This window comes from Juglans microcarpa x Juglans regia, chromosome 3D (genome assembly GCF_004785595.1).
Source record: "Juglans microcarpa x Juglans regia isolate MS1-56 chromosome 3D, Jm3101_v1.0, whole genome shotgun sequence".
In the NCBI taxonomy this organism is placed as follows: domain Eukaryota; kingdom Viridiplantae; phylum Streptophyta; class Magnoliopsida; order Fagales; family Juglandaceae; genus Juglans; species Juglans microcarpa x Juglans regia.
The window spans coordinates 8566657-8710835 of record NC_054598.1 but is presented as its reverse complement, the minus strand read 5'-3'; the positions used below and the strand labels follow the sequence as shown (position 1 = coordinate 8710835).

The 144179-nt window shown below is 34.9% G+C and overlaps 9 protein-coding genes, 2 long non-coding RNA genes and 1 other non-coding gene across 23 annotated transcripts in view; 4 read left to right on the top strand and 8 right to left on the bottom strand.

The window, feature by feature from the left end:
* Positions 1–23580: 23580 nt before the first annotated feature.
* On the top strand, positions 23581–31007 carry LOC121254046 (histidine kinase 3). The gene is made up of 11 exons (XM_041154010.1): positions 23581–24991; positions 25424–25705; positions 25948–26117; positions 26446–26658; positions 27189–27375; positions 27466–27517; positions 27626–27855; positions 27955–28053; positions 28465–29600; positions 29946–30300; positions 30442–31007. Exons 1-10 carry the CDS (start codon positions 24506–24508, stop codon positions 30184–30186), a joined length of 3096 nt encoding a protein of 1031 aa, XP_041009944.1. The 5' UTR covers positions 23581–24505; the 3' UTR covers positions 30187–30300; positions 30442–31007.
* A 1024-nt stretch (positions 31008–32031) lies between these two features.
* On the bottom strand, positions 32032–32113 carry TRNAS-UGA. Its single transcript has one exon. It is a non-coding gene; the product is annotated as a tRNA-Ser (tRNA).
* Positions 32114–32957: 844 nt separating this feature from the next.
* LOC121255715 (nuclear transport factor 2B-like) lies at positions 32958–36128 on the top strand. Its single transcript, XM_041156201.1, has 3 exons — positions 32958–32976; positions 33025–33420; positions 35805–36128. Exons 2-3 carry the CDS (start codon positions 33124–33126, stop codon positions 35877–35879), a joined length of 372 nt encoding a protein of 123 aa, XP_041012135.1. The 5' UTR covers positions 32958–32976; positions 33025–33123; the 3' UTR covers positions 35880–36128.
* Positions 36129–36744: 616 nt separating this feature from the next.
* On the bottom strand, positions 36745–38660 carry LOC121254631. The gene is made up of 2 exons (XM_041154753.1): positions 38215–38660; positions 36745–37410 (listed from the first exon to the last, which is right to left on the bottom strand). Exons 1-2 carry the CDS (start codon positions 38362–38364, stop codon positions 36961–36963), a joined length of 600 nt encoding a protein of 199 aa, XP_041010687.1. The 5' UTR covers positions 38365–38660; the 3' UTR covers positions 36745–36960.
* Positions 38661–39023: 363 nt separating this feature from the next.
* On the bottom strand, positions 39024–48296 carry LOC121254630 (calmodulin-binding transcription activator 4-like). The gene is made up of 13 exons (XM_041154752.1): positions 48046–48296; positions 47499–47624; positions 47257–47372; positions 46635–46723; positions 46336–46381; positions 45128–45623; positions 43932–44035; positions 43595–43682; positions 43280–43503; positions 41870–42552; positions 40339–40903; positions 39766–40059; positions 39024–39280 (listed from the first exon to the last, which is right to left on the bottom strand). Exons 1-13 carry the CDS (start codon positions 48056–48058, stop codon positions 39194–39196), a joined length of 2931 nt encoding a protein of 976 aa, XP_041010686.1. The 5' UTR covers positions 48059–48296; the 3' UTR covers positions 39024–39193.
* A 7284-nt stretch (positions 48297–55580) lies between these two features.
* LOC121254132 lies at positions 55581–62497 on the top strand. The gene is made up of 3 exons (XR_005938582.1): positions 55581–55874; positions 60275–60281; positions 62488–62497. It is a non-coding gene; the product is annotated as an uncharacterized LOC121254132 (long non-coding RNA).
* On the top strand, positions 60968–61662 carry LOC121254131. Its single transcript, XM_041154097.1, has one exon. The coding sequence runs from the start codon at positions 61175–61177 to the stop codon at positions 61382–61384; it is 210 nt and encodes a 69-aa protein (XP_041010031.1). The 5' UTR covers positions 60968–61174; the 3' UTR covers positions 61385–61662.
* Positions 62498–64734: 2237 nt separating the features above from the next.
* On the bottom strand, positions 64735–67611 carry LOC121255951. 2 transcript variants are annotated; one of them, XR_005938892.1, is made up of 3 exons: positions 66729–67605; positions 65599–65677; positions 64735–65207 (listed from the first exon to the last, which is right to left on the bottom strand). XR_005938892.1 is itself a non-coding variant. In XM_041156519.1 (2 exons), exons 1-2 carry the CDS (start codon positions 67123–67125, stop codon positions 65191–65193), a joined length of 414 nt encoding a protein of 137 aa, XP_041012453.1. In that variant the 5' UTR covers positions 67126–67611; the 3' UTR covers positions 64735–65190. The 2 variants fall into 2 exon arrangements, 1 of the variants encoding a protein (XP_041012453.1); XM_041156519.1 differs by lacking the exon at positions 65599–65677 and having other exon boundaries at positions 66729–67611.
* Positions 67612–80611: 13000 nt separating this feature from the next.
* LOC121256384 (agamous-like MADS-box protein MADS4) lies at positions 80612–89517 on the bottom strand. Its single transcript, XM_041157165.1, has 8 exons — positions 89130–89517; positions 87503–87587; positions 82983–83050; positions 82614–82713; positions 82044–82085; positions 81895–81936; positions 81388–81524; positions 80612–80983 (listed from the first exon to the last, which is right to left on the bottom strand). The coding sequence occupies exons 1-8, from the start codon at positions 89312–89314 to the stop codon at positions 80905–80907; spliced, it is 738 nt and encodes a 245-aa protein (XP_041013099.1). The 5' UTR covers positions 89315–89517; the 3' UTR covers positions 80612–80904.
* Positions 89518–120387: 30870 nt separating this feature from the next.
* Positions 120388–125522, bottom strand: LOC121256206 (squamosa promoter-binding-like protein 18). Of its 10 annotated transcripts, none has more exons than XM_041156883.1 (4): positions 124976–125522; positions 122661–122916; positions 121325–121461; positions 120388–121206 (listed from the first exon to the last, which is right to left on the bottom strand). In XM_041156883.1, exons 2-4 carry the CDS (start codon positions 122870–122872, stop codon positions 120599–120601), a joined length of 957 nt encoding a protein of 318 aa, XP_041012817.1. In that variant the 5' UTR covers positions 122873–122916; positions 124976–125522; the 3' UTR covers positions 120388–120598. The 10 variants fall into 10 exon arrangements, with proteins under 10 accessions (XP_041012817.1, XP_041012818.1, XP_041012811.1 ...); XM_041156884.1 differs by having other exon boundaries at positions 122661–122911; XM_041156877.1 differs by having other exon boundaries at positions 122661–123013; positions 124983–125522.
* Positions 125523–136118: 10596 nt separating this feature from the next.
* Positions 136119–141247, bottom strand: LOC121255866. The gene is made up of 2 exons (XR_005938869.1): positions 141191–141247; positions 136119–136384 (listed from the first exon to the last, which is right to left on the bottom strand). It is a non-coding gene; the product is annotated as an uncharacterized LOC121255866 (long non-coding RNA).
* A 139-nt stretch (positions 141248–141386) lies between these two features.
* Positions 141387–144179, bottom strand: part of LOC121255865 — a 9862-nt gene continuing 7069 nt past the window's right edge. Inside the window, exons 8-14 of one of the 2 annotated variants that reach the window (XM_041156406.1) lie at positions 144178–144179; positions 144012–144044; positions 143803–143883; positions 143074–143130; positions 142827–142889; positions 142165–142236; positions 141387–142025 (exon numbers count right to left, since the gene is read on the bottom strand). The exon at positions 144178–144179 is cut by the window's right edge and continues 73 nt beyond it. In XM_041156406.1, the coding sequence (XP_041012340.1) occupies positions 141813–142025; positions 142165–142236; positions 142827–142889; positions 143074–143130; positions 143803–143883; positions 144012–144044; positions 144178–144179 (521 nt within the window). In that variant the 3' untranslated portion in view covers positions 141387–141812. The remainder of the gene's footprint in view (positions 142026–142164; positions 142237–142826; positions 142890–143073; positions 143131–143802; positions 143884–144011; positions 144045–144177) is intronic. The other variant, XM_041156407.1, reaches the window with a different exon arrangement.

Sequence of the window (144179 nt, the reverse complement as noted above, 5' to 3'; positions counted from 1 at the left end):
AATCAGATTAATTTGTAAAATTTGTTTAGTCTTTTTCTTTTCTCAACAAAAGGAAAAGTGGAGACGACCAGCCTAACAATTCTCATTGAGCGTGATCATAAAAGTTTCTTCCAATTGTAGAATGTCCACTTGAACCATAGCTACAACTTCAAGAGTGAATCTATCACCATATCACTCTCAGTATCCAGCTGATCTAAAGTCCATCTTATAGCCCAAATATCAGACTTTATTATCATAAGTGATTTCAAGTTATGTCTTTTCAAATTCCTGATTTTAAAATCATGAAATATCAGCTCATACTAACTGAATTACCACCGTAGCGGTAAAATTTGTTTAGTCTATATGAACCAAACATTTATCTTTTGTGTGTATGTTTTCAACCTTGTGAGTGAATGCTCAAACAGGCATGATATCGAAGATATTAGTGTTGAAGAAGCTGTGAAAGAAAAATATACATTTCTATGTTATATATGTCAAGTGAACACTCCGAAGTGAAGTCCATTGATCTTTTCTATTTGTTCTCAAATTACCTAATCCTGTTTGGTTGGAGAATGGAGATGGCTGCTGCTTTGAGACACCCGCTTGATGATTCCAGCACCTTGATCGTCGGGTCATTGTCTGAGTTGAAAAGAATATGGCAGGAAACATGGTTCATGCTGCACGCTGGGACACAGATTTTTCTTCGCCACAACATTTTTGGCAGTTATAATAGTTACAGTAGGAGATTTATTATTCGACCATTTGATTTAAGTAGGAAAACAGTGAGGGAAAAGATAGACAGACAGAGACAGAGACTGACTGAATCATAATTGAAATCAAATTCAATCTAATCTAAGGGGGTTCACGGGAGTTATTAAACTGTAATCAATGCGCTCCAGGTTCTATTATTATCCCACGCCACAGGATTTCCAATCAAAGGTCCTGAAGTTCACAATCAATGCCAAAATTAAAGGGTGGGGGGGCTCCTCATGTTGTACTGCATTTTTATACTATTCATGGAGTTTATCCTGTACGTGGATTTATTAGTAGCATCCGAGTCATTCAAAGCTCCCCTCTAGAATAATAAATTAAGTCCTTCATTGTTAATTCTCATCCTTCTATCGTTTTTTTTGTTTCAGCTTTTAAGTTATGATGTATTTATTAAGCACCAATGATCTTCTCATTTCTTACCACTTTTAATTTGGTTCAAATGGCCTCTATGCCAGTGGAAAATATACCTAACTAGTCTATTTGAATTTAAATTAATTATTGTCACATCATCTTTAATTATTTCATCACACCTACAATTTGTTTGATCGAAACTTTTAGAGATTGAGGATTTTATGAATAGTGAAATGATTTGAATTATAATATTTATTGAATTTTAAAAAATAAGAGAGAAAAAATTGAATAAAAATATTATAAAGTTAAAATATTATTTAAATATAAATTTTTATTATTTCTTTAAATTTGAAAAAATGGTATATTTTATATTTTATTTAAAAATTTGAAAAAATTATACTGATTAAGTAATAATTAGATAAAAAAAATTGAAAACTTAAAATTAAAAATTATTATATGTTTGAGTGAGATTTGAAAAGAAAATTATAAAAAATTTTGAAAGGATATGATATCAGATTTCATCTAATTTAAGTGCCCAAACATAACCTTAATCTAGCTTGTTTGTTGCGGTGCATGTCAAGTTTTCATGATGTTTTTTTTCCTTCACTTATGGATCCATCCCACCATCTTCATCACTCTCTTCCTCCCCTTCTATTAGCCGATCGAAAACAATATTTTTATTTTTCTTCCTTGTAATTATCATTACCTCGTTTACTCAATGGGTATGGTTCTACTTGTACAAGTGTAAATAAAGTAATCGGAAAGTCATTTCCCCTTTCAAAGTTAGATTAGTAGTGCCTTATCATTGGTTTGATTACTGCGGTATGAGTCACCTAGCTAGGAGCTGTATAAGCAACCGAACACAATGATTTGAGGATGCATGCGGCGCTTTGTTAGGCATGTTTATAATGGCATGTTCCTTTTCAGCTACTTAAAATTATAGTTGATACAGAGAGATATAGACCACATGATATTCTTATTATATTTGTCGTATAATTAAAATTATTCATATAAATATTAATTTTTAATAATTATCATCTTATGATAGAATAAAAATGCTATTTATCAATATTTTGTTGAACTAGTTAATAATTACTCATATTAGACAAAATACTCAATTTAATTGATGAATTCTCCAGTACCTAGGATCATCATGTCATGTGGAGGCATCGCTATCGCACAAACACATAATGGGCTTCTTGGTCCACCATGGAAATGTTCTTTGTTCAGGTACAAATTTTTTAAAAAAAGTAAAATTCAATTATTTTTATTTTATTAACCCCACTGAATATAACCAACCAGTTGAATTGTTTAAAGAGGCTGATCCCCTCATGTTGCATTACATCCTCCCACGTACGCAGCCGTTGATCGGCTCCGCAGACGCCACGCGTGGGGCCATGACAGTGCCTTTGGGGTCAGCCGGCATCCAAACACGGCCTGCAAGACCAAAAACCCAAAAAAGATTAATTATAAGATAACCAGTGTGATTAAAGAAAGAGAAGGCTACTTTTGTTTTGGTAAAGAAAAAAAAAAAAAAAAAAAAAGAAATGAAATGCTTTATTCTCTTTGTTGATGACAGCATCCGGTCATCCGTTTTCGTCGGGGGTTGGTGAAACGCCGTAATCTCTGACGTCTACTTTGTTTGTTAATGAAACGGGGGTAGATCAGCTTGTGATTGTGACCCGAGTGTGCTTTTATTTATTTCGATATTAAAACATACATTCATGTGTTGGCAAAGATCCCCATCAATGGCTTTGCTTCCTCGTGTAGACAAAAGTTAATAGGTTTATGATAGTATTAAGATTTGTTTATTCTTACATGGAATTGTACAATCCAATTTAAAAAAACATATATCATTAACTATATAAATAACTAGATTTACATATTTATATCTACTTAAATTTTAATATAATTGGCGATTTAATAAATCAGATTTAAAGTCTTGATTTCGAATTATGACTCTACACTTTTTTTATTTATTAAATACTCGAAGTATTGCACTCTACTTATTAAAAAAAAGTAATACTAAATACAATTATGAATTGTGTAAATATCGCATACTCATTTTGAAAAAAGAGAGATATATTATTAAAAAATTAATTTTTTCATATAAATCTTATATTTACTATTTACTTTTTTTAAAAGGAGTGCATCACACTTATGCACTCTATAATTGAAAATATCATTCCTCTTGTAAAAAGTCTAAAATAGACAAGGCGAGTAGTATTAAGAATATATAACATTAAATATATTATTCATTGTATGGGCTTCTTTTTATATTCGTGTTTTGATTTTTCAAGTTAAATTTCCTTGAATGTGATGTATATATTTTGTTATGTATAGAATTACCTAAGCGCCTAAGCAAGCTTCCTGCTTTACATTATTCTACATTAGTACGTTTTCTCCGTAATTTGTCATTACTCTTATGTCTTTCTTGCTTGTAAGTAACTCTCTAAACTCTCAAGTCCTAGCATTGACACGTGCACAAAAGGAAAAATAAAAATATATTTACACCTTTATGGTATAAATAAATGTACGTTGATAGAATAAACATATATTATATGCTATGACATGCTATTTTTCTTCCATTTCCAAATTGTTCGGCATACATTTAACCTAACCCAGAAAAAAATATCCAGTTGAGATCTGACTATCTGAACCAGCCGACACGTAATCAACACATAAAAACGAAAAAAAAAAAAAAATCTTAGTGAAGGGAATAAAAATACCTCAACCGTACGTACACATAGTCTGAACTGGACTAATTCTATTCGAACCATTAATATTTTTACTTTAGTTGGACAGTTGCCGTCGACTTGTCTAGACAAACAACTTTTATAGTTTATGTAAGACAGCTATCACGATATACAACTTCCCATTTTCCGTAATTAGAATTTAAAATACTCACTTGTCGGAAATTAGTCATGATAATTTATTTAGGGAGTGTTTCGTTCCAACTTCGGATTCGTCTTTTTGTATTTTGATCTTTTCAATATATATACCCTCTACTTAGGTCAGCTTATTTAGAAAATGAAAAACGCTAAAGTCAGTCGGCATGCATAGTCGCTGTGAAATCGTTGCATAAGTAAAAAATAATACGCGTCGTTTTGTATCTCCTCCCGCCCCCCCTCCCCCTCCCCCTCTCGAATCCCAACCCTAGGTGGTGCAATGCCTCAAGAGCCAACATCACGTTGATGTCCGAGGGGAAAAAAGAATGCAAACAGAATCTTTACCTTTATAAAATCTCTTCATTCTCAAATTCAACATCATCCTTGAAAATTCGGCAACTCCTTTTCATTTCTATCTTTCTCATATTTAAAGGATTACATGTGCTATAAATCAGGAAATAAACTAGGAAGGGGTTGCCAATATAGCAACCGAGTCTTTCAGGAATAAATTAAGAAAGAATTAATCAACTTAGCAACAAAAATTTGAAATAAAAAGATAAGAATGGATAAAGATTCTAGCAACTGAACAATTCTCCATCTCCCATGATTTAAGGAGTAGTTTCCGCCTGGGAGCTGTGCTCTCTATTTGCATCACTAGGCCACTCTTTCCCTCCCAACTCTTCCCTTCCTTTCCTTCGAACCCCCTCCCCCTCCCCCCCCCCCCCCCCCCCCCTTCCTTCAAACTCTCCCTCCCTTCGAAGACGTAGTCCCAACTCTCCTCTCCATGTATCCCTTCGAACCCCAGACCAAACTCTCCCCATCCCTAAATCTCTTCGTACTCCCCCTCCCTTCGTAAATATTTTTTCATATTTTAGATGCTATGCATGTATTCAAACTCAACAATAAAGATACTCCGGTCTCTGTGAACTGTGCGTATATATTTATTTTCCAAGTAAACAAACACGTTTTGCCATTCAAATGGTCTTCTTTCTTGAATAAGAAGTGGGAGGCGCCGCCGACTATTTATTCTGTCTCGCATATTCCTCTCGCATTCTGTCATTGTCAATTTTACTCTCCTCCTTCCTTCTCATTCTTCATTCTTCCACAAGCTCTGCTTTTTGGAACCGCTTTGCAGCTTGTTATCAAAGTTCTTTTTTATCTCTTTGCTTGATTTATCCTCTCAAGTTTTTGGTTGCATTTCTATTTTCCTTTTTCAATTTCTCCTACTACCAAACACGCACAATAACAACGAAATATTAACTCCTATAAAATACTTTTTTTTTTTTTTTTTTTTATCTTTTATCTTTTATATGATTTGTTGGTTCTTTTGTTAACGGCTTGATTGAATGATGGTCTTGAAGACCACGAAGTCGAAGACGAGCTCGAGAAGAAGACCACTGAAGAGAGAGCACCAATGCCAAACCCAGTTCCATGCGAAGAGAAAAGCGTGGCTCTGGTATTTCTATTTTCACTATTTTTTTTATATAGCGACTGACGTGGCATAGCCGACTGCTCTGCGGTTACATCTGACGACTGTACCTAGAAGAACTGTTAGAAAATAGCTCACCTTGGTATCCCTCCGACATAGGTCCGTTTGGATTTAGAGATGAGATGAGTTGATATTGTTTATGAACAGTAATGAGATTTGTAAGTTGAGATGAGTGGAGATGATTTTTTAAAATTTTGGATGGTTACATCCGGCGACTGTACCCAGAATAACTGTTAGAAAATAGCTCACCTTGGTATCCCTCTGACATAGGTCCGTTTGGATTTAGAGATGAGATGAGTTGATATTGTTTATGAATAGTAATGAGATTTGTAAGTTGAGATGAGTGGAGATGGTTTTTTAAAATTTTGGATGTTTGGATTGGAAGTGAGATAATATGGTTTTAAATTGTTGGAGAATTGATAAATGTGAGTCTCACAAATGATTGCATAGTATTTGTAATGATTTTGTTTTATTTATAAATATATTTATAACTAAGTAATAATAATTTTTTAAATTACATACCCAATTTTTTTGTTTACAATATAATTCATAATAATATTCTAAGATGACAATATTTTTATAAAATCAAATTATATAAAAAATATCAAATAAAAATATATTTTATTTACAACATTTTTAACTAATTATGAAATATTTATAAAATCAGTTTATTTTATATTTTTATTATTATAAAAAAGCTAAATGGAATCAATTCTTTCTGAAAAGGAGTGACTGTTTGCCCTTGTTTGTCGTCTTCTGAAAGTAATTTAAAATCTAATGAGAAAACTTGTTTTGATCGTTTGGTTAAGAGATGAGTTGTCCATATGCATGGGATGAAATGATCTTTCTATCTAGCTACCACTATTGATTATAGTTCAAGACTATATATAATTTGTACAAAAAAGATATAAATATGTTTTATTGAGGGATGGTAGCTAACTCTTCATTCTAAATGCTGTCATTTTTAGTTACAAATGATTATGTATCATATTTTAAATGGTTTCTTCTATCAACTACTTAAGTGAGACTCACTTGAAACCTGCCACATTACCATGTGTGATGATCACTTGTGGATAACATGCAAGGTCGATTAGCATGAAAAATGATATGACTGTATTTTCTTTCCTTCATTGGGATAACAAATAATCTATTCATTTTCATTTTGGAAATTATAAACATTTCCATTTTTTGCTTAGTTTCCTTTTGGATAATTAATATCTAATTAGTATAATTAGAATTTGAACTTTTTATATGCACTGATAGGTTTTTTATTAGTACTATTACTTTCTGCTCTATCTCATAAACTATCTTTTGAGAAAAAATTGTTAGGTGCTCCTGAAATACGAATGATAAAGTATTCTTATAATTTTATCAAAGCATATCATGTAATTTTTTTTTTTTTTTATACACCAGGGGTGGGGAGTTTTGAACTCAAATTTTCCATTTTGAAAACCGAGTTATATGTCATCAAGCCATCAGATTTTTGACATATATCATGTAATTAAAATTGCTAATATAAGTTCAATTTTAATGAATATGGCATCTTCAAATAGGATAAAAGTATTGCATATTTGTATTTTTAGAAGTACCTAATAATTACTATCTTTCGAGATGGTTAAGAGTTTAGAATAATAAAATTCGATCAAATGATAACTGAGAGTTACAAAAGGAATCGTTTCTCGACAGGTAATATCGGATGTATATAAAGTTTTTGTTATTATTGTGAAGTTGTAGATTTAGGTATGCACGCAGTAAAGGAGGCATCAACCGACGGCATCATTTTATATTTTCAAGACCTACAACCTAGTGTTGAATAATGAAGTATAAATAGAAATGAAATTTGATGATATAGTGACACTCCCATAAGGGTATTTGTCTTATAAGGTGGTGATGAACAAAGAGAATTGAGTGATATGATTTGTGCACCAATGATCCATATTTATAGGCCACCATGCATCGGTTGGTAAATGACACAACCATTGATAACTTAATGGTTGGCAAATGACACAACCTTAATAAGTGACACAAAATGTTGTGTCATTTGACACTTCACTAGTCACACACAACCTTTAATGATACAACTTTTTGACTAAATCAAAAGGTTGTATCTCTTGATACTTCCTTAACCATCACCCCTCATGGGAACTATCACCATGTAAAGGGTGTTATTCCAAGGGGTACACCGTTTGGTGATCACACATCTTATAATTACATCTCCCACTTGATCACACAAAACGGTGATGATCTAGTTGAGTATTTTACCTTGGTATCAATATGAGTTTTCCACTACTCAACTCTCATATGCTACTTTTGCAGATCGGCGCCAGAGTATGACAAGCCTCTACGTGCACACGTTTTTTGTCATTATCTTATCTGACCGCACCCTTTACCATATGTGCTCCCACTGATCACATATTAAGGGTGACTTCATTTCACAAAAAAAAAAAAAAAAAAATAGTGAATGACATCAATTCTTCGTGACTGGATCAATAATTTATATCCTGTGATTGGATCAAGTATCCATACTCCTGTCACAATTGACGACTTCAGCCGAATACATAACACATGTATCAAGTTGTATTGAATTTTCATTAAGTACTTCCTCTAAAGGCTATTCCTGAGGTTTTTCCTAATCACCTTATCAACGACTTTGTAAATGATTAACCGTTTACTTAGGTAATCAAATCATATTTCACTAAAACTTTAGTGAATGACACTGAATTTTCATTAAGTACTTCCTCTCCTAAGTCTTTCCTTAATCACCTTATCAGCGACTTTATCATGATTAACCTTTTACTTGGTTAATCAATCTGCACTGAAATTTCATCAAGTACTCACTCTAAGGCTATTACTGAAGTTTTTCTTGATCACCTTATCAGTGACTTTACAAATGACCAAAATTTTCATTTGGAAGTCATCATAACTCTAATTTTCTAAGCGTCACTAGAATTTACTGAGTTATGCATGTCGACTAAGAGATTGCTTCCCTAGGTTTCTCTCAATCTCATTCTAATCACATGTTCTCTGAATTTCTTTAGAGATAAACTTCTGGTCATCGGATCTGCTACCATATCGGTCGAGAAAATATAATTAACATTGACCTCACCTTTTGGTCATCGGATCTACATGACAAATATTAGGTCTGGTACTTGTCATTGCATACATGAGACTTCCCACAACTTGAGTATAGGGAACTTTAAACATTTTACTTATTTCCTCCTCATCTTTTGGGCACATATTTTTATTTAAAGTATGATCTTTGCAAACTAGCGTACTTAAAGATTTACAATTTTCCATACCAAATCTTTTAAACACTTTTTCTAGATATTTTTCTTGATCTAAATACAATAGATTTAAATTTTTTTCTTTAGAAATTTTTATACCAAGAACATAGACAGTTTAACCCATGTCTTTCATTTCAAATTTAGATTTCAAGAATTCTTTTAAGTCATGCATCATATCTAGACAATTACCTGCCAGTAATATATCAACATACAATGATAATACTGTTAATTTATTATCATTTTTCCATATGTATACACAATAATCTAGTAGACTCATTTCATATCTCATTTCTAAAATGGCTTGGTAAAATTTCAAGTACCATTGTCTTGAAGATTACTTAAGTCTATACAGTGTCCTTAAACTGTAGACTTTCTCTTCATGCCCTTTAATTTGAAATCCTCATGGTTGAATCATAAATATATCTTCTTTTAATTCACCATTGAGAAAAGTTATTTTTACATCTAACTGATGTAATTCCAAATTCATCCTGTCAACAATAGACATGATGATCCTTTTGGATGTGAACTTCGTCACAGGCAAATACGTATACACAAAGTCTACACCTGGTTGTTAAGTATATCCCTTGGTCACTAACCTTGCTTTGTACCTTTCCAAACTACCATCAACTTTAAATTTTCTTCTGAGAACTCATTTACAACTAATAGTTTTTCTATATTTTGGAAGAGCTTTTAACTCCCAAACATTATTTTTGTTTATTGATTCTATTTAATCTTTCATGACCTACAGCCATTTATTTGAATCAATACTCTTGATTGCTGCAGAAAAATTTTGAGGATCATTATCTAAATTTTCCAAACTGGTATTTAGTGCATAATGATCTTGAAATAATATTGATGGTCTTCTGGATCTTTTACTCTCACTGTCTCCAACATCAATACCTGAAGATTGATTTTCATCTGACTTTTTTTTATTTTTATTATTCTGTATTTGAATAATATCAGAATTTTCATTGTCAAACTCTGTGGAAATTCGTTAATTCTCTAAATCATTTAATAAATCTATCTGATCAACAAGAGTAATAAGGTTCGTATTTTATAAGAAAATGGCATCCCTACTTTCTATCAATCATCTTTTAAAATGATAAAATCTGTAACCACTTCCGTTTTCTCCATACCCAATAAAACTGCATTCCCAGATTTTACTTTTTAATTTATCCCTTAGTAGCTTTGGGATAAGCACTTGTGCCTTACAACCTCACACTTGAGTTTGTTTAAGTCTGGTTTATGTTCCATCCATAATTCGTAAGGTGTAAGAGATTTTACTTTGGTTTCAACTCTATTTAATATATATATATATATATATAGCAGTCGATAATGCTTCATCCCAAAAATATATTGGTAGATTAGCATATGCCATAATCGATCGCACCATATCCAATAGAGTTCTATTTCCCCTTCTGCAATGTCATTTTGTTGAGATTTATATGACATAGTATAAATGTGTCTTATATCATTCAATTTGCAGAAATTATCCAAAGTTTCAATTTCTCCTCCTCTATTACTATTCAAATTTTTAATGGACCTACCCAACTGGGTTCTACTTCTAATTTAAATTCTTTAAATTTTTCAATTGCCTCAGATTTATGTTTGAGTAAGTAGATATACCCATATCTTGAATAATCATTAGTGAATGTAATAAAGTACTTCATTCCTCTATGGGTTTTTGTTTTAAAATGTCCACAAACATCAGAATGTATAATTTCTAGTAAATCTGTGGATTTCTAACTTTTTTAAAAAGATTTACTACTAATTTTTCCTTTAATACATTGTTCACATATATCAAAACTATTTGAATTTATTTGTGGTATTAATCCACTTTTACACGTTCTGATCATCTTGTTTTTATTTATATGGTCTAATCTTAAATACCATAAATATGCACAATCTGTAGACATATTCAAATAATCAAATAGGTACTTTATTAATATCAATATTTAGTACATACATATTGTGATCTTTCACGCATTTCACCAACACATTACCCTTACTTATTACAACAGTTCTAGACTTAAACTCAACTGTGAAGCCTTTCTGATATAGTACAGACACTGATACTAAATTTCTACGAATACTAGATACATATAAAATATCACTAAGTAAAATAACCGAACCATTTCTTTAAATTTAAATGCACCTTGCCCCAAGACATCGCAATATGTATTGTTGCCCATATACACTTTGTGTTCTCCTGTTTGTTTATCTTGAATTTTGACAAACATATCTTTGTTCTTGCATATGTCTTGTTGCTGCAGAGTCAATCCATCATGAATATGACGCTGGTTTCACTAGCATTACTTCTGAGACTGTCATCATAATTCCCTTACTTTCTTCTGCTTTTATCTTATTAGGACATTGCGATTTGTAATACTCATTCTTTCCACACTTAAAACAGTTACCAGTAAATGGTTTATTCTGTTTCCTTTTTAACCATTTCTTTTTTTTTTAAATTGTTTTGACTTCATCTTATTCTGTGTAGAAAGCTTGTCTTGAGCCATCAATAAATTGGATGATTCACTATTTTTATTCATTCTCTTCATCATTTTTCCTTCAAGTACTAAAAGTACTTGAAGCGATATCATTGTTACTTTATTTCCACTATGTATTAAAGAAGTAACAATGTGATCCCAAGATGATTGAAGGCTATTTAGTATGGTTGTAACTTGTATTTTAGCAGTTAATTCTTTTGCAATTAACTCCATTTGAAGTACATGATTGCCAATATCATCATTTTCTTTCATACAAGTCCGGTTATACTAATCCAATAATAACTGTATATAAGTATCCGATCTTAAACTATATTTTACTTCAAACTGCATCCATAATTCTTTTAGCAGTTTCATAGTCTTCAAATAGAGGAATAATGTGATCATTCATATAATGCAAAATTAAAGTTTTTGCCCATGCATTATATTCTTCCCATTTATCTTTATTTGAAACGCTGCTCCCACTTTCACTTGCACCATTTTCTACAATTTCTTCTCATGGCTTTGGTGTTGTTAATGTATATAAAGTCTTTTTATGGGTTAGAAGAAAAGTGATATGTCTTTTCCAGGCTTGAAAATTTCTTCCATTCAGTTTTTCTATCTCCGATGGATCAATACTTTTATTTGGTACCATAAATAATAAACTTTAAAAATTAATTAACAAGAAGAATGTAAAAATAATAAATGTGTACTATTTAAATATAATAGTTCAACTGTAAAAAAATTAAAACTATTACAAACTTAATAGTAATAATAACTCTTGGATTTAATCCAAGGTGGTAGTTTTGAAATTCTCCTATTATATTTTAAAGAAGGAGAATAATGAAAATGACACCCCGATCGAGAATATCAACGACCTTTCCTTGATGTTCCACCTCTTTCGAAGAATTTCTGACCATAATTTCAACCAACATGTGCTTTGTAATGTTTTGGCGCGAAATTTGGAACACAACGACTTTTGAACGGACCAAATCTGGCTTGAAATGATCTCGAACGGTCCAATTGAACAAATCTATCACAAACCGGTTCGAGAAACCGAGTAAACCGATTCAGCCAGTTCAATCCGGGTTCAGGAGAAAACCAGCTATTAGCGGCTCGGTCAACGGCTCTATTCACGGCTCGACTAAGAGAACAACTTAAATCTCGGCTTGGTGGCTTGGCTCAGCTTGATGTCTTGGCTTGATGGCTGGGCTTCAAATTTTCGTGGGCAAAATAACAATATCGTTTTTGCCCTTTTTATCCTCCCTTGGCTAAGAGGAATTTGAAAACTTGTTACCATGGGAAGAAACGGTCCATCTTCTTCTTCCTCGCACTGGGCTTCTTCCGAAATAAAAAAAACTTGGATCCTCATTTCCGTCCGACGAAATGGTCACCAGTGTTGAGGATTCTGACGTGCTCCTGAGGTCCACGAAGTCCGGCAGCGGTGATGAACTCCGGCGACCTCCCGGAACAATGACAGTGGGTGATGAAAAATTGAAAAATGCACTATATTTTTGTGTAAAAATATTCCAATGATTTTTTTTAAATAATAACAACTTACAAGATTTTGAACATTCCCAGTGTACTCTAATCCTCCCGCTATGATTTGAAAAAGTTTCTATCTTGAATTTTCAAGCCTTTGAAGATGATTATAATATGCAAGTGTGGTTCTCAAACCAAGCACTTGCCTATTTATCGTCTTCACAATGCGCGAAAGAATTCCCTCTGACATGACTTGGGCTCTTGATACCACTGTTGAATTATGAAGAACAAATAGAAAAATAATTTGGCAATATGCATGGTGACACTCCCGTGAGGATATTTATCTCACAAGTTGGCACCAATGACCCCTATTTATAGGCATTCATGCATCGGTTGATAAATGATACAACTATTGGTAACCTAATGGTTGACAAATGACACAATAATTGGTAACTTTAAATCAAAAGGATGTATCTTTTAACACTTTTTTAACCATCACCCCTCATGAAAACCATCACCATATAGAGAGTGTTATTCTAAGAGGTACACAGTTTGGTAATCACGGAATTACACCTAGCTTTTTGATGGAGACCATACCTCGTAAAAGAATGATGCCTCGACGATGATACTACTAACATATGACGTATATATATATATAAGCCTGGGAATGATGGGTACGTACCTGCATGGGGACCCAGATCATGCAGTAGTACTTACTACTCTTATGTTTCTAATTAATCACGACATCATGGAATATCATTCCAAGGCCGATTCCCTTAAGAATTCAGTTTTACCGATCCCCTTGGCCTTGGATATCATGGACTATTTTGTGGGGTAAATTATTTAGACATGATCATGTAAATTAACTTATAAGCCATTAATTTTCGAAACGAAGGACTGGCCGTTTCTTGCACAGATCATCATAGTCGTTACTGATCATGATCATCACGTCTTTATTAATTATCCATGCATGTGCATTTATATATATATATATATATTTATATCCTCATAAATTATATTGCTACAACTTTACACTACGCAATAAACAACTGCTCTCAATAATCATTTGGATTTGTTCATGTTGGTATTTATTTAATGATGCCAATAAATGGTCATGTCCCCAATATAGTGCCAGTAGTGCTTGTTGCTCGGCAAATATTTGCAATATATGTGAACATGTATCTGGATGTTCTGAAGTTTCCAGTTCAATACTGTCGATGATATTACTTGGCCAATTCCCAATAGGTGGCCGCACGCATACTCTCTCGTGTGCGCGCATTCCTGTCCGAATTATCAACAGTTCTGAACAAAAAATTTTAAGAAGGGTGCGGCTACTATGTCGTCCGCATATCGCCCAGCGTAAAATTATTATTATTATTATTATTATTATTATTTTTCATATTTTTTTAACATATTTAAATACATTTAAAAAAAATATATGCCAATACATTTAAAATTACTTCCTTAATCATTAAGTAAAAAATAAAAAATAAAAAACAAAATTTTGACCAACAGTCAAATGGAGGTGTCAAAAGGAGTGAGCATATTAGTGTTTCTCATATAATATATATAGGTTTTGCTATATATGTGCATGCAAAATTATTTGATTTTTCGACCTCTAATTGAGACGGCTGGAAATGTTGCCATGTTAATGCAGGTTGCCTCAATGGTATCATCGATGGATCTCTTCGAGTACTATAGATCATAGCATGCAGGAGCATTTTCCCCCCAAGGTTAGAGCGTATATATATATATATGGAAATACTTTAGATACAAAAGAGTCATACAAAAATAAACCTATAAACTAATGTGGTTGGATATATTACAGTAAATTGTAAATTTATTTTTATTGTAAAATAGATCTAACGAATCTCATGAAACTACACCAGCTTATAAATTTATTTTGTATATATATATATATATATATATATATTTTGTATATGTACCCGTTCTCATATATATATATATATTTCACAACACAATACTGTGATCGAATGATACACACAACACTTTTTATAATATTTTTTACATATTTTTATAAAGTGGTGTTACTTTTATATGGTATTTTATAATAATATCCCTAATTTTAAAACATAATTGTGAAATATGTTGTGAAAAATATTAATATGTGTTTATCATTTTTCATATATATATATATATATATATATAGTTGAATTTGTACTCGCATGTCATGCCCCGAAAGACGCATGCATGCATGTTTATTTTTTTTAATCAACCCCCACATTAATAAAGATTCAAGATATAATAGAAGGAAGCGGAGAGACAAACAAGATATTTATGTTCAAAAGGCTGCATGATCATCTTCATTTTATGATGATATGGATCATAGTATTCATATAATATTAATGTTTTGATCATTTTATTTACCAATCTCACCACTTTTAGAAACATAATATATAACCAATACTTTGTCTTATATTTTCATTAAACTATCTACCAAATTTCAAGTAGAACGAAGAAAATCCTCTTATCCCATATAGCATGCATGATATTTCAAAAAATTAAGAACAATTATATATCAATAAACTGATTCGGAACTCAAATTCTATGAGTTAAGGAGATCAAATTTTTTGCTTTTAATCCAAACAAATTAGATAATAACTAATTTTTTTTTTTATCTAATATATATGCTTTAACTTCTTTTGAGAGAGATCCATATATAAACCAAAATAATATATATATATATATACATATATAATATCTTTTTGAACATAATAACTTTTCATTTTATCTGTTAGGGACTAAATTGACTAGGTCTAACCCTTTGAAAACCTATCACTAATAATAAGGGAAGAGACAAAGTCAAGAGATAAGGCAAGAAAGTTGGCTCAAACTCCTGAGAATGCTTCACAAGGCAAGTTGAACTCTGTCATTCTAAGGAAGAAAATCGATCTCTATAAAAAGAGGAGATCTCTACAAATGAAGGACGAACCCTCCACAGGCTGGGGATGACTTCTCTATGCCTAGACTAAATTTCTCCATTATATTGAGTGACATGTGAGATCATGAGAGATTGTAAAATCACCAATCATAGTGGGTTTTGCCCCCAAACAACTATTGGACGTAGACTTTTATGTCGAACCACATAAATCTCTGTGTCTCTCTTTATTTATTTATATTTACTTATTTGCTATTTATTTCATGGATAAACGTGAAAAACATCATATTGAAGCCCGAATCACCATCGTTGGCTAGAGATAATTCTTTTCTATGTTCCGGTCTGTTGTGCGAATTTAGGCATTAATAGTTGGCACTGTTTGTGGAATACGACTTTTCATTATTTCTGGAAATGGTAGGAGGATGATTCTCTAGCTCACGATATCTTCTTCAGAAAATATCAGATAAGTTTCTTGACCCTGCACCTGTTATTTTACTTCGGCAATTTTATCGGCACATATCAAATATAATATACATACATATGTATATGTATATATATACAAACATGGAGGGACCTAGGGAAATGGGTGGTGCACTATCAACATGCACCAAGCATTGGGTATGTCCGCGACGTATGCCATGCAAAACCATGTAATGCGCGTCGTGCATAGCCTCGTGGACCTGCACGTCCCCATGCCCTGCATGATGGGCTCGCTGTCCGCCACTAGCTTGACCACTAGGATAGAGCTGACATGGGTTTCCCTGTCAGTATCTCACCGTCAGGAACCCAAACACTACGAGGAAGCCACCCTCTGACTGCCTAAAGACAGTTAAGGCCACCGGTGGCCATGAATAGGCATGCCGGCATTGTCTATTGCTGGTGAGGTGCTCCCCTCCTGGTAGGGGTGTCAAATCGTGTTAACGGGTCGTATTTGTGTCGTGTCAAGGTATGTACATTACACTTAACAGGTCAACGCGAACACAACCCGTTAAGGATTTCGTGTCAAAATTCCAAATCCGAACACGACACGATAAGATAACGGGTTGACACGACACGACCCGTTATGACCCGTTAATGAATAATAAATAAATTGACACGAACTGACAAGACATGACCCGTTCCATTTCAATCCGTTTACGTTAATGGGTTGAACAGACACGATACGACACGACACGACCCGTTTGACTTAATTAGTTTTATATAAATATTTAAATATAAATAATATCTATAAAAAATAAAAAAACTAACTACAAGTCTAAAATTACAATTCAAACAAATATAATCCACACAATTTGTAATAATATTCATTATTAAAATTACATCTCAAATATAATAAACAATACATACAATGTAAATATATTAATGCTACAATTCCAAATATAATAAAAAATTTAAAACATAGATTTAAACAAATTTAGAACTTGAAGAAGGAAGTAGAGCGTCCTCCTTGCCCTTTAGGTCTAAGGGTATAAAGGTAAATTTAATTTTCTTAACGGGTCATAACGGGTTGACCCGTTAGTGACCCGTTAAGTAATCGTGTCTTAACGGGTCAACCCGTTTTGACCCGAATCTGTTAAGGCTAAACCCTAACCCACTTTTATCGTGTTGTGTTCGTATTGGGTTAACGTGCCGTGTCACATATTGACACCCCTACCGCCTGGCAGAGGATTCGTGCGCGATGCACGCTGTGGGAATTTTCACCCTCCAATGACCACCACCGGCCTCTGTCACTAGCATAGTGGTCTTTACCCCCTGTAGCTTTTTCCAGTTGTGGCAGCCCGCAAGCAGTAGATAAGCTCAACTACACCACGCACACTGTCAAAGTCCCAGAAGCCAGGTGTTCATGCTCAGGCAAGACCACCCCTAGTCACCACCTCAGCCGCCGAAAATTTCTATTGCCAGCAAGGAGGTCACCGCCCACAAGGTGTTACTTGCCGATTGTCCCTTGCCGTTCTCACTAGTGCGCACCACAGGAAGCTTGCTCAACTGAAGCTCACCGCAGAGGTCCAGTTGTCGACCACCGTTTAACTCGCTATGATTTTCTATCTCTGGAGTGGTGGTTCCTGACCACAACGAAGTTCCTCGCCACCATCCCTCGCCGTTCGAGAGCCATGTAGGTTGCAACAATGGATGAGGTGCAACTGTTGCGTCTCCACCACACCAGCTCCCTTAGCCACGGTCAAGAATAAATCGCCATTAGAGTAATACTACTCATCATCCCAACTTTTATCATCTTTTCATCATTCTATGATGTAACATTAGGTGATTGGAAATTATTTATTACATTTCACTTGTGAACCTATTATCTAATACTATATCATGGGATGATGAATAAAGTTTTTCATCGCCATTATTGCACTGTTGTGAATATGCCACCACGAGGCTACAGCCCTCGGCACAGTTCCAAAGTGATTCCACGACAATCCCCAGTTTTATGATACCAAAAGCAGAGCACTCCACAGCAACAACATAGTCGCTGCCACGTCCAATCCTGCCTAGCTCCACCGAGCAACTAACTTAGACTGCCATTCATGGTTGTACCGTTGCACTATATAATTTGCTCCATCGAGTTGCCAAGAACAAATTAGTCACCCACAGAGTTTGCCCGCCACAGAGTTTGCCAATGTGTTTCCTCACCACAATCCATGAACGTTTGCTCACCACGGAGTTTGCCAGTGTGTTTCCTCTTTAACAATACTCGCCACCAGAACTCCATTAAGCTCCTTGCCAATGGTTCTCGCCGCTACAAGTTGCTGCCAGTCATATGATTTCTCGCCACAGTGACTTCAGTCCCACATGGTTCATTCGCCCCACACGAGTTTTCAAGAGTATTGCTCGGCGGTTTCTGGCCTACAGAGTGTCACTCATTGGATTGCTCACCACACGGAGTGTCCCTCGCTTACCAGCCCATCTCAAGCACCGCTTGGGCATATTAATTCGTTATCATCAGAATAGACTTTTCAATATTGTGGGCATCCCGTGTCCTCATTGTTGCAAAAGCATGGTTACTAACGGGCATCGCCCATGTGTCACTAGCATTCACCACACTCAAGCAAGATGGCCTAGATTTGTAAACCTCAAATTTGTGATTTGGATTATTTAATCTAACTTGTTTGTTTTTGTTGGTACGATCGAGCTCTAGCTCTCGACACAGAGTGCAATCGCGCTTTGTCTCCTAACACAGAGTTAAGCGGTCGAGACATCCTCCCGCTACACTTGCATCACCAAAGTTACGCAGTTGAGATTACGCGGTGGAAGCATCCTCCCGCTACACCCATCGCCAGAGTTATGCGGTCAATGCATCCTCCCGCTACACTCTCATTGCCAAAGTTACGCGGTCGAGGCATATCCCTACTACACTAGCATCGCCAGGGTTATGTGGTTGAAGCATCCTCCCACTACACCTATTACTAGAGTTATGCAGTCGAAACATCCTTTCGATACACCCATCGCCAGAGTTACGCGGTCGATGCATCCTCCCACTACATTCCTATCGCCGAGGTTACGTAGTCGAAGCATCCTCCCACTACACTCATTGCTAGAGTTACACAGTCGATGCATCATCTCGCTATACTCCTATCGTCAAGGCATCCTTTCGCTACACCCATCGCCAGAGTTACACGGTCGAGGCATCCTCTCGCTACACTCCTATCGCCGATGTTATATAGTCGAGGCATCCTCCTACTACATCCATCGCCAGAGTTACGCTATCGAGACATCCTCTCGCTACGCTCTCATTGCCAGAGTTATGCAATCGAGACATCCCTCCACTACACTAGCAACAACAGGGTTACGTGGTTGATGCATCCTCCCGTTACACTCCTATCGTCGAGATTACGCAATCGACGCATCCTCCCGCTACACCCATCGCCAGAGTTACGTGGTCGATGCATCCTTCTGTTACACTCATATCGCTGAGGTTATGCAGTCGAGACATCCTTCCGCTATAACCATTGCCAGAGTTACGCAGTCGAGGCATTCTTCCATTACACTCATATTGCTGAGGCTATGCGGTCGAGACATCCTCCCATTACACTCATATTGCCGACATTAGGTGGTTGAGGCATCCTCCCGCTACACCCATCACTAGAGTTACGTGGTCAAGGCATCCTCCCGCTACATTCCTATCGTCGAGGTTACATGGTTGAGGCATCCCCCCGCTACACTAGCATCGCTAGGGTTACACGGTCGAAGCATCCTCTAGGCAGAGACTAGAGTTACGCGGTCGAGGCATCCTCTCGCTACACCCATCGCCAGAGTTACGCGGTCGATGCATCCTCCCGCTACACTCCTATCGTCAAGATTATGTAGTCAAGGCATCCTCCCGCTACACCCATCGACAAAATTATGTGGTTGATGCATCCTCTCGCTACACTCATATCGCCGAGGTTACGCAGTCAAGGCATTCTTCCGCTATACCCATCGCCAGGGTTACGCAATCGAGGTATTCTCCCATTACACTCCTATCGCTGAGGTTACGCAGTCGAGGCATCCTCCTGCTACACCCATCGCCAAAGTTACGTAGTCAAGGCATCCTCCAACTACACTTCTATCGTCGAGGTTACACGATTGAGGCATCCCTCCGCTACACTAGCATTGCCAGGTTTACGCGGTTGAAGCATCCTCCTGCTACACCTATTGCCAAAGTTATGCGGTCAAGACATCCTCTCGCTACACCTATTGCCAAAGTTACGCGGTCGATGCATCCTCCTGTTACACTTCTATCGTCGAGCTTACGCGATCGAGACATCTTTTCTCTACACTCATCGCCAGAGTTACGTGGTCGAGATATCTTCCCGTTACACTCCTATCGTCGAGGTTACATGCTTGAGGCATCCTCCCACTACACTCATCGCCAGAGTTACGTAGTCGAGGCATCCTCCCGCTACACTCTTATCGCCGAGGTTACACGGTCAAGGCATCCTCCCGCTACACCCATCGCTAGAGTTATGCGATCGAGGCATCTTTCTGCTACACTCTCATCACCAAAATTACGTAGTCGATGCATCCTCCTGTTACACTCTTATCACCAGAGTTACGCAATCGATGCATCCTCCCGCCACACTCTTATCGCTAGAGTTACGTGATTGAGGCATCCTCCTACTACACTCTTATCGCTAGCTTTACGCGATCGAGGCACCTTCTCGCCAAACGCAAGCCGAGTGTCTCCATTTGCCACAACCACCGCCAACGGGTTACTTTTGGGAATGAGCTTCTGAGCTTTACAACCGCCTTACGCGGGTGTCCTTTAGGAATGAGTCGACGGGCTCAACAATCGCTTAAGATGGATCCAAGGGCTCGACGGGTTCCCTGACTACTTAAGCGCAGGTTACTACAAACAAACTCTTATATCTACATCAAAACAGAAACATTAAACACCAATAGAAAATCGCAACATGAGACAAAATCCACTGATGCCACCGAAAACCAAAAATGATCACCGAGCATGGAAATATGCGCACTTCACTAATCGTCACATATATCATCAGTACACTTAATTATCACGCAAATGTTCTTACAAACAAACTTCACAGAAGCCCATCCTCGAAGGCTCTTACTACAAATTTCACAAATTTTTCTTAAGGACCACTCATGGAGATCACCATTGCATTACATAATAGTAATAAACTATGGACCAGTTCCCAGAATTGCTTTGTTCACAATTTCTTACAGGTTACTCTTGTCACGATTAACCTGAAGATTCTCAAGGCCTTTTTGATAAACGAGTCAACCTTAAGAATCGCGGGCATCCGTTAGAGACTAAATTGACTGGATCCAGCCCTTTGAAAACCTATCACTACTAATAAGGGAAGAGATAAAACCAATAGATAAGGTAAGGAAGTTGGCTCAGACTCCTAAAAAGAAAATGTCTCACAAGGCATATTGGACTCTATCACTCTAAGAAAGAAAACAAATCTCTATAAAAGGAGGATATCTCTACAAATGAAGGATGCACTCTACATAGGCTAGTGATGACTTATCTACGTGTAGACTAAATCTCTTCATTGTATTAAGCGACATGTAAGACCATGAGAGATTGTAAAATCACTAATTATAGTAGATTTTACTCTCCAAATAATCTGTGGACATATACTTTTATACCGAACCACATAAATCTCCGTCTCTCTTTATTCATTTCTATTTGTTTATTTGCTATTTATTTTATGGATAAACACGAAGAGCGCTGTATCAAAATCTGAATCACCATCGTGGATTGATGATAATTCTTTCTTCCGTTTTGGCCTGTTATACAAATTTAGGCACTATCCATTCATTATTTAAAGAATTCAAGACAAAATACGTATCAATTTTTTTTTTGCAATAATTATAAAATTCACTTAGGAAATATATACTTGTGATCTGTTTAAGAATGAGAAAAAATTAAATTATAAGCGATTATGTATATTAATATATGTAATCATTTAATATAATTGATAAAAAATAGATTTTATTAAAAATAATATTAATTTAAATTTAAAATATAAAGATAATAACGTTAATATGGTATGCAAACTTACTTTTAGATATTAAAACTTGTGTTGCTTGACAGCGCAAACTTACAGAGCCGAGAGGCGACAAGCCCGTCCCGCTGTGTACACGTGGGAGGGAGATGCTTTCGATTTTATCCCTTCCCCACAGCTGACACGTAGCAAGGTAAAGCCATTACGGTAACTACACGTGGCGCGAACCGATTGGTCAGAGCCAGAGAGAACCGGTGCGCTGACGTGGGACGTCGCTGTCAGAAAGAGCTCCCCAGACCCCAAAAAAGAAGTGGGTTGTAGTGATGGCCTAATCACTTCGTGACGAGCCTTGATTAAAGTGCCACTTATACCTTTGCCACTGCTTTATTCCCAAATTACTATTTTGTCATTTATTGTCGTCGTCTTAGCCGACCTTTTCCTTGTTCCACTCTCCCTCACCTAAAATGACCATTTTGTCCTCCAACCCCATTTCCTTTTTACAACTCTGCCTCTCGTTACCCCCCTGCCTCCTTGTCCTACTCAAGCTTCTCTTTGTTTCCTATACGGTAAACAAATTGTAAAGAGCCATAAAGGTGCCCAACCTATTCCCCCTTACTGTACTATATATGAAGTTAGGGTTGGGGGTTGGTTACAACCACATTGCTGTACTATATATGAAGTTATTCTTTTATCATTTGGTGGGGCTTTTACTTTCAACTGTGTATATATATATATATATATATATCAGATGAGATGTCAATATCACTGAAAAACCAAAAACTTTTAAACTTCTTCACGTTGAACTGTAAAATTCTTTGATTTGGAGGTAATATATATATATATATATATATTATATAAGTAGATCACATGATTGGAAAGAGAGAAAATATGCAGAATTCTCAACCAGAAAAAAAAAGGAAAGAAAATATGCAGAACCGGGGTGGGTACATGGTGGTTTTATAAAAAGAAAGTTGCCACCAGACATGTTTTTGAAATTTGAGGACAAATTACAAGAAGAACATATACGTTTCTTAAAGGAGCCCATGATGTCTCTCGATCGACTGTCCTTTTATCTTTCCTGCTATGTTTTTCTGGGGGGTTGGTTTGGTTTACAAGGAATTTAGAGCTGTATGCAGCCTATAAGTTGATTCAGACTCCAACACAGTGAAAAAGGATAGTAAACAGACCTTGAGAGGTTGTTATCATGGCTCTGCCTAAAAACTCTTTACCTACTCTTTTGACTCTTGGTCTCTCTGATGGCAAATGCTAATTAGAATAAAAGTATGGGGTATCTAATGCCAAAGGGTAGAGAAGTGAAAATTCTGTTTCCATGGGAGGGTAATTTTGTCGTATAACAAGTACAGCCATGCAAACACAGAGTTAACAACTTAGCGTGTACAAGTTGTCTACTGGTATTGGATAGATAGATAAGGGATGTGAACACGAAGGAAAGTTGAAGAAAAGCAGTGATTTCTACCAAGTGGAAGTATACCTTTTCTGCCTTATAAAAATAAAAGTGTGTATATATATTATATATTATATGTTGTTGAATATATTAAATGTTGAACAAATTGTTTGTTTTTGGGGTCGGATGGTATGGACTATGTGGATAGGGATAATGCCTGTGCTAGCAGACATTTCTACCACCGTATTCTCCTCCAGCCTTTTTTCATGATTTTCTCCCTCAATGTCCATGAATTCACTCTGCTCAGCTTCTTTTCTTCTTCTCTTTTTATTTTTCCCTAGCGCTGCTTCTTCAACAACTACCATTTCTAGCCCTTATTGCGCTGCTTCTATGTATAGGGTCTATTCAGGTTGGATTACTCAAAGAGTCCACCTTTAAAACCCACATGCTTAAATTCCTTCTTGTTTGGTTTCAGGAAGTTGAAAGCCGTAAACCAGATCTCCAGTCAGGTTCTTTATTGGTGGTCGGTTTTCTGATTTTCGTTTTAACTAAATATCAAATCTTCGTTGGCTAGTTTAGCCCATTTCTTGTCCCGGGTTTTGGTTGTTAGTTAACAGATAAAATCAAATTGTTTGGGATTAGAAACTCAGAATCCAGGGATTCGTTGATTCCTTTTCTAGGTCTGTGAAATATTCTTATCTCCCTTAATTTTGGGCTTACTCTTGCATTACCAATTTGAAGCTGTTTGAGTGGGATAAGATAGCATCTCTCCACTTCCACTTCAATCTACCTGCTTTTAGTGAAATCGGAGGCGGGTGAGCTTCATCCTCCATTTCTTCTCCTTAATCAGCTTCTTCCAAGTAATTTTTTTTTCTAACAAGAAAGTTTCTGTGGATTTGATACTGGGTCGCTCTCTCTCTCTCTCTCCCCCTCTCGCGCTGGAAGTATCAAGAAGTCAAACTCACTTCATATTGTTACTGTTTCTTGTTAATTTGTGTTGGTTACTGTTGTTGATGAGTTTTCTTCACGTAGTTGGGTTTGGTCTAAAGGTGGGGCATCTGCTTTTGATGCTATGTTGCTGGATTGTGTCTGTAATTTCCATGAACTGGTTCATAAATAGTGCAATAATGGACACTAAGACTGGTTTGCTTGGGGATAGTGACAAGATGTGGCTCAAATGGTGGGAGAAGATCTCAGGGAAAAGTTGGAAGATTCAGCATCACTACTTCCAGTATATTGGGTCCAAGAGAGTCACGAAAGCATGGTGGAGAAAGCTTTTGATTACATGGGTACTTGGTTGGACCGTAGTGTCTCTGTGGATCTTCTGTTACATGAGGCTACAAGTTACTGAGAAGAGGAAAGAGACCCTTGCTAGTATGTGCGACGAAAGGGCTAGGATGTTACAGGATCAATTTAATGTGAGTATGAATCATATTCAAGCCATGTCCATTATGATCTCAACCTTCCACCATGGCAAGAACCCATCTGCCATTGATCAGGTAAATTCATCTCCTTCATATTTGAGCAATTTAGGATACCAATATTTGGCGAATCCATAACCCTCCAGTATAAGTGCTTAATTGCCTTCCTTCTAACTTGTTTCCTCCATTGATTTCAGTCAAGAATGTTAATTTTGAGGCATATGGCTTAATTCACAACCATACTTCAGCTATTTGTCCAGTGACCTCCTTTAATTTTAACAATTTATAGTAGTTCTTAATCATTTAGCTTTTCATTAATACAACTTCATTGCATAAATCACGTGATCCGTTTTCTTCCTATGGGAGTTTAATTTGAGGTGTTGAATAGAGTAAATTCATAAGAAGTCTGAATTCCGGATGTTAATTTGGTTAATTTAACTATATCTACAGCCAGATCTGAGTTCTTTTGCCTATGTTCACTAGCATCTAGCTAATTTTCTCAATCTATAGAGGACTTTTGCGAGGTACACGGAAAGAACTGCTTTTGAGAGGCCCATCACAAGTGGTGTGGCATATGCTGTACGGGTGCTCCACTCAGAAAGGGAACAATTCGAGAAGCAACAAGGCTGGACTATTAAGAGGATGGATACTCTCGAACAAAACCCCGTTCATGAGGATGATTATGCCCCAGAAGCCTTAGAGCCGTCCCCAGTTCGGGAAGAATATGCTCCTGTCATCTTTGCACAGGATACCATTTCTCACGTGGTTTCACTTGATGTGCTCTCGGGGAAGGTAAATTTCTTTTTTATCTTCTGCATATTCTCTTGTGATTCATTTTTTTTGTTGGTGATTGGCCATATTAAATTATTGTGCTGAAGTTTAAGCCATTTTCCAATAAAACAGAATCTGGTAATGACTCAGAAAGCTCTTCTTTGGAGTCTTAAAATCTTGAACCAATTACCACTGCTTTATGGAATTATTTGATTTATACATGATTTTCAATCAGAAAATTTCATCCGGTTATGTACCAACAGGAAGATCGTGAGAATGTGTTGCGTGCAAGAGCATCAGGAAAGGGGGTTCTAACTGCTCCTTTCAGACTAGTGAAAACAAACCGTCTGGGAGTGATATTGACATTTGCTGTCTACAAGACAGACCTCTCCTCAAATGTTACGCCAAAGGAGAGGATTCAAGCAACTGATGGGTATGTTTCATCTGATAAATGCAAAAGTTGATTTCATTAGGGTTTCTGAATCCCTCAAAATTTCCCCTACCCCCTCTCCTTTCAGAGAAAAAGATGAATAACAGCTGTAAAAGCTGCTTTGTGTGTGTGTGTGTGTGTGTGTGTGTGTGTATACACATATGAAGAGGGAGAGATGGCGTAGTAATACTCAAATTCACTATATACATTGAACTTGTTCTGGTAAGGTTAAGATCCATATTGCTGATGCCATGTGGTGTAAATGGAGGCTGTAAAATAAATTTATAAAAATCAATAAGAAACCTTTTCACCGTTGTCTGCTGCCTAGCAGGTATCTTGGTGGAGTATTTGATATTGAATCACTTGTGGAGAAGTTGCTTCAACAGCTTGCTAGTAAACAGACCATCCTCGTGAATGTGTATGACACTACCAATCACTCACATCCAATCAGCATGTATGGTTCAGACGTATCGGATGATGGTTTGCAGCATGTCAGCACCCTTAATTTTGGAGATCCCATCAGGAAGCATGAGATGCATTGCAGGTAATAATAAACTCTTCTCTGTACTGATTATTCTGGGCTCAGCTTCTGTGTCATGTAGACCTCTTTGGTTAGTTTGTAAACAAGTAAGGTGCCGTTTGAATAGTGAGTTGAGATGAGATGAGATAAGATGAGTTGAGATGAAAGTTGAAAGTTGAATAAAATATTGTTAGAATATTATTTTTTAATATTATTATTATGTTGGGATTTGAAGTTGAATTGTTTATTATATTTTGTGTGGGAATTTGAGAAAGTTGTAATGATGAGATGAGATGAAACACTTCTTGTATCCAAACGGGGCCTAAGTGTCACGTCAAGATTTTGGAAAAGTTACGTCACTTGCATCATAAAAACAGGATGGTGAGTTGCTGTTATCATATGGCTTGTCTGTCTCCAATAAGTTGATGCGACTGTGCTGTTACTGGTTCCCAAAGAACCGGTCTCCTGTAGCTTCTGAGGAAAATGACATCAGTGGTTGAAATTTAGGAGTTGGAGACTAAGTGAGTGCAAAACTATGTTTATTCCTGGTACAGGTTCAAACAAAAACCCCCATGGCCTTGGCTTGCAATAACAACTTCTATTGGCATCCTCGTGATTGCTTTACTTGTTGGATATATATTCCATGCAACTGTGAATCGAATTGCCAAAGTAGAAGATGATTACCATCAGATGATGGAGCTCAAAAAACGAGCTGAGGCTGCTGATGTTGCCAAATCTCAGGTATTTGATGCCTTTAATTACTCCATACAACCTTTTTTAGGGTGCTTTTATCTTGCACATGCGACCTAACCAAATTTCAACCCTCTGTAGTTCCTCGCTACCGTCTCCCATGAGATCAGAACCCCAATGAATGGTGTTCTCGGTGAGTGTTTGACGGTCCTTTGCTAATAGTGAACAATTTATATGTATGCTCCTATGTTCATGATAGAGGTTTTTGAGCCATGACACTGCATTGTTTTTAATTTTTCAGGAATGTTGGATATGCTTATGGACACAGTTCTAGATGTTACTCAACAAGATTACGTCGGAACTGCACAGGCCAGTGGAAAAGCTCTAGTCTCACTCATAAATGAGGTTTTAGACCAGGCAAAGATTCAATCTGGTAGGCTTGAGCTTGAGGCAGTGCGGTTTGATCCACGAGCAATTTTGGATGATGTTCTGTCGCTCTTTTCTGGAAAGTCTCAAGAAAAAGGAGTGGAGGTAATAACTGTTTTTATTTTTGAATTATCTTTCATTAATTACTTCCTACTTTCTAATAAATTGATGGGGTTTGTATGGCCAAACTTGTGGGAAGAGCAGCTGGCAGTTTATATCTCAGATCAAGTTCCTGAAATGCTAATTGGTGATCCAGGAAGGTTTCGTCAAATCATTACCAATCTTATGGGTAACTCAATCAAGGTAAGTACGAAGTAGGTCCTAGAATTTTGTTGAACATAGTGGAAAAACTGTGCTGAAAAAGTAAAAAGGTGTTTTCTGCTATTGTAGAACTGTAGATATATACAGAAGTGGGGGGATGCTTGATCATGAAAATCTATTCAGCTGTTTCTCTATGAACCAAAGTTAGTTTTGATATTTAATAGTTTGCCTTGTGGAGAAAGAGTAAAATGACGAAATTTAGTGGATCTAGAAAAGTAACTTGTCTTGGAAACATTCATGTTTTGAACTGTCCTATAGGCAATAGGCATAATGGTTTTGTCATGGAACTATAGAAAGTCAAAAGGATATTTGTTGAATGAATGTTAAAATTAAGCTATCTTGTGTGCTCTTCGCATAAATGGGCAAAAACTGATCATTTTAATTCTATTACAGTTCACAGAGAAAGGACACATATTTGTCACTGTTCATCTCGTCGAGGAGGTGATTGGTTCAATAGATGTTGAGACAGAATCATCATCAAAGAACACATTGAGTGGATTCCCTGTTGCAGATAGGCGACGCAGCTGGGAAGGATTTAAGACTTTCAGTCGAGAGGGATCCACTTGTCCTCTCTCATTGTCCTCCTCTGACCTTATCAACCTAATTGTATCTGTGGAGGATACAGGAGTAGGGATCCCTCTGGAAGCACATTCTCGTGTTTTCACTCCTTTTATGCAGGTGGGTCCTTCTATCTCCCGAACGCATGGAGGCACGGGTATTGGCCTAAGCATAAGCAAGTGCTTAGTTGGCCTAATGAGTGGGGAAATTGGTTTTGTGAGCATACCAAAGACCGGCTCTACCTTTACATTTACTGCAGTCTTCACAAATGGCTGCTCCAATCCAAATGAGTATAAAAGCCAGCAAATCGACAAGAAATCCAATCCTGCATCCTCCGAACTTCAGGGCATGACGGCATTAGTTGTGGACCACAGACCTGTCCGGGCCAAGGTGTCAAGATATCATATCCAACGCCTTGGAGCTCGTGTTGAAGTAGTTTCTGATTTGAATCAAGTTTTGCCCAACGTAAGCGGCGGCAAAACAGTTACCAATATGATCCTTGTAGAACAGGAGATTTGGGATAGGGATTCAGGCATTTTAGCTCTTTTTACTAATAATTTAAAGAACTTTGATCGTGGAATTCCACCCAAGTTGTTCCTTCTCACTAATTCTATCGGTTCATCCAGAACAAATGCTACAACTTCAAGTGTTTACACACCTCTAATTATCATGAAGCCCCTGAGAACAAGCCAGCTTTCTGCCTCATTACAGCGAGCCATGGGTGTAGGGAACAAGGGGAATCCCCGTAATGGGGAGCTCCCTGGTCTGTCTCTCTGTAATCTTCTTCTTGGTAGAAAAATCCTTATTGTGGATGACAATAATGTGAATCTCAAAGTAGCTGCTGGTGCTTTGAAGAAGTATGGAGCTGATGTGGTCTGTGCAGACAGTGGGAAAAAGGCAATCTCATTGCTTAAACCACCTCACCAATTTGATGCCTGTTTCATGGATGTCCAGATGCCGGAAATGGATGGGTATGTTCTGCTTGATTTCTTGTAAAGTTTCTGATATGAAGTATATTTTGCTAGGGAAAGACTTTCATTAACAATTCATAAATAAATCAATATATATCATTCTAATGATGTCAGGGTAGAATCCATACTTCTAGTTTGCAAGTTAAGCATTTAGATAATTGTAGTCTGCCTTATACGTGATGGGATCTATTACACCTCAAATTTGCAATCAGTTATGAGCAATCGCTCTTCTTGGGCTGCACGTTTCACTCTCTCCATGGATGATCTTATTTGATTTTAATAATTTTTAGATGTTATTGGTAGATCAATTACTATATTTAAGAACCATTAATCTCCCTCCCTCAGGTTTGAAGCTACCAGAAAAATTAGGTACATGGAACACAGTATCAATAATCGGATTCAACATGGGGAACTATCTGTGGAAGGTTATGCTAATATTTCAAATTGGCATGTTCCCATTTTGGCCATGACGGCAGATGTGATCCAGGCTACACATGAGGAATCCCTAAAATGTGGAATGGATGGGTATGTTTCAAAACCATTTGAAGCTCAACAACTTTATAGGGAGGTTTCTCGCTTTTTGTGATCAGCTTCAAATGGGAGAGAACTTCTATTCTAAAGGCTTGCTGCTGAGGCAAGCATGACTAGTGTTCTCGTGTGTGCTTACGAATGCTTAAATGGGTTCAGAGTTCTTCCCAATGTAAGTTCCTCTGGAACTAAAATTTTACTTGTTATTTTATAGTTCTTCCTCTTGAATAGTCATAGTTTCCTCTATAAAAGTCAATGATTTTTTCAGACTTGTACAATTACTAGTCTATTGACTTCTGCTTGTTATATCCAGGGAGACATTAGCTTTTTGGTGGCAGTGTATATTAGAAGCCATGCTTGATTGATTGGGATTGAGTTTTTGTTGATTGTCTTATGAGGCAGATATAGAAGACAGTTCATTTTTCACTTGTAAAGTTCGTCTCATTTCCAAGCTTTTCGTCAAGGATCGGTTGTTTGAGATTTATCTGCTAGTAAAGGCTCTCTGATATACCTCAAATTCAGAAATACTAGTTGAAAATGGTCAACGAAATATCCCCTAGACTTTGATGTATCATAGAACATGTGGGGTTTTCGATCCTTGGAAGAGTTCTCACTTCTTTGCCGGGTGTCAATGCTTGTATTATAGTAATTTATCAGTTGAAGGAATGAGAATATAGCTTCTCAGCAACGGGAGAATGCACCGTGTATATTCAGACTTCAATAAAAGATGGTTGATGTGTACTGATAGGGCATCCTTTTCTTTACATTTTTTTTTTTTTTTTTTTTTTGTGTCTAACAAAGAGAAAAATTTGTTCGACTCAGGATTGATGTAACTACGACATTGTATAAATTCCGAGTAAAGTCACAATTCTTGCCTGATTTGTACATTTCTTTTGATGCACTTGCTTATTCTGATCTTATACTCTGAACCAATGCCAACATATCTTAGTCAGATTAGATACAAGCAGTGGTTGAGTGTTCTGTGCAAAAGCATCTTGCTTGAGTAATGAATTACAAGTTGTAGGACATCTCTTTATTCTTCTTCAATTGTTCTAACAGCAACTTGTATTTTATATATATATATATATATATATATATATATATATATTTCTGGAGAGTTTTCTATAAAGATTGGATTTCTGTGGAAATAGATTTCAAAAGAGGAACTTTTGCACGAACTCAATGAGCTCTGATAAGCTTTTGGCAGGCAGCAAGGTGCTTTATTATCACACCATCCTTGCTTGTAGACATACAAATTTCAAGTGGGTGAGTAAGCAGACCTAATTTCATAGGATTTAGAGTTCTGGACATGACCTACCAACATGTATGACTTACAAGTATTCTTGTTCTTTCTAGCTGTTATCATAGTTTTGTTGAAAACTTCTCCAAGATAACAGTTCCCTTAACTTCACAACCAAGGAAAGCTCAATTCACATCCGGGATCCCATTCACCATCTCCTATACTTAATCCGGATATTACAATCAATGTCTTAATAATCCGGATATTACAATCAATGTCTTAACCTATTGCATATTTTACTCCGAAAATAACTTGGTTTTAATAATTTGGTCAGCTTTTGGGGATCAACCAAATCCGGAATGGGAGAAGCGGAAGTTCAATATTATTAAACTGTTGTTGCCCACACCAAATTAACAATAAATTCAACATATAAAAATAACATTATCTACTCTAATCCTAATCTGTATTAGCTTAAACATATATCCTTCGGAGAGTCAGATATTGATATTCCGAGCCTTCATCTTTTGTTTTTTGTTGGAGTAGGAGAGACATTAAACCGAAAACCAGTTAACTGAAAAAACAACAAGGAAGAAGAAGAAACGGACACAACTACCACGAGAACAGAGAGAGCTTTTAGCTAAAGGAAAATCTAACGAAAAGGAACGTCGACAGCAGGGTTCGAACCTGCGCGGGCGTAGCCCAACAGATTTCAAGTCTGTCTCCTTAACCACTCGGACATATCGACTCTACAGCCAGTGATCTATCGATTTGGTATAAGTAGAATATCCCGTAAATAGAAATATTTTGATTGATTGGAATGTTGCGTTCCATCGTAGATTTTATAGCATTTTATCATTGTCATGTTTTAAGTTCTATTTATTTGAAGAGAAATAAGGTCTTTGAATAGAGTTATTCTTAAATAATTGATATAGATTATTTAAATTATGGGATATCAATTTATGATTGTAATGAGACATTCAAAATAAAGAGTGATATTTTTCTCTCTCTATTTCTAAAACTTGTAAAAAAATTGTTGCGGGATTTAATAATAAAAATTTCTATTTAATAGCTATACACCACATATTTATCGAGAGAAAAGATAAAAATAGAGTATAAGATTATTAAGTAGAAAAACCCTTTAACAACATCATAGGTGCTTTTAGGGCTTTGTTTCAACCCCACAACTCAAGATAACAATGATGAATATGAACAGCATCCACAAATCATATAAATTTAATGTGTTTATTAGTAATTTTTAATGATTAAAATATGGGTTTATTAAACATGTCAATTCCCAAATCATATTTCCAAGGACTTAAAAAGTTATATCAGTCACATCAATCATGTATATGATTCACTTTTTTTTTTTCTATAATTTTTTTAGTTAATTAAAAAACTTATCAGGTCGCTGAAAATAATGTTACGAAAATAATATTGCGAAATAATGTGCTGAAAACAACTATAGCACATTTTGACGTCATTTAAAAAAAAAAAAAAAGGTATTAGGTTGTTTATTCATTATTCTCTTAATTAAATTTTTATATATTGATTTTTTTTTTTTATATATTATTCATTATTCTCAGATTTCCCACTGCGACATAACAATAGTTCTCTGATTAGGGAAAAAAACAAAAAAAAAAAAAAAAAAAACAATAGTTCTCACACTCCAACCTCTCTCTCTCTCTCTCACTCTCTCTCTCTGCGTTGGTAATAAGCGGTGGAGGGGGCAGTGATCGATCATCGGGTGCTGCGGAGATGGATCCAGACCAGTTGGCGAAGGCATTCGTGGAGCACTACTACACGACATTCGATGCGAACCGTGCGGGGCTGGCGAGCCTTTACCAGGACGAGTCGATGCTGACCTTTGAGGGCCAGAAGACCCAAGGCTCCCAGAACATCGTCGCCAAGCTCACCACCCTCCCCTTCCAGCTGTGCCAGCACAGTATCACCACCGTCGATTGCCAGCCCTCCGGCCCCGTTGGCGGGATGCTCGTCTTCGTCAGCGGTAACCTCCAGCTCGCTGGCGAACAGCATGCCCTCAAGTTCAGCCAGGTATCCCCACTGTTATCGTTTCTATCCCTTTTTCGCATTTGATTGCTCCCTGATCCGATTAGGATCGAGATCGCTGGTTCTTCTGGCTTTTGATTATGCTTATTGTGCGTATATTACTTATATCCAAATAAGAGTACTAAGGCTTCCCCGGGTGTGAGTTTTAGATCTACTTTTTCTTTGCAAAATGGAGGATTTTGTTAGGAAATTGGTGTTTATGGCTTTCTCTGGTGATTTAATTTTGTTTCTATTGGCAGATCTACATTTCGTTGTCAAATAACCTTTTATATCTTTGCAGTGTTTCTAATCAGTATTTATTGTCTGATCTAAGCATTGCGTTGTTTTGCTTGTGTTTCTGTAGCATATCTGGATGAATATATCGCTTTCTTGGTATTTGGTACTTATCTTGGCATATAATATAAAGAGAAATGCTACAAATACAAAAAGATTCCATGAAAGTAAATTCAAAAACTGCCATTTTTTGTATAATACCATATATTTACTTTACATAAAAGTAGTTTCACAATCTATCGTACAACATTAAACTACGTCAGATTGTGGGTTTGCTTTTGTGTAATTTTTTTGTGACTAAAACATTTCTCAAATATAAATAGTTTAGCTGCATGTTAACTGACGTTTGTAGTGATGCTTTTACTTGGCAGCGGTATTCCTCTTCCTTTAAATGAATCATTCAAGCGTCTTCCTCAATTCTTTGCCTTGGTGGTTTTCAGAATCGAATTACTTTACTGACAACACAATATATGTGAAGGAAATATGTTGTTGTGTATTTTTCTTCTTGAACTTCTTTTACTTGGTCGTGTATGTAACTAAACTCTCTTGTATATGTCCCGTGTACTTGGACTCTTGTCTACTCTTTTGATTAGGGGTGTTAAAAGAAAAAGGGAAACCGGTTTAACCGACCAAACCACTGGGTTCAGTTCGGTTCGTAACCGTTCCGGTCCTGTATCGGTTCTTAAGAACCAAAACCAGTTCGGTATTGGTTTTCAAAACTGGTTTGAACCGAACCAAACCAGTATATATATATTTTTAATTTTTTATATTATATTATATGCTAAATTGCTAATTAATATAATATGAGCTTTTAATCTTATTATTCAAGAATATTAATCTTATAACATAAAATTAATATAATATTTTATATAAGTTAGACATTACTTATACTATATATAATTAGGCACTAATGAATTAGTAATTGTTAATAATAAATACTAAATTTTAGCAATTAAGTTTAGTGTTTAAAAAATTATAATACTAAACTTATGTAGTGTCACACGTATAAACGGTCAAAACCGAAAAAACTGAAAGTTTAGGGAACTATGATGATGAACCGGTCCGTATCAGTTCTTAAATTTCAGAAACCGGTGTATACTGGTTCGGTTCCAAAATTTTTCCAAAACCGGACCGAACCGGACCAGTTACATCCCTAATTTTGATCAATAAAAATTTGTTTATGGATGAAAAAAATTTATGTTAACTAAAAATTTGTAGATTTTTTTGAATCCCTCTCCGAGTTTTCATTGTAATGAGCAAGAAGCAGACTGACATAGCCACGCACTCTAGATTTCAGAGTGCTTTGCCACTAACAAATTGTCCAAAATATGCCTGGACAAATCAACTACATTTTTTAGATAGAAGAGCCCCTGGTAAGAATTGTCCAACTTCAAATCAAACCATTTGAATGCAGGCTGAGCTCTCATTGTCTGGCTTCTTGAGTATGCTTCTTGTGTTTATGCTAATTTTGTGCATGCATTCATACTAACCTGAAGTTCACGATTATGAGGGCAGCTCTTGGATAAGCTTATCAAGGGAATGTTCAAAGCGTTAATTAAACTTACTGGGTTCTTAAATGTTTCCATCTATTGAATGGTACCAGTCTGCAGCAAGCAGCTGTACCATACTTCTGATTTGATCAAGTGACAAGGATGCAGACAGCTCTTTATACTTTGATTGGTTTAGTGACCGGACCTGTTTATTAGTTAGCCATGCAAGCATTTCATGTTTGGCAGTTCTTGAAACGTTTCAGGGTGCTTTATGCTGCATTAAATATACAAACCCAGGATGATTTCAATCTTTTCATTGAAGCGAGTTTACATGTGCCATATATTGGCATTTATTTTATTATCGCATTTTTTTGGTTCTTGGATATGATGTTGAGAGAGTGATCACAACATGTTATTTGTTTATTTGTGTGACAATGTGATATTGTGAGCTTGCTCAAATGGCTTCTTCTCTTGGGTTGGAGGGTGAGGTCTCGAGTTCAAGATCCACTCAAGTGGATGTGTAAATTATAACGAGAAACATTATTCTTTAATTTTAATGTTTTTTTTTTCTAACTACAGTTTTTTTGTCATGCTTTCGGCACTCAGATGTTCCATTTGATGCCAACGCCACAAGGAAGCTTTTATGTGTTGAATGACATATTCCGTTTGAACTATGCATGAAGACAAGATTAAACTCAAATTCAACAAATGGCGGAAACGTGGCCAAAAGTGCTTGTTTGCTTGTCACCGTTCAATACTGGACATATCAAATGGAAAATGGTCTTTCTTTGGACAGTTATTATGTTTCATTATGCTTTTATGTCTCATATGTCAGAGATTCTTGCTTGTGATTGTTTGGATGAAATATACTTTCATGCACAACTGTTTGAACAAATTGTGTATTAGAGGTTTGAAGACTTTTTACTTCAATCTTCATCTCCAAAAGTTTGGGTAGTCCCAAATGTCGTGTTATTCTCGGAAGAGCCATAGATACATTGGTTCTGATTCAGGTTATTTGTTAGTTAGGTTCAAAATTTTCTTGGCGATAGGTGCTTTGCAGATCCTAATATGGTTGTTGGCTTTGTTTAGGGGAAATGGTGTGTTAACCATTGGCCCCTGCTGCAATCCAGGCTCCCTTTCATCCAGTCTTTCAATCTAAACGAAAGTGGTTGCCAGTGCACTGCAATTACGAGGTAGCAATACTTGATAGTTTCGACTTCCTGATGCATCAGATGGGGTTGATCTCCCATTTGCACAACAAACGTGGACTTTGCTCATATAACTGTCTCTAAAAATTTCCTACTTTTGTTACGGAACATAGTGTTAATAATGTTATCATAAAATTCTAACAGATATCTCTAAAAAAGTTTTCAGAAATTTCAAAAAAATCTTCAGTTCAAACAAATCAATCTAACTCTTGACTACTTCATTATGTCCGTATCTTGTGTTTTTCATGGACTCTTTCCCATTCCCGCCGTGACCTGGCCATACGGGTCTTCCGTAGTGGCAGGGCGTGAAGCAGCTCAAGAAACGCTTTTAGAATTCCAAGACAAAACTTTCATAGTCGAATCAACATATTAACAGTTACACCACAAGCAAAGACATCCCTTACATATCTCGTCTTTCAAACATCTCAACAAATGAAATTAGAGTGAACATGGTTTGTTCTAGAAGCTTTGTTCATACTTCAACCATTGCAGATCAACCAGGCAGTACTGCGCTCAAGTCCTTAACCCTTTTCCCTTCATATCACACCAACCTTTCATTTATATTTTGAACCATTTAAACCTAAATCTGGGAGTGAAAGGGCTTCACTAGGTGGTTTTTTGGCCGGCGAGGACAGTTTTTCTGTGTCTTGACCATTTGTAGCAGGGCCTTTCAGCATCCTTGCGAGTAAACTTCCAACGGATCTAAATGGGTTGCTTAGTCCTTCTTTGACTTTCAAAATTAAGGTGACTTCGGATAATTGCCAAGCAACGGTCAGTATAATCATGGCCGAAAGAAGGCAATGAGTTACAAAATTCTGCCTCTTCACCTTCTTCAGCTCCTTCACTATCTCTTCTGCCCCGATCTCAATGCCACCACGGTCGACCTGACGGGCATTCCCCATATTTACGTCCACAATACCAACTGCTGGAGAAGAATTCACCTCCTCCACCTCAGTTAAAGCTTCAGGTTCCTTAAGTGCATTATCTCCTTTCAATGATTCCAACTGTTCATAGATGTAGAAGGAACATGAGTTTGCTGCCAAATGAATTGCACGTACGAGTACTGATCATTAAACAAGAATGTGATACACTTGATTGTGGTAAATAAGGCCAAAGATCCAGAGTCCCTGTGTGAGAGTGTGAAGAGAAGAAGATATTGATCTTCATGACGTATGTGCATACCCAACATTATTCATCCATAATACACAACAAGGCATTGGAGACTTACGAAGGAAAAGTAGTAAACATAGACATGGATGAGCAATATTGGCGTAGTCAGAATTTTTTTTCCCTCGGGGAGGACAATATTTGAACACCATGTGTACTGTGCACATGCAGGCGATTGAATAGTGATTGAACAACAAATCGTTGAGTTCATTCAATTAAGAAAGAAGATATAAAAACTAGATATAAAAACTAGAACAACTCTTTGCATCAACAACGTATATTAAAAACTTCAATATATTAAAAACTTCAATGATGTTACAAAAAATCATACCCTATATCATAATACATTGACCAACCGTTTTTGTTGTTGTTTCACTTCAGAAATTCTATCCAGATTGTAACGTCAGAGTGATCACTAATAACAATAAATAGATTAAGAAATAAATAACCAAGAGATGTCGTGTGTGAAAAACAGGATCAAGATGTCAACTCCATTTTATTTTTGAATCGGATTGATTGAATAGAATAATAGATAGCGACAGGGAAAGCAGGAAAATAGAAACCCTAGGATCGACTTCTATAGCGATAATGAGGTTCGATTAAAAACTTCATCAATCAATTGAGAAAGAGAGGAAATTAACCTGAGAGAGCAATCTGGAGAGGAGAAGGTGATCATCGAGGTCGTCTTCCACGAGGCCATCGCTGGTACTGCTGATTGGTTTGATCTTCTTCTCCGTTATAACTCTCTGGATCGCGATGTTTATTAGCTCCAGTTTGTTGTTTGAATCCATGACAGAGATGGCAGTGAGGGATTGAACTTCTTGACGACAAAACTAGATAGAACTACGATTCAATATGAGTAGGAAGTCATATCCTTCAGATGATGCACACGTGGCCATTGAGCCTATCGTGGCATATGGGCAGAGAGTCAGAGACTTTGGTGTTTGCGGTTGAAAAAGTAGTGCCCGTGCAACCAGCCCACCCCACACTTCTTATAACAACTGGTACGTGTACTAATTGAGGGGCAATCAACCGACTAATTATTTTATTTTTTTTAAGACAAACCGACTAATTATTGAGTAGTAGTAATTATTGAATACTTTTTGGAGTATATAAATTTATTATTAAAATTGCTATTTATGTAAATAATTTTAATGACACGATGGCATAAAGCTTTCTTAGCAAAGTTTCATTGAATAAAAAAGGAAGGAGATACCATGAAAACCGTATAGTTTATTTATTTTTTTATGCAATCCAATTCAGAGGGATTGTAGTGTTGTGACAGAAATAGCAACGCACTCATCCTTTAGATACTCGAATATGGAAGTATGAATGGAAATAAGATACCTCCAAAGCCTCAGAACTGTGCATGCAACTAATGCAGCAGAGAGGGCACATACCAGGATGGCATGCATCACTTTTGGGAGACGAGCAAATCAATTACAAGCCATTTACAGAAATTGCATTCAGAGCATTTACATATGATAATATAGGCTCATTAATCACTTTACAATTGCTGCGAAATCCGCCCATTAAGCACAAACTAAATCTGGAGATCACTATCAAGCAAAGTAAAAACATGCCAACCTAATATTAGTTAGGATGATTAGCGGATGGCTTCTATGGGAAGTGATACATAACTTCATCTTTCATACGACGTAGAGAAGATGATCCCATTACTTCACTGTCTGTGCTACCAAGTTCAGCCTGCATGAATAGTTGAAGAAATCGTTAACTTACATACACAACCAAGCAAATGGAAATGTGTCAATATGAAGAGACCACAACTTTTACGCTAAAATGTTAAAATGATTATTCACAAATATTTTGGAAATTGAAGTCGTGTTATATTAATCAAGTTCTACACAAGCTGCCTTATGTGCTTTGGGCAAAATAAGAAATTAACTTTCTCAACAGAGCATGGATCTGAGCTGGAAACCAATAGGACGCCAAGTGAACCAGTCGATCATGACCATATAAGATGAAATCAAGACTTGGAACTCATTCATCTTCTACAGCTCATTTAAGTAGTAGTTACACTCCCAAGACTTTGAATTTGAGTTAGAAGAGAAGTGTAGGGATTATGGTCAGAATCTTCTACAGCTATGGACCAAAAACCCTTGGGGACACGTGAATAGGGGTTGATCATAAACACATAATTGAATGCCAATTCAAGATTCTAGCCTACTTACCCTAACTTGCCGGTATCTTTGAAGCACGCGACGATATTGCCAACGGGCCTCTGGAGACTCAACCATGGATATAACCAAAGCAATGGCCTCATCAATAGCCAAATCCACTTTCTTCTTGCGAAACACCCTGAGAATGTCTTCATCTTCAGTTTCATCAATGGTATCTGTCCCACTCAGGAAATCTCGCAAACCAACTCTCTTCCGTCGCCATCGTAGTACAACCTTGTCTAGAATCCCAACAGCCCAACAGATGACCTTGTAACTCTTCCTTATCTGATAACCTCTCACATGAGCCTGCAAAAGCAATAGAAGTTAATAATCCCTCACACTACCTAATTACAAAGGTTTCAGTTAAAAGGATATGAACAAGTCACTGTTATCAAGAAAATAAAAAGAAAGGAAAAAGATACACTTATATATTCCTTTACTCATCAAAAAAGTTAACCACTATGCAAGATGCTAAATGTACAGGAAGAATCTCTACCTTACAAGATCATGGGAAAAAAATCCTAATTTTCAGTATATTATGCAACTACATATTAGAATTAACACATTACATAGAAAATGTGATACCTGTATCTTCACAACTTTCCGACGAAATGCTAAGAAATCCTTTCGACCTTTCCAACCCCGATACTTCTTCTGAATAGATAATGCAGCTGAATTGTATTCACGTGGGTTACGAAATACTAGGTTTGACAAAGCTGAAATGTCATCGGAATTGATGCCATAGTCATCTACACTAACAGCAGATTCTCTCTGAAGTCTTTTCCTGAAAGAATGAGCACGGAAAGCTGCTTGTATTCGTGCAGCAGCCTGAGCTGCATTCCGAACAGCAGCTAATGTATCTTTAAGGGAGAGCTGATCTCCATTATCTGCGAGACTCCCATTTGAGATGCTATTCACAGTCATTTCTGCTTCAACCTCCGCGAAGCCTTTAGAAAGCTCACTTTCTTCCACTGTGAGGGATGACAGATGGCTAGTTAGTGCCGCCTCTGAAAGATAACCTGCAAGTCCCTTGTGCCCACTGGCAGCTGCGATGGATGCTGGGGTTTTGCCTTGTGGATCTTGGGAAGTGGGATCAGTCACAGCCCCAGCTGATGCACCAGAAGCAATAAGTGCAGCAACCATTTTTTCCCTATTACAGAAGAACAATATTTGAATGCTACATCTCTTAAGAAGATAGAGGCATTATAATTAATACCCGATGTAGAGGGTAAAAAACGACACAGAGATCAACAGCCTTAGTCATTATATAGATAAACATCTACTGCATATAAATTCTTGACTCAGTGATCAACCTTAATACTAATGACATACTACAACTCCACTGCTGGCCGAAGTAATCCTATTTGAGGAATGTATTAACTGTGCTGTTCACATTTACTTGGGGGAAAATTCTAAATACTACACCCTCATCTCGCTCTTATCCTATTATGACGAGGTGGCATTGTTTATCAACCTTTGATTTTTCTTTTAAAAAAGGTACAAGAGATGATATGGGGGTGATAAAAATTGCCACATTTACATAGTGAATTCAAAGTGGGATAAGAGTGTAGTATATACCATTAGGTTTTTTTAGGTGATGAAAACTAGCGATATGAACATTGCTGTGACAATATACAAAGTTAATTCCTTCCTGGTTCCGCATAATGAAGCACAATGCTAATCCTTTCTCGCTGGTTCCACAGTGTCCAAATTCTTAGCTACATGATGTATATATTTGACTAGGTATACTGAATATCAACTAAAGTCATAGATTTCTCATGAACAAGTTGGGAAGTTCAAACATCCATAATATTATGTAACAGTTTTAAGGGACTGCCACCCAAATGGGAGAGAATCTCTTATTTACAACCAAATCTTCAAACTGAGACAATTAGAATATGAAATCCAGGGGTGTAAAATACTATGCTTACCTTAAACATACAGTATTTGGTATAATTTAATATACAAAATTCTGTAAATAACATGTATCTTTTTCATTACTGCATTATACTTCCTCAATTTCTTTAAAAGCTACAAATTTTCACTTGGTTGAAATATTAATTCTTTTGAGTCGATCAGGTGACAAGTTCGTTAAGTACACCAGGATGACACTTACCTTCCAAAACGTGCAGCCCAATGAAGAGCAGTCCATCCATTAATGTCACGGAAATTTATATTGATTCCACTACTGAGAATAGGATTTATAGCCCACTCAAAGCCCAACCCGGCAATCATGTGTATTGTTCCTTGCTCTTTCTTGGACAAGGAACAGTCTGTCTGGTCACGTCCTTCCTGGGATCTGGAAGAAAGCCACTGGTGCAACTTGTCTTTAAGAAGCTCTTGAAGAACCCAATCAATGGTACCGGATGAAGTTCCACTCCCAACTAATAAAGCGTCTATGACATGACTCCATGAATCATCATCAGCTTTGACTCTTCTCAATACATCAATTTCAGATTCCACATTGTCTCTTTTATATACCAATGAATCAGACAGAAGTAACTGCACGAATCTAACAAGTAACAACAACTCTTCAGGGCTCTTATTGGCTTCTGTATTAGTTGAAGCGCAGTACGTGCAAGTTCTTGTCTTCATTCGATACTCAAACTCTCTGACTTCACTGCAGGATTCCCGATTACCAGAAGTAATGCAGAGAGTCACCTTTCCAGGAAGGTGACATGGAGCTTTGCAACGGATGACGCCTTCCTGAATGATCTGAACAGGAACTTCGACATCACCGAACATGCAAGCCCAGGTAGATTCCAATGGATCACAGAGGAAAGATCCAATGATGACGACCTGCATTGAGAATTTTGGACATCAGAATTTGAACTTAAACTCCACAAAACAACCTGTATCAACAAACAAAATTATAGCAAAAATATATCCTATGATAGAGAATCCACATGGGGAGTGCATACTGGATCATCAGATCTCAATCAAACCTCATGTAGGTAGATTAAAATCCATTTAGCAAAACATTTGCCATTAGACGCCCAGTTTTAGAAACATTTTCTACCTTTTGAAAAATTTATGAGGCCACTCAAGAATTTCTGGGGTGTACCTGGGTTAAGTCCATGCCACATGCACTAAGCCCATTTTGGTGAAAACAAAATATTAAGGTTGAATTCTCACTAAACCAAGTTATATGTTCAACAGCGTCAGCAGTCTCTTTAAGTTGGACAATTGCTAGCATGGCAGCAAATATGGGAAAATTGGCAGCAACAAGCCATATAGATACCTCAATTTTGATTCTATATCAAAACCAAGTCAAGGATCGAACTGATCATGCTTCATTCAACGTAGGATGAATTGGAAAGGTTTTTGAAGAAATAAGAATATACTGTTGTAGGATTAGGATTCCATTTGACCACTCAACAGATGCAACCTTATTTTAGATGCTACAGAAATTGTAGATCCCTTATACAGACCAAATATTCAGTCATGGAAACAATACCACTGTACTGAGGAAGCATAACAAATCCAAGGAAAAAGCACAAAATACATGGTATGACACGATACACACCGTTGTGGCCTCAGTTTCATAACCCCATTCGGGGGATATTTCCCAAATGGTGAATTTCTGTTTTTCGGCGACAGTCAAACTTGAATTTGCTTCAAGAAGCATTCCTGTTTGGTCTTGTCCAAGCAATGTCGTGTAGTAGTCAGAAGTAATTTCATGAGTTTCTATTGCTGAAGAATATTCGGGAAATTTGAACCTGCCAGCATCTTTATGCGGCAACAAAGAAGCTGGAAACACAATATGGTTGTCAAAGCTTACTAAAATTTCACTAGATGCTAAACCCTGTCAAATTAGTATCAGAAGTAGAGGAAATCATACTGTTTTCAGCATTATCTACATTGAAATTCAGCCAATCACTATGCTCCTCTTCCTTTGGCACATTCCTTGAAAGAGAGAGATTCTTTTCCTGATGTAATAAGAAAAAGTGTAGAAATGAAAAAATTTTGTGCTGATTTGGAAGGATGATTCAGGAAGTACTATAGAGGTAGAGAGGTGGAGAGACAGTATAAAGGCATATTGTAAATGGTATGTGTTCTGGTAAGTGCATAAAAATTAACCACTAATGCAACCAGGAGTTAATCTGAAAATAGATGTATTATGAGAGACATAATAGAAGTGAACTAGGAGTCATCAAGAGATTCTTTGTAGTACTCACGTTTACATCCAATGTATACAAATGCTTCTGCTGGGATTCAACATCTGATGAAGGGTTAAATGACTCAAACACCACTTCCCAAGATGAAGATCCTTTACTTTCATCTGCAAAATCATGTCCAAAGATTGGTTGTAATGTTTCCTATGATTCCATCAGCAGCTCTCTTGGTTTCTTTCCCAGATAATTATATCTTTACAATGGCAAATGAAAGAAGAGAAAGCAAACTAAGATTGACTTGAAAATTTGAGAACATTATGACATTTTTCAAGCTGGAAACTACTGCAAACACACAAACCTTTGGGAAAAGGAGAAAGAAAGAAGGCAGGCAATCCATTATTTGAGGTGACCAAATCATGACGTAAACTGAAGAATCTGACACAGAAAATCTAGAAAGTGGACTTAACAAGTTTAGGGGCATAAACATCATTTTTGACGCAGGAAAGAGGCATGAGATTTCAACAGTTTTTTTTTTCCTTAATATGCCTATAGTATTTTAAAGAAAATAATTAGTCACATGGTGAAAGGATGGATGCCGAATTCGCATTCATTAGTTCTCACATGTCAACCAATCAATTTTGATGTTTCAACACATTAGAATAATGAAAATTTTGGCCCTCGACATACTCTTTGGTAGGGCTTTGCAATCATATGTTGCTTTACATATTCATGTGATTCTCCTCGCAGTACCCTCATGTTTTTAGAGCTTGTGCTCTCACACAGAGTTGGGTACCTAGGAAGGGAGTCATTTTTCTCATGCTAAGCAATACTTGCATGGGAGTTTTTTAAACATTAACACTCCTTGTTTTCAGTAACTTCAACCGCAGCAAGCATATAAAGTATTTGCAAGATTCATATAGAAACCAAGCAACATTTATCTTTTACCATGCTCGAGGTCACACATGGAGTTATTTTCAAAAGCTATATCGCAATGCCAATGTACATTTTTTTGTTTTTGTCCCCCGTCACTTCCCTATGGTATGTCAATCTAGATCTATTTTATATGATGTATATTTTTTAGAGGCTGAAAAGGAGCACATCAAAAGTTATGAGAACTAAAGTATCGAAAACCAACACTTCAGCTCAATAATGATAAAGAATTTGCACATGCTGAATTAAGGCAAACACAAGTTCATCACAACAATTCTAAGCACCAGATGGAAGACGCAAAAAGGAAAAAAAAAAAAAAAAAAAAGAACCTGCATTATGAAGAAGCTCAAGGCTGTTTGAGTTCTGCACTCCAGCATGTGGCCCATAGTACATATCAATATATTCTGGTCCGTGCTGTAAAGCTGCATGTTCATCCTGCTTGGAGTTCTTAATTTCATATTCTGAAATATCTGAATCATTTGAATTTTCATACCGATTGTAGAATAGACTAATATCTTTGAAGCTCTCTTCATCCAAACTTAATTGCTCCTCAAGCCTTCGCAAATCTTGAGTAACCTGAAGCTCATCGGAGTTTTCTTTCTGTCCTGTTCTACCCACCCTCTCCAGGTCATCCACACCATTATTCTTAATGGCTATCTCAGAACTAACTTCTAAGCCTGGGCTAGATGAACTCTTGTAAGGATCAAAGTCGCTAGGTTTGGAGTTAGAGCCTGGATTTTGCGTAATATAAGAGGTAGGACTCTGACTGTAGCTAGAAGAGGATCCTGGGGATAACAATGCAAAAGATCCAGGACTGTGCTTTCCCTGCAACCCATAATGCAAACATTTATGTTAGTTTGAAGCTTGATTTATCTATTGCAAACATTGAAAGTATTAAATAACAGCCAATCAAAGAAATAGAAGTTAATGCTTTGCAAACAAAACAACATCTACAATCCTTATTGGGGCCCAACCATCACCCCCAGCGGTGAGGAGGTCTATTATGCTAGGTTGAGTTTAATTTAGAAAGGACTACATATATTATGTGCAATTTTCAAAATTAATATTGCAGTTAGTGGAGAGTTCAGGACAAAAAGAACTCATACATATTAAGACACACTTAGATCACAATACAAGCGATAGTGAGATGGCTGACATCTGGTACAGAAGCACCCAGAAAAAGAGAAGTTTACAGCATTATCAACACAACCCGGTTCTGTGATGTCACTGTTCTGCTAGAACAGTTGGCAAGCCCTTCATAGGTGCTTATGACCCATAAGAGATGGCAGTTTCAGCCCAGTAGGTCTTAAAACCATGCTTGGGCATGCCACACAGGCCCATCGCAGTGGGATAAAGCAACCAATGGCTGAGAAGCATTGAAAACGAAGCTGAGGAAATGAAGAATATATAACTGGGAAATGCAATTGATTGATCTAAGCCATTATAAACAACTCAGGTGAGGCCAACAAACGTATGGGTATAACTAAAATGAGGACAACCTTGGCTAAAAGCCTAAAACCATGATCCAGAAACTCACCTCAGTTAAGTCTCTGTAATGTACCAGAACAATGTGCTCATATGCCCTGCCAAGGAAAATAGCACGTAAGTAAATATGAATCTCCAATACATTGATCCAATAATTGAATTTTGTTAATTGAAATGGTAAGTTGGCAAAATATATAATATGCACAAGTGCACATTGAAATTTCAAGGCCTGTCTAAACTTTGCATAACAAGAGTCTGTATAAACAATCTTCAGAGTAAAAATTACTATTCATAGCAGGAAACGGAACGGTATTAGAAATATACAGTCCTAATAAATAAATCTCTACTTACGGATCCAGCATCCAATAGCTACGCCTCTGAAATTTGGAGTTCTGCTCTCCATGCGCATAATAACAATTTAATGCTTCAACATTTCCAACCTAGCCATGAAGGTAAACGTCATCCTCCAACCAAATAAACAATATAAAGAACACCATTGACCTCAGAACCAGTTGTGGGTACATCAAGTATGCATTGAAGTCATACAAAACAAGACTTCTATCAATAATGTACTTATTCAACCATCTGCAACCTTCTGAATTAACAGAAAGCAGCCATTATGGAAATTACCCAAATAGAAATATCGTTGAATAAAAAGTGGAATAATATTCACTGCAATATAACAACCATGTTGCGAAGTTAAATATAACTGATCTCCAAAATAAACAAATAGTAAGAAATTTGATGATGCACTGAAATTGATGAGTCAACAGCCCCTTCATGTCCGTCTAACATAATCGTAGACAGACCACGAAACAACTAAAACACATATCAGGGTATATGAACAAGTGATATGCCAAATCAAAAACTAAAACTAAAATAAAAATTGACTCAATCTCTCCCTGAAAATTAGCTGGATCGACAAAAAGTATAAAAAGCATCCATGTACCAAATACTTACACGTGTAACATACCTTAAGGCGTTCATGTGCTTCCCCAACAGTTCTTCCATCCTTCTTTTTCCGCCAATTATGACCATCTCTTCGGAAGAACCTAAGGACTCGCTTATTAAATAAAAATAACGATCCACCTGTCCATGGATCACCAGTCAGGAATATGGACGGCCAAGAGCGCGTAGCAAATTGGAAAACCAAAAAAAAAAAAAAAAAAAATCAGATAGGTAGTTATTTCTTCTAAACAAGGATATGAAGATTACTAGTTGGCTGTCGAGGGGGCTCCTCGGTTAGCTGATACTTCTCATGGTTCTGTAAAATAAAGAGCACTTCTACTGGCTTCAGCCAACGGGTTTGAGCTTCTTGAAAGAGGTCTCTAATATCATATCCTGAGTTTACTCAGAGAATAGCACTCAGAAACGTAAAGGAAAGAATAACAAGAAGGCCAAAACCTTGGTTAATGCAATTTTAGATTTTATTAACACAAAAGCAGAAAGAAAAATATTCAGCAGTGTAAACATTAGCGACATGATTACTTGGTCACTTTTAACGAACTTTTTGAGATCCAAGCCGAGCATAATCAACCAGTACCAACTATAAACAATCTAATACAACTATTTCTTTTAGTATTTTTCTCTTTTTCTTTACCATTGACGCCACCAAATTAGAAAAAAAATGTTATTTAAGACGGCAAATATATTCGGTGACGAATCAAAGCAAAGCTGCAGTAGAAATTTGTAATACAGCATGCTGCTGGAGTGATAAATCGTAGAGTAACTAGAAGAAGAAGAAGAAGCAAACGAGCCTTGCCTAATTGCGTCATACTGAATTTCGAAAACAATCAAAACTGGACAAATTGCAGGAAAAGCGGTTCGGTTGTGATCATCTGAACCGGAGGATATGCAAGACTTGTCCCGTGCTGCACGAACAGAGAAAGTCCAGGCCGGAAGAGGAAGAGAGTATTTCCAGTACCGGATCGCACACGTCCCGGTTCAACCCCGAAATTAATCTCTGGCAGTAAAGCGAAGCGAGAACAGAGAGAGTGGTTGGGGTAAGAGGGACACGGGTACAGAGAGAATTTAACTACCACTGGCGCTTCGGTACGGTTCGGTCATATGAGCTTGGAAAGCTATGGACTATAGTGAGACATTACCTGATGCTGGGGTGTACATAGGGCTTGCATTTCCATTTTTCAGGACGCGGATAGAACTCTATTGGATGAGACAAATTAGAGGTAAGTGAAGTGATATGAGATTATTTTATGATTATTTATTATTAATGAGTTCACTATTATTTATAAATTAATTATTAATTATTATTAATTTATTATTAATCATAAATTATTTGAGATCCATCCAGACGCAGTAAAGGAGAAACTTGAAAATTGAAATGGTCTGGACCGCGGCATGTATTGTTCCTTGGACTCAGTAAGCACTACTGGAGTCTGGAATAACTCTGTCGGGTGTGGTGCTGACCTCTTGAGACTGACTCTAACCTGATGTATCCGCCATTGGATTACTTCGCTCATGGGATATTATGGTTATCTCATCATCCAGCCGTTGTTGACTTAAAACCTCGGCCATCTATCAGAAGTTTGGTAGACACTCGTTGGAGTTTTGATAAATTCTATTTATCAATCATTTTTAACATTATTTTCTCAACCTCTATTGATGTGAAAAAAATTTAATTATAAGCGGTTTTATGTACTAATACGTGTACTCATTCAACATGATTATTGAAAAAGTAGATTTTATTAAAAACAGTGCTAATTTAAATTTAGAATATGAAGACAACAATATTAATATGCAGATTGATACGCAAACTTATTTATACATAGCAAAACTCATTAATGCGACATGAAATAATTTGTCTATAAATAAAATTATAATTAGTTTATAATTATTAAATATTACATCATAAAATAGTAGGATGATCAGAGTATAAAACAAAAAATGGTAGATAGCATAATTCTTAAGCCTAATCGCGAGAGCCATAATTACAATTTGCTAAATGCTCAGTTGACATCTCCATCAAGCAAGATGGATTAATTCACTCTTTTTGTTTAGAATTTTTGTTCTTTTTTTTTTTTTTTTTTTTTTTTGGGGGGGGGGGGTGGTTAGAGTTTCAATTATATTTGATTTTTAATAAGCATTTAAACCGATCAGTCTATATTTTTTTTAAAGACTTTATTATTCAATTTTTTTTAAAAAAATAATATTAAAAAATAATATTTTATTCAACTTTTAATTTTCATCTAACTCACTATCCAAATGACACCTAAAAAATATTATATAATTATGAAAGAGTAATACTAGGTACAAGCTTCAAATAAACAAGTTTCATATAAATCATTTGTAAAAAATTAAATCTCTTTAATAAAGATTAGTTTTTTTACATTTTTTAAATGCAATCCATTTTTTCACCAGGGCTTATCTATTTGAAATTTATACAAATTATTTCTCGTTTTGAAATATACAAACCTTGCGAAAAGTATGTTTTTTATAGAGTCATATTAGAGCATTAGCATTAGAGTAGTCATCCTATTGTTCAAATTTTATCTAATACTTAGCTTTTTCACTTTTAGCTAATAATTCAAAACTTGAAGTCTACATTGAATTAGTCATCACACTCTCTATAATAATAAAATATTATTATTTTTTATTATTTATATTTTTTAATTAATTTTTATTTTATTTTCACAATCTTCAATAATCTCCAACAATCATATTCATTTTTATTTTCACAATCTACCAATCTATAATATAATAATCTTATATGTATATAGATGGTAAAATCTCATATGAATAAAAAATCATATCTATAATATAATAATCTCAAAAAATACTTTTAGACTTACGATAGGTCTTTTCATATTTAAAAAGAAGAATGAATTTACTGTAACTTATATTTTAGATAAAAACAATTTAGCGAATTCAATATAGAGCAAATATGGATAATATTTACAAAATTTAAAGATGAAAAGACATTTGGTTAATCCAATGACAATGCTCTTAAGTACAAGTCATAAATAGATAAATCTCATATAAGTTTTTTTGTAAAAAAAGTGGGTTCCACTAATAAAGAATAATTTTTTTACATTTTTTTAAAATATAATCAACTTTTTTACAAGGACTTGCATGAGACTTATTTATTTAAAATTTATACAAATCATTTTATATATATATATATATATATAAATTCCAAACTTATCTATTTATAAAAAACAAGTACACGAATTTTATTAGTCTTAAAATCACATATATCATTTTATATAAAAATAATAGCACGTGCCGGTGACGACCGCTCATTCTCGATTGAAAGTTGAAACTATTACGTTCGTACATGACTAAAGAAGAATTAGACAGCATAGAAGTCAAGGAAGGAAGCTGCTTTATACGCTAATGATACTTTATATTTCTTTTCTTCTCCACGAGCACTTAAAAATTAAAAAAACATATAAAAAATGGGGGAAAAAAAAAAGAAATAAAAGAAAGTGATGGGGTTCCTTGTGGCGTGGCTTATTAATTTGAAGGAAAAAACGAAGCTTCGGCCTTGGCTTCGTGTATCATATGGTCATTCATGGGTGTTTGATTTTTGTAGCGTGGGGTCGTCTTCCTCCTTATCAACAACATTATCACTTGCCGAGAAAAAAAAGTTGGCCGAAAAAGAAGGCAGCGTTGCTGCGTGCGATCCATCCTATATGAGGTCATGTCATGTCAATTTCCAAACGGGATTGTTTTTGTTTCTCTCTCAAATGGAGCATACATATAGGCTTATAGCATGCTTCATAGAAGAGAAATGCTACAAATAAATTTTACCGACGCTGGTACAACTATCGAGCCTTTCTCCCGACGGTGCATTTTGCACTTTATTTTTTGTTTTTAAAACTCATAAACTTATTAAAAAATATTTCCTTAACTAAAAAAATAATAATAATAATACAAATCGGTAGAAATTGTTTGTAGAAATCCTTGGTGACTTTATCATTATCCAAGTCTTACATCACACACATTTATTTAACTAATATGTGATTTATCATTTTTACATTTTTATTTAAATTAAAATATTATTTAGTCTCATAAAGATAAGGAAATCCGTGGTGTTAATGATCCACTCTAATATTGTGCATGATGTTTTGTTTTGTAGTTAGAAAATTTTATTCCAAGCATTATATGACATTCCAAAGTTGTGAATTTGTTTTGCCTTATATAATTATGTTCATCTTCATCAACAATTTGTCAAGTGTTGTTCACGTTATATATAAGCAAGTTTTTTTTAGTAATGATTTGTACAGATTTAAAATGTATAAATTTGATGCAAATATTTTGTAAAAAAGTGAACCACAATAAAAAAAAAATATACAAAATTATTTTATTACCATTTCCAAACGGACTTACGCTAGACTTGTACACGTACATAACGTTTTTTTTAGTTAAATGAATGTAGGTTCTCATGACTCATTTTTTATTCATGCAACACGTTTGACAAAAAGAAAAAAATATTTAAAACAAATTAAACTATTGGAACTCATGTCAAGGTATTATTTTTTGAATAAATATTCTCATAAGCTAGCTTACATATTCTACACCACATACCTAATGTGACAAACCGGATTCACGAATTAAATATAAAAACACTCAAATTGGCCCTAGATCCTCTCCTCATTCACGCTTTTCCTCTGCTCTTCTCTCTCTAAACCCATGAATCTCCTTTAATCTATCTTCATATCCTCGGCTTAAAGGACCCATTTCCTCTACTCGTGCTTCATCTCCCCGTGCACGAAGTCATCCATTGAAACACTGGCTTTTCTCTCCTTGTCGTGCTTCTCTTTCACTTCCTCCTGTGTTCCTTTGTCTCCTTCTTTACTCTTTTCTATTGTCTCTCCGTGATTATAGGGCAAAGCCATGCATGCTCCTCTCTCTCTCACACACACACACTTCATTCGGTGCTCCTCTCTCTCTCTCTTTACTCCACCTCTTTGTCTCTTTGCAATTCTAGGGCCAACAGTGACATTTATGAGTCATGAGTATTATGCCCAAAAATCCAAATTCCACCAAAATAAAATTTGGACTTGTAGCTTATTCAAAATTTATCGTTAAATCTCAAGTAGCTTCCCACACATATTAATCCCTAAAGAATTTTATAACACACAGATTTAGTCTGTTGGGATTGAGTCTGGGTGTTACATGAACCCCACCTCCGTTGAATGAAACATTCCTAACTCCCTAAGTCCATCCCTTTGCTCGAGACTCCCTTGCCCTCTCTCTAGATGTGGGATGTTGGTGATGAAAACGACTCAGACCATCTTAGATTTGGGTTTTACTGTTTCGAATTGGATTTGAGAACGAAATTTGGGTTTTTGAGCATTTTTTTTGTTTATTTATTCTTGTTTGTAGCTCTTGCAAAATACTTGCAAGTTGAAAAATATAAATGTGGATGTGAGATGTTGTTGATGAAAACAACTCAGTCCATCTCAGATTTGGGTTTTATTGTTACGACTCATATTTGAAAATGAAGTTTGGGTTTTTTTTTTTTTTTTTTAATTCTTGTTTGTAACTCTTGCAAAATACTTGCAAGTTGAAAAATATAAATGTGGATGTGGGATGTTGGTGATCATGAAAACAACTCAGATTTGGGTTTTACTGTTACGACTCATATTTGAGAATGAAGTTTGGGTTTTAAGCTTTTTCTTTTTGTTTATTTATTCTTTTTTTTGTAACTCTTGCAAAATACTTGCAAGTTGAAAAATATAAATGTGGATGTGGGATGTTGGTGATGAAAATGAGAAAAGATACTATGCCGTCCACACTGGACCTACAGTGTACGGCTGAGTAAATTTTTTTTTTACTTAGTAATTAAAGAAGTGATTTTAAATATATTAGTTTATTTTTTATTTTTTAAAAATATTAAAAAATAGAAAAAAATAGAAAAATAAAAATAAAAAAATAACTAACGGTATAAAGGAACGGTGCTGATAAAAATATAAATATAAATGTGAATGTGAGAGGTGAGTTTTACTGAGAGAAACGAAAGAGCTGCGCTGCGGCTTCCAACTTTTGTGTTTGTTTTTTTTTCTTCCTCCTGGAGGACCCCTGGTGATAGCCTTATGCATGTCAGCAGAACTGTTTTTTAAGAAACGTGTTTTTTAAGAAACGGGTTTCTAATGGATATGGAAGACTTGTGTCCAATGGCGTCCACAAACCTAGAAAACTAAGGGATCATTTTATAGAATAAGAGGAGGTGAAAATGACTTTTCCATTATGAGTCAGAGAGCCAGCTCAATCTGAGCGTTAGGTGAAATTCAACATTTTAATTTTTTAATTCACACTTTTTTGTTATTTATTTTTAAAAAATGTAAAAAAAAAATATCAACATATAAATAATTACTTCTTTAATTATTAAATAAAAAATTAAAATACATGAAATGTCAGATAAAATAAATAGATAAAGTAGCATTTTTCTTCCATTATTTTAAGTAAAGGAAAGATTGCTGGAATGACATATGCATCCATTCAAGATATCTGAGGGTGGAATTTTTCGAATCCAATCGCCAAACACGGGTAGATTTGCTTGTGCGATCCAAAAGGTAAATTAAAATGGGAGTAGGTTTCATCAAGAAGGGGATGCCGTAGCGGTCCAATGTAAATGGGCTGGCAAGCAATGATTCCTTCACGGCCATTAAGGTCGGTTTGAATTTAAATATGAGTTAGAGATAATTTTAAATGAGTTGAATAAATTATTATCATGATATTATTTTTAATAATATTATTATTTTGAGATTTAAAAAAATTAAATTATTTATTATATTTTATGTGAGAATTTGAAGAAGTTGTATTGATGAGTTGATGTAAGTTTTGAATCTAAACGGGGCCTAAAACAACGTCTATTTGAGAAATGATTTGTACAAATTTCAAATCAGACTTAAGGTCTTATAAAAAAATAGATCTTACCTTAAAAAAGTGTAAAAGAACTATTATTTATTAGTTAGACGCACTTTTTTTACAAAGAGAAAACCTTCCTACAGGTGTCTCCTATAACCTGCATATATCGGAATCCAATGGCCAGTTGCCACGTATGCGGTACATGAAGACGTGAAGAGATGTGTATTATAGGGAAAACACTCCCTCTCTCTCTCGAACGAAAATGAAAATGAAAATGAAAACCTCTCTCTGCTCTCTCTCTCTCTCTCTCACGAAAATGAAAACACTCCCTCTCTCTCGTCTCTCGCTCTCTCGATCGCGAAAGGCAAAAACCACCATAATAGACGAAAACACTCCCTCTCTTTGTGCTCTCTCTGCTCTCTCGCTCGACGGAACCTCACTCTCTCCGAATATGTGATTTTGAAGTTTATGCTCTGCTCTCTCACTCCATCTCGGTCACTTTCCTTCCCTTTCGTGACCCTGGAATGACCTCGGTGGTAGTGCCGCTACGAAACCTGCAAGAAAGACGTTGAGGTAGTGCTATTTGGATTTGGATTGAAATTTTTCTTCTCCTCACAGTAGATTAGGGTTTTATTTTTTGTATTCCTAATTTTCAGTTGATTATTTTTGTAGGTTTTTTTTACAATCTATTTCCCACAAAACCTTAACCCTCCCTCGACTCCACCAAAGAATGAAGGTAATTTTCTTCACGTTCTGATATGCAACCCAATTCATAGTGTACTAATTTTTATTACGGTTAGTTCTGGAACATTTACCAAAATTGGAGAAGTCAATATGGTAATCATAATCTTACCCTAGAAAAGAGAATGGTAAAAACCTTAGCGTATACTCATTTATGCTCCTCACAATTATTATAATTCAACTGCTCCATCTGTTATGATCTTGAATCAATTAGTGTAAGTTTTATGTTAACCAATTAGTTATGCATTTCTTGGATTTAGTTTGGTTGTTTACAGAATTCTGCCTCTTTAACCATTGATAGTTTTTGCCAAATATGAAAAAAAATTGATGCTACAGTTATATGTAGGCCTGAAATTACACGTAATGGCTTAAGATTTTTTATATCGAATGTGTTCATCCTTTATACGGCCATAATTGAAGCTTTTAAGCATTATCAGGAGTGTTGGCTCGGTCTTGATATCTTTAGTTTTTCAGATATTCACTTTATTATCTTTGGTGTATTTTCTAAAATAAGGGGCTTTATTCATGTTGTTTGTCACTTTATTTGTATATATTTCATGAGAAATTCTAAATGGTATAACGCTTCCTTGTAGAATAACTCATATTTCATGGATGTTTTGTTGTGTCTCACCTCCAAACCACTTAAGCTTTGGCCAGGTGTCCAATCCCACAATTATTCATCTAAATGTTGCTTTTATTCGGTATATGCTACCATAACTGACGTGTAAAATGCAGTATAACAACGATGCTAGCTCTAGTTCAAGTTCTTTGAGTTCAAGAGCAAAAGATAAAGCTGGGTTGGATATACTACTTTGCCACTGTGGAATTCCATCAAAGCTAAGGATTTCTGCCAAAGATACTAGTTTTGGCAGACGATTTTTCAATTGTCCAAAGTATAAGATGGACAAACAGTGCGGATTTTTTCAATGGATTGATTTTGAAATGGAACAAAACAGATGTTGCAAAATTACATTGGAGTTAGCTCAAAGAAGGAACAACAGGATCAATGAAACACGTGTAATGGCTGAAGAAGCAAAATTCAAAGCTACGGAAAAGAAGTACAAGGAAACATTACAAGTTCTATTGTTGTCATGGTTTTGTATTGTTTTGCTTTGTGCTGTAATTTTTGTGATGGTTTGAACAATAGTCATGTATGTCAAGGTTTGAACGATATTCATGTATGTCATGGGTTTGTATTGTTTTGTATCTATTCTTATCCTACGTGTTCTTGGTACATGAATGAAATTTCAATTCCTATTAAAGCTTTACTTGCAACTGTTATGAAATATCAAAACATGATGACTAAGTGACAGTTGCATGAAATTGTTTTTAATCTATTCTAGGGAGTCAAAAATCCCTTCAAATGTCCACTTGGTAATTTGTAATTCGGCCATCTCACTGAAAACGAGCACCATTTTTTCGTCCCTTGAGAGAAGTGAAAGATGAGTAGAGGAAGAAATGAATAAATAAAAAGCACTTCCACTACACCACCCATACAATTCCTGTTTTGATGCTCTTCCTGTTACAAGAGATTTAAAAGGATGGCAAATTAACCCCAGATTAATGGCACCAAGATATCAATGTTTGTTTGATCCTGATTAATGGCACCAAGATATTAATGCCCTTCCTGTAAACGGGATAAACTGGAAAATAAAATTATATACATCTTTTGTAATTCATATGACATATCATCGCTTGTCTCGATGTGTAATTTGGAACTACTAGCCTTGTTTGAATGTGTAATTTGGAGCCTCATACTAGCATTAAAAAACTTTGAAATTAATTTCCCAATACTTAAAAAACATTATATATGGAAACATTGCATAAGGAAACAAATACAAATACAAATATTCAAAATAGCCAAAATACAAATATATTAGATGCTCCAAATACATTAAGCCCAGAAATTCAACATCTCCAAATTATGATCACAGACTCCAAGGAAACAATGCCTTTATCGGAACCAGCCATTTCCTGTAACATTAAAAAAAAATCAAAGAACTTCCCACAATAACACTACCATCAAAATCCATACATAGAACTGCCGAACAAACAAAAGAACAACAACCTCATGTTTTTTCAATACTGATCCACCCTTTGTGACATGTTGTCATTTACATTTCCAACATCTCTACATGAAAGACAAAAAACGCATAAAAATAAAGTTATATGAGTAAAATACAAACAAAAATTTGAATATTTGTACTATACCCCAATAAAGGACAGCTGTTTTTGGTATGACCCTCAATCTTACAAATGCTACAATGCCTTTTCTTCACTGATTGAGTCTCTCTCGGGTTCTTTGCTCTCAAAGATTTTGGTCTTCCTTTCGTTGGCACCAGTTGAAGATCTTGTATAGTTTGTGAGAAATTTGATATTACTTGTGATCTTAACGCAGGGGATTCGTTATGTGACATGTCTCTGCCGTCTAAATTTTGTTCTTCAATACTATCCATGAGAAGCAACTCCTTGTGTACCTTGTCCAAGGCAAGAGAAATGTGGTCCATTTTAAACCTTGATTGTGACCCAAGTTCTGCAATATCGTAAAACTTCATCATTAAATGGCTTTTTCGCATGATCGGATCTTCTTGTGTGGAAACATGCCACTCGGGATTTGGTATTTCACGGATAGCTCGATTCTTAGCGTTGATGGTCCATCGCTCTAGAACATACTGATGTGACAAACTATCTAAATTTGATTTCTTCATGAATACACATATGATATGCCTACAAAGAAAACCCACAAACTCAAACATATGACATATACATATTGCCTTTGCTTCTTTACAGTCCAAAGTCACATAATAGATACGTTTGTCCCTGGCCTTAGGTGCCACCTCATACATTTTACCCTCACCCTCTTGCTGAACCTTTGTTGATTTGTATCGTTGGCAATTGAATAGCTTGTCTTGAAAGATATTGAAGGACTTCCTTGTATATACTTTGGCCGCCTCTTCTTCAATTTCCCAACATGTTTTCAAAACTGCCCTACTCGATTTCGTTCTCACATCTATCTCTTTCTCCTTAAAATAGCGTGCATCTAAGGCTTTCTCGTATTAATGCACAAAATCACTCACCATCATGCTCGATCGCATATAATCCTTGAAGAATTTATTTATGCTCTCGCTCCTTTGGGTGGTTGACATCCCGGCACAAAATGTCGTTTGCAAGTAAGCCAGGACCCACTTCTCTCTTCTGTTGTAAAGATTTTGGAGCCAATCATTACCTACTTAGACCATACTTCACTAGTATTGAAACCCATTCCTCCTCGAACTCATCAGATGTTACAGTATCATGAATATAATGATGGAACTCTTTTTGAAAGTTGAAACTTGTTATAGACATGTGTAAAATGTTCTGGAAATTTTAGTAAAATATGTCACAAGCATAACCGGTGAGTTGTATTTGGGAGTACCTATGCAATGGCTTTGGCCATTACTTTGTCATCATTAGTAATAATGGTTGACGGGACACGCCCAAGCATTGCTTCCTGCCATGTTCTCAGTAACCATATATAGGATTCAACTGTCTCATTCACTAACAACGCACAACCAAACATTATGGTTTGGTGATGATGATTAACTTCTGAGAACGGCACAAATGGCATCTTATAAACATTTGTGAGGTACGTCGCATCAAATATGACAACATCTCTGAAATACTGATATGCAAATCTTGATCTTGCATCTGCCCAAAAATAGCTTCCCATACACCCATTCTCATCGACCTGCATTGAGTACACAAACTCAGGTTCTTTACACTATCGTTCAAGAAAGTATGCATACAACCTTTGTGCATCTCCCTCTCCAAACAATTTTTTTCTATTATTTCCCAAATAATTTTTGACGTCTTTTCCAATACAACCAATATTAAAATCACCACCTACTTCTTTGCTTAATACCGACATTATCTTCCTTGTCGGTACACTAGACTCATTCAAAGTCTGAATGAGGTTTTTTTGCACGCGTGTCACTCCTCTGTGTCCATGGAGCATACTAGTACTTCTTGGTATGAGTAGCTCATGATTGTGTTGAGAGTAAAACTTGCATACTACCCACCTTTCACCATCTTTTTTTATACACATGCTAGCTTTATACCCAATCTTTGTTTTAGCTGGTTCGGGAATTTATCTTTCTTTTTGTTTCAGACTTTCATGCCTAAATCCTTCCCTTATACAAACATAGTGTACTTCAATTAATTTTTTGTCCTCTCTCGATAATTGGGTATGGTTGGTCCTCGTTGTAAAACTTTTTCGTCTTGCATACACCTTGTAAAATACTTGGGCGTCCTCAACTTCATCAAATTCCTTCCCAATGAACGGTTCAAAAAGTCCACTACTAGAAGTGGAAATGACATTGACTCCATCTCCATCTCCCATATTCACTCCATCTCCATCACCATCTCCCAAATTCACGCCATCTCCCATATTCAATCATATTCCCAAATTCACATTACATTGATTATCTACAGTTTCATCCTCAATAGTTTCATACACAACTTGTGGACAGTTTCTAGTCGTTAGTATCTCAATATCATCACTATCCGAACTCCACCCAAAATCCTTCATTCCAACATAAAACAATGTAATCAATATTAAATTAATCCCTTAAAAACTAGAGAGTATAAAACAATGTAATCAATATTAAATCAATCCCTAAAACAATGTAATCAATCAACTTGTGGCCGAGGTGTTACTGGAGTAGTCTAACATGGATAAATACTATATGTCAGTTTAATTTGATGGTTTCTTGGGATGCTTTTCCTGTGTGTGACAAAGTGGTATAGAATATATGCCACCAATGTAAAAAATCACAGACCGATAATGCATTTTCTGTGTGTGACAAAGTGTATACACAGATTTTTCATTCTAGATTACAATTGAAAACTAGAGAAAACTAGAGAATAACAAAACACAAACCATGATTTTGACTGGTTTGTCGTTGTGCAGACAGTGAGAAACCAACACCAAAAACCCTACATCAAAACACACAAAACACAGACCATTAGAAATTAGGGATTACAAAAAATTAGAGAAATTAGGGATTACAAAAAATTAGGGATTACAAAAAATTAGGAATAAGAGAAAATCGGAGATTAGAGAAATTGGTACCTGATTTGAGGTCCTCCGACGGTGAAGTTGCAGGTCAGAGTTTCGGGGTCTTAATTCCAGGTTCTTGATCGAAGTAGAGAGCGAATGAGAGAGAGGGAATGAGAGAGAGAGAGAGAGAGCTTCTGAACTTCGTCTTAGGGTTTTCGTGAGGGAGATCGAAGGGGAGAGAGAGAAGGAGAGAGATTCGAAGATCGGTTTAGGGTTTTCATGAGGGACAAGTCAGATCGAAGGGGGAGAGAGAGAGAGCGAGCTTCTGGAGATCGATTATGGTGTTCGGAGAGGGAAGGAGAGTGATGGAGAGCGAGAGAGGTTCCGTCGAGCGAGAGAGCAGTGAGAGCGAGAGAGCACAGTGAGAGCGAGTGTTTTCGTCGAGTGGGAAGGGAAGAGAGCAGTGATCCCCTGCTATGCGTGTTGAATGGTTTACTGAAGAACACCTACGTGGCAGCTCGTGATTCGTCTCCGATAAATGCCGTTTATAGGTGCCACCTGCCCGAAGATGCTCTGTTTTACAAATGGGTTGTATGAAGATTGTTTATTTAGGGCTTGTACTTAGTATTACTCTTTGAGTTTATTTAGATACAGTCATGAGTTGTATAAGTGTCGTGCATTTATTTTAAAAAAGAATGAGGTCTATCATATATTAAAAAATTAATTTTTTTATATAGATTTTATATTTATTCATTTTTTTTTTCAAAAAAAATGTGAAATGCACTCTCTATATAACTGTAAATATTATTTATCAAAACTATAAAAACGCACCATATGTGAATAGTCTAATCTAGTTCCTCACACACTTAGCTTCCACAATACATATTCTGTACAAAAGAAACACACTTAGCTTCCACAATACATATTCTGTACAAAGGAACTGCAATCACAATGTACTTTTTGTTGAAAGAAGGAATGGGAAGCAATAAGCATGGCCAAGACATTAATCCCCAGCTAGCTATGACGTGCCAAACTAGCTAGCGGTACCACTGGATCTATCATCCAAGTCATCATGACCAACTCCGCCCCACAAACATGGCTCTTTTATCTACTTTCCTTTCCACCAACGTCTCAACTCTCTCTCCCGGCCCTAGATTTCCTTATATATAAACACCTCCCCAGAAACTCCAATTCCTTCAGTACTTACCTCGATCGATCTCTTTTTGCCACTAACCAAGGCACATAATTTAAGATATCATCAAAGTTAGCTCGAAGCTGGATGTCGGACTGGGGTCCAGTGTTTGTGGCTGCGGTGCTGTTTGTGCTTTTAACTCCGGGTCTGCTTTTCCAAGTGCCTGGGCGCCATGGCTGCGTCGCGTTTGGCAACTTTCAGACCAGTGGTGCATCCATACTAATCCACTCCCTCCTCTACTTTGCTCTTACTTGCATCTTTTTGCTGGCCATGAAGGTTCACTTGTACATTTATTAATACCCCCAACCAACAGATAATGGGGGTGTTAATCGCTAGCTAGCTTGTTACATGCATAAGCTAAGTGCGCGCATGGTCTACATGATATCATGTGTTAATTCTTGTTAGCTAGTAATAATGAAGGGTTCTTGATTTGAATCCTCGAATGTGTCTACGTACGTATTTTGTAATATTATAACATGATTAATTTCTCTAGCTATCTTCCTTGTATTATTGATATTCCGCGACGACTTGTGCTCAAGTTGAATCTAAAATCTGCAAATCCAAATTCCATTGAATCCAACCGGATTTCATGCATGTGTTGTTAGGAGCAATAAAATTATCACATTTCGCAACGAGAATGCATAGGGAATCGTCCAACTTGACAAAGTATAGCTTTCGATCAAAGCTGGGTTAAGACTGCAAGATTGGGACGTACATTTATTCTTTGGCATACTTAATTTGCTTGTTTTCATATGTACACCAAGTAGCATTGCTTGCTTTCTTGCTTGGAAAATCTTTTGAATGCCGATCGAAGATTAATTGTAATGATGATGATTTAGGATTGGGTGTTATCTCGTTTCCATATTGTTTTGAGTGAGAAATGAGCATTGCATGTTGAGCAGCTGCATGTTGTTGCTAGCTGGCCTTCAGCAACATCTACGTGGGTGGCTGTATTGACACGGAATAATGCGCCTTATCTACTATTGTTGATTGGCTTAGCTTATGATTGGATTAAATGGTCTTTTCCAATTTGACTCGTGGCTAGGCTGATAGTAGTTCAAAAAAGCATGACCACACAATATATGGACATGCAAACATTGTTAAGATAATACATAAAAGTATGCATTCTCATAAAAAACAAATATTAGTAGAGTAATATTATATGTAGTCGTGGAGTCTGTAAATATTGTGCAGTCATTTTGAAAAGAGTGATGTTTACTATTAAAAAATTATTTTTTTTTATGTAGGTTCTGTATTTATTCACTTTTTTCAAAATGATTATACGGCGCTTGCATACTCACGACTGTAATTATTATTTCTCATATTATTATACGAATTATATTAAAACGTAAGGATGTATATACGTATGCCATCTCCCCAATTAATATACTTTTTCATAGTTGAAGAAAATGTAATTTTTCACCCGCTAACATACTTACATATCATCGGGTGTTAGGTGTATTAAAAATGAGGTTAATTTACTAAATAGATTATTTCTAATTAAAATGATATGTTATGTGCATAAGTACATGCAGATAAGTACTTCAATTCAGTTGTTACATGCCCAAGACTGTAGTTCCAACTGTCGAGGAGGGGTAAAGACTAGGCATCGTTTGGATACTATTCTCAACCCATCTCATCTCATCTATCCTATTTCATTTATAAACATCACTCAAGTACAAATATTTTTTAATTTTTAATTTTCAACTTTTTTATCTAATCATTATAATTTCTACAAACTTTCAAATAAACAAAAAAATCAACTTTTTCAATTTTCAAATCTCAAAATAAAAATAGTATTATAAAATTATTTAAAATTTATAATATTTTTATTCAAATTTTTATCTCATTTTCTAAAATTCAATAAAATATCTTAACTGAAATTATTTTATTACTATTCATAAATAATTTTACTACTATTTACATATATGTCTTCTCATCTCACCATCCCAACATAGTCATGCACGCATCTTCCGGATGGAAAATGATTTATCCATAATATTTTATACAACACATTGTACAACAATATGTTAAATGAGATGTATTTTTATAAAATATCTTATAAAAATAACATAATTTTATAAAAATACCATTCATTTAATATATTATTATATAATATATTGTACAAAATGTTACGAGTATATCATTACTCCTTCCGCATCGCTGTCTTCTCATCTATAACATGGGACCAATTTACCCGCCCATGCCTTAGCCCAATCAGACCTGTAATTCTTAGACCCAAGTTCCTATGATCTTGAATTTTGAGTACTTTATCTCAATCTGGAGTCTTAAAAGTGCTATTTTGCAACCAATCACCAATAGGCAAATGCACTAAAATCTTTTCTCTTTTTTTCTCGCAACGACAGCGTATTTCATTTGAAATAAAAAGAGAGTCCATTCAATACAAAATAAGAATAAAAAAAGACAGTCCAGACTCCAAATCGCTCGGCATAACAAAGATCACAACCTACACCAACAAGGAGGATGTGCATGGTGGGCCCAGAGCCCATCACTAAATTCAAATCTTGAATTGGAATGAAATAAATCCTACTAAAACCAACAAGGAAGATGTACTTGATGGGCCGAGAGCCCATAACTAAATTCAAATACACATCCAAGGCCGAGGCCCACCACACCTTTCTATTGTACGTACTTCTGTCTTTAGTAATATTATCCTGCCGATAAAAAGTACATATCTATAATATTTGAAAAATGTCAAGTTATAATTTTTTTTAACTCTACTTTAAATGAAATACATTTCTATAAAATTAATTTTTTTAATAAAGTAATAAGTTTCTAATAATTGATTTTAAAATAAAAAATAATATTAAATACAGTTTTAACTTGTACAAATACTTGTACAAATTTCACGCTCTCTAAGAATTGATAAAATAATTTATTATTAAAAAATAACTTTTTCCTGTAGATTATATATTTATCTAATTTTTTAAAAGTGGGTGAAACTTTGTAAATATTATTTCTCTAACATAAATTAAAAAAAAAAAAAAAAAAACACAATTTTTTAGCTGCATCACACCCGTCACTACTTAGGTTGCGGAATAATAATAGGAAGAAACCCCCAAAAGAGGAAAAGAGACAAAACTGACAAACTGGCAACTGACCTAATCATTACTTATGGCCTATGGGAGAGAGTTCTATTACTTATGGGACAGGTAAGCAAAGCTTCTGATTGAGAATCAGAGACCTTTGGCAGCAAAGCTTACGCTCTCATCCCCCGGAATTCACAACTAACCAACCGACCTTATCGTTGAAGATGCGTTCTTCAAGCCTGTCTTTTAACATTCACAACCAAACCCACCCTTTGATAATTCTTTTCATTTAATTATTACAGTTTTTTTAAATTAACATATAAAATAAAATAAATAATTCAATTTTTTTAAATCTCAAAATAAAAATAATATTTAAAAAATATATTATAACAATATTTTATTCAACTTTTAACTTTAATCTCAATTCATTTCATCTCATCTGCAAAAACAAAATATATCTATTTTTCTCACGCTTTGTTATTAATACTTGCAGGAAGAGGCACAACCAACTCCCCGGCAAACAAAAATTATGGTCCAATAAGGGAACTAAATAATCCAGAGACGAGAAAAATAATTCGGGCATGATTGACAAGAAAATAAATAAATAATATGTTAAAAAACTCTATTCTTGTCAGGATTTGGAACACTATCACTTTCAGAAAATAAACAAGCAAACATGAGAGACCATTATAATGCCGAATGGCTACAATTGTGTATATATATCCATAACCACGAAAGAAGATTAACCCGTAGTAAAATGAAATATAAATGAAGAAAGAAACTGGGAATAGTTCCTACTACTTCTTACAACTAGGAACTCAGTAGGCAGTACGTGGTACATGAAAATCTTTGACAATTCTCTATATCTATTACTATCCACATATCCAGCAACAGATTAGTCAACAATTATCCACAATACCTGCATCAATAAGAAGCTCAGTGTTCTAATTGTGTCCCTATGGTTGCTAGAAGGAGCATTATACACAAGAACAACGCCGCTACCCAGATCCTTCCCGACATAATTCAATCTTCTGTCATAACCATCTTTTCTCTTCACATAAGTTTCCATGCTGCAGCAATGAGAAGGAAGCCATTGAAGAAGGGAAAAAAAAAGTCAAACAGAAATCTTCCAACACAATTTTTTGGTAAAAGCCTACTTATTCATCAAGCAGGCAACTCCACCCGCACCCCACTTTCCCTTAATTTTTAATGGGAGAAGCGGAGGGTGCCTAATGCACCTAAACCAAGTCAGTCCATGCATGTATATGAAAATTTTCTGTCATTCTCAAGTTAAGCGCAGAGAGTGTATAGAGGCACAGATAACGAGCAGATGTGCAAGACATCTTATGAGGAAAACCAGATATAGCCCTTGGAGAGAAGCAACATAGCTATTTACTCATTAAAACAATGTGTAACACAATGTTCTACAACTAATCATTTTGATGTATCCTAAATACTCACCCAATGTAAAACTTGTCGTTCCCGATCAGCATCATAGTAAAGGAAACACTCTCAGGTATTGGGCCTCATAGCCATAAGTCTTCAAGGTTGGGAAAATAATATAATAAAAAATTAGAGATCACCAATCATGTAGGTTTTGCCTTCGTGCAATTTCATTTATAATTTTTACAACATACTAATGTCTCTGCTAAATGCCTTTTGAATTACGAACTATGCCCGCACAATAAAACACCATCACAAGCAAAAATACAATGGGGGAAAAGAGACAGTTGCTCAGCCTTTTGGTATTACAATGTATAATGAAGACGTTGATGTCCCAATCATCAACAAGCAATAATAAAACACTTAGATGTCCTGATCATTTATCTGGAGATCTGGAATAACATAATCAAGCATGCTAGCATGCATGAATACTTGTATCATCAACTATTATCATGCTCTATACAACAGCTAAAAGCACCAACAAATATGAGGATGAGAATTAAAAAGATAATCCATTCTACAGAGTTGTTAACTACAAACATAATGTATCACACATCACCGACAAAATAAGACGTTCTAAATTCTTCGTAATCAATCTAATCATGAACCAATCTCTGATCAGTTTCTTGATTCTTCCTTTTTCCTCTCCTTTTTCACCCTTCTCCTTCGCTTTTTTTTTTAAAAAAATCCCAGTAGTTCCATATCCAAGAAGAAGAAACCGTGCCGAATTTGCTTGATAAGATATGCATATAGCAGCAAAATATCTAGAATGGGGTTAATGAAGCTGGGCCGATTACTATGGAAACTTTTTGACCTATGAATGGGAAAGAAGGCAGGCAGGTAGGATATAAGAGGCAAAGTAAACAGCACCCCAAAGTGTCATATAATTCTGTCATATAATCCTAGGACTTCAAAATTCCGGTGAAAAGAACAAAGCCATTAGAAAAGCAGCAGAATAAGAAATTCAAATATTAGAGCTTGACTATCAACAAGCAGGATGAAAGAACAAACCAATTCCTGGCAACATTAGCAAGAAACAAAAGCATTGAATTCAATCATACAGACAAAAGAAACAAATCCCCAAAACAAACATTAATTCAGACGAATTCAATACATAAAAAACCTTGAAAATTGATAATATCTCTTACCAGGAACGTCCTTCCGCGGCGTGGGCGGCGCCGTGGCGTAACAGAGAAGGGAGCGACCGAGCATCGAGACGGTCGAGATGATTCCAGCCACGTACAATACCATGACCAGCCCGAGAACCCATGGCATCAATATGAAGCCAATGAAGAAAGTGACCGATCCGCAGAGCATCAGGGCCAGAGAAATCCCCAGCAGCAGCGAAGCGAACCCCGCTGGCGAGATCTGCGCCGCCGAATAAGGCCGCCGGGAGGCTGACGAAGATGATGTCGTCATAGCCGCCGGCGGAGAATTTTCGGAGAACGGAATCGGAGACGGTGGGGATCGGAGGATGTTGAGGACCAGAGCAGAGAGCTCGTAGAAGATCCTAGATTGCTCGTCTTGATGTTGCCTTCTCATCATTCTTTTGCCAGAAAATTCGAGATTTTACGTAAAAATCTTAGAGACCAAACCCAAACAACAGAAAAAATTCTAAGAGGAAGAGGATTAATTATAAACTTTAAAACCAAAAAACCGCTTTCTTTTTATTTTTACCCAGAAAACGAGGCAAGTGGATAGACTCAGAAATTTTATCTACAGCGGTTCTGTTGATTGAAGAGGCTTTAACTTAACTACATGTGGAGAGTTGTTACGGGCAGAGATTTGTTTGCTTCCCAGGAGATTCTTCCTATGAAATCTAGAAGGAAAAAAAAACAGCGAGAGAAAGGGACGCGGCGGTGGTATTCTGATTGCAGAGACAGCTCCGCGATTTTTATTTTCGCTTTTTCTTACGCTTTTTCAAATTGTCTGTTTTTAGTTTGGATAGAGGGAAAATTTTCAGATATATGTGAAGAGAATGTGCGAGCGTGCGTGCGAGCTCGCGCCAAGAGGGTTGAGATGGAGGTCCTTTTTGTGTGGATGAGAGATGTGGCCCGCGCGTAATCATGGAGCGTGTAACACGCGATCCATGCTTGGGGTGGGTGTAAACTGTGGTGATTTGGTAAGACCATCTGACGTGGCACCCTTATCTTCAACGTAATTCTTGACAGCCTTCTTTGTATGCGCGTGCTGTCAGACGTTAATTATCCGATACAAATAAATACATCTGTACTAGTCGGGCTGTATAAATTTGAACTGTTTAAAATACGGAAAATGTAACTTTATCCGTTCTATTTGTCCTCATATTTTGACATTTTATTTATTTTAATTTTTTTACTTAATAATTAAAAAAATAATTGATATATTTTTATATTTTTTAAAAATATTTTAAAATGATAAAAAAAATATTAATAAAAATATTAAATAAAAATAAAATAAAAATTTTGAATTAATAGTAAGGTTAAGCGGTACACTCTAAAAGACAGAGTAGCTACTTAGAGTGCACCGCTCTTAAAATATAAAGAAGAATATTGTTTGGTTTATATCAGTCTCTCTCTAATTACTGAGGTAATTTTAGATAATATAGAAATAATAAAAAAATAATAATAAATAATAGTGAAGTAGTTTACTACTTCTCTAGTCAAACAGAGTCTCAAAATCTAATTCCTTAGATCATCCGTTTGATTTACATACTAAATACAAAGCCTACTATATCAATTTATTTAATAATGAATCTTTATAGTAAATAGTATCATGTTACACCGCTACGCTACGCTTATAAAAAGTATAATTTTAAATCTAAATTTGAAATAATATATAAACACATGAGAATAAGATTTTTGTAAATGTTTAATAATGTTGTCCTGTCCATGAAACTTACACGTGAGATAGTAGATACAATAAAACAACTTCGCGCGCATGGTGCGTGCCCTGACTTTTTAACAAAATTAGGTTAAGTTAAATAAGAGTGGATCGGAGTACTTAATGGGGTTGTCTAAGCAATAACTATATACAGACAGCGAGAGAAAGGTGCACGTGCTTAATGAAATTATTCCTCATGCCGTGAGAGTGCTAAGAGTCATTTTACTGATGTTTATAGAGCATATTTATAACAATACAAAGATGTATTCGACCGTTTGGGTCTCGGAGATGCGACGTTAATACGTGATATTTATGATCAATAAAAGAAAAATGCGTATTTGACTAATATTGATTAATTACTTAACGCAGATATCGGTTGCATGATATATAGGAGGTTGGTTTCCATAGAGAGTGGATATTCATTTGGTAAGCGTTTTGAAAATATATTTGTAGGCATTGATTGATGTTTGATTGGTTCTAATATTAACAAGGATTCTGCAGGAGAAATCACAAGTTCAGCAGCAGCCATTCTCAGGTGGCTTGGTCTCTGAAATTTAGAGCATTCTGGTCCCCATGATCTCATTCTGATCAGTTAGCCTTATCTGAAAGATCTGATGATTTTCTATAGTTTTCCTCATTAAATGCACTTAATTTTCAATTATATCGTGCGGCAAATTATAACTTCCAAGTAGTCATCAACGATTGATCAGTCAGGTTGTAAAATGTTAACACTAATTTTCATTTTTTATTTTATTTTTCCTGATTTGATTTGGATCGTGTTGAAGAAAACGTTTCGCTGTATTTCTATTGATTGTATTGTGGCTATTACAATGATGCCTTTATAGTTTATATACTTGAGCTAAAAGAATTGTTGTACATAATCGAATATTCTAGGCCTAGAGAATGGTTTGTTACAGAGGGTGCACGCTGCTCATGCAGCAGGTGGTTACGTGATACTGCTATGGTCCTTTGGTTGTGATGCTTGTGAACTGGATTTTACTGTAGAGACAATATAAGCCTTAACATCCTCCTCAAGTTAAGCGGCAATTGTTGAAGGTGTAGACTTGAACATAGAGTGGCAAACCGTGCCGTTGAGAGTGGCTTGGTAAGGACGTCGACGAGTTGATCTTTGCCAAAAATGAAGGCCACATTCAGAGACTTATTAAGAACCCGATCACGTACAAAATGGAAATCGATCTCCTCGTACTTCAATTGAGCATGAAAACCGAATTTGAAGAAAGATAAGTTGCACCCATATTGTCACAATAGATCAAAGGAGCACCAGTGAGATGAACACCATGGTCTTGGTAGAGATGTTGGAGCCAAATTACCTCAGCAGTAATGTTGGTAACTGCTTTGAATTTTGCCTCGGTGGGAGAACAGGCAATAGTAGGCTATTTCTTTAAAGACTAGGAGATTAAGTTATCACCAAAGAAGATACAAAAGCCATTGGTTGAAGGCCGATCATAGCGACACCCCACCCAATCGACATCGAAAACTGCAGTGAGATTAAAGGTGGAGGATGGTGAAATTTGTAAGCCAACATTAGAGGTTTGTTTGAGGTATCGCAAGATACGCTTAACTGCTTGTCAGTGAGGTACATGAGGGGATGCATGTATTGACACATCTTGCTAAGGGCAAAAGCTAAATCAGGTTGTGTAAAAAAGAGATATTGGAGTGACCCAATTGTGCTGTGATACAAGGTAGGATCTTTGAAAAGATTGCCCGTGAAATCACTTAACTTTTCTGAGGTAGCCATTGGGGACTTGACAGGCTTTGCAAGCTGCATATTGGTCCTTTTGAGCAGATCAGTTATATACTGTTGTTGTGTTAGGAGCAAGCCTTTTGAAGTTTGGGGTGCTTCAACACCCAGGAAGAAATGTAAATTACCTAGATCAGTAAAAGGAAAATCAGTTCACAAGGTTGTGATGAGCTCATAAATATGGTGATGTGATGAGCCCGTGATCAATAGGTCGTCAACGTAAACTAGAACAAAGGTGGTGCTGGACTCAGTTGTGCGTAAAAACAGTGAGGGATTAGCTGAGGAGATTTTGAACCCAAGGTCTACCAAGCAACAACTGAAATGAGAGTACTATACACAGGGTGATTGTCAAAGTCCATAGATGGCTTTATGCAACCTGCAAACATGAGATGGAAACTGAGGGTGAGAAAATCCGGAAGGTTGAGTCATGAACATGGCTTCATGTAAGGGCCCATGCAAAAATGCATTTTGCACGTCATATTGTCGAATGGGCCACTGATGAGTCACGACAAGAGCAAGAACAAGGTAGACAGTGGTGGCCTTCACAACTAGGCTAAATGTTTCCTCAAAGCCTATACTAGACTATTAAAGAAAGGCTTTAGCGATGAGACAGGCCTTCCACCATTCAATGGAGCCATCTGCGAACCGTTTGGTGCGAAATTTCATTTACACGTGACCATGTTAGATGCTTGTGAGGATGGAACTAGGGACCGAATATGATTGGCAAGAAGAGCATTAAACACCTTGGCCATGGCCTCACGCTATTCGGGATGCTGCTGGGCAATGGTGTAGCTTGAGGGTGTTTTGAGTATTGTGTGAGTGTCACCGATGAGAGCACGAGGAGGTGGCCACTTTATAGTGCCTTCAGTGAATTGGCGAGGTCAAAGACAACTTGTGTGCAATCTTGTCACCATTAGGTGTGCAGGTTGCTGAGAATCATGCAGTGGAGTGCTCTATGTCATTGGTGATGGCAGTAGGGAAGAAGAAGGGGGTGAGCCCAAATAGAAGGAAGAGAAGAATTAGTTACCGTTCGAAGATTTAAATGAAAGAAGGGTAGGGTCAAGTAAGTGGGAGAGGGAGTGAACTTGGGCTTAGGCATGTGGGCGAAAGGGAAGTGGAGTTCATTGAATTGGACGTCCTTGGATGTATATGAACGGCCCGTGGGGATGTGATAACATGTAAAGCCCTTGCGGCATGGACTAAGGCGGAGAAAGACACAGGCCAGTGATCAGTACGATAATTTTTTTGTGTTGTAGGGTGTTGTGAGTGGCCAGCATTCAGAACCAAATACTTTTAAGGATTTATAATCTGGATTTTTTTGGTGAAGAAGGAGATACGGAGAGAAACAATGAAGATACGAAGATGACATAATATTTATTAAGTAAACGACATGAGTGAACGCAAATGGCCAAAAATTAAAAGGAACCGAAGCATGGGCGAGGAGAGCTAAACTTGTGTTTACAATGTGGCAATGTTTTCATTCGATGATGCCATTTTGTGTATGGATATGTGGGCAAGTCACACGGTGAATAATGCCACAGAATAATGCCCTCCCTCCAAATCTGATTGGAATTGTTTTAGTTTTGTTTTAAATTGAAGTTCAACTTGTTCTTTGGACTTAAAAAAAATTTCAAATGCTTAAGATTTTGTTTTGGGAGGAAACAACAAAGTATAACGTGAGTAATCATCTATAAAACTAATATAAAATTTATATCCATCATGAGATACATGTGGGAAAGGTCCCCATAAATCTGAGAAAACAAGTTGGAATGGTTTGGTGGATTTTTGGAGCTGTGTATGAACTAGTTGTCTATGGGATTTTGCCTTAGCACATGCATTACAAAATGATGGAATTATTGAAGGATCATACAAAAGATTGGGTTATTGTAAAATAGAGCAGACTAACTTGATGGAAGGATGTCCAAGTCAAGAGTGCCAAGTTGGAATTGAGAGAGATGTAGTCAAGGCGGATGAAGGTGGTGGTGAAAGTGAGTAGATGCTGTTATTGGTTGTCCCTCGAAGTAGAGGTCTCCTCGAGTTGCATTCCTTAACATAAAAAGAGTCAGAGAAAAATTCAAAGAAAACATTATTATCGATGCAAAATTGACGAACAGAAATAAGATTTTTCTAAAAGGAAGGATCACAAAGAATTGTATTAAGAAGAAAGGTGGAGGTAAGAGAGAAGAATGAGGCTGAACCATAGTGAGAAATAGGCACGGTGAAGCCATCACCAACATGCAACGTGTCCTTGCTGTGATACTCTGCACCCTGCAGGTTTAATTTAGACAAATCACTGGTGATATGGTTCATGGCTGCGGTATCCGGATACCAGCTTGGATTTGAGATGTAGTTGGAGGAGGAAAAGTTCGCAGTTGTTGGTGGAGCAATTGTGTAAGCTTGATTAAACCGATACATGTAGGTGAGAGTATAGTGCCCTTGGCAATTGCAGACCTGGCAAATTAAACGGTTGTCAGTGGGCATGGAAGCACTTATACTAGCGTTACATGCAGGAACACCACGACAACGATTAGAACGACCACGTCCTCGAAAATTGTTGTGGCCCCAACGAGACCCTTGACCACGTTGAGTAGATTGTTGTTTGGCTGTGAAATTAGCAGATGCATTAGTTGAGAAGATGTTTGTGTCGAAGCGATGAAGCATGCGAGCTTCTTGGGCTAGCAAGTGACCGAGCAATTCATCAGGAGAAATGGGCTCAAGGCAAGTGGTCACTGATGAAACAAGAGCATCGTATTCAGATTTGAGTCCAACTACTAAGTATCTGAGTCCAACTAATAGGTATGGAATGAATTCTGCATGAGGCAGAGAGCATCCTGTAGCAGCCAATGTATCAGCTAGTGTTTTGGCTCGATGAAAATACACTGATATGGAATCTGCTCCTTTCTTGAGAGAGGTGAGTTTAAGTCGGGTTTGAATAAGGCCTGCATGTGAAACTGAGGCATAGGGAAACTGAGGCATAGGTGGACTCAAGAGAGAGCCACACACCTTGGACAAAGTTACATCCAACGACTTGAGCTATAAGAGGTTTGGAAAGAGAAGAAATAAGGCCAGACATTACTAATTGATCTTGCTGAATCCAGGCATAATAATCTGGGTTTGGTGTACCTTTGTCGAGCTCAAGTTTTGAGGAAGAGCAGAAGCGATCGATATGCTTATAAAGCCTTTGACCACGAAGGTAAGGAACGAGCTGCACTTTCCATAACATGTAATTTTTTGGTGTGAGTTTGACAAAAATAGTGTGAGAGAAATTAGGGTGAGGGAGGGTGGGAGACGATAGGTTTGAAGAAGAAGCCATGGACGTTAGTCCTTTGAGGCTCTAGATACCATGTTGAAGAAAACTTCTTTGTATTTCTATTGATTGTATTGTGGCTATTACAATGATGTCTTTACATACTTGAGCTAAAAGAATCGTTGTACAGAATCGAATATTCTAGGCCTAGACTGTGGTTTGTTACAGAGGATGCACGCTGCTCATGCAGCTAGGGGTGTATAGGAACCCTTGGAACCGGCCGTGAACTGATCAGACTAACCGCCGGAGCACGGAACCAGCAAAGAACTGGTCGGCGGGCGAGAGGAATTGAGGAAAAATCGATATCGGTGATTCGGCTCTGGTTTGAATCCCTGAGAAACCATTGCACCGGCCGATCCGGTCTATTTATATATATTTTAATACTAGCAGTGAGTGATGTGCAATGCACATTTTCCTAGTGACTAATATCCACAAAATGTAAAAATAATTTTTTTTAAATAAAATTAATTAGTCAATAATTTAATGTACAAGAGTAAAAAAATAAATTTTAACAAGCATCATAATGATAATAAAATGTTACAGTAATATGAGTAATATGAAAATTAAAAGATTTTGAATATTCTAGCAATAGTTTTCTTAACAAAATATATGAATTGTAGAATTTAACCACACTACTCAATGACTAAGGGAGCACTAAAAAAATCATTTTATCTAAATGATTTTAGTTAATTAAGAATATTATGAGATTTAAATTATATTAAAAACTCTAATTATTTATATGATTTTATTCTCTTAAAAATATTTAACAAAACTCTATTTTTTATTTAATGATAAAATATTAGTATTTTATAAATTAAAGTTGAATTTATATTTTAATTATCTATTTTAAGTTTGTTTATTTTTAATTTTTTAATCTTGAATCAATTTTGGAGATTTAAGATGAAGGGTTGAGATGTAAAGTCTCAAATCTTAATTTTTCCAATCATTATTCATTACTGTTGGCTTTTAATGAGGGATTCGTGAACAGGAATCATTGTTCATTACTCGCTTTTAACGTGAACAATAATAACTGTTTATTACTGTTGGCTTTTACCTTGAACAGCAATCACTGCTCATTACACTTTAATGTGAACAGTAATTACTGTTCATATTATACTGACTTTTAAGTATAAGGAGATATGTATATAAAACAGCGTTGTTTCACTTAAACGTTTTAGAGCCTGAAAATTCAAAAAAGTATAATAGAATGGCGCCGTTTAAGCCAAACGACGCCGTTGCAAAATGAATTAATAACCTCTCATCCCTCTTCTTCTTCCCTATGTCATCTCCTTCCTCTCTGCAACTCTCTTATGTTTCCATGGCAGACAATAGCGTGACGCTTCTTCCTTCTTTCTTAATTCTTCCTCCTTCACAGAAGACGTCTACAATAGATAGAAGATCGCATTAACACATGTCGAGACCGATAATATATCTTATCTCATTTTATTTAAATTGCATAACCAGACCTTATTGTTGGGTTAACGCCTTGCCCTTCAACCCTACAAGCTAGGAAGACAAAAAGTATCCTAACCACCTTAATTAAATTCTTATATATCCTTATGAATACGACTTCTCTAATAATTCAAAAAGGGAAATGATAAAGCCATTCAAAAAATAGTGATTATTACTTTTAGCTCTCATGTCTTATTCTCTTTCCTTTCATTTTTTTTTTTTTTCAGATGTCAAATCTATCAATTAATTGCCACGACATGTATAGTACTAGGCTACTATATATATATATATATATATATATATATATATAAGCACCCGTGATCATCATGACTTTAAGCAGAAACTTGGGTATGATTATAATATTCGCGAATTTGGTTGTTGGTTGCATTGAATTTAAAACGTAAGTCTTGTGAAGCTAGCTATACCCCTCGTATATAGGTTTCAACTACTGATTTTGCGTATTAATTTAGGGTTATTATTTTTTATTACTATTTATATAATATCTCTTCAGTTTACTGTACAAACGTAGACACCAAAATATGTAATTGTTGACAAATGGCATCTCCCTTGTTTCTCAAGGCATTGACAAAAAGAAGCAAACTTTGAGATCGAACGTCTTTATTACATATATATATTTAATATATAATCAATAGGTAGATTTTTTAATGCAATATTATTATTATCCATGAGGAAAAGTGCACCTTCACATGATAAAAACTTTCAAACCTCACCAGTAGTTACGCCCACTTGGAAATCTCTTATTATATTAAAAATCATTTACAAACGGTGGGAAACGTAGCCTAATAAACACCACAAAATAAATTAATAATAATAAAAAAAAATAAAAAATAAATAAGTCGAAAAATGATTATAATATATATATATATATATATATATATTTATAAATTAGGTTTAAGTAGGTGTGTGTGTCATAAAGAAGGTGAGCATATAGATGGGACGGTATTCGATACTGGGCCGAGATTATATTGTTAAAAAAAACAACATATAGGCTGAGACAAGCAAAGGGGCGGACTGTAAATTTTATTTTTTAAAAAATTTGTTTACACATATAAAAAAATTTAAAAAATTATTAAAAAATTCTTATTTAACCATTAAACAAAAGTAAGTAAAATCCAATCGATAAGTTTTGTCGTGAATTTTGTAGATCGGACTAGTGTTTTCTTTATATGCCAATCTTTACATTGGGTCAATTAGTTAAGTGCTGGTTTGTTTACATAAACTTTCTCATATTATTTTATTTAATTATTATAAATTTTTAAATAAAATATAATAAACGATTCAATTTTTTTAAATCTTAAAATAAAAATAATATTAAAAATTTATATTCTAACAATATTTTATTCAACTTTCAATTTTTATCTCATTAAACTAACTCTCGTTTGGTTACGTAGATGGGATGAAAGTTAAAAGTTGAAAGTTAAAAGTTGAAAAAAATATTGTTAACATATTATTTTTTAATATTATTATTGTTTTGAGATTTGAAAAAATTGAATTGTTTATTATATTTTATATGAAAATTTGAAAAAGTTATAATGAAAAAATGAGATGAGATATGCTGAGAGTGTTTCTGTATGGCCAAACAGGACTTTAAATCTTTTGTCATCAGATTAGGTTTTATACATCCAATCCTACAAACACATTATATATATATATATATATATATATATATATAAAGTACAAAGATTTCTTCGTAACTAAATGGGATAAAGTTCAGTTTATTAAATTGTTTTGTCTTTTGAAGCCTGTGAGAGGCATATTTTTAATAGGGTAATTATTTACATCAATTTATAGCTGTAGTATACTTCATGTGCTAAGTTAAAAAAAAAAAAAAATATGTGAGGTGTGAGGAGAGTGCGACTTATGTATAGCCGCACTCTTTTTAATAACATCAATGGATTTAGATTAATAAAGAAAAAGATTTAAAATGTAAAGGAGAAAAGAAGTTAAAAAGGTGAATGCAAAAGTACGTTTCATATATACGTTCAAAAGACACGACAATTTAATAGATAGTGCTCGTAAAAACTTTGAAGATTCATACATAAGCTTTATCAAAGAGGCTAAACTAATGGGTTATTACAACAAATTAAATATCTTCTCTCTAAAACTCAAAAGCCAGACCCTCTTTCTCTAAAACTCTCTCATCTGACCGCAGCTGGGGGGAGCGGGAGCTTAGGCTTCCTCTTCCCCTTGCTCTCCTCCCTCTCTATCGTTGTCTCCGACGGATTTTCGTGTTTTTTTACTTTTTCAGGTTTTCGGCCAAATAAGGGGAGGGTAGTCGATCTAAGCGTCTTCGATGACCATCTTCCTACACGCGCACTACCGGGAGATCCCTCACCTGCCGATCTTGCAGCCGTCCGCTTCGGGTACCATTCGGAGCGGCGCATCATACCCACGTGTTGATCTCAGAGAACGCGTGGCACACTCGAGCCACAGCGTATTACACTGTGTCGGTGCCATGTGCGGTAGCTCAGGACCCAGTTCACTGGCACTGCTTCGACCGGCCGATTGGCTCCTTCCCAGAGTGGCGCGTGTCATTGCGTGTCATTCACGTGCTACCATCGTGTCATTCACGCGCCATTATCGATTCCCTTTACTGCTTTTCCGTCTGTGTGTGTTTGGTGGTTGTTTTGTTGTTTCTGTTTCAGTGTTTCCGACTTAATGTCGGTGTGTTTTTTGTTGGTTCTTGTTGGTTTTGTTTGTAGGAAAAATAAAAGTGAAATAGGCTTTTAGACTAATGTCTATAGCAATGTGGGTTCCTCCCTCCTCTGGTTAGGAGGATGAGTGTTATCTATACTTCTCCTTTTTGGAGGATGGAGTTTGGATGTGGGATTTTTTAATCTCTATTTTATATAAAGATTGATACTCTCTTTTGAGAGTTTTATGAAGTTCAGGACAATGCCCGTCACATAATATTTGTGTAAGGGGAAGTTTATAACAGGAGTTTAGTTTGGCTTGTACCTTTAGTCACAGATATAACTTCCTTATGAATGAATGAAATAATGTCTATTTCCTATAAAAAAAAAAATACCTTCTCTAGAGTCTAACTCCAGAATTTCCAATTCTGGTCCTTATAAATGAGTGGGGATTTGGAAACACAAACACAAATCATTTGCCCAAAAGCTTCTCCTAAACATATGTGGACTCTTATAGCTAGCTGGATTAGTTAACTAATACAAAACATTAACTCATTTGAATATTTGATTAGGAATTTTGAAATGATTTCTAATCAATTTAGGAGTTATTAACACTAATCAGATTTTGGTATAATAGATCAAGGTGTAGGGGTGGGCAACGGGGCCCTGCACCCTGCTGCCCCGCCCTCGCATGGGTAGGGCAGACTCTCGTTTGCCAGATGTAGGGGGCGGGTGGCCTAGTTCGCATCTAGTGCCCCCAAGCGGGGGCGGGGGTGGGATGGGCTCAACCCCCGCATATATAAAAATAAATAATATATATAATATATATATATTTATATATATATTATAAATTTATAAAGAAAATATCTCAGTCATCAAAACGACGTCATTTTGATATGGATTGTTAAACTACCCCTGCCCCTGTCCCTTTCCCGCAACCCCCACTTTTCTTTCGGTCTCATCTCTCTAACCTAGAAACCCTCACAGTTGCCTCTCTCTCTCTCTCTCTCTCTCTCTCTCTCACATCCGTCGTACGCCATCAGGACTTAGGCCATTTTTCGTCGCCGTTCATCCGTTGCATGTTAGTCTATCGCTGAAGGTAAGTTCCATGTTCCCAATTCACATGCACTGTCTAATATATGTTTGTTTTTTTTTTTTTTGAGCTATGGAAAATGGGATTAAATTGAGGAGTTAGAGGATGAGATTGTGAATTGTGTGTTGTGGAGAATTGTGCATGTGTTTTTATGATTGTAATTTTTAAATTGTGAATTTGAAATTCTCTAGGGTTTCAGATTGGAACCTTAAATTAGTTTAAGGTTTCAGTCTGAAACCCTTAATTATGTTAGGGGTTTCAATCTTGAAACCCCTAAATTAATTTATGGTTTTCAAATCTTGACACTTAATTAAGCTTCTTGTTGTTATATTTCTTTCACATTATATAGGTTTTGTATTATTAGCACAAGCTCAAATCTGCTACCATTGTAGAGTGTTTAGGAAAATTAAGGAGTTTGGTGGCTTTATAAAGAATAACAGCATAAAGAAATTGAGAACAAGACTTTTGAGATGAAAGTTGAAAGTTGAATAAGATATTATTAGAATATTATTTTTTAATATTATTATTGTTTTGAGACTTGAAAAAGTTCAAATTTTTATTATATTTTGTGTGAAAATTTGAAAAAGTTGTAATGATGAGATGAAACACTTCTTATATTCAAACGAGGCCTAATTGTTTTTTGTATTTATATAATTTTTTGTATCTAATTATTTTGCTTGTATTTTTTTTTAACTTTTATAATCTCAATGTCATACGCCGAATCCTAATCCTAAAGACCCAATGATCTATTCTCATCTTAATCCCAATGACCCAATCTTATCTTAGTTAAGACTTTTAATGTTTGTAATTTTTAAATTTCTAATATATATTTTTAATTTTAATTTTTGTTTCATGTTTATAATTCTAATTTGTTTTTTTTAAAATTAATAAGGTTTAAGCTTTTATGATCTTGATTCTCACAGTCTCACAACAGTCAGCACAACTCATTGACTTTTCTACCTCCATGGTCACCCCAAATTCTGTTGAAATGTTATTCTTTTGTTAATTTAGTTAATTGTAATGTTGCTACAATGATACAATTTGTAATATTTTTAGATGAATTTGTAATTTTGTAATAGTTTTCTCTTAATTTGTATTATTGTAATAGTTTAGTTATGATTATTAGTTAATAGTTACAACTTAAAAGTATATAATTAATAATTTTTATTATTGTAAATTATTTTTTGTTATTTTTAAATTTATATTTTTTTAATAAAATTTTGGATCCAAAATGGTCCAGAAACAAGTTTTGGACCAGTTTTGACCCATTACATTTGTTCTGGGCCACTTTGTTTCTGGACTATTTTGTGCTCTGGGCTAATGACCCATTTATGCAGGTGGGGGCGGACGAATAATGTGTCCACTCCCACACTCCAGGATACCCTATCTCCTATTTGCGGGAGCATGTTTCGAGGGAACCACCAACCCCGCCCATGCTTTCCGCCCATACTTTGGGCCAATGACCTTTTTGTGCGGGCAGGAGAGGGGGCGGAAAGATGAGATGTCCATTCCCGCACCTCGATATTTGGACGGAGTACCATGCCCCCCATTTGCGGGGGCAGGTTTTGTGGAGAAACAACCAACCTCCCCGCCCATGTGGGGCGGGTGGTGGGGGGCGGGTACGTAGCACCCCTATTAGGTGTTCTGAATGGCAGTTTGCCAGTTTCTAGTCATGTTTAGATCTGTTGTATTTATTCTTTTATTTGATCCGAGGCTTCTGACCGCATAGTACTTCAGATTTGAAAGAAAATAAAACATAACATCATGACATAAAACTTCACCCTTTTGCAGGAAGTTGTACTCGATCGTGTGTATAATTCACAAGGTAAATAAATATCGATCCTCCAGTTTAGTCCATTAATATTCCCGCTAATGAATTCTTATCCATGATTAGATATGCATTAATTGAGAATGCAGATACGCACGTACGTACGTAATTAATGTTAACTGGTCCATTCTGCGTGCAGACAACAATTATTCTCATACGTACAGCGTATGCAGCTGCTAAAAAGAAAGAAGCTCGGTACTGCTTCAACACACTTGCAGAGACAACTAAAACATAGTTCAGAACCATTACAAATTAATGTCCGTTTCCATTAAACGACATGAGAACGACCGATATATATTGTACTGATTCTTGTCGAAGGAATCAATGCATGCATACCGTGTCTCACCATTCATGCCTTCTTTATAATCATGGCAACCACCCTGATGGCATATAGTTATTCATGCTTGGGCCTGCTGTGACGACTGGTAAAGGATCATGCTGATATCTGCATTTATTTTCAATATCAGATACCGGTACTATTGCTTGGTTCTTGAATCATGAAGTGAAATATCAGACATTTCACCTAGCTATCAGATACCAGTACATTTCATAATTTTTAACAAGATGATCACATGACTAGCTAGCTATCACCTATATATCCTGTCTGTAATAATAAAATGCATGAGAAAATTAATATCTATTTTTTAGTTTTTTTAAGAATAATTGAAGAAAGCCCCATGGACAGAAAGAATCTCTAAAATATCAGTAGTATTTATTGCATGCCCTGCCTGCACCAGATAGTGCAGGCAAGGGGTTCTAAATAGACATATATAGGATAGAGGCGGCGATAATGGATCGATTTTAAAATCAAATAGTTTCCTTAATATAAGTTCAGGATCGAATGCATACCCAATTTGTAAGGTGGGTTCACACAAGGGATGAAAAAAGCCATCACCCTGAGTTTGATCAGCAGGGTGTCGGCCGTATCCCATATCGTTGTCATTTGGATTCAGTTGCAGTGAATTTATATGGTATCCTTCCACCAGCTGCAAAACAAAAGACAGCTGAAGATATATTCATGTTCCCCCTATTACTGTGGATATATATAACTAAGTATTTTTGTTATGCAATTTTCGCGGTTGCCTAATTAAATTGAATTAAATTGACCATTAAATTTGATTGTTTGCCCAATTCATAGCTCTCTTTTTTTCGGTTTATGTGATTTTTAGAAGGTTTTATGATCAGAAAATTATCATTTGGTTTTGAAACGAATGCAACTGATCATATCAGATACGGAGCTCTTTTTAATAAAGTTGGTATATATTAGAAAAAGAAAAAAAACATTTAATGCCTTCTCTGTGTGTGTGTGTATATAAAAAATGATTTGGCACCAAAACGGTTGGATATGCTGCCTACCCTTTGTTTCAGTGTCTTATTTGCTTCATTGAGCATGTGTTCCTGCAAAAATAAAATTGGAGATTAGTACATATAAATATGCATGGGTGACGATATGTACAACCATGCATGTAAGGAATTCGAAGTTATGAAGTTTCTGATCATCATACCTTATGTTGAAGTTCAGTGAGCTGATCCAGCATGTATTGCGTCTGTTAAAAAGTGAACAGCGGAAGTTATTTATGGTTTTATTCTTTACCATGGTCAGCTTCATACTGCTAGGTTATTTTGAATATATGCTTCAGTGTAGAAGCCAAACTTGATCATTTTGTGGTTATTTTTAATTCACTGCCTTGCATTGGCTGATTGGGTAATGAAAACAAAAGGTACATTAGGTACTCAATTAACTCGACATTAATGACAAGCTTTCTTTTAGCATGGAAGTTCTAGATCAAGTAGTACTGCAATCCCTTTTATATTATATTACAAGTTGCAAGTACTCTGTACTGATCATGATCATTTAAGCAAGCAAGCAACTTTCTTATATATGCTAGAATCGAGTGTCATATAATTCGAACCTCCTCACGGCCTGTAGTTTCAGCATACAAATAAGAGCGTATTCAAGATGATAATCGCACGTGCATATATATATATATATATATATATATATATATACACACACACACATACACACACAGACACATATATATATAAATCTATATGATATGGTAAGGTGGTACCCGTGTTGATCTGATCTGCTTGAGTGACATGTCCAGCTGCCTTTCTAGTGACTCGAGCTCTTTGATGCTTAAAGGGCCAAGATCTTCTCCCAGAAGATGCCTAATAATATAAGAACCAAATGCATATATAACTAGCTAGTGGGAAATGATTTTTCTCATGTTTTGCATATATAACTGACATAGAATTAATAAAAGAAAATGATAAATACACTTCACTTTTCACAACACTTTACCCATCAATATCATGAAAGGGAGTATTTTGTAACGTATCTTATAAAAGTAACGTCATTTGATCAAAATATCCTTATTTTATAATATGAATATATTGCCAAATGTATTGAGTAGATATCATTCTCTCAATCCAAATACCTTTGGGTTCGCTGCAGGGATTCAAAACGTGCTTTAAGCTTCAAGTACTCCTGCTGACTACTCAACTCCTAAGTACAGTAGTAAAAACTTAATGAGAGCAAGGACAGTTTATTATACCAAATACTTTCACATCAAGGACAGTTACTTGTATTACAGTACTACCACAGGTTTTTTTATGTATAATTTTGTGCTAGGAGACAAACATAGTATATGCAAAATGCATCAATATTATTGCCAGTATATATCAATTCGAATAATGATATATCAATGAAAATATATAGTGTGATATTAGCGGTGCGCAATGGAGGTGAAAGTTTTTTTTATTTAAAAAAAAAAAACACTTTATTTGTGTCAAATGGCAACGCGCGACACATGTCATGTTGGATTAACATCATGTGATGTCATGTTATATATATGAGTAATTCTACTCATCTGCCTCCTTCCCACGTACACCACACGAAACAATGATGTGGTTTTTTTTTTTTTTTTTTCAAACGCAAGCGTTTTGGTTTTACACCCTAAATAGCCATGCCCATACCCAAATCAAAGCGTATTATTTCGAATTTTGTTTCCCTTCCCCATGTTCTTCCTCCCCCAGCCTTCACCGTCACCGTCTGGGATCTCTGATGAGACTGCAAAGCTGGCCACCAGCAACAAGGAAAATACTTCTTCACCTCTTCCTGAAGAAATTGGGGTTTGGATAACTAGTTTTGTTTCACTTATGTTGGAAAGCGAGCATGAAGAGTGGGTTAGAGGTTTTCACACGAATGGGGATTACTTCCCTGAAGGAGATATTGAACGGGGCCAATACCTTTGGGGAAGAAAAGGAGTTGACCATGTGAGATGTGATGGTGGAGATCATGTTACTTGCAGCACTTAGGAAAGTGGGTGCTATTGCTTCAGGTGACATCCTTGTGTCTACATTCTCATTGGTTTCAAGCCATCTACTCGAACAAGCTTGGAAAGAGATGGCCCAAACTTTGATAGAGACTAATTTTGGCAGCTAGGGACTAACAGGGAGAGGATGAAATCATCACGGGGGAGAGGGATTTTTCCTTGGGGATTTAGCTGATGGGAGAAGATGAAATAGATTCACTGGAGGGAGAGGGATAGGGATTTTTCCTTAGGATTTAGCAATTGAACCGGACTGTAATTAGACCGGATTTGCAACATCAACTCGTGTTGTGTGTGATTTTAAAATCGGATGAAGAGTAGAATTTTTCTATATATATATAGATGAATAGTAGAATTTTTCTATATATATATATATATATACACGCGCTTGCGCTAGAGTGCTTTGGCTCAGTCATAATTGTCTCTTCGATCCATCAAATGCACTTTATCTGATACTCAAGGATAAAAATAATTTCGAAATTTCCTTTATAACTTCTTGTTTAATTCTACAAATAGTGTACGATATATTAGTAATTGCATGCAGGAAACTTTATATGAAAACTAGGTAAAAGAGTTACATACCTGATACGGCCTTGGCCGTCATTCATATAATTCGAAAAAGGCACCCAATAAAACATCCGACAGATTTTTTAGCATCAATTAAAAAAATAGATTGTAATTATAATCTGCAGTATTTTTCCAAATTAATTGGATGAAAGAAGTCTTTTTAACTTTAATGGCTTGATTATCTCTCTTTCGTATGCCATTTTTATAACATATTTTTCATTTTTCTTAAGATTATATCATTATAATTTCTTTAAATTTTCACACAAAATATAATAAAAAATTTAACTTTTTTAAATCTTAAAATAATAATAATATTAAAAAATAATATTCTATTAATATTTTTTTAAAAATTTTATTTTTTATCTAAAACCATCTCATCTCATCTCTGAATTCAAACCAACCCTACTATCTAATCCGTCGGCTGTTAAAACTATATTATAATGCTTCAACATGTCAATTAATATCTCTCTTTAACTTTTTTTTTTATCGGTTAGTAATAATTATATTAATAAGAACGAGGCATTGTCCAAGTACATGCACAATGTTTTTAATCTCGTACCGTACCGGCCGGTATGGTCGGTATTTGCCGTACCAGCCACTAGGTTGGTACAGGTATCATATATATTTCATACTAGTTCAAATACTGACCGTTCCGGCCTATATTTCGGCCTGTACCGGCCGATATTTTAGCATTTAATTTTTTTTTTCATTTGTTCAAACTACAAGCTTATTTTTTTACTCTCAATTCAAACTAAACTATTTACAATTTATATATATGTATTTATATATAATGTATTCATATATCGACTATCCCGAAACGGTACACGAAACGGTACCGATATCGAAATATTTCGTTCCAGTGCCTTGACCGTTATGGTATTCAAAATATTGTACATGCATGGGACATTTTTTTTTTTATAAGTAAACGGTAGTATTAATAAGAATAGGCATAGCGTAAGTACACAAGATGATATACAAAAGATAAAATCTATCTAGTTTGCTAAAAAAGAAATAAGAAAATCATGTACATTTAGGCCATTAAAATCTACAGCAATAGCCCAAAGAAATAAGGTGCGGAAAAATATAATTCTAAGATCCACTATTGTCCGCTCCTTATCTTCAAAAGTCTACTCGTTACTCTCCCGCCATATGCACCACATGCATGGGACATATTTATATATATATATATATATATATATATATATATATATATATATACACACACACACACACACACAAAAGATTAGCAACATCTAGGCCTAATTGACTAGGGATATATATTATTAGGAATTCATGAACACTCAAGTCATTGAAATTGTTGGTAATGGGTAAATTTCATAACCAAGTAGAGTCCACGTGGGTGGGGAAGTTATGTGTTAACTCCCCACCACTATCACAATTCTAGGGAGGTTATTTAACTTCCACATATTTAGGGAAGTTAATTAACTTCAGGTGAGTAAACTCTTTAAAATAAGAGTACGTACATTATTTTGAGGGGTGAAAAAGAGTCCCAAAAGAAGACAAAAAACTCTCCTCTCTCTCTTCATTTTTTCTAGAGAAATCATCTAGATCTCTTGATCTTGAAGCGTGAAATTTTCTAGGTGATTGTAGTAGCCTCCTAAACGACGTAGACGTGCAAACAATAAAGTGATGTGGGCTGTAAGACGAGCAAAAATCCAACGTTGTGAAAATTCAGATCCTTGAAATAATTCTATTTAACCTTATTTAACAGAAGTCTAATACAATTGATCAAATGGAGTAAAGCACTAAAAAAACTCTATGCACATCCTCTAGATAGCAACTCAAGATCTTCAATACTTTTTTCGTTCTTTTCACTCCAAAGGCACTATCATAGACAAATAGGGACCATCTTCCATATAGGTATAATTTGCGGATTTCCATGAAAATCTCTCCAATATAATAGGAAATCAACTACCTTTCTTGATATCACCCAAGCTAACCCCATTCTAGTAAAGAATTCATTCTATAAGATCATGACCACCTCGCAATGAAAAAGTAAATGGCCAATAGCTTTCTTAATCTTTTTGCATATGAAACACCAATCTACTATGATGATTTGGAGTCTCTGTAGATTATCTAAGGTGAAGACTTTCTCCCAACAAGTTGTTTATACAAAGAAAGTTGCGTTTAGGCCTGAGTTTTCCAAATTCCCGTGAGAATGAGTTGGTATTGCTTGTGATAAGTAACTTATTGAGTGAACGAAAAGAAAACTTTCCTTTCTTCGACGGACTCCAAATGATCCTATCTCCCTCTCCCATCGATCACTCTACCAGATATATATCTATCTCCTTAATTAATTATCACCCTAAATTTTTGGAATCCCTTTATATTTCCTTAAATCTAATCTCCACTTTTCAAATATGAAAATTGATCCTTAATTTTCAGGAAGGGCAGATATTCCTTTGTGATGTCAATTAATAAACCATCAAATTTTAGCAGCAGGAGATTTGAATGATAAATCATGTATTCGATCAACAACAAATTGCATGATAAAGTACTATTTTTGGTTTTGCAACTTGAAGAGCCTTCGGCCTATAATATCTAGAGTAAGGAAACTGATGATCAGTTGGTTTGTGATAACTATTCTGACATGCATTCTGCGTTGTTAAGAATATATATACCACTGGATCGGTAGGTAATTTAGTTATGAAGTTTTTACCTCCAAGTTTAATAAGTAATTTTATGCCCCCCACCAATGTTATGCCAAGATATTGTTAGTACAGTTTACCTAAATCCTTCTCTCATGTTGAAGATAATATAAAATCAATAGTTTGATTTGATATTATCATGTTGATTTGATATTTTTCATAATTATCAAATCACTTTGATTTGATATTATTTTGATTTGATTTTCATAATGTTTATCTTATCTTATCTCAGTATAATTTCCGTATAAATATGAATGTATGCCTTGTATTCAATAACATTGAGAAAGTAAAGATGTAACAACTATGGGTCGAATAGGCATGCTAATTACATGTATATACAAGAAATTTTATACCAAAAAAAAAAAAGGTGTGATAGTAATTAGGTATTACCAAGGCCTCTCTGGCGGATACGTTTGTCTGGTGATCTGGTACCCCATAGTTGCATTTCTGGTACCTCTCTAGTGTCTTGAGCATGCTGATCAATATTAATAAAAAAAAAGGTACATGTAATTCTTCCTCGAATGCCAAGAGGTGCATATGTATAAGATCAAGAATATAAGATCGATGGTGCCATGTTGAATCAAATGAAATGTGGTAAACGATTTTTTTTTTCCTCTCACAAGAATAATTTCATATATATATATATATATATATGTATGTATGTATGTATGTATAATTATCCGGAGGCTAAAAGTGGAGATTGGTGAGTCAAGACTAGTAAATTCCTCATGATTAATTAGCACGAAGGTGGGTTATTATAATCTTAACATAAACTACCTGAGACTCAGTGAACGAACTTATTTTTTTCCTCGATCCATTGCTTGTAGGAATACTTGCACTAAAATAAATTTAATCCACAAAATGTATATCATGTGGATTAAAATATATATACTAGATAGTTACAACGGGAAATTATGGGGAACCCATGGATATTAGGGAGATCACAAGCAAGAAGCTACCTTTAAACCCATCAGACTTCGAAGCATGTCACTCTTCACATGAATTAGGATCTGAAAGGAGAAAATGTTGTGCGTCGGAGAGAGAGAAGGTGGGGGAAGGGCAGGGGTTGGAGAAAGACTGAGAAGCCCTAAACTTTGTAGGGGCTTTGGAAAGATCAAACCCTAAATTTCGGAGGCAGATATATGTAACAAACATCTCTCCATCTTCTCACCTGCGTCCTGATCGTGAAAACACCTGGCATGGAAGAGAGAGATAGAGAGAGAATATTCTGTAAATGGCACAGGAATGGTACATTTACTCGGATGTGGTCGAGACAGTACTTCAACTAATTGGAGCTGATGAGAAGAATCTCAGCAGAACTGAAAGTGAAAGACAAAAGATCTAATCTAGATGATGAGTTACTCCTAGTTAATTTGGTTCTTGGATGAAAATGAGAGGAAAAGAAGGAAAAAAGTTGATGTAAAACCTAGCTAGGCCTTAAAAGCCGCTTAAGAAAAACAAAAATCCACTCAGAAGCTTGAATCACGATGAATTTCTGAATTCTTTCACAGAAACCGAAGCCAGTGCAAGACACACAACACAGTAAATTAAGATCGGCTTCTCAGATCACTCTGAAAAAAACGGAAAAACAAAAAACAAAAAGGGAAAACTTAAGACTCTAAAGTGAGAGCGAAAGAGGGAAAGCCAAGAATATAGAAGGCAGAGACTCTGAAACAAAGAGAAAAACAAAGATAACACGAAATGGAATCAATAAAACAGTATCTTTTGATGGGTTTCCAGTTGCAGATCTAACATGAATACGAACACCGAATCACTCAACCTGCTAAAAACGCCGAGACATTCACAAAAACGGTAAAAAACTCAAACATCCATAAAAAATCAACTTTATTTTCTCTTTCGAAAAATCAGCTCGGAGATCTAAATTAAAGAAAGACTGAGAAGAGAAAAATGAAAGAAAAGATAAGGGAAATATAGTCATGGTTTTTTTTTCCCGGTCTTGCTTTGCCTTTTGTGCTTGGGAGGGTGCAAAAGTAGGTTTTGTTGTTTTGGTGAATACCTTGAACTACTGCTAAACTCGTACAGCTTTCCCCTATTGGAGAAGATGATGAGAGCAACCTCAGCATCGCAAAGGACGGAAAGCTCGTAGGCTTTCTTCAAAAGTCCGTTTCTTCGCTTAGCAAAGGTCACCTGCCTGTTGATCTTGTTCTCGATCCTCTTCAGCTCCACTCTTCCCCTCCCCATTTTCCCACAGGCAAAAATATTTATTCAGCTGCGAAAAATACAGAAATCAAATGCTTCTATGCTGTTGCTCTATTTGTACTGTATCTCAGTCTCAGACTGTTCGTCAAACATAAGAGATTCGCCGAGCGAGCTGAGTCCTAGAAACTTTGATTGGTTTAACAACGATAATACATGCTCTAAACAAAGCGAACAAAAATTAAGGAAAAGCAAGAGTGCCCGCTTCACAAATTAACTTGTACGCGCACGTAAGACTTTAATTGCACTTACACTAATTTACTATGTAGTTATTTTTTTTTTTTTTTGTCATTTTGAAAAATCTTAGGAAATTCTTCTTGCATAATGTATTTGAAAATAAATTAAATCAATCAACGTAATTATATAATTTAGTTAAAAATAAATTCAATTTTATATAAATATCTTCCGTTTTAATAAAAAAATTATAAGTTTGATATTTCCTTTATAATTTACAATATGTATATCACACTTAAGTGCTACGAAAATGGAAATTTTTCTTTCTGATAGTGATTATGAAACTCAAAGAGCAAAATAATGGATATTTTTATAAAATTGAATTTATTTTTAATTAGATCATGTTAGTTGGTTCAATTTATTTATTTTTTAAATTATTTAAGAAGATTATGTTCTGAAATTTTTAATACAGAGTCAAAGAACAAAAGGAAAAAAATAACTAAATAATAAAACATAAATAAATTAGGTGTATGATATCATAATTTAGTCTAGAGGGTTACGGGTGTGCTTGTGTGCAATGGTTATTGAGTCAACGGTGGAGAGGTGAGGAGGAGGTGCACGTGGGAAGCAGGGGATTAGACCGAATACGGAAAAATGGGAAAAACCTTAAAAAGGGCAGGGGTGGCAATGAATGTTAAGGTTCCGGTCAGTGCTACGTGTCGAGATATTAATGCAACCAAGTCCGATCATAATACACCTGACCGATATTACAGTTAAGTACATATAAATCAGTCCAAATATTTATTTAATATTGTATAAAATGTTTAAGTAACAATAATTAATGATATATAATTTATTTAATGTGTCCCTTTTCCGCTGCTCTTAAATTTAAATAAAATTTTTAAACGAATATTTTCCTTTCTAGTTCTAGCAAAGTATATAACATAGCGAAAGAACATGAGGCTCAAAGTGATATAATAGAATCATATATAAACAAAGTGAGTAAAAATATAAGAAAGAATAAAAAATAAATTTTGAAATTCCTTTTCTCCAATAATTTTGAAGATTTTACGCATAAGTTTTTCACACGTTGCAATTAAAAGAAAGAGGCTCAACTTTGAAAATGGGTTATATATAAATTATATATATATATATATAAAGAAATAATTATAAGTGAAGGATAAACTAAGCTTTGGATTTTATAAATAGAAATTCTATTATATTAAATTATAATTACTGGTCCATTTTGTGCTAATCGAGAGAAATCACGAAGGATGAAATCAAAGCCTAATATGAGGAAAACAGCAACGAGAATGCGAGCATTAATTAGTAGTGGCCTAGTTATTTTTTAGTCAAAATTTAACTAAAAAAATTATTTATTTTTAATTTAGCTAATTACTTTTTAACAACTTTAAGTAACAAATTTTCTAAATCTATCATTATTTCATTTAAATATCTATCTGTAATTTTTATTTATTTTAATTCTAATGATAATTGGAATATTTATAAAAATGCACATTAATTTTCTAACATTCATATTATTCCAAAGAATATAATTTTCTAATGGTCTTATTTTTTCAACAGTCTGCGTATTTTTCCAATGGTCTTATTCTTTCAATATTGAATATTTTTTTAACAGCTATATTTCTCCAACAGTTATATTCTTTTACTATAAATACAATATAATTTCATCAACAATTTTATTCATTTCAACTAAAGTTTTTTTGTAAAATCATTTTTTTTTCTCTGAATGGATCGTTTCCTTTTTCAGAAAATGACTCCTAAAATATTATATAAAATATATGGTTCAAAACATAAAATAAAATGTATGATTGAAAACATCAAATAAAAGTCATGGTCCAAAAACATCATGATTTGTCCCGTAATTGTTTGTATAATTTCCATTCCCTTTTCTCTTGCATTCACATTACCCATTTACTGTAGCTCACAAAAAAACAAAAACAAAAGAAATGAAACCCACATCATGTAGAAATCCCTTGCGTTCACATTACCCAGTGAAGCTGGTGCGAAATGAAGAGAGGCGTTTGGCAAATGCTAGCGCCAAAATGAGAGATCAGCGGGAAGAATATATTAACGAGAAAAAAAATATATATATATGGCCCGCCATTTTGGTTGGTTATATTTGGCCAGTCAAAAATCTTAAAGTTAAATTTACAGTAAATTTAGAGAGTTTGCTATTGGTGTATTTTGAGCTCGCTAGCCAAACTTTAATGGAGATTTTATCTCTGGCTAGCTCACTACAAGTGCTCTGAGATGAAGCATAGAACCGAGCTAAAAAATTTATCTGGCAATACTCGTTGATGCTGCTTACTTTGGGTTCCAATTGTATTTAGCTATACGCATACGTTTTTCTTTTCTTTTATTTTCTTGTTGAGGAATCAATGGATGCTTACCAAACAAAAACAACCTAATATGGTAAATTTTGTCAATGAACGTGTATATATATAGAGCAATGAACGTGTAAATTTTGTCAATCCTTATCAAAAAGGTACTTTTTTCTATTTAATGAAGGGTTTGCACAAGTAATCTCTATTTGAGACTGCAAATAATCTATATATATATATATATATATATATATATATATATATATATAGCACATAAGTACTTCAAGATCTGCGTCTTATTTTTTTTTCTTGTACAAGTTATTTTGGTGCCCAAGACCCTATTCTTGTGATCATATTATATGCACTGCATAGCAAGATTGTGGTATTGAATTTTGCAAATATATGTAGCTTGATGTAGACTTAAGCTAGCAAGACTTAGGTCCCGTTTGGATTTAGAAAGTGTTTCATCTCATCTTATCATTACATCTTTCGCAAATTCTCATACAAAATATAATAAACAATTCTATTTTTTCAAATTCAAATTCAAATTCAAATTCTACTTTTTCAAATCCTAAAACAATAATAATATTAAAAAATAATATTCAAACAATATTTTTTTTCATTTTCTCATCTAAAACAATTTCATCTCATCTCAGAATCCAAACCAGTCCCTAATGCTGATTTGGATTTCCAGCTATATCCAGATTCACATCCAAGTTTATAAAATGGTCCGGGTACCCACTCAGGTTAACGCGAGCAGGTTATTAGTTATAAAAACCTGGTCATCCGAGTTGTAACCGAATAATCATATTTGTGAAAAAAAAAAAAAAAAAAACCATTTTAAAGAGGAGTGCAACAAACACAAAACGACGTCATTTCATCTATAAGGCAGTATTTTTATTTTTTATTTTTTAATGTGAAATACACGCCTAGTTAAAACTAGGAAAGAAACCCATTCGACTGAACCCCATTTTCTAGATTCCGGACAGGAAAAAAAACTGGCACAAATTCACAACCCTACTTTTAATCGAATTGTTGTGGATTTGTTCATCACTAGGCCGCTTGCGTGAGACCCACGGATAAGCAAATTGACCAAAATTTGATTATAACAAGTTTCCTAATCCTGACTTGACTCCTACCCCCAAGAAATTAAGGGTGCACGACTCTTTTTGACAGTTTTGGAATTATTTTTAGAAATTTAGATTTGCTTCTTGTGAGAAAAAAACAATTTGTGAGATATCGATCATCTTTAAAATCAAACATCCAGGTTTCTCTCTCCATACGCAAAATACCACCTGTTGACCTTTTGTTAAAGGGTGTTGCAATTACTTAAGTCCCATGATTTTTCCTAATAATAATAAAAAAAAAAGTCCCATGAATTTGCTCATTCAAAGTTACCATTAGTGTAATTACACTTGTTTTTCTTTTTTCTTTCAAACATTCTTTAAAGCTGATCTTTAAAAATTTAAAAAGAAAAAAGAAAATACACAAATTTACTAGTACATAGTCATTTTCTTAACCATTAAGAAAAAATAAATAAAATAAAATATACAAGTAGTTAAAATAAGAGGCTGGTAAAATCATGGAGCCAAATAGAATTATCCTTTGTTTAATTGGTGGGTTTATCATGCACTGTGCTAGTAAGTTTATTCCTGATAGACTCCTAGCTAGTAAATTTATTTATAGGTGAGTACCGAGTAATTCAAAAGGCAATTAAATGATCCCTACGTACTAATCCAATTTACTTGTAGTGCAGTTCTACATCTAGTACTATATAACACATACAATTTACTTTTAAGATTATTCCAACGGCTAGTTAATCAACAGAAATCAGGGATTGAGATTGATAAAAGATGCAAAGCCGAAAGAAAACTCTAAAATTTTGATTAATAAGTGTTTTGAAGAAAAAAAAAATAGCTGATATTGCTTCAATCTAAGGAAGATTTTTTTTTTTTTTTTCTTGTCATATTTGTGTTGATTCACATTATCAAACTAGTTCAACGTCTTTAACATAGAATTTGAATCCGAATATCCCATATCAATTTGAGTTTGCGTCATTTTCTTTAGTTGGAAATGAAGTTAGGCCACTTAGAAGTTACACAAAGAGATCAGGTACTGCACGCAAAACCAGAAAAGAGGCCGTTGGTTAATTTACTTGCGTGGCTTCATTAATTTGACCCGGAAGAGAGAACGTACATGAGACTACGAAAATCGTGGAAAATGCCCTTCAAGGAGAACGTGCATGAGACTATGAAAATCGTGGAAAATGTCCTTCAAGGCAGAAGATAAAAGAAAGACTTTCTCAGAAGCGATGGCATGAGTTGTGTATGTATATACTCAACGTACGTACCGGTGCTGTCAAATTAGGTTTGCGTATCGGATCAGTCTGGCGATGGATTAATACAAAAGTACAAAGACAGAGAATTCATGATACACTTAGAAAGTACAAAAACTGGTGATAAGACAACGCTAATTAATTCTTTGAGAATCAAACTTAATTCCAGACGTTTTATCAAGCTAGATTAATTTGTCCTGCCAAGACCCTTTATTCCCAGACGTTCCCAGGCCCATGCAGCAGATGCATTCCAATATATATACGCGTAAGCATTGCAGTCTCGAAATATCGGATAAATACTAAGTTAATTAGCTAGGTTACATGAATTAACTGCTATAATATATTTGCCTGTTGAAGTATTTTCTTGTTTTAAAATTTGTAAGGTTTGGCAGAAATATATATGCAGTCTGCAACATAAGGTATTGGATCATAAGTATGCATCTTCTAGTAGTTTGTCGAACAAAAAGGTTATGCTTTTAGGTAGGCTTGCAACCCAACCTGAGACAACCGGGTTTGCACCCAATCTGACCTGAATGGGACCATCCAAGGTACCAACGCGAACCAAACCGACCCAAACAAACCAAAATCGGGTCGAGCCTGTGCGACCTGACCTTCACCAAAGCGGGCAAAAAAGAAAAAAAAAAAACAAAAATTTACGTTCTGCACATCCACATCGATTTTCAAAAAATTTCTATCTATATCTCATATCTAATCACAATATCAAATTATCAAGCTTAGATCCTCAAGTGCTAGAAAACATCCCAAAATACAAAAAATGAAAAGTGCAGCTTTGCAGAAAAGTTGCAGTTCTCCTCGTCAACAATCTTCTTTATGAACACGATGCAGTCGGAGATGGATTCACCAAAGAAACAAAAAATAAGGGTAAAATGTCAATAAAAGGTATTTGGGATGAAATATTTTAGTTCAAATAGCTAAAATTAATAAACCCTCTCACCTGATGAAAATGGAATCCATCCCAGAGTTCCCTTGAAATTTTTCTGAAGGATAGTCCTTTATGGTTTACATTTGATCCCGATCTTTGTATGTTTAATATGAAAATCACATGAAATTGACACCTCGTTAATCTAAGTTTAAGAAAGTAGCGCAAGTCTTTCTAGTCAGACATGGGGGTGTAGCACAAGCAGCTGAAACATCGAGCGTCTTCTTCTTACTTTACCAACAAGAGAAAAAGAAAAGAAATTTATTGGAAAACAAACACAGAGAGAGAGAGAGAGAGAGAGAGAGAGAGAGAGAGGGGAAAGGGGGGGAATACGGAACCCATTTCAGCACTTTCTTGCTACAAGGAGAAAAGTCCACCGAGATCCCAACTCTCCGATCACACTCCATCTTCGATCTCGACTAGTGCTTGTCCGAAAGACACAACCCGCAACTTAGAAGGCCGAGAAAGAAGCAATGGCAGCTAGGGCTTGAGTTTGAGAAATTGAGAATTGAAGTCTGAAGATAAGTTGATATTTATATTTGAACGGGTTGAGAGCAACATAAAAAACCTGTTAATAGTCTGGTCTCCAACCCGATCACATAACAACTCAATATAAGTCGATTAGGGTCGGGTCACATTAAGCGGGTCATTCAATTTTACGAGTCATTTGCACAACCCTACTTTTAGGTTAATTACGCTCTACTGTTTATTAGGAAAGTCAAAATTTAACATGATTCATCAGATTCTTATCTGAATTTTCCAAAAGAGAATCCTTTTGATCACTATTCGATCCTATATATAAGTGACATACTTGCATGATCATATCCATGGATAATTATTTTTTAAGTAAAAAAATCTAGAATATTCTGATTCTTAATTTATATATATATATAAGAATTTTGAAGAGGTGATTGTGAAGGCTTTGATTTTATTTAAACCATAATCGCTTCATTAATTTGAAAATTTTCAAGTTAATGGAGTACATAAAATATTACATGTTATATACATAATGAATTGGGCTAATGTTTTGGAAGTGAGATGAGTTAAGAACATCTCATCCTATTTCAAAATTTCTCATAATTTCCTTCCCAAATATCATTCAAACACAAAACACTTTTCAATTTCAAATATTCAACTTTTTCATCTAATCATTATAACTTTTCTAAACTTTCAAACAAAACACAAAGAACAATAAAACTTTTTTAAATTTTAAAACAAAAATTATATTCAAACAATTTTTTTTAATTTTATAATATTTTATTAAACTTTTTCTCTCTCATTTTCTAAAATTCAATAAAACATCTTAAGTCGAACCATTTCACTATTATTCACAAATAATTTCATTACTATTCACGAAAATCTCATCTCATCTCATTATCCAAGTATGCTCTAATCTCGGTCCCCATACATGAAGATAAGTGACCAACTCCACTCTCGTTGGGTAATTTCTTCATTATATTGGTAGGCATAATTTTGTTCCAAAAGTTGTTTATATGATTCTATATATATGGTGGGAATTCACTCTGCTAGCTATATACCTAGCTTATGATACTTTTCATCATCTTCAACAATAATATGTCAAGTACTACTATTAATTGTCAACGTCCTATGCAAGCCGAACTGTGATATATGTACTTTATTCTTAATTCCTTTTTCAATTAGCAATGGAAATGAGTTCTCATATATTTTTGGTTCATGATCTTATGCAAAGTACGGTAGATATATATAGTGTATGGCTATAACTTGGCGACCGAGGGCATGATATGTCGTACTTGTGTTATTTATTACTCAATTTAGATTTCACGGGAATTATATATTGATGATTTAACTTCACGGGAGGAATGCTCAATACTTTCAACATTATATGTACGTACGTAGTAATAAAATTGAAGTACTGGATCATCATGTGACCATGCATTATATTCTCCACCCATCCTCGCTATTATTGATCAGTGAAAAGGATCTTCCTTTTTATAATATCATGTAGATATCAATCCAAATAATACTAAGCTGGAAAAATGCTCTAAAATCCAACTTTAAATTTGGCAGCATTGGTGGGGGACCAATAATAGCACATCAAGTGCATAGAGACAGAATTGAAACCACATGCATGGGTTTCTTTATGTACCCTCTCCGAAAGCTAAGTTTTGAACACATATATGCATGTGTGGTCCAATGTCATCAGTAGTTGAAGTTGGCAACGTCTGAACCATGGGGTTGGAAAAATTGAATGCCAAAGGTCATGTAAACATCATGATGATGTCCAAGCCCTTCATTGTTTTCATCAATAATTTTCATTTGAAAACAATAGTACTAAGTACTACCTTGTCTGGTGGAGGATTGAAATAAATCCTACATCTAAATTACAAGTCACTGAGTAATATTGGCTTCAAGTAAGGGTGTTAAATCGTGTTAATGGATCGTGTTCGTGTCGTGTCAAGATATGTATATTATACTATATGGGTCAACCTTAACCCGACCCGTTAAGCTTATCGTGTCAAAATCTCAAACCCTAACACGACCTATTAACATAACGGGTCGTGTCGTGTCAACTCATTTCGACCCATTTATGTAAATGGGTTGAACATATCCGAAATTAACCTGTTTGACCTAGTTAAGTTTAGCATAATTTTATATAAATGTTAAAATCACAATATCTATAAAAAATATAAAAACTAACTACAAATCTAAAATTACAATTAAAACAATAAAAATATCGAAATTAAAATCTCAACAATTTTATTTTTAGGTATAAGGGTATAATTGTAACTTTAACTTTCTTAACGGGTCATAACGGCCAACGGGTTATAACGGGTCAAAACGGGTTGATCCGTTATCAACCCGTTAAGTAATCATGTCTTAACGGGTCAACCTGTTTTGACCCGAACCCGTTAAAACTAAACCCTAACCCGTTTTTATCGTGTAGTGTTCGTATTGGGTTAACGGGTCATGTCACATATTGCCACCCCTTGCTTCAAGTCCCTTTCCTTCCTTCGATATTATCTCTACGACATTTTTCTATTTATTTGTTCCCATATGTACTTGCACAGACAAGGGTCTCAGTACGTCATTGATTGCCGATCTGTCACTAGCCTTGAATTGATAGAGCAGGCCCAATCCATGCCTCATTTTTTAGCTAGTACTTCCATTATTTATTGGGTGGATCTACAGCCACCACCGCTGGAAATGCACTTTTTTTTCACATATTTTTTTAACACTCTTAAATATATATAAAAATAATTCACAACATTATTAAAAAATACTTTCTTAATTACGAAATAAAACAAAAACCCAACGAGAGCCTAACCCTTTTCATGGAAAATGATAGGGTTACTACCTTCCTACTACATATTTACTACTCTTTTTGTATTTGATTTTTTTTAATTTTTAATTTTACTTAATGGTTAAGGAAGTGAATATTAGTAAAATTATATATTTTTTTAATCTTTTCTTAATGAATAAGGATGCTAAAAAAATACTTACAAGAAAATGATAAAAAATAAATAAATACACTATAAGTAATAAATGGATAGTAAAAGGGTAGTAACCTTATCACTATTATTTCCTTATTTATTTAAGCCATGGCCGAAAACAAAGCAATATATACATTACTATTCTTCTCTCTCAATAGTACTAGAGCAATATGCAGCATCTGCTGCTGTTAAATTTTGACTAGCTAGGACCCCAAAACTTATTGTTGTCCCCCGAAAAAACTCTTCCTGCATATATTATGAAACTTAGAGATGCATGGTTTGTACAAAAAATATGAGACTGATATATATGAAGAATAGTTCACATGACAGAGTAAGGATGATGAATTATGATGTACAAGTTCATGGAGGCTATGGTCTATAAAATCACTACTTGTCTTAAAAACTTAAGTTGATAGAAAATGTAGATTTTATTATTTATTTTATATTTTAACATTTTCCCTCACGTGTGGGTCAGACTCTCCTTCAATGGGTGACCCAACATATAGAATATTTAATTAAATGGGAGTAAAGTGTAGATCAATCAGGGTTTGAATTCGGGACATCTACTCTCATACCATCTGAAATCACCACTTGTCCCAAAAACTTAATCTGATGAGAAAATGTAGATTTTATTATTTATTTTATATCTTAATACTCTTCGTCATATGTGGGTCAGACTCCCCCTCAATCAGTGGCTCAACACTTGAAATATTTAATTAAATGGGGTAGAGTGTAGAGTCAGGGTTCGAACTCAGGACCTCTGTTATAATACTATATAAAAATACCACTTGTCCCAAAAATTTAAGGCAAAATCTTCTAACCGGTCACACTGTTAAGAGGTTAAAAACAGTCTTCAAAGATTTTTTGCCATGTATCCCACCCATGGGACTAACAATGGGACCTCACAGCACACAATCACAAAGACCCATGGAAGGGAAAAAATAATATGGATGATCTCCTTTCACCCAGACCCCTCACCTTTCTCTTCTCTCCCATTTAAACCACCAGCAGACCGTTCCCAAGTGTTTATGAATGCAGAAAATGTGATGCTAGAGAGAGGAAGAAAGAAGAAAAAGGCTAGAGTTGAGAGAGACAAAGAAGGTGATGGCAATTTCGTGAAGCAGTGCGATTTTATGGTGCCAAAACCTTTGGTTTTCTATTGTTCCTTTTTTTTTTAATATTTTGGAGCTCGTGCTTGATTTTTGCGAGAGAAATGAGCTCCAGAGTGATGTGTGAAATTTGTAATGTTTTTTTGGGATTTTCATTTGGCTTTCTTTTTCTGGGTTAGTTTTATTTTTAATTTGTTAAATTAGAAGAAAGAGTGATAATATATAGAGAAGTCATTAGTGAAGATGGGTTTGGAATTGTTGGGAGATTCGTGCACTAATGGGGTTTTCTTTTATTCTTCAAGTGAATGAATGTGATTCATCCAGTATTCTGGTTCAAGGAATTTTTTACAAGTATTTATGATCTTTCTATTTTTTCTGAACAGGATTGGAAGAAAAAGAGAGAAATTTCTCTATTTGAAAGAAATTTCTCTATTTGAATAGGGCATTACTTTACCTATGAGCTGTAAAAGCTATGAAGGCTAGCACGGAGACGCCGTCTAGCGCCGTGAAAAGCAAGAGGAGGGAAAGTACGAATAAAAGGGATTCCGTTCTTCATCGTCGTCTTCTTCTTCTGTTGCTACTGCTCTTGTTGTTATAAATATTTATAGAAGTCGCGTGGAGACAGGACCAAAGTTTTAAATTTCGTACCGTACTGGCCGGTAAGGCTGAAATTTTTCGTTTCGGCCATCCGGCCGGTACAGGTACTATACCTGTTCCGTACCGGCCAAAATACTTGCCGGTACCGGCCGATATTTCGGCCTGTGTTTTTTTTTTTTTTTTTTCAAACTACAAACTTATTTTTTAACCCTCAATTCAGACTAGACTATTTATAATTTATATATATATATGTATTTGTATATAATTTATTTATATATAGACTATTATTTTAGAATATAATTTTTATATATATTTATATATATAATTTATTTATAGATCGACTATCCCGAAACGCTATTTCGAAACGGTACCGGTACTGAAATATTTCGTTCCAGTGCCTTGACTGGTACGCTGTCCTGTACGGTATTCAAAACATTGGACATGACTGCTTTTATTCGTGATTTTGGATTTTTATCTTATGTGATGAGTCTCGTCATATGGAGTGTTGGATTATTGATGTGGTCGATTTTTATTGGGGGCTATTAAAACCCTAGGAACGGACTGATCGTTTCGAAGAGGAACTCTAAATTTAAACTGATGAAAAGAGATAGATTTTATTATTTATTTTATATTTTAACACACTACAAAAAATTTACTTTTTAGGTTGAAAATCTTTTTCTCAAAAAGATTTCGATTTCGACTCTAAAGGGTTTTTGAGATGAAATTTTTTTTGTCTCTAATTTATTTCAAAAACTCTGTCTCAAAATATTTTTTGGGACAAAATTTGTCATTTCCATTCGAAAAGTACTGTTCAATTTTTTTTTTTTTTTGGACCAAAAAAATTCCATCCCTAATAGTTGTTCGAATAGATTTTATTTGGGACGAAAAGAAAATTTCATCCCTAATAATCATAACATAACATATTTTTGTTTTGGAAAACTAGTCGCAAATAGTCATTTGCTACAATTAAACACATCGCAAATAATGACATTTGTCACCAAAAGTGTCAATTGTAGTGAACTGATCTCCCAACAAATACTTTTATGTAAAATTAAAAAAATATATATAAGCATTTGTTGCCTTCACCTAGCAGAAAGAGTCATATAAAATTAGGAAAATTAATATAAAAGCTGTAAAAAACTCTTCTTTACAAAATCTCCTCAAATTCTTAACCATAATAAATTAATTGACAGTATTTACACAACTCATTACATAGCCTTGAACATGCAAAAAAATACAAAATAATGAAATGTACCAAGTTTGAAACTTTAGTTCTTTTGTTCTTTCCAAATCTGTTCAACTTAAGGATATTCAAGCCTTGAACTTTTTATCTTCCCTTATAGTCAAGAACAATCCATAAAATTTCCAAGAACAATAATAATATTAGTCTACAAAATATTTCCAAGAACAAAACCCACAAAATATAAACATCAAGCCTAAGCCAAGCATCCAGAATTCGTAATAAATAATATTATAACAATAAAGAACAGTGTAAGGTACCCAAAAAACAAAAACAACATTTATAGCAAACAACAAGCTTTTATATATTTCAAGAAAATTGAAATCAAGAATAAAATCTATTAAGTATACCTCAAATACAAACCAAAAAAGTGATTTTTGAGCACCAAGCATTCCCTATAAGAACAAAAAAAGAGAAACAACATTAGTAGACCATAGAAAAAAATACATATTCAAACTATAAAAAAGAACTCATTTGTTTGAAAGAAAAAATAACTCTTCTATTCCTTACTTCACAAGAATACTCCCAAGAATTTTTCATCTTTGGTATGGTAGTCTCTCTCTCTCTGAGTTGTAAAATATCCCAAACTTCTTAAAGTCTTGGACGCTTTATATTTTTTAGAACATTGTTGACTGTTCGAACAAGTTAAAAAAGTTTGAACGGTAAAATTTCAAAAAATTAGCACGTTCCAAATCCTGGCCAAATTTCATTGAAATTTAACTATTCAAACTAAAACTATTCTAGTTCGAAAGGACACAATTCTCGTTCGAGCAGACATTATTTTAGTTTGAACAAATTATTACTGTTCGAATGGATTTGGTATTATTCGAACGGAACTAACATAGCTCGAACGTATAGAATAAACCATTTGAATGGTAAAATCTCAAAAAATTAGTCTGTTCCAAATCTCAGCAAACTTTCACTGAAATTTAACCATTTCAACTGAAAATATTTCTGTTCGAACGGATATTACTTCCGTTTGAATGGACACTATTTTCATTCCAACGAACACTATTCTATTTTGAACAAATTATTAGTGTCCAAACGAATTTGATACCATTCAAATAGAATTAACACAGTTGGATTGTTGGAATGGATATGCTAGTCTGTTTGAACCCACAATTAATTTTAAGGTCAAATGATTTCATCCTTACTGTTCGAACGATAAATGACCGTTCAAACGGTAATTACATTTCACCTAACAAAAATTCGTTTCTAGAAGTCATCAATTTGCTGCAGTAACATCGAAGATGTTTGGCTGCATAACCTAGAGTCTAGACAATAATATTCATGATCAACAATAATATAATTTGTCTTATTATCAAAAATAATAATAATAATAATAATATAATTTGAGGATTGAAATGAATACTTCGATTTGAGGGCGACTACTGACCACCACAGCTTGGCTTTAATTTCCAACCTCTGGATCCCATCATTAATCAGAGTGGGCAATGCACTGGATAGATTTCTTTTGTCAATTTCTCAAAAGCACAAGCTATACATTGCAGACGGCAGAGATCAGAGCCAATGGTTCAAACTTCATCGTCCTCGAGGGGCTCAGTACTCATGTACTGTTGAGAGTCAATTCCGAATGATTTCCGTCTTTTTAAACCAAATCAATCTGCTGCTCTCTCCAGCTTGCTTGCTTTGAGCCGGTTTTAATTAATTAATGGTTCTTAAATATTGTTGGCTTTAAGGTATTAAGGTATGCCTTTAATTATGTACGCCTGGCTTCTTAGGTGAAATTAAATAGGGAATATTGTAACACATGACGAGTCATTTATATGGTGCAGGATGATTCAATTTTACAGCTTCTACAGTGCTACCGACATCCTCAAATCTTATCATTTTTCTTGTAAGTCATGGCTAATGAAATTGGCGTTTAATTAAGTTTCATTAAAGCCCTCAAAAAGTTCGTCATCTACCTTACAACAGAAATGATTTTCTAAATTCAAGAACTAGGGAGTCATGTCACGCTGCAAATGTAAGTTCTTGTTTCGATGTTGGCAAATTTATTAAAGCAAAGTAGGTTGTGGGGGTGGGGGACCATGTGAAGTTTTGATGGTATATCCAACGGGTAAAAGTTTAATTTTAATGTTGTTCGAGAGGCCCTCAAGTTACAAAATAGATGTCAGATTTATTGCCATTTGAAGGCGGACAAAGTCAATGTCAATCATTATGACACGTAGACCTCCTTTCCAAATATGGAAAATCTAATTGAGAAAGTCTCGTCTAGTGCCAGGGGTTCTCCTCCCAAGCCAAGCGAAGCCAAGCCCACGTCCTATCACTTTGAGTAACACTGATGACAGAAATTTATTTTACTGTTTTGATTTTGTCTTTGCTGCAGAGGTCACGTTTCTTCTTGTTTTGTTTTCCTCTCATCAATTCAGTTGCACCACTTGCATGCTCAAAGCTCCTTTTAAGTTGTGGTGTTGCGAGTGGCATGGTGGCAAAATACAATTTGGTAAAAGCAATGAAATGGAATGGTCACTACTTTGCATTTTTTTTTTTTATATATTTAAGAAGTGGAGTTACGAAGTCCATACCTCTATTTTAAAAGTTAGAATTATGTCAATCAAATTACGGGCTTTTAACTACTCTGCATCTTTTCAAATTGTGATCTTAGCCTAATGCTGCATTTACACCTATTTTACAACTATGATATCAAGTTGCAACACCTACTACATAATTGCTTTCTTATATATATATATATATATATATATATATATATATATATATGAGCACGAACGAAACTAGAAGTTTAATTTAAGAGCCGAATTTTTTCATGAGTAAGTAGTGGGTTATCATTAGGTGATTACAATATTACTAAAATTTTAAAAACTGCTAAAATTTATTTTTAAAATGTTTTTTATAAGATAAATACAATATATATACATGTATATATGTATAAATACTTTATGATGCATAAGATTTTGTTTGAGATAACTTGACGCAATGGACAGCATTTAAACTGAAATTTGGAAGCATGTTCTCATTTTAATCCCACAATGTCTCCTGAACTTTTATAATGGAAAAGATCATTCCTCTTTATCTGAATAATTATTATCGACACTATACTAACTTCTATTTTATCAATGAAGCTGGCAACGTACGTCTTGAAATGATCACTATTGTTCTATTTTAATAAAATACCTGAAAATTTTTATCAAGAATTTTGTAGGGGCGCTGGCCCCCGTGGGCCGTGTAGCTTCGTCACTGTATATGGATCCTGCTAGTCCATTCTTAATGCTGGACGGGCCACTAGTACTTCATTCACTTCTTTTTTTTTTTTTTTTTTATGGTAAAATATTTTAAAAAAATTTTAAAAAAACACACACAAATTTACTAGTAGTGATTTTTTTAAATATTTAAAAAAAGAAAAGAAAAAAAATGTACTAGCAATCAAGTCCAGGGACAAACTAGCAGTTTCCTCTCTCTCTCTCTCTCTCTCTCTCTCTCTCTCTATATATATATACCCTTTTATAGAGTTTTCTTTTGTAACAAAATAATGTTATTATTATTTCTGAATCTCATCATCATTAATCACATTTACTAACGTGGTATATTTAAAAAAATTTTATATATCAATCGTTTAATTAGAAATAATAAAGTGATAACAATGTTGTTTGAAAACTATTCCCATAGCGCCTAGCGGGAGAATGATCATCTTCAAAATCTATTTTTAGTATTTGAATTGAGAGGTATTCAGATTCCATCCTAAGCTTAAACAATCATTATCACGTAGAAAGAAGAAAAGTTATGATTTTGGGTCTGATTGGATACTTTGAATATCTCATAATATTTGTGAATAGTAGTGAAATAGTTTGAGTTAAGATATATTGGATTTTGAAAAAATAGAGAAAAAATTGAATAAAAGTATTATAAAGTTAAAAAATTCATTGAATATAATTTTTTTAATATAATTTTTGTTTTAAAATTTGAAAAAGTTGTATTGTTTATTGTATTTTATTTGAGAGTTTGGAAAATTTATAATGACTAGGTAATGATTAGATAAAAAAGTTAAAAACTTGAAATTAGCTTTGTTTGCTTCATAAACCCATCTCAACTCATCTCAACTCATCATTACAATTTTTTCAAATTTCAATACAAAATATAATAAATAATTTAACTTTTTCAAATATTAAAATAATAATAATATTAAAAAATAATATTCTAACAATATTTTATCATCTCAACTCAACTCAATTCAACATTCAAACGCAGTCTAAAAATATTTTAATTGTATATTTGAGTAATGTTTGAAAATGAAATATGTGAGAGCACTTGAGAATATATGAGAATACTTATATGTCCAAATTACTCTTATTAAAAGCGGCTCTAACCACAAGTAATATATTATTCTGTTTTATTTATTAAATTATCATTCTTATTTTAATGAAATAGAATAAAAGTAGTAGAGAAATTAAATCACATTTTACTCCTTAAATTATAACTTCTATAACATGATTACTAAATTATAAAATTGTCACTTTGCATTGGAATTTGAAACATAAATGACAATTTATCCTCTAGTTAAGATCTCACCATTACAGAGTTAAAATTGGTGTGTAATTGTGACAAAATTTGTAAAAAGTGGTTGTTTCAGGAAAAATGATTGTAAGAGAGGAATGTTCATTTTAGGGGGCAAAATATGATTTTAACTATGTTTTAAAAAAAAGATGAAAGCAGAAGGATTGGCTTTCAATTATAGCAGCCGGTCTGATATATATGATACGTACGCAACATTGCTTAAACGAAAAATTATGTTATTAATAAGCATTTTGATTTGTCATTAAATTATTGTAAAATATTTACTATTTTTATTTTATTTTTAAGAGAAATGATAGTTACAGTCGTGAGTGCGTAAACGCCACACAATCACTTTAAAAGAAATAAATAAATATAGGACTCACATGAAAAAAATAACTTTTTAATAATGAACTTTACTCTTTTTCAAAATGACTGTATGGAACTTGTATATTTCACGATTATATACAGCATTATTCTATTTTTAATTATTTAATATCACCTAGGAGATGATGAAACAATGATAATTATATATATTAATATTTTTCCAATATGAAAATGGTTTGGGAAGACCCTACTTTTGCATAATTATTTTCGCAAAGCGTATGCCTCCTTTTTTCTGGTTTTTTTTTTTTTGGGGGGGGGGGGAGGAATCAAAGAAAACTCTTACCTTTTTTGAAAAAACTCTATCTTTGGTTTGTTAGGAGCGGTACTAGGACTTATATGAAACCTGTAGAGTCTAACCCACATGTCATGGGTTCAGAAGTGGTGCAGTAAGAAGGTGCAGTGGTGGAAGATGATAAGGGAAGGCCGGAAGGGAGATCAGACTGCAGAAAGAAGCCTGATTTTGTAAAGGATAGTGTGGTAGTTTTGTTAGTTAGGAATTTGTTGATACAATGTCGTTTTTACGTAGTATGGTGTTGTGACTCTTGTGTCGTTTTAATTTAGAATGATTGAGTATTGTAAATAGAACGGCGTCATTAGAAGAGTTAAGTAGAGTGATGTCATTTGAAGACTAAATTAAAAAGACACAAGAGTCACAACACCATACTCGTAAAAACGACATTGTATCAACAAATTTGAAATGTCATCGCAATAAAAAAAGTGAGCAACACTCAAACAAACTGATTGCTAGGGATTCAATCAAATGACAATTTAGTCCAATCTATCATGCAAAAATTACCTCTTCGTTGATGAAACTTGCTTGATAATAAAAAGATCTTGAAGTTATAACTCCATGAATGGCAACATGGTGGAGGGAAGGAGTGGAAACAACTTTTCCTTGAGGGAAGCAACATGTGAATATTGGGAGAGGTAGGTATTATCAAACGTAATCGATGTTTAAGACTCATTTTAATACCAACATCTTGGTGTAAGGCGTTGGTTGTCATCAAGTAAAAAAACCCTATGATAACAAAGAGTTCTAAAAATTTTAGATTCTGCCGTGTCCAAGATAATAGAATTGTAGAGAGGTCTTACATTAATAAAATGTACTGGCACAATGATTGGTGATATAAATCTACAAAGAAAAACCTAGTCTTATTACCTCATCATACATCTCAACAAAACTGAGACAAACAGAGGAAGAAGAAAAAACAGGGTTGGCAATTTTAAATAGTTTAGATTTATACCATTTTGTATCGATTTCAACTACTCCCCTTGGTTGATCACAGCACAAGCAACTGAAACTTCTGATTTTTTATGACATTTCAAAAATCTCGAATGATCAGAGGACTGAGCAATGACGGCTAGGGATAGCATCTCCCGATACTGCCACCAATCGACCAAAAGACCGAAGCCACAAAGTAAGCAACAATCAACATCGTAGGCACCTAACGATTTCGTGGTTGCTAGTTCAAAACAAGATTACGACTGTGAGATCCCTAGATTTTTATGTGTTTTAATTCCCTAGTATTTATTTAATTATGTTATTTTATTTGTGTTATTTGATTTTTAGTGTTTTTATTTTGTTGGGCTTGTGTAGTTAGTAGTAGTATTTTAATTTTTTTTGGGCTTGTGTGTGTGAGTTAGAAACCCAGCCCGTGTAGCATTTGAAGCCCAGCCTTGTGATTAGAGGGCCCAACCAGTGTGGAAGCTTGTAACCCAACCCCTTTAAGTGTTAAACGACACCATTTTGGATAGAATCCTAGGGTTCCATCATGTTCCTCATGCGTCGTTTCTCTCATTCTTCATCTTTTCTGGTTTCTTCTCCTTTCTTCTACCTTCTTTTAGATTTTTTTCTCCATCCACTTGCTGTCGTGAGTCACTACCTCCCACCATCCACCTCCCCATTTCCCTTTCTTCTCCGTGTCGTTCGGCATGAACACTGAAGCCTTGTTGTCGAGCTGCCACTCCTCACGGCCACCACCACCTTCCACCTCCTTCTTCTGTAAGCAGCTCTGTGTCGACCGGTAGTGAGCTCCGAGTTGCGCTGTCGGCCGCCGCGCCACACATTCGCAAGAAATCCCTTCTTTTGACCTCAAAAATATGTGGTTTTCTCTCTCAAAAACTCAAAATCTCAGTTCCCAAATTTTGTGGTTGTTGTCCCGAAAGTGTTAAGCCTTTTTGCCGTGTGCACCACCGTGAACCACCGCACACAGTGTTTTCCCTTTGGTTATTTGACCATCCTCGAGAGCCACCTATGTATATCAACTTGTAATTTAGCCAACCCGTGAGTTGAGAGCCCTTTTTGGTACTGCTCCGCCGTGTGCCGCCGTTGTGCCGTACCTTGAGCAACACTTCCTTTCGCACTATCTTCTAGAAAATTCTCATCTTCGTGTATGTAAGTTTCCAACGCAACCCATGAGTTATTTATAACGTTGTGATAATTGTCTTTTATTTGTAAACTGTTGATTTGTTGGAATTAGGCCTTGGGCCATTGAAATGTTGGGAATTATTGCAGTTAATGTTGGATTTGGGCCTTGGGCCGGATTGGAGGATGGGATTACGCTTGTAGTTGGTTGTGAACTGTATATTCGTAAATTGTTGGATTTTATGTAAATGAGATATTTAATATGTCATCCAATAATTGTTGTCATGCACATTTATCGTCTTAAATAAATTGTGCTATGAAGTCACGTTATCTGTTTTGAAAATTGGGACTAATGGTATTAATCATGTTGGTGCGTGTGTATCACGACCCCAAGTTAAGATGGGGCATTATCTCGGTAGAGCTCCTTTGGTCACTCGGGAGTGTAACAGACTGACATGACGTCCACTGAGTTGTCGCAGGGCGACGACGAGAACGGATGAGACTGTAACGCTCTCGTATCGATTCCGTGACCTTTTGGCTGGAGAGGTTAGATGATACTTGGCCATGTACGCGCTGGGCGTGGAACTGGGCATCGCTCTTTACAAAGTCTCATGCCGGACGTTACTCGTGGTGTGACGATGAGAGCTAGGGTGTGCGGACGATCCATAGGGAAGACCGTGGTGCATGTATAATAAAATAATGTTTATGATTGGGCCAAATGGGATTTTTTGCGTGAGTGATTAAAAGTGTAAATTTTGGAAAAAAGGAAATGCGGGTTTGTTTCCTTCATGTTATCTGTATGATTGTATTAATGTGTTATAAATTTCTTAGATGTTGTTTTGGTTAATTACTTACTGAGATATATAATCTCATTGTGATGTTTTATCCTACGGTTCCGTCTTATGGTGCCGTAGATTCTGACGTAGAGCCCGAGTATGAGCCCGCAGGATCGGCTCCACCAGAGGCTTGACTCGCTGATATGTTGTTTAACGTTTTGAGATTTGTTTCCCTTATGTTATTTGTTTTCTTTAAATTATCTGTCGGATGACTGTATAAATCTTGTAATAATATTTTACTATTTTTTAACAATTCTGGTACTTAATAAAGAAAAAACATTTTTATTTCTCCACTACGAATATTATTTTGTACACTTATTGCATGTTGTACACACTCTAAGCACTGGTTATTGGGGTGCGTGATCCGTGTGGTCATCATCCCTATGTCACGAACTATACAAAAATAATACGTGGGGGTCGAGAGCGCCACAACGACAGTGATGATTCTCGATGTGTGGATAAGAGCAAGAAATTTCTCAGTACCTACTGTGGGTTTTGCCCAAAATGAAAGTATAATAGAGAGACTGATGAGAAGAGATGGGAAAAGTCCCGCGGGTTGCATGCATCATCCTATTTATATAACCCGATTATAACGATGAAAGCTACTCGTCACACAAAGATGTAGTCATCAATATAAAGGGAATGATAGTTGCAGCGGTTGTATGTCGTTATAACACATACAAAACGTGCCTCAAATGACTTCTCATATCAAAATGACTTGCGTCGTTATTTTTTTGCCGATAATAATGAGTATTATCGACAAATTCATCCTCAATTTCTAGAGACTTCAATATTGTGAATAAAGGTATCTATTTGCAGCAAGTTTTTGTCTATGGGAAAAAAAATGGTGGCAAAAGACCCAATATGATGTAGTGCTATACATGGAGCTAGAGAGAATTTTGACAGGAGATCTATGCTGCTTTATATTTGCTTAAACTTTGTTTGAACTAGCCCATGATGATATGCAGTACTTACAGTGAAGAAATACTAATTATTGGCATTCAAGATTTTATAGCTAACATACAACTACGTTGGGTACTCCTCGGCATTCAAAGTTGTGTATGTTTTCTTGTTGAATAAAATAGGGTTGCTAAATGAGAACGAACGGTAATATTATTGGTAAAGGAAGACCGATGATCTCTTCTTAACTTACCTTTTTTGGATTAATGTTGATTTTACAAAAGATTAATAATAAATATGTAATATGAAAAAATCAGGGAGGGGTTGCCAACTCCTATAGGTTAATAAAAGGCTATAGCCATTTTGACTTCCTAAGACGTGCCTGTTTAAAAATATGTATTATATTAATATAATAGTTTATAGATAAACTCACTTCAATCATAATATTATATTCAACATGAGTGATATTGCAAATTGCTTAATCCAAAATAAATACCTAGACACCAATGAGATCCATCATAAAAGTTGAGTGAAAAAAAGTAAAGATTAAAAAAACAACATCTCATAGCCTATATGACACCAATATAAGAAAACATACAAAAAAGAAACTCTCAAAAGAATATTATTATAACATAACATAATAAAGATCTCATACCTGATTGCACCAAAAGATCTTCAATGGGAGAGTTTTTATTTTGAAAATCTCCACTCTAAGTATTACTTTCTAACAATGGAGAAACAACTAAATCCATAGCACACTACACAAATATTACATTACAACCTCTAATTTATTGTACACTCATATTGTATAAGGATTAAAAAACAAACTCTACTAGACAATGCTAATCCGAAGTTATCCGCAGTTGTATCATCTAAGTGGAGTGAACTCATCTTTATGTGAATTCGATATGTTGGGCAGGTGTTGTTGAAGTCACCTTAAATACATATCGAGAGAATAAGCCTTAGTAGATTTGTACCTTATGTTGGGCAAGTGGTGTTTGGATTCATTGTACTTCAATAGTGGAGTTTTAAATAGATTTATAGTTTTAAATATTATTTGGGATGTTGGTCTTGATTTGAAGCTATGAATATTATTTATTGTGTGTGTGGCCATAGTGGTGTACTTTGATTTTGAAAATTATTTGTGGTGGTGGTGATGTCCTGGATCCATGGTGGCGAACTTTGTTGTTTTGAATATATTAATGGCTATGGATTTGTGGCGCTGGTTTTGTGTACGTTTTTTTTTCCTATTTTGTATCATATTTTGATTGGTGTACAATGCAAAGTTGAGTCATCATAAGATTTGACTAAAAGGAAAGAACACATTGTTTTATACCAATATTAGAATATTATTAAATCATAATAGAATAAATAAATTCATATCTCTATGAAACCAATATAAGATCTTCAATGGGGCCTCCCTTTCAAAAAAAGAAAATCATTGACCAACCATTTTCAACACAAAATAAATAAAAACAAATTTCTTTTTTGAAGAAAAATGGCAAAGGAAATGAAGAAACTAGAACATATAATATGAACTCAAATTACAGTATGCCTTACGTTGTCCCAATCTTTTCATACTTGGTTGGGATGAACATAGAGTAAATTCTACTGAATAGAGTTCCCTCATAAAATAATGCTTTCACATATCACAGAAACTCGTATACAATATTTATTATACAACAGAGGGTTTCTAGCATAATTTCAAATTAAAGATGAACTTTTTAACATGTTTATAAGATTTTATCTCATCTTAACATTAATGTCTGGCTGCATAAACAGTAGAGAGAAAGAGAGTCTAGCTCACCCCACTCAACTACTCATAATTCGAACATTGGCCTCTCGTTGATGTTATGTTGAATACTTAGGAATTATTTTTGCATCCACAAGTAAATATTCACCAAACAAAAAAGAGGAATAACATAGAAAATCATCAAGCGTAAAGTTACTATAAAACAAAATCAACGGCACATTTACCATCCTCTTTTTCTTTGAAGTTAAAAAGTACTACCAATGTCGTTGGAGCACTACCTTTTTCTTTGCACACCCCATCAACTGCTACAGTGTCTTTTTTATAGGTTTTCTACAAATTAAAAAGGAAAATATATAGAATCGATGAGACTGCAACTCAAGAATTAAGCGAAGTCAAAATCATTCAAAGAGATTATACCACACTCTTTTATCTTGCTGCTTGTCCATGAGTTGGTTTCCTACAAGACAAGAATATTGTTAGATGAGCAGGTGACTTTGAGAGAGAGCTTGCATGGACATTCTCTTCAAGAATCGAACATCCCAAGTTGGTAAGTAGATAAGTATAGAGCACCATGGCTCATTCGGATGACGCTTTGGTCACAACATTCAACTATAGGTTCCAAACCTTTCTATCTGTAAGTTGTGAGAGATGCATTCATAAAAAGTAGAATGACGACATACACAGTATGTATGTAAGTAATGGTGTGTTCATATAGTTATAAATACCTAAATGAGATTTCTTCCTCAAGAAATTGGAGTTATTGAATTGCACTTTCAATAAGAGAATTTACACAAGAACAAAGAGATTAACCCCACATAAATTTTTACCCAACTAACTAATGTCAAGAAACCATAGAAGACAATCCTTGAATGGACGATAAAATTGAAAATCAAATCAGGAATTTTCCAAAACCATTTACTCAGCTTTAGAAACTATGTACTTTGCAACATCAGCACAACAAGTATGCTTATATGCTTTCTCATCAGGAATAAATGGAAAATTCCTACTCAAAAGCCATAACAAGCTCTACCTATCCAAGTTGTCTAGCCTTAAGTCTTTTTGAAGTATTTCAAGTGAGAAAACATTAATTTTCTTTGATATGGGCTAAATTTTGTGAAGCATGTATCTCAATATAGAATATTATCGAGCAACCAGAATTGTTCAACATAGAAAAGATAATAGCATATACAGTATAATTTGGGATTTGTTGTTTCCGTTAAAGTTTAAGAAGGACAGATAGCACAGTCTATAATAAATTTAGAAGACAACTACAATTACCTTAGAAGCATCGATTTTATCAAATTTCTTAAACAGTTCAAGGACTCGGTCGATTATTTGATCAAGGCTGGTTGTTGTTGATTAGCACATCTTGCGACTCAATTGCTTGAGCACATTCCAATTGTCAGCTAATAACCAACTTTGAACTGATACCTCCACCCTCACATGCTTCAAGATAGAATCTCTTATACTTTGCATTTTTAGAAGAATTGAGAAAGCAGAAAAAACCAAGTCAATACAACTCTGTTTCAATATGAAGCACACATTATATTATAGAAAGGATATGGGTATCTGAACGAAAGCTGGTTAATAAAAAGAGTGGAATGAAGAAAGGAACTCATAAGTTTGAACCAGTTAGGAAGGTTCTCAACATCAAAAGTACTCATTTTATTATTTGTAGTGCATCTACAATGCTCATATTATGCAAGTAAATGATGTTTGTAATTATGACAAACTTGACTTAGCTTGGATTTAATACAAACTGCTTACAAGCCTATAAAAAAAATGCATTATGCTAAGCACATGCATGACATGGCAAAACTATTAGAAATCAGAGAGGGAAATATTCCATATAATTATACAGCTTCTGTATGCTTTATTCAATAGCAAATCCTGGACATTCGATCAAGGAAATCAAAACACCGATGCTACAAATAGAGATGGGTTTAGAACTCAAAAGGTAGTCAGAAACACCTTTGGACTGTTGCAGAGGAACAAGAAAGAACAAAATAGAAACATTAAAAACAAAAATAAAAAGAAAGCCCAACCTGTGAAACAGATTTGCTGTGGGAATAAGGGAGGAGAATAGGGGAGCTTGCACCGTTCTTATGGGTTCTTGAAGTATGTCTTCAACCCTTGAGACTGCACATTTGTCGTGGACGAAGACGATGTCATGCACCATGGACATTGCCGCCGTCGATGCCGACGTCAACACCTCGTTTCCATAGTCTTTGTTCCCGTTGTGCAACATCTATCCTTGTGCAAAATCTTTCACGCTCTAACATTTTCGATCATGTATGTCAAAATTGGTGTGCAAAATCGTCTCTGACATTTTCGTAGCTCTCTCTTTCTGATTTTTTTGATTTGATTTCTTTCAAGTGGCTGTATTTCTTTCTCTCTTTAGAGACGATATTTTTAAATTTGGAGGAGTATATTTATAAGAGTATATACAATAGCTGAATAGACATGAAATGAGGAATCCAACATCTACTCTCTATAGTTAAGTTTTAAATTTTTTAGCCGTTAGCTTTCAGCAATATTAGTAAAATAAGAAGAAAAATGCAAACGGCCATGTAAACTTATATTGGTTTCACTTATTTGGGCCAAGTTTGATTTCTCTTACTATATTTTTGTTCCGGAGAATGAGAAAGATCTAAAGAGAGAATGACCCGTTAACTTATACATATAGGAAAATGTTAGCTTGTCCCTTGGATTTGCAGTTTGACCGCTAGTGTATTTTAATTTATTTATTTTTTACATTTTTAAGCAAGTTATTATTAGTGAATTGTGTATTGCCTTGGTCTTAGTAGTAAGTCTCACATTGCTTGACGATGATTATTGTATTACCTTGACCTCCTATATAAAGGTTAGCCTAAGAAGTCAAGACAATCCAATAACTTGAATACAATTTTAAGTCTTTAATAAATTATATATATCTATATACAATATATTTATTTATATATATATATATATAATTATATATATGGTGCGGAGCGGGGGGCAGGGCGGGGCCCCACTACCCACCCCTATGTAAAACCACATTAGTCATAAAAAACTTTTGTCACGAATTTTTTTTTTCTATGTTAACTAGTTGATATAGTAAGCTTTCACATCAATGTTGTATTAGGAGTTTTGTCAAAAAGCAAGTTCGAGAATAGAGTTTTCTGTATAGATTAGATCTAAATATCTCTCTTCCAATCGTGCTTAACGTGAAATTCTTCTTTAATATGGCTGGAAAAAAAAAACTTGCTAATTATTGGAAATAAAATTCAAAATGATCCTAACGGCACACCACAAGTCAAGGGAACAAGTGTGCCGAGTCAAACCTAAGGATATTTGTTACTAATATTTCGGGTTAGCAGAGTTGTTAACGTTGTGATATTATTTTTTATTTTTCAATAGCTTATGTATAGGAGGAGGTTATGGATAGTTTGTATATAAATATTATACAATGTGTACACTTGAAATCATCCTGAATGAATATGTCTTATTCATGCAATCTCTCTTCTAGTGAATCTTTACATGGTATCATCCGCTAGTAAGACTCACGTCTAACTGATCCTCTTTAAGATGTCTGCCTTCCCAAATTCCTCAACTTCAAATATTTCCAAGGCCAACCTTCCCACCTTCAACCCATCTTCCTCCAGCAACCTCACTAAACTCACATGTCTGAACTACCCAACGTGGAAAGCCACCATGTTACCCTACCTCAAAGGCCAGAAGGTCTTCGGCTATATAGATGGCACCATCTGGCAGCTTGTTAAAACCATCACTACCTCTGATGGCTCTACAACCCCCAACCCATCCCATGATGTTTGAGAAACCTAGGATAATCTTATCCTTAACTACATCAATTTTTCTCTTTTTGATGAAGTACTGGCCCAAGTTGCTCATTGCAGCACCTTCGCTGAAATCTGGACGACCCTAAGTTCTACCTTTGCATCACAGTCTCGTGCTAAAGCAGTACGTGTTCTCTCTCAACTCTCAACTATTAGAAAGGAAGTCAATTTGCGACTGATTACTTCATGACGATCAAACGTCTCGCGGACTAATTGGCCATTGCTAGTCAAGCTCTAAAGTGTGAAGATATTATCACGTATTTGCTTGTTGGGCTCGGTCCAAAATATGACTCTCTTATTTCCATGGTGTCTCACCATGATAATTCTCTCACCTTGGAAGAAGTTTATTACATGCTCCTAATGTGTGAGGTTCGCATTCAGCATAATAATCAAGTTCTATCCTTGCCCAAGCCTTTTTGGGAAGATGCTTTTCTAACTGCAACTTATAGTATTAATCATCTCCCTTCCCAAGTCCTAAATAAAAAATCACCTTTTGAAATGGTTTATAATCAGAAACCTAACTACTTGTTCATACGTGTTTTTGGATGTGCCTATTGGCCAAACTGTCGTGCTTATAACAAACATAAAATTGATTTCCGTTCCAAAACTTGTATTTTTCTTGGTTACAGTCTATCACACCAGGGCTACAAATGTCTTGATTTGGTCACAGGGAAAATATGTCTCACGCCATATCATTTTTTATGGGTCTTTGTTTCCATACCAAAAAGAGCCCTCGGAATCTAATCCTCCCAAACCAGAAATTTTTTCATTACCACCCTCTTTATGTCACCAAAGTACTCACACTAACCATGCAGGTCCACTCATATTTTCAACTGACCAACTGCCAAGTGACCAAGTCAATCCACAAAATCAGGCGCATTCAGATATTCAATCTACTTTGTTATGCTCGGGTGATGCTCAAGTACCAGCAAGGAATCTTGCTCAAACTTCAAATGATATTGTTGGAACTTGTCACCAACCTAATCCTCCAAATTCAAATGATATCCCGAATATCTCTCAAGATATAATCTGATCCGTTGACCAAATGTCACGCCAACAGAACCGCATGCTTACTTATCTCAGACAAAATCCCACAAGCCGAAAGCTCCTTATGTTGGTATAGCCCGATACCCATTACCTCAGTGTTTGCTTACTAATCATGTCTCTTCTCTTACAGAACCTACTTGTTTCTCTGAGGCCTCTAAATTGCACCACTGGCCTGAATCCATGGACATTGAGTTTAATGCTCTTGTAAAAAATGGTACGTGGGATTTTGTCCCACCCAAGCCTAGTAATAATTTTGTTGGAAACAAGTGGGTGTTTAGAATTAAAAGACATGTAGATGGCAGTGTCGAGCACTTTAAAGCGCAACTGGTGGCGAAAGGCTATCATTAGCAACTCGGTGTAGACTTCACGGAGACCTTTAGTCCCGTGGTTAAGCATGGGACTATACAGTTGTTATTATCTTTAGCTATTACACGAGAATGGAGTATTTAGCAAATTGACATCTAGAATGCATTTCTACATGGCCAATTGCAAGAAGAAATTGATATGCAACAGCCTCAAGGGTAAGTTCACCCTGATTTTCCTAATCATGTGTGCTGCTTAAAGAAGAGCTTATACGGCCTTTAATAAGCTCCCAGAGCCTGATTCTCTAGGTTGATCGAAAAATTGCAGCAAATGAGATTCGTCGATTCAAAGGCAAATACCTCTATTTTCATCCTTATATATGTTAATGATATAATCATCACTAGGACCTCTTCAGATGAAATTGATAAGTTTATTAGGCAACTTGGAGCTATTTTTCCTGTGAAAGATTTAGGAAATCTATCCTTTTTTCTCGGTGTAGAGGCTTTGTTCGATAGCCATGATCTTTTTTTTTTTTTTTTTTTTATGCAAAGAAAATATGTAGTCAGCCTATTAAAATGAGTTGACATGCATGAAGCGAAGCCCTGTTTGACCCCTATGAGTACCACTTGTAGTTTATCTAAGTTTGACGGTCATGATTTTTCTGACCCTCAACTTTATAGAAGCACGGTTAATGCATTACATTATTTGGGCTTTACTCGTTCAGATATTGCTTTCGCGGTCCATTGTCTTAGCAAATTCATGCATCAACAAAGGGACGCTCATTGGCAAGCTGTCAAACGAATCCTTTAGTATCTAAAGTTCATGGTGGGCTATGGACTTTGTTTACACAATACATCATATCATTCTTTTCAAGGGTTTAGTGATGCTGACTGGGCTGGCAACAAAGATGATAGACGTAGTGTTGGGGCAGACTGCATTTTTCATGGATCCAATCTGATCAATTGGAGCTGCAAACAACAACAAAATGTTGCTCGTAGCAGCATTGAATCAGAATATAAATCTCTCTCCAACACAGCGGTTGAGTTACATTGGATACAATCAATTTTGCATCATTTGTGACTTCCATTAGTGACAAGTCCAAAATTGTGGTGCGATAATATTGGAGTTACTTATTTGTCCTTTAATGTAGTTTTCCATGCCAGAACTAAACAAATTGAAATTGATTTTCACTATGTTTGGGATCAAGTTTTAGCTAAAAAACTTCAAGTCTCCTTTCTATCCACTAAGGATCAGCTCGCAGATTTATTAACAAAGCCACTTTCATCCGTTCGTTTTCAGCTTCTGCGAGACAACCTTCATGTTCAAGACCTGCCCTTTTGGCTGAGGGGGCGTATTGGAAATAAAATTCAAAATGATCCTAACGGCACACCACAAGCCAAGGGAACAAGTATGCTAAGTCAAACTTTAGGATATTTGTTATTGATATTTCGGGTCAGCATAGTTGTTAACGTTGTGATATTATTTTTTATTTTTGAATAACTTATGTATAGGAGGAGGTTATGAATAGTTTGTATATAAATATTATACGGTGTATACACTTGAAATCATCTTGAATGAAAATGTCTTATTCATGCAATCTCTCTTCTAGTGAATCTTTACACTAATTAACATATTTTTAGAAAACTTAATGCCATATTTCATGATTAATTTTTCTCGTATTTCAAAAGAGTCCCAACCACTGAGCTTGCGAAACATATCAGGTTTTTTTTTTTTTTTTTTTTTTTTTTTTTGGGTTTCAAAGTTGAGTATATATTTGATGCTTTACATGAATTGTTACGTGGCGCACATCCAGATCGACCCAAGATATTCTCTGCCATCAAATCCACCATCAGTACCCCTCAATAATGACCGAAATGTAATTCTTTCTTAACGATAGAATATCATATACAAAAATCTCATCAAACTAGTTTAGAGACATGACCCTCTCATAAACTAATGATCACCTCTCATTCTTTTATATTTCTTTTAGTGATCATTGCATTTTCTTTTCAAACGAAGAGAGAGATGAGGGGCTTTTCCATGGCTATATATTTTATGCACTGAGGGAATACTCATACTCGTAAGCATATTCATACTGAAGTCCTCTTCCATAGATTTCATAGACCGATCACTTACACCAAACATGTTAATCATGTGTATCTCTTCTGCTATTATAGTCCCCATGAAGCTTCTTTTAAAATGCCATTTAGTTTAGAGAATACTTGATTTTCTCGAAAGCGTATCGATCTACATTCTTCTTGGAATCAAATGTTTGGTTTTTCATGTACATTGTACGTGTCATTCGTTTCACATTTATGGGATTCTGCAAAACATTAACCTTGAGGAAAAAAGAACCGCCCGTCCAACCAATTAACCAAAAAGGGGTCGATTTAGGACGCTGCTCTGCTCGGAAAAAGATCAGGTAACCGGCTGTCGATACCGTCCCAACTACTCTCTACCACAAAGAGTTACAGATTTCTGTGTCACTAACCCAATCTTGCAATCTTAATTACTAAGTGGAAGATTAACTTAACGTGTCAATTGCCATTTTTGAAAATTCTATATTTAGATTAAAATTTCAAGAAAAGGATCAGTTAGTCTGATATGATAATTCCTTCTGAAACATTTGATAGTCACTTTAGGTGCCTTAATTATCTTCTTTTTCGAGGAAAGAAAATGTATTTATGTTCTTTGGGTGGACGGACTACTTGAGGAAGCCCTTGTCCTTCACCCTCTATATGGAGTTAGCTCATTCAAGCCCATAGTCTGGCCTACACAGCACACACACTCTTCCATTGTTTTAAACATCACAAGAAATCAAGGAGATAGCAAGCTCATCTTCTAAGAAATGAAGGTATGTGTTTCTCTCCCACAATTTCAATTGCACATGCTATGAAAATAGTCGATTATTGTGATTAAATTCTAACAGCATACATATGCACATATAACGTTATATAATCCCCTATTTTTCAGTGACCATCAATTCTTACAACATAAAAAGCTAACATTTCAGAAACATAGTAGATATCTCATGTCTGATTCACCTGGCTAATAAAAGCTCTACTTCAGCGATCACAAAGGAGGTAGAAATGGGATATACTACTCCCACAAGAAGGAATGTGTCTGGTGCGGTCCGGTTACAGATGATCCATGAGGCACAATCGAAAACATACCCTGGCAATGGACGTTTGCATTGCTGTTGCAGTCATCAACCAAAGCAGAAGAAACAGTCTTACCCTCCATTCCTAAACCATTATAGTGCAGACTGGGGACCAAGGACTGAGCTGAAGGGATCGGGTTGAACTGCACCATTTGGCTCAAACCAACCTGCCGAGTCTCAGCTGGTGATGATGACAGAAGAGAGAGAGCACAGTCAGAGTCAACTACTCGGTTTAATTCATTATGGAACACTTTCTGGCTGCTGCTAGTGTTGCTGGATGCAAAATTAGCACCCGGATGCAGTTGGTACACAGATGCTCCAGGGAAGGAGGAACTAGAGCCTTGTGAAAAGAGAAGCTGTTTTCCTCCTCTGTAATTGTGGCACAAAGAATCCGGAATGGAGCTATCGCGAAAGTTCAACTGCCGATAGCCATTGTAAAGAACAGCAACATCAGTCTCAGCTTTGGCAGCCCCAAGCGAAGTAGAGCTCACTACAGGACCTTGTGGAAATATTTGTGGAGCACCGAACGTTAAGATTCTGGTGCCTGCTACAATGAAGTTTCAAACATAAGCATAGTATCTTAACTATTGCACTAAAGCAGCAAAATAAGAACCTGCCACTGAAGGGAATGGAAGAAAAATTTACAAGCACAGCAGTAAACAAACCTTGGAAGCTGGAGGGGAGCCTTCCTGAATTTAGGGACAGAGACTCTGGTTTAGGCTTCCTACGTCGTCGGTTGTGTCCATCAAGGCGTTTCCTGCAGCTTCGCTTTCCCTCGTCGAACTCCCCCAGGGAATGGAACCTATATAATTCGTTGAAAAGAGACGGCAATAAAACAAATAAAAATGGAGAGGACAAAGCATGTAGTGAGCCAACCCAACCAAAAATACATACAAGGCATTGCAAATTATGAAGAAAGTTCATTGCATATAATTTTTCATTTCATGAAAACATCTAATGGTTACTGCAAGTACTAAAACGAAATGTGTTCTTAAGGGGAATCCTACTAGAGATGGATCCAGATGCTACAAAGATCCCATGCCTAAGATTATTCTTATAATTGGGATCACTATCATATCTCCAGCTCATTGATAACCCTGTATTTACCTTTACAGTATATCAAATCACCAGCTAAACTCTCTCTCTCTCTCTCTCTCTCTCTCTCTCTCTCTCTAAATATATATAAATATCTATATGTATATTGGCCCTTCCTCATCTTACATTCTGACCCCCACAGATACGTAAAAGAACAAGAACTTGAGGAGAATAAAGAATACGGGATATATCACGGGAAAAATAGTTTCTTGCACGTTCAAAAATTCTTTGCCTAAGCAAGAGGTGCATGTTTATATGTAGATATCACTTTTGAACAAGAACAATTTAACCACAACAAAGGAGAAAATGTTCTGCAATGGTAACACCTGGAACAATAGTTCCTACTTCCTAAACTTTGAAGCATATTGAATACTGACTGCAGCTAATGCTGAGCAGCCGAATGGGACTTACTCATGAAGTCAAGAATTAATCCCCATAACACCATGATTGGGGTATGTGTAGTCTGAATGCAATATCCTGTACATTTGCATGCTTTAAGCTACTAGCATGACACCCCAGACAATTTTTTTTAGGAATACCTAATATAAGCTTAGAGAAATTTACTTTGGCTCAAGAACCTTAATACCAAAGACAAATAAAAGGCCTATGAGAGGTGACTATAGACACTGCTTTTAGTAATCATGTAATAGATAAAAAGGTTATAACCACAATGAATGAAGCAATAAAACACGTTAGAATTAGATTAGATTATATCATAAGCAAGACACAAAGGAATAGGAGTACATATAGTTACACAATGAAAAGGTGAACAGAGTATATAAAATCTAATTGGACCTTGTTAAGAATATAATACAAATAATAAAATCTACTTATTCCCATCAGCTTAAGCTTTTGGGACAAGTGGTGATTTCACATACCTATATCTATAGACATTATCAGTCTTACCTGCTGCACTGCTGGCAGAACCGTAGTTCCTGACCCCTGATTGTAACCTTTGAAGTCTTGGAGTGGATTTCACATACTTTATGACGTCGGTGATAATCCCTGCATTTACTAAGGTCTGAATTGCACCCATCAACCAAGCATGAAGGGACTTTGGCTCCATTCTTATCTGCTCGAGCCCTCTTTGTTGATCCTGATGATGATGATGATTCCATCACACAGAGCCCTCGAGTGATTTCTAGTGTTATGCACTTCTGTGCTATCAGAATCAACATCAGAAGCAATGTGAGGAATAACTTCTTGCCTCAACTCAGCCAACTTCATGGATGTCTTTAGGTTATAGCCCACAAAAAGTTCTGTTATTTACATGATCTTTCATAACAGAATTTATCCAAGGAAACTATATATATATATATATATATATATATATATAAAAAAAAAAAAAACTATTTATCCACGAATCAAATAAGAAATTTAAAGCCTATAAATTAGAATTTTGGATGCCTTGCTTCTTTTGTTTGGACATAGAGTTCGAGTATAGAAAAAACAAATTTAGGAGCACCATTAAGATTTTTTTCCCCTGAATTGCATTGAATATCCATCATATAGGTTAAGTGAAATGAAGATATTTCCACTAGTAATTACTTTCTTAAGCAAGGTACTAATTATAATGGCCATTTAGGATATTGGCGATCTAAAAAAAACCCTAAGCGCCTCCTTCTCCCCCCACCCCCTCTCTCTCTCTCTCGTAAAAAAGCCAAGGGCTCCAGATCTAATTTTTGCCAAAAGAGGAGGAGGTCTTGGCTTCCTCCTCCTCCTCCCTCTTCTTCCCTCCTTCCTCCATGCACCCATCTTATCTATCAAGGTTTCTTTTACTTAGCTTTATTTTGCTTTCTTCAAGGCCGAAAAATACAGATCTACAACTTTCCGACAACTCCTAAAAGACACGCATGGCACAAGCTAATTCACAGGTGGAAAATCGTTCGGATGAAAGTTGTGATTTTGCGAAAATCACCATGTGTGGTTCTCATGCGCCACCCCTCCCAACAGCTTTTCTCGACACGCACCTGATCACCGGACTTGCTACTACCAGACCTTTCAAATATGGCGTTTGTGGCTAAAAAGAGACAAGTGGGTTGCCTTCACAAGCCGTCACAAATTCCAAAGTTTACCGGGATTGGTCCAAAATATAATCCGTCATTTTTCGCATCTATCTTACTCATTTTCTTTTTGGTTTACTTATTGTTAATTTTTAAAAAAAAAAAAAAAAAATTGTCTCTCAAACGTTTGTCTATATAGGTTGAGTCCTCTTTTTCTAAGAAGGGTGATATTGAATCTCTGTTTGGGCAGAAAGTGTTATCTCTTGGACGTTTGTTTGTAGAGAATATCAGCAATAATGAAGATCAAACCAATCACAAACAGAAATACTATACTGGTAGAGCTTCAAATGCATTATTTTGATTAATGATGTCATGTTTGATATGTGGACATCCCAGAATGTATCCAATTATGGATGTAAGCTTTTTTTTTATAAATATATGATGCCAGTTTCCCTTAAAAAAAAAGTAAGGTACTAATTATGGGAGCCAGAAAGCAAGCTATTGTTGGAAGCAAATTATTTCAGGAATAAATCGAGAGGAATATGCAATAGAAAGGGCCTTCTTGACGGTATTTTAGTCATATATTTCATGGAAAAATCAAAGTTCCATGCTTATTCAAACGCTTAAAACTAATACATAATAGTAGTCAGCATCCTCATCCAAAGCACATGCAAGCGTTTTCTTTTCTTTTCTTTCTTTTATGTCACCCTTAAAAACTATTTCAACTTCAAGCTCTTAGCTCCATAAACAAGCTTATCTTTGATCTAAATAAAAAAACAATTTCTAACTCCGGAAAAGGTAACAAGTTATCACCATTCTTTTCTAGTAATAAAAATCGAGAATCAAATGCATCTCTACAAATATCATTCTAACAGCATGCCTTCTTCCCGTCAATGATTTGAATTGCAACACCCAAGATAAATAACCCAATACTTACCCACCCAGCTCATAAAATTTTGTACTTTGTACGGATAAGCTTAACAAAGATTTCAACAAATTTTTGCCCTCAAAACCAGGATATAAGAAGAAAGACGGGAATGATTTTTAATGGCAACATAAAGGGTACAGAACCCAATAATTAGAAGAAAGGTTCAAAAAATTGCAAATAGCCAAATATGAGTTTAAAGAATAGTATAATTACTACCACCACTAAAAAAGAAAAAGGAAGACAAAAAAGAGGAATAGATTGTAGGGCGTGAAAGAGCAAAAGTTTAGTACCGGGTACCTCGGAAAACCCAGAAACCAAGCTCTGAAGAGGCAAAAAATCTTGTCTTTGGTAACTTCCAGGCTGTCCAATTGCGGATAATCTCTCAGATGAGGCGGGGGAAATTGCTGGTTGAAAAGTATATTGAAGTAAGAAATTTGGTAAACTAAACAGCTGTGGAAAGAGTTATAAACGCGCAGGGTGAAAGATAAACCAGAAGATGCCTGGGTTGGAGTTCCTAGTTATTTAACTGTCTGACATACAGCTCTACCAAAAAGTCTACGGGGAGAAAGAGCTCTCTTTGTGTGGCTAGAAGCTGGAACAGTGCGAGAGGAGAGAGAGGGAAAGCTGCTAATGTGGGATTATTGGGGGTAAATAACAAAGAGAATAGATAATGTATACAACAGACAGAGAAAAACGAGACGCACGGAGAGAAAGAGAAGAACCTAAAATGGCCAAGAGAGCGACCATGAAAGAGCAGGGATTGTGCTTTCCAAGTCCCTCTCCTTCCTTTTTAGGCTTGTAGTCTTGTAACGAGAGAGAGAAAAAATGAAAACATGTAAAATAACGCAAAAGAAAAATGAGGAAAATAATAAACAAAGGAAAAAGAAAAAAAAAAAAAAACGAGTGGTGTAGAAAGGGACAGGGTGTAGTTGCTTTCAACTTTTTGGAAGTCGGATAAAGAACCAAGTACAAAAAAAGAGTGGAAAGGACAAGCTAGGGATGCTTATCAAAGAGTTTCACATTTCCATGGGATGCCTACACTCAACACTGTTTGATGATGAAAAAAGATTTTCCTGTTCACTTCCTCCGTGGATTTTCGGCTGCATTTCAAACGTGTAGTCACAGTACTCCCATCTTATCCCTTTGATTTGGATTGCTCAAATTTCAAGGTCTGAGCCAACCTTCGTCAATATCCAATCAATGTACTTATGAATGAGAAACTAAACGAACGATTCAACGATCGGCATCCTTCTTTGTTCTCGCAACAGGAATACTGGTTCTTGGACCATTCATTATGACTTTTGTAAAATATAATTTTGTGTAAATCATAAAGCAAATTGTTTAAAAGTCTCCCTCTAATAGCTCACTGCACCTTACACATGATTTTTTTATTTTTTTTTATTAAATATATGATCTATAGATAATAAATAGATGAAATCAATTAATTAATGATGGATATAACAAAATAAAATTTTAAAAAAATAATAAAAAAAAATATAATGTGTAATGCATAAGAATGATAAACAATAAAACTCTTCATTTTTATTTTATAATTTGCTACAATAATCTCGTTATATGTAAATAATACTGTTCATAAGTGTAAAATTTTTTAACTAATTTCTCTCACCTCTGATTTGCTTCTCCCCTCTCTCTCATTTCACATGCTTTTTAATTACTTCCTGTGTTTGGCGCCCAAGAAGCTTCTCAAAAGTTTGTCTTTTCTCTCTAAAGACATTAGTTTGGTAACTAAATATCTATCAACTCATTTCAATTTATCATTATAATTTTTTTCAATTTTAATATAAAATATAATAAATAATTCAAATTTTTTAAATTTTAAAATAATAATAATATTAAAAAATAATATTCTAACAATATTTTATCATCTCAACTCAATTCAATTCAATATCCAAATACAGTCTTTACATGTACTCTCTGAATTCTACTGTGAAATAATATTTTTTTTAGATATGTATCGGATGCCTTTTTATTTTTTGAATCAATTTATATTTTGATTTAATTTATAAATTTGGATTAATTTGAAATAGGACATAATTATATGACATTGTATATAAAAGAGATATTGCAAATGTTAAAAAATATGAAGATATTATTGGTAGTTAGAAAAAATATTTGAAATGAATAAAAAATAAAAAATAAATATAATATATATATGATATAAAGAAAAAAATAGATAAGTTGATGTATTGTATATCGTAAAAGTTAATATGTAAAATAGAAAAAATAAGTTTTAGTAATGTATTTTAAAAGATATGATGAAGGATTACTTATCAACAAAAAAAAAAAAGATGAATGATCTATTGGAAATGCTATTAGAATGTGAAACTTGGTTCAAGAATCTTTGGCCATGACAGGCAGGATTACGAGAAGTTTATTATATAGTAATTGTAGGAGTCAAATCAACAATCTATAATTTAGTTTCGAGATAATGTCGAAAATCAAGTTAAGAGATAGAATAAATTGACTCAGATTCTTAAAAGGAAATAAATTCAAACTCTTAAAAGGAAAGAGATTTAAATGTCTAAAAGAAAATGTTTTACAAGACAAGTTGGACTCAATTACTCCAAGAAAATTGACATCTATATAAGGAGCGGGTCTCCCACAAATCTGACAAGCTCTCTACACAAAATCTCTCCATAGAAACTTCATACACCTAAACTCAATCACACATAGCGACTCCAAAGGATCTCCCCTAAATTCCTCTATTGTATTATGAGATGTGTGAGCTATGAGAGATTGTAAAATCACCTATTATAGTAGATTTTGCCCCCAAACAACCCGTAGACGTAGGCTTTTATACAAAATCGCGTAAATCTCTGTGTCTCTATATTTATTTGTATTTAGCTTATTTATTACGTATTTTATAGATAAACACGAAGAACACCATATCAAAACTCGAATCATCTGGTTTATTGTGCAAATTAAGAAATTAACAGTAATCATACCTTACTTCAATAAATTTACGTAAGAAATAGTCAGTGTCATTTTTTTAACACTAATATCCGTATGAAATCCTTTTTATTTTCGAAATATAAGCCACCTAGGGGACAATATGAAGATGTTCTATGGACATTTTCATAGTAATGTACCTACGGTTTGACATATCTAGTAGTTTGAAAAGAGAATGGTTCTAAATGTAAAGTTTATGGGACAATCTAGCTGATCTTACAACAAACTCTAATTAACCTAAAAAAAACAATATTAATATTGTTCCAAACTAAATTGATTTGGTTCAGCCCTTTGAAAACTTATCACTAACAATAAAGGAAGAGATAAAACCAAGAGATAATGCAAGGAATAGATAAGATAAGAAATAGATAAACTAAAAGAAGTTGACTCAAACTCCTAAAAGGAAAAGATTTCACAGGATAAGTTAGATTCTATCACTCCAAGAAAGAAAACAGATCTCTATAAAATGAAAAAATCTCTACAAATGAAAAACGGACTCTCCACAGGCTCAGGATGACTTCTCTATGTTATACTAAATTTATCCATTGTATCTAACGATATGTAAGACCATGAGAGATTATAAAATTATCAATCATAGTAAGTTTTGCCCCCAAACAATCCGTGAACGTAAGCTTTTATGTTGAACTACGTAAATCTTCATTTCTCTTTATTTATTTCTATTTGTTTATTTGTTATTTATTTCATGGATGAATGCGAAGAGTACTATATCGAAACTCAATTCACCATCGTGGCCCGTCTGTGGGATTTGAATTTTCATTATTTCCTATAATGGTAGGAGGGTCATTTTCTGGCTCACGAGATCTTCTCCAGAAAATATCATATTAGTGGAAGGAACCAGGAAAGGGAGTGCAATACTGTGAATGTGCACCAAACACTAGGTACATCCGCAACGTATGCCATGCATGAGCACGTACGTCCGCGATGCCCTTTGCTAGGATCACCATGCATGTGTGGTGCAGCCCAGGTTTAGTGTTCCATCTGACCAACTAGACAAAGCATTGATGGGAGCTTCTTGTCGTTTTCCTGCTACTGAAAGCCGAGAAATGAACGGAGTGGAGCCACTAGAAGATCGGGAGCTAAGAAGGGTAGCCGACGACCGCCACCTGACCATTTGGCATTTTCTGTCACCAGCAAGGAGGTCTTCTACCACATAAGTCCCAGCTGCCGGAAAGGATGACAGCTCGCCATACACACCTCCGTAGTGTCACAAGCTGGAGGCCAACGTGCTCGGTGTTTGGTCCGTCGAAGTTTTCTGCAGCAACCATGGCGTCCCCAATCCCTATGAGCTTGAAATTATCGCACCTAACCTCTAAGACCAACCTCCTTCGCAGTAGCTCCAAATCAAAATCATTAATCGTGCAGCTCCGCCGCAGCCAACACCTTCACTAGTGCTCCTCGCCACCCTCGTGGCAAGCTACACCTCGCTAGCCTCATTCAAGTAGCTCACATGACCTTTGGCAATCAACCACAGAAACTCCACTTGCTAAAAACTTCCCGTCCACAGGTTGAGAAACTGAACGCCACAGGAGCTCCTCACCACCAAAGTTCCAGCGCTCGCCTTTGATGTTCCTCGCCACTAGTGCTCGCTACTGAAGTTCCAGTGCTTGCCACTGAAGTTCCTCGCCACCAGTGCTCGCTAGTGGAAGCTCCCTCACCCACGGAGACAACCCCAAGTGGTTCACACGGCGAGCAAAGTTGCATAGGGGGCAACTAATTACAGCAATGTCCCTTGGCAAGCACCTCTCAACCGAACAACCAGTCTAACACCTCCACCGTGAAGTACACAACTTGAACCCCCACACCCAACTCCACCATGAGCAACGCGTTTGTGTAGAATGTTTATAAATCAAATAATTCGATGTCGAGACAAAGGCTAGAAATGCGAAGGCATAATAGTTGATTAACAGTACACCTTGATCGCATATCAACCAGAAGTCTCGATTAAAAAAAAAATTTAAAAAATAAATAAAGAGTCTTACCGATTTGGATTCACAACTCATCTCAACTCATCTCACTACTATTCATCAACTTTAACTCACAAATCTCATTACTATTCACAACTCATCTCAACTCATATTCGAATCGACTAGTTGTCAACAAGGGATTAAGAGCAACGGTCAAATGACTCTAGTTTGTCTTCTCAAACTTTCTATTTTATTTTTACTTGGAAGATTTTCTCTACAAAATATCTCGAGATTCCACTGAGACTTAGTGTCTATACGCCCCAGGAATATACTTCACAGGAAATCAGCTACGTGGCGTGAAACACTGGCTACCTTTCAAGCACCGCTCAGGCATATTAATTTGCTATCATTAGAATAGATTATTCGGTATCGCAGGCATCCCATGTCCTCATTATGGCCAAAACATGCTTGCCAATAGGCATCGTTCATGTGTCACCAGACTTCACCACATTTAAGCGAAATAGCCAAGGTTTGCAAACCTCAAACTTGTGGTTTGAATTATTTAATCTAACCTATTTTATTTTTATTTTGGTACAAGGCGAGCTCTAGCTCCTACCACATAGTGCGAACGCATTTTGTCTCCCACTATAACGAAGCAGTTGAGCTCAACTTTAACATCAATACGGTCGAGGCATCCTCCCACCACGCTTTCATCGTCAGAGTTACACGGTTGAGGTATCCTCCTGCTACACTTTTATTGTCGAGGTTACTCGATCAAGGCATCATCCCGCTACACCTATTGCCAAAGTTACGCAGTCGAGGCATCCTACCGCTACACTCTTATCGCCAAGGTTACGCGGTCGAGGCATCCTCCCGCTAAACTCGCATCGCCAGGGTTACACATTCGAGGCATCCACCCGCTACACTCACATCGCCAGGGTTACACGATCGAGACATTCTCTCGCTACACTCGCATCGCCAGGGTTACGCGGTCGAGACATCCTCCCGCTACACTCTTATCACCAGCGTTACGCAGTCGAGGCACCTTCCCGCCAAACGCAAGTTGAATGTCTCCACTCGCCACAACCACTGCCAATGGGTTACCTTCGGGAATGACCTTTTGAGCTCTACAATCGTCTCGCGCAGGTGTCTTTCGAGAACAAGTCAACAGGTTCAGCAACTTCCTAAGATGGATCTAGGGGTCGACGAGCTTTCTGACCACTTAAGCTCGAGTTACTACAAACAAACTCTTACATCTACATCAAAACGGAAACCTTAAACACCAACAGAAAATCGCAGCTCGAGGCAAAATCCACTAAAACCACCAAAAACCAAAAACAATCACCGAGCACAGAAATATGTGCACTTCACTAACTGTCACATACAATCATCAATACACTCAATTATCAAGCAAATGTTCTTACAAACAAATTTCACAGAAGCCTATCCTCGAAGGCCCTTACTACAAAGTTCACAAATTCTTCTTGAGGACTGCTCATGGAGATCACCATTGCATTGCATAACAGTGACAAACTACAGACCAATTCCTATAATTGTTTTTTCTGCGATTTCTTATAGGTTATCCCCGTCACAATTGACTTGAAAATTCTCAAAAGCTTCTTGATAAACAAGTTGACCTTAAGAATCGCAGACATCTGTTAGGGACTAAATTAACTAGGTCCAGCCCTTTGAAATCCTATCACTAATAATAAAGAAAGAGATAAAATCAAGAGATAAGAAGAGAAGAGATAAGGTAAGGAATAGATAAACCAAAAGAAGTTGGTTCAGACTCCTAAAAGGAAAAGGCTTCACATGACAAGTAAGACTCTATCACTCTAAGGAAGAAAATAAATCTCTATAAGATAAGAAGATCTCTACAAATGAAGGACGGACTCTCAACTGGCTCGGGATGACTTCTCTACGCCTATACTAAATTCATTCATTATATTGAGCGATATGTGAGACCATGAGAGATTGTAAAATATCAATTATAGTAGATTTTATCCCCAAATAACCTTTAGGCGTAGACTTTTATATCGAATCACATAACATAAATCTTTGTATCTCTTTATTTATTTCTATTTGATTATTTGCTATTTATTTTATGGATGAACGTAAAAAATATTGTATTTAGGCACAAATCACCATCTAAAATGAAAATAATTATTTCTTCCGTTCCGATTTATTATATGAATTTAGGCTTTAACAAATATAATTTCATTGATCTTGTATTTGCCTATTTATTTCCAACGAGTATATAGTCCTGCCTACAAAAAAATAAAGACGGGAAAAGAAAGAACCACATCGTCCTCTGGGGCGTGGGCCTGATTTTCATTGTATTTCTCGCCTCGCATTTAATACTGCTAATAACCTACTGTGTTTTTTTTTTTAAAGAAAAATTAGTTGATTCATAAAGAGAATTATACAAATTTATTTTATAGAATGCATCGATTTTTCTGAGAAAATGGACGTTGTTCTTGATTTTATTTGTAACATTATGAATACAATTTTACAAATAAATCTTGGAGATTTAAAATCCCAAAATCAGATTTTATGAATATCTCCTATATCTTAAAAACGTTTATCCTCGTATGAACAGTAAGATGAACACTAATAAATAATATTTTCTTTGGATACTTTTTATTCTACATATACTTCTATATAACTGACTTACAATTGTGCATTTTTAGGTCTTCAGTTTTATAAAAACGTACATAAATAGCTTACTATAATTACAAAAATTGACATTAAAAATCCTTTGTCGTGTAGTATCTTTCAAGAGTAATTCTACATATAACTATAAAGTATGTAAACGTCGTGCAATCGCTTTGAAAAAGAGTAGGGTCTACTATTAAAAAATTAAATTTTTTCATGTGGACCTTATGTTTTATTCACTTTTTTCAAAACGATTACGCGATGGTTGCACAATTCACAGTCGCAAATATATTTTCTCATCTTCTAAAAGTTTTGAAATCTTTTAATGTATTGACAAAAAATTACCCTGACTTTGTTAGATGGGTTGGCGTGTGTGTAGTATGATATAGTCACATAAGCTCATACGTGTGTATATATATATATATATATATACTAGGCAAGCACAATTGTTTTTGGAAAATGTTAGTCTTCCTGCTGCCTCCTTCTGGATTTTTTTTTATATTTATTTTTATTTGGTAATTAAAGAAATATTTTTTAATGATGTTGTCTATTTTAAAAAAAATATTGAAAAATGTTAAAAAAATGCATGTGAAAAAAAGCAAAAAAAAAAAACACATGAAATACACTAGCTGGAGCTCTCAACAAAGCAGCGATGGCTGTAGAGACACTTTTTTTTTTTTGAAAATTGTAGCCAATGAATAGTATGTCTTGTTAGGAATAACGCTAACTATATTATCATGTATATATTTATGTAGAAGAGTCTAAATTAAATTAGAAAAAGCTAACTAGCTAGCATATAATTATGTATATCATGTGGTAACGACCAAATCATGCAGCTAGCTAGCTAGCATACATGTAATTGGTGAGTGAAACCAAATTATTTATTTCATATTGCATTATTACTTGATCTCTATTTTATTTACGTTTCTATCATTTCTACCCTGACCTGTAGACATTTGCAGCGTCGATCAATTTATTAATCTGACCTATACAGTTATACTACACGACTCACTACTTTTATTTATATCCAACTCTTTTATTGAACAAACAAATTTGGATTCGTCGACTTTTAGTTACTACATACCGTACGACATTATACGCATGCTGCCATGCATATATTAGACAATTATATTTGATTGTAACTTCAACATGCATTATTATTATTATTATGCTTATAAACTTGATAATAGTTATGTAAAAAATTGTGTTTATAAACTTGGTAATTTTAAATATGCAACTCTCATGAACTTGTTAATTGAATGATGATTTTATATGTTGGCCTATTTATATAAATAATGGTGTTTTTAATTAGGTGTTATTCAGAATTTACTTTGAAAGAACTTTTATTTAATTTATGAATTGTTACTATTATATGTTTTTGCAAAGAAATTTTATTTTTGTATAGATTTTTTTCCCTCCAACCGGACGTTACATACAAGGGGCTACGTGCAAGAGCCTACTTACTAAGATACATATATATATATATATATATATATATATATATATATGCAATGCTAATTTTCAGAAAACAATCCTTTCCAGATTAGCATATTTACAAAAAAAAAAAATAAGAAGAAGAAGAAGAAAAATGCCCCTACAGGCCTACAATCAAAACTTGTATATATAATTTATAGATTTAAATATATCTCAACATATTTTATAGATTCAAATATATTTAAGTAGAACTTATAAAACACTATTATTTACAAATTAACTTAAATCATTTGAGATCACTTCAATACCCAAACCAGCCATAATTGCTAAATACGATTAAAAAATCACTTCAACAAACTAAATTAAATTGTGTCCTAAGATTATAAAATTATTTTTATTATAAAATAAATTTAATTATATTACTTCAATTTATAAATTTTATTACTTTTATAGATAATAAATTAGAATACACAGCATATATATATATGCCTTTCTCAAACTTTAATTGACTAAAAAGAATTGATATATTTACAAAGGATTTTGTTGTTTATAAGTTTCCGTGTCGATACATTATTTATTATAATAATAAGATCACGTTTGTTATAAAAACTTATAATATATATTTTTCTACATTAATTAACATGATAGAATTTTGAATTGTATATTTATAATATCAATAAATCTGTATATTTAGGATATCAATAAATTCAACATGTGTATAGAATTTGTCAATCACGAAGGCCAAAGTTTAATCGGTGACAATAAGCATACGAACTTGCAACACCAACCTCATATAGTCATATTCTATTTCTATAGGACGCAGTCCCATCACTTTCGTTCAACCTATTTATTTAATATTGTTGCGTAATTTTTTTTAAAAATTAAATAAATATAGAGTTTACGTAAAAGAATTTATTTTTAACAGTAAATTTCATTTCTTTTTTAAATAATTATCCGACATTTATGCATTCTATAACTATATGTAGCATTACTATTCATATAAATTTTAAAAAAATAAGTCTCCTCCAATTTTTTAAAAGTAAATTCTACCGTAAAAAAGTAAGAAAAAAAAATCTATTCATTTTCGACGAGATCCACATTTTACAAATGGCCTGTACAAATTTTATAGAACTTGTACTTAACATTATTAAAAAATAAAACCTCCCATATCCCTTTTTCTGCCTTAAAAAAATATAAATTGATATAATTTAATTTTCACTATAGGAAAAATAAATATTTTTGATGAGTATTTATGACGAGAATAATTATTTATGATAAATATAAATTCATTTTAATAAAAAATAATCATTTTTGTAAAACAAATAACTGAAAGTAAATAAACAATTTTGTTTTAATTGTCTGTTTCATTTGCTTTCTAATCTCCTCAATGGAGTATGGACCCAAGACAAAATCAAGCAAGTCAACAAAAACTACTTGGAAGTCTCAGATTTGAGTTCTCACAATCATTAGAGAAGCCGATTTGAAAGCCCCCTCCAATTATTATTATATCTTTTCAATATAAAATAGATCCTTTTCATTGATGGAAATGCAGCTCTAATCTTATCATATGCCTTTATCTTTTTTTGAACTTTCCCGTTTATCTTTGGAGTTCTATAATGTAAATGCTTTGACATCGAGCTACAAAAAATGGAAACTTGATTAATGGCTAAGCTTAGCAATGCCTTTTCCTCAAGTTGACGTCCAACTCGATCGAGATTCTTTTAAGCAAGAGAAAAATATACATAAAGTAGTCTTAAAATATTTATTATTTCTCGTACAAATATTTTAGACAATATTGAATGAATAAAGATATATTATAAAATTAATTTTACTGTATCTTTTTCTCGCTTGTCTAAAATTCTCAAATTTAAAATCCAATAGCCACTCTCTCATTTGTTTTCAGAAAACATCTCATCTAATCTCATTTAATCATTACAACTTTTCTAACTTTCAATACAAAATAAAATAAACAATTCAATTTTTTCAAATCTCAAAACAAAAATAATATGAAAAAATATATTTCAACAATATTTTATTCAACTTTTTAACTTTAATCTCAACTTATCTCATCTCATCTCATCTCTAAAAACAAATAAGCCAAGTCACGCAAGCATACTTATTGGACTCTTTCACACAAATTTTGAGGAAACAAAATTTGTGTAAATAATTAGATACTATTTATTATATTTTATTGAATTTATCATTTAATGTCATATCATGAAATGATGAGAAAATAAATAATAAATAAATTTTTTCTTCAAGATAAATAGTATGAAAATCGTTATTTAAGTCAGCTTGTCCCTCCTTCAACTTCTCAGCATCAATGAAGCCAACTAGAATTTTGTTTTCATTACAAATACAATATTCATGATATTGATATGTTAGTTGGGACTCTTCTTTTACGTTTTTCCATCATGTTATTATTGAAATGTTTCTTCTTCTTTTTTTGTTGGGTGGGCATTAAACAGAGACCAGTGTCGCTATCTCCGGAAAGCGAAATGGCCCCCTCCTCTACTTCTTCCTAGGGAATTAAGGATAGTAAAGATAGGACTTGGAAAAATACATCGAACGCATTCATGACGGCCCCGTCCACTGCTTGCTCAAGTGTGCCGACTCCCCACAAAGCTCCTTTATGGTCTCATAATATCGCCACACAATCTCCATTTCAGCAGTCACTTTTTAGCAAAGAATATTCCCCCCCAATACTTCCGTATTCTGCATTAAATTATGTCTTGCTTCATCGTTATCATCTTCTTCAATATATATATATATATATATATATTGATACACTCCTTCAAAATATTTGATAATCTTCAAAAATTATTCAAGGTTTTCTGCCTCTCTTTTTTTATCTCATTATGATTCTACTATTTTTTAGAATTTCAGAGATTTTATTAAAATAAATTATATAACATAGAAAAATAGACATATAATTTAACATTTATGAAATAATTTTATTCATCTTTCTCTCAACATCCCATAATAATATAATATGATATCATCTAATTAATGGACAAGTAAAAATATAACAAATAGTTTTTTAATTATTTGGTAGAACATCATAAAATGATGTAAAGTTAATAATTAAAGAGATTGTGAGTTAACATTATTTTTAAATCGTTACAAACCCAGAAGATCCATATTTATAAGCCTAGTTTGTTTTTGTAAATGAGATGAGTTGAGATAAAAGTTGAAAATTAAATAAAATATTATTAAAATATATTTTTTTAATATTATTTTTGTTCTAAAATTTGAAAAAAATTAAATTATTTATTTTATTTTATATGAAAATTTAAAAATATTATAATAATTAAATGAGATAAAATATAATAAAATAAGATGAGATGAAAATAATTACGGAAACAAATGAGTTTAAAGGTTAAGTGGCTGAAATTTAAGAGAAAGAAAAGGTTTGGTAGGCTTTCAAAAGTCAACAGGCTATTTTGCAGTAAGAGTGGGGCAGCGTGGCGTATCGTTGAGTAGTTTTTTTTTTATAATTTTTTAATACATTTAAATATTTTTAAAAAATAAAAATAATATATCAATATATTTAAAATCAATTTTTTAATCATTAAGTAAAATAAAAAATAAAAAATTTGATCAGCGATTAAATAGAGCGGTAAGAGTGGGGCGGCAAACTAACTTTTCCCTTTACAGCAATGCTGTAATATGAATTAAAAAATAAGAGCCTTGTTATAGACACCGAAAAAGTGGCTCAAATGAGTCTATCGAATAATGTATTTTATTTTATTTTTCTTTTTTTCATGTATTTTTTAATCATCATAAATGTTTTTTTTAAATTCACAATATTATTAAAAAATTATTTTCTTAATCATTAAGTGAAAAAAAAAATACATTCGGGACACAAATTCGAGACCCAAATTTGGGTCTTAAAGCATTTCTGAAAAAGCAAAGTGAACCCTACTTGACTTCGTTTGAATGCTAAACTTCTCTCAACTCATTTCAACTCATCATTACAATTTTTTCAAATTTCAATACAAAATATAATAAACAATTCAACTTTTTCAAATCCTAAAATAATAATAATATTAAAAAATAATATTCTAATAATATTTTATCATCTCAACTCAACTCAACTCAGTTTAACATCTAAACGCAGCCTTAAACTTTTTGCTTCTTGAGAAAGAAGAAGAGTTAAATATATCTTAATTTGTAGCAATCCAAGTTCTCAACAAAACCAAGATGATGTCGAATAAGACAACGAGAACATGGTGCTAAAAACCACCTCAAATTCCCATTCTTCCATCAGAAATCTCAACAAACATTTCTCATATTTTTATTACTGTCCATGAATGTCACGCCTACCCCTCTCTCTCTCTCTCTCTCTCTCTCTCTCTCTCTCTCTCTCTCTCTCTCTCTCTATATATATATATATATATAAATATATATATGCACACACACACGCAAATTAGGCCTACAACCCGTCCATGTTTTTGGACCGATCCGACCCGACCCGTATATTGACGATTCCTAGTCGGGTTTGACCCGTAATATTTTTTTTTTACTTTCCACTGGTGTCGAAGAAAAGCTTATACCCAGAAAAAAGCTTATACTCATTGCGTCAAACCGTAAGTCCTCAACAGATTCAGAACGAAGTTGGGATTCTCTACTTTCTCAATGTTAAGCTTCTTGGACGCTGAAGTGGCCAAATCTAAGGACAACCCACATGAGTTTCGGTAGAAAGAAACTGTAAGAGATTTTGGGTCCGTGAAATTAGGGGGGTCTGAGATGGGCTTGAGAGAGGAGGTTGAGTACAAGTGGCCATGACAAATTGGTGAAGCTCTGCACCTTAATTGTTGGTGCAGCTTAACAGAAATTAAACGAAGTATTTGGATTGATTGCCGAAAAAGCTGAATCAATGTTTACCTGGATTAAGTTTTGAGATGGAATGCGATGCTCTCATTGATTGAAGCGTCAGCCTCGTCACTTTCCCCATGCTTTGTGACTCTTAGTGCAGCAATGAGTTATGCTCGTATGCAACGAAGAGAAGTGGGGAGAGGGGGAACAGAGGCGATGCAAAGAGAAGTGGGAGGTGGCTGACTAGGATTTCGTGTTTTAAGATAAGAGGCGGGTTGTACGGGTCAAACACGAGATGTAGTTAAAACCGACTTTTCAGTGCGGTGCGGTGTTGGTCGGGTCAAGCGGATGGATCGGGTTAAGCGATTTTTTGCTTAGGCCTAACACAAATAATGCAACATAATTGCTGTGTAAGAATTTAGATTTGGCTCTTTCATATTCTAAGATTTTCTCATTTCAATCATCAATTAAGATTTGGAGTTGAATTTGCATCAAAGCCAGATCATAAGAAATTATAAGGTCAAAGCCGGACAATATTATACCATTTGGTTTGGTTCTTTCTCACAATATTCATAATAATAGACATGAGAAATTCTATATCAAACCCTTATATCATATATTTCCATCTAATCAACATATGATTTATCATTTTTATTATTCTATATGAATTCTTAAATATTTGTGTGTTTAAATAGAATGACAAATCACATGTTAATTAGATAGAGATGCGTAGTGTAAGATTTCTTTATAGCATTTCTTTATAAAAATTCCATAATTTGTAATGATTTAGGAATAAATTCTTAATGACTCTTTTACCCAAAAAAATATTTAAATGGCAAAAATACCCCTACACCTATTCTTATAAGCGGTTAAATTCTTATAAAAATGTTGGAAATGTAAACCCTCGAATGATAAAATCTTTTTGACTTTTATGGTATCAAAGTTCCATAAACCAGAGATCCCTAAATCCTTAACATTAAAAAAAAATCACTAATCTTGTTTGGATAATAAAAGTATTTCATCTCATCTTATCATTATAATTTTTTTTTAAATTTTTACACAAAATATAATAAATAATTCAATATTTTCAAATCTCAAAATTTTTAATATTTTATTCAATTTTTAACGTACATATAAAATTATCTTATCTCATCTCATCTCATCTCATCTTCCTATCCAAGCTGAATTAAAACTCCCAAAAAAAAAAAAAAAAGGAATAACCTTCATCCTGATGATTAGTCTTCGATTCGTAAGGAGATGGTTGAAACCCACTATGAACTACGCCACATTCATCAACTACGAACTCAATAGCTTATGTACACCCTGTTTCTTTTTATATGTTGTTTTTTTTTTTTTTTTTTTCAAAAATTTGCTGGTTTTCCAAATTTGTAAAATAAATGGCTTATTTTGAATAAAAAAAAAGAAAATGCTAGTATGACTCGTCAATATGCCTATCATATATGTCCACGTATTTTAATTTTGTTAGTTTTTTCTTAATAATAAATGAAGTGATTATTAATAAACTTGTATTTTTTTTATTTTTTTAATGATTAAAGATGTTTAAAAAATACTTAAAAGAAAAAAAAAATTATTTGTACTAGTATGCACTCTAGCATTGTATCCGTAACAAAACCTATACTTCCGAATTTTTGTGATACAAATTCAACTCACTCGACACGATTAATTACGACCATTATAGTTAAGAATGAAAAATGATGTACCTTTCCTCTGTAAACTAACGTATTCATCTTTGCTTTTATGGGCGAACCAGCTTACAACTAATCGCAGGTTTCAATCCAACTAATACAATTAATTAACCCTCGATAATCCCAAGCTGAACACCAACCAGGTGGACGCAATTGAGAGCTGTCCCAAGTAGAAACGCGTGCTAGCTAGAATCCCTTTTATCATCCATTTTTTTTTTTTTTGGTTTCCCAATAACTACAATCCAGGTGCTACTGGATGGGATATTTTCCGATCAACCAACCCTTTTTTTTTTTAAGTAAAAAGGAGGGTCAAGCACAAGCACCAATGCCCATCCCATTCGTACCAAATTTGGTCAGTTTCAGCCATGAATATGGGAATTATAAAACAGAGTAAAATATTTGGCACATGCTTTTTAAAGTGAAACAAGAGTCGGTATAAAGTAGAGAGGCAACTTGGCCTTGCCACCAGTAGAAATGCCACTTTGCATCTTTTTACTTGATCAAAGGAAAGCATACTCAAAAGCTATGGTTCCTCGAATATTAAAACATATGGATAACAAAAAAATTGATAAAGTGATTCAGTTCAGCTCAATGATCAATTATTGCAACTAATATGCCTTTTAGCTTTGCCCTGAACAACTGTGTCACCCACATCAACCATGCATGTTGAGAAAGAGAATGATTGGAGAGGGGTTGGTTGAAAAACTTTAAAAGAATATATATATATATATATATGTATGTATGTATGTATGTTAATAACAAGGATAAACAAAACATAAGAGGCCTTTCAACTGATTGATCTTTTCTTTGTCCAATATGAACCTAGCCACTATGGATGCAATGACCTCATTCTATGAAAATGCTCTCTCTCTCTCTCTCTCTCTCTCTCTATATATATATATATATATAATATATATATATACACACACACATATATACATACACGTATGCATGCAAGCATGTATGCATGTCCTCACTGCTGAGTTGATAGCCAAACCTGCAGGAGGAACTTCGAGGACGTGCTTTCTATGCTAGGATAAGCATGCACCACCTTTTTTTTTTTTTGTCTGAATAAAATACCTAGATTAATAAACACCCCCTTACTGGATGCTAAGAGTGGAGGAGACAATTGTGCAGAGGGTTCCAAATTCTTAAACACCCCCTTGCTGCATTACATAGCATTCATATCAAACTTGAGACCAATAGTAGTAATAGATCATTATTGTAGAGCTCGAAATTACATTAATTATTATTCTTAATTTTGGAAGCCTCTCTTTGTTTGCGGAAACCTATCTTTTCCAGCAGCCGCCATTCTATAGACCAAAAAAGTAAAAGCCACATAAATTTAGTTACACTTCAAGAATAATCCTATTAAAATTGTTTTTTTTTTTTTTTTTTTTTTTAATAATGAGCAATCCCATTAAAATGGTATTCTACATAAGCAGCAGCCCTACAAAATTCAGTACCCAGTCCTTTATCCATTAATTCGGCATGGGAACAATCTATATTTGACGGAGGACCTGAGGAGGCCAGCCACAATAAACCTCTGAAAGCTTTATACCGGAGCGGAGTCCAATTATATACCTTATGTAGACTTATTTGTGATCAATACAGGATCCTCACTGTTCCTTTACTCTTTGGACTGTTTGTTGTGGCACTGCATTTGCTGCACTGAACGTTCTAGTTAGAAATGAAGCGCTGATGCCAGGAAGCCTCAGCCCAAACAGACCGGAGCTCGAAGTGCCATTATTTGTGCCTTTGGGAGCTTGAATCCCATTAGAAACCTCATGACTTCTTGCGGCCTCATCCACTTCTGTAGTTCCATTAATATTCTGAAACCCAATTGCAAACATTTAGACAGTAAAAGCATGAAGAAAAGAAGACTGTAAGCATGATTAGAATAGAGACTGAAAGTCCCCTCTTAAAGGCATTGCTTAACACTTGACCCAAAGGAGTAAAAAGCTTACATACCTGGCGAGATACACTGGAATCTGAGGGAGATGGAGGATCAGGAGATAATACAGGAGGCAAAGATCCGGTCTGCTAAATTACAAATAGAATGTAAATGAGAACAATCATTATCCAATTAGAAAACCGTATAAAGAACACAATAAACCATGATCGAGGAAAAGATATATTGTTTTTTCTTTTTTTTCTTTTTTTACGACGGGGGAACCACCCTACGGCAGAGCCCTTAGGACTCACCCATAGAACCTAAACCCCCGGGGAGACTAGCACAGCAGCCCGCCGCCATGGCCTCCCACGTAAATCACAGTTTGATCCCAGGGGGAATCAAACTTGTGACATGGGGCACAGGGCTACCCACGGGTGGGTCGAGGAAAAGATATATTGTGAAACAAACTTTTTGCAAATCTAAAACAAAGCAAAGACAGATTGTAAAACAGCTAAATCAAAGTGGAAATCCAAAAACTGTCACGACTGGGTGGAAAAGCAGTAGTAGAAAGAGATAGGATAGAGGAAGGGATGCAGAGTGGAAGATGGCCAAGAAAGTTGGGGTAACACTTAGCGGGTGTTCTTGCAGGAGTCTGAAATAAGACCTGACACATAGGGGTTCAATGCCTCTGACTGGTTTTAAATGATATCATGTTGGAAGAGTGAAAGAAAATTTTTACCCTAGACGAAGGTGTAACTGGTGGCGGTTCAAGAGCTGGCCTGAAAGAACTGGATGACACCACCTGCATAATTCCAAATAGTTAAATATGGGACAACAATGAGTTATATAGAATAAAGATGAGATCTAATATCTGAGGTCAATATGCCTGAGTGTGTGTGTAATACATTTACACACCCATACAAATATATACATACTCAGAACACATCATTGAAACAATATAATAACTCAGATGATAACATATATACCCTTGATGGAGTGGCTGGTGGTTCAAGAGCTGGCCTGGAGGAACTTGAAGGCGATGCCTAAAGATTTTAGAGATCATTGTTAATATGCAGCAGAAATATACATGCTGAGAAGCGAATCTGAGATTGGGAGGCCCAAAAACCAGACATGTAAAGAGATTCTTGTAGTGATAACAAAATTCAGAAACTTAACATTCAATCAGGACAGGGTTTAGCTTCGTGTAATATTAAGGTTGCGTTTGGATGGCTTTTTTTTTTTTTTTTTTTTTTTTTTTATAAGTGAGGTTGCATTTAGATGTTGAACTGAACTAAGATAAGTTGAGTTCTTTATGAATAATAATGAGTTGAGATGGTGGAACGAGTTTTGTGGGAACCACCTAAGATGAGTTTAGATGTATTTGGATCTTAAGATGAGTTTACATGTATTTATGAGAAGTTAAAAAAGGTTGTGGGTCCCACATGTAAAGACGTCTTGAGTTGAGTGTGATTTGAGAGTTGTGTATGGATGTTGGGCTAGGCTTAAATTTGAACTCAACTCAGATGAGCTCAACTGCTTCCATGTTCCAAACGTAGCCTGAGTCACAGAAATTAGCCTTGACATATAATAGTTGAAATAGTTGAAGCACCAGATGCGTGAAAACGGATCTTTTTTTATAAAGTAGAAGCAAGTTACTAAAAATGTGTGAAAACAGATCTACCAATTTCATATGGAAAAAAGTTCAGCCCACATGCCTGAATACTTTCCGTGGTTCTGCTATTTTGCATGCTCCAGGCATAACCGCACAACCTCCTTACTCCTTCATTTGTAAGATCCTAAGTGCAGGGTCATGACAGTCACAATAAATCATATTTATTGGCATAAGATAGCATGCCACAAATCAAAGGTGTAAATAAATTATCTAAAAAGGGAATAAAATTAATGTTGGTCACTTAATAACTACCTGCTTCCCTTCTATTCTACTGATCTTGGTTTCCTGAGGCATGACCAAAAAATAAAAAATAAAAAAGGAATTAGACTTTGATTTCACATCAAGGAGAAAACAAATAGACATGGTTCTTAAAGATAACAACAGCAGCAGCAATAATAAAATGATAAAGATAACTCACTA

Excerpts from the sequence above, each read along its gene's own strand:
- LOC121254631 (XM_041154753.1), bottom strand. The coding sequence starts at position 38,364 with ATGGATTCAAACAACAAACTGGAGCTAATAAACATCGCGATCCAGAGA. Across the intron at positions 37,411-38,214 it reads TCTCCAGATTGCTCTCTCAG|TTGGAATCATTGAAAGGAGA; the intron begins GTTAATTTCCTC and ends ATCTATGAACAG.
- LOC121255951 (XM_041156519.1), bottom strand. The coding sequence starts at position 67,125 with ATGATGAGAAGGCAACATCAAGACGAGCAATCTAGGATCTTCTACGAG.
- LOC121255715 (XM_041156201.1), top strand. The coding sequence starts at position 33,124 with ATGGATCCAGACCAGTTGGCGAAGGCATTCGTGGAGCACTACTACACG. Across the intron at positions 33,421-35,804 it reads ATGCCCTCAAGTTCAGCCAG|ATGTTCCATTTGATGCCAAC; the intron begins GTATCCCCACTG and ends TTCGGCACTCAG.
- LOC121254046 (XM_041154010.1), top strand. The coding sequence starts at position 24,506 with ATGAGTTTTCTTCACGTAGTTGGGTTTGGTCTAAAGGTGGGGCATCTG. Across the intron at positions 27,518-27,625 it reads CCCAATGAATGGTGTTCTCG|GAATGTTGGATATGCTTATG; the intron begins GTGAGTGTTTGA and ends TTAATTTTTCAG. Across the intron at positions 29,601-29,945 it reads CAGATGCCGGAAATGGATGG|GTTTGAAGCTACCAGAAAAA; the intron begins GTATGTTCTGCT and ends TCCCTCCCTCAG.
- LOC121254131 (XM_041154097.1), top strand. The coding sequence starts at position 61,175 with ATGTCGGACTGGGGTCCAGTGTTTGTGGCTGCGGTGCTGTTTGTGCTT.
- LOC121254630 (XM_041154752.1), bottom strand. Across the intron at positions 47,373-47,498 it reads GCCCCCTCGACAGCCAACTA|GTGGATCGTTATTTTTATTT; the intron begins GTAATCTTCATA and ends ATCCATGGACAG. Across the intron at positions 42,553-43,279 it reads ATGAAACTGAGGCCACAACG|GTCGTCATCATTGGATCTTT; the intron begins GTGTGTATCGTG and ends TTCTCAATGCAG.
- LOC121256206 (XM_041156877.1), bottom strand. The coding sequence starts at position 122,932 with ATGTTGATTCTGATAGCACAGAAGTGCATAACACTAGAAATCACTCGA. Across the intron at positions 121,462-122,660 it reads TTCTGCCAGCAGTGCAGCAG|GTTCCATTCCCTGGGGGAGT; the intron begins GTAAGACTGATA and ends CGAATTATATAG. Across the intron at positions 121,207-121,324 it reads GCTCCCCTCCAGCTTCCAAG|CAGGCACCAGAATCTTAACG; the intron begins GTTTGTTTACTG and ends ACTTCATTGTAG.
- LOC121256384 (XM_041157165.1), bottom strand. The coding sequence starts at position 89,314 with ATGGGGAGGGGAAGAGTGGAGCTGAAGAGGATCGAGAACAAGATCAAC. Across the intron at positions 81,937-82,043 it reads TCACTGAACTTCAACATAAG|GAACACATGCTCAATGAAGC; the intron begins GTATGATGATCA and ends TTATTTTTGCAG. Across the intron at positions 81,525-81,894 it reads ATAAGACACTGAAACAAAGG|CTGGTGGAAGGATACCATAT; the intron begins GTAGGCAGCATA and ends TTTGTTTTGCAG.